The sequence below is a fragment of the Littorina saxatilis genome, linkage group LG17 (genome assembly GCF_037325665.1).
Source record: "Littorina saxatilis isolate snail1 linkage group LG17, US_GU_Lsax_2.0, whole genome shotgun sequence".
Lineage (NCBI taxonomy): Eukaryota > Metazoa > Mollusca > Gastropoda > Littorinimorpha > Littorinidae > Littorina > Littorina saxatilis.
In genome coordinates this window covers 45,164,252-45,307,593 of record NC_090261.1, presented here as the reverse complement: position 1 = coordinate 45,307,593, position 143,342 = coordinate 45,164,252, and the positions used below count along the sequence as shown (strand labels likewise).

General features: G+C 41.2%; 7 protein-coding genes and 1 long non-coding RNA gene across 11 annotated transcripts in view; 5 read left to right on the top strand and 3 right to left on the bottom strand.

The window, feature by feature from the left end:
* Positions 1–18,204, bottom strand: part of LOC138953296 (gephyrin-like) — a 19,685-nt gene extending 1,481 nt beyond the window's left edge. The window contains exons 1-10 of the mRNA XM_070325095.1: positions 18,138–18,204; positions 16,386–16,464; positions 9,788–9,845; positions 6,662–6,754; positions 5,707–5,801; positions 5,340–5,406; positions 2,895–3,026; positions 2,411–2,561; positions 1,188–1,319; positions 663–755 (exon numbers count right to left, since the gene is read on the bottom strand). Coding sequence (XP_070181196.1) covers positions 663–755; positions 1,188–1,319; positions 2,411–2,561; positions 2,895–3,026; positions 5,340–5,406; positions 5,707–5,801; positions 6,662–6,754; positions 9,788–9,845; positions 16,386–16,464; positions 18,138–18,195 — 958 coding nt within the window. The 5' untranslated portion in view covers positions 18,196–18,204. The remainder of the gene's footprint in view (positions 1–662; positions 756–1,187; positions 1,320–2,410; positions 2,562–2,894; positions 3,027–5,339; positions 5,407–5,706; positions 5,802–6,661; positions 6,755–9,787; positions 9,846–16,385; positions 16,465–18,137) is intronic.
* A 4,737-nt stretch (positions 18,205–22,941) lies between these two features.
* LOC138953205 (two pore calcium channel protein 1-like) lies at positions 22,942–58,070 on the top strand. The gene is made up of 19 exons (XM_070324998.1): positions 22,942–23,349; positions 23,892–23,974; positions 24,490–24,610; positions 26,192–26,320; positions 27,781–27,903; positions 28,281–28,399; positions 32,314–32,418; positions 40,396–40,522; positions 41,186–41,387; positions 42,011–42,155; positions 44,325–44,489; positions 46,257–46,321; positions 46,895–46,976; positions 47,287–47,356; positions 47,842–48,067; positions 48,708–48,798; positions 50,185–50,301; positions 50,707–50,876; positions 52,083–58,070. Exons 1-19 carry the CDS (start codon positions 23,065–23,067, stop codon positions 52,220–52,222), a joined length of 2,565 nt encoding a protein of 854 aa, XP_070181099.1. The 5' UTR covers positions 22,942–23,064; the 3' UTR covers positions 52,223–58,070.
* A 2,580-nt stretch (positions 58,071–60,650) lies between these two features.
* On the bottom strand, positions 60,651–73,319 carry LOC138953204 (uncharacterized). 3 transcript variants are annotated; one of them, XM_070324995.1, is made up of 15 exons: positions 73,241–73,319; positions 72,881–72,943; positions 71,779–71,941; positions 71,191–71,274; positions 70,375–70,891; positions 69,443–69,632; positions 68,768–68,908; positions 68,054–68,218; positions 67,501–67,651; positions 66,932–67,049; positions 65,816–65,920; positions 65,293–65,428; positions 64,965–65,102; positions 63,820–63,866; positions 60,651–61,589 (listed from the first exon to the last, which is right to left on the bottom strand). In XM_070324995.1, exons 1-15 carry the CDS (start codon positions 73,303–73,305, stop codon positions 61,474–61,476), a joined length of 2,199 nt encoding a protein of 732 aa, XP_070181096.1. In that variant the 5' UTR covers positions 73,306–73,319; the 3' UTR covers positions 60,651–61,473. The 3 variants fall into 3 exon arrangements, with proteins under 3 accessions (XP_070181096.1, XP_070181097.1, XP_070181098.1); XM_070324996.1 differs by having other exon boundaries at positions 70,375–70,888; XM_070324997.1 differs by lacking the exon at positions 64,965–65,102.
* A 392-nt stretch (positions 73,320–73,711) lies between these two features.
* LOC138953203 (serologically defined colon cancer antigen 8 homolog) lies at positions 73,712–90,358 on the top strand. The gene is made up of 16 exons (XM_070324994.1): positions 73,712–73,834; positions 74,407–74,639; positions 75,164–75,295; positions 75,831–75,953; positions 76,466–76,552; positions 76,960–77,024; positions 77,374–77,529; positions 78,186–78,324; positions 78,947–79,099; positions 81,261–81,395; positions 81,857–81,973; positions 82,653–82,781; positions 83,268–83,400; positions 83,791–83,908; positions 86,602–86,776; positions 87,171–90,358. Exons 1-16 carry the CDS (start codon positions 73,774–73,776, stop codon positions 87,447–87,449), a joined length of 2,235 nt encoding a protein of 744 aa, XP_070181095.1. The 5' UTR covers positions 73,712–73,773; the 3' UTR covers positions 87,450–90,358.
* Positions 90,359–95,220: 4,862 nt separating this feature from the next.
* Positions 95,221–101,519, top strand: LOC138952976 (speedy protein A-like). 2 transcript variants are annotated; one of them, XM_070324743.1, is made up of 8 exons: positions 95,221–96,055; positions 96,621–96,679; positions 97,092–97,177; positions 97,363–97,534; positions 98,071–98,180; positions 98,544–98,734; positions 99,546–99,619; positions 100,411–101,519. In XM_070324743.1, exons 1-7 carry the CDS (start codon positions 95,659–95,661, stop codon positions 99,599–99,601), a joined length of 1,071 nt encoding a protein of 356 aa, XP_070180844.1. In that variant the 5' UTR covers positions 95,221–95,658; the 3' UTR covers positions 99,602–99,619; positions 100,411–101,519. The 2 variants fall into 2 exon arrangements, with proteins under 2 accessions (XP_070180844.1, XP_070180843.1); XM_070324742.1 differs by having other exon boundaries at positions 100,408–101,519.
* A 4,753-nt stretch (positions 101,520–106,272) lies between these two features.
* LOC138953199 (ATP-binding cassette sub-family C member 10-like) lies at positions 106,273–135,587 on the top strand. Its single transcript, XM_070324992.1, has 20 exons — positions 106,273–106,375; positions 107,016–108,318; positions 108,727–108,942; positions 109,279–109,404; positions 109,694–109,921; positions 110,268–110,427; positions 110,827–111,002; positions 112,417–112,668; positions 114,651–114,749; positions 115,250–115,439; positions 116,983–117,231; positions 117,522–117,648; positions 118,008–118,230; positions 119,707–119,922; positions 120,405–120,532; positions 121,705–121,874; positions 122,872–123,032; positions 132,101–132,354; positions 133,107–133,350; positions 133,827–135,587. Exons 2-20 carry the CDS (start codon positions 107,101–107,103, stop codon positions 134,070–134,072), a joined length of 4,683 nt encoding a protein of 1,560 aa, XP_070181093.1. The 5' UTR covers positions 106,273–106,375; positions 107,016–107,100; the 3' UTR covers positions 134,073–135,587.
* Positions 125,618–128,071, bottom strand: LOC138953197 (uncharacterized). Its single transcript, XR_011451509.1, has 3 exons — positions 127,466–128,071; positions 126,823–126,997; positions 125,618–126,511 (listed from the first exon to the last, which is right to left on the bottom strand). It is a non-coding gene; the product is annotated as an uncharacterized lncRNA (long non-coding RNA).
* A 3,088-nt stretch (positions 135,588–138,675) lies between the features above and the next one.
* Positions 138,676–143,342, top strand: part of LOC138953195 (uncharacterized) — a gene marked incomplete in the record, with an annotated part of 247,254 nt that continues 242,587 nt past the window's right edge. Inside the window, 2 exon segments of the mRNA XM_070324991.1 lie at positions 138,676–138,819; positions 140,331–140,863. Coding sequence (XP_070181092.1) covers positions 140,732–140,863 — 132 coding nt within the window.

The following is a 143,342-nucleotide window of genomic DNA, read 5'->3' as shown; positions in this document are numbered from 1 at the left end:
TTGGTCAGTATTTTTAGGCAAAGCACATGTTCTCAGCAAACAGAAAACAAAATATTGGAAGCGTGAGTCACGCTACCCAAAAATAAAATCTTTTTTTACATATATTTTTTTTCTATCACTTTTTTTCCCCATGGTTCATTCATCATCTGACATAACTTTTTAGCGAAATCTAACCATAAGATTATTGACAAAAAGCAAAAATGTAGACGACCACCTTTAAATTTCGGGACATTAAAAGGGGAGATGGGGGTTCCACTGTATGGGGAGTTTCGATAGAGCTTACATGTAATCCTCAAACATCGAAAGACCTTCCTACCGACCAGGTATCAAATAATCAAATTTGACAACAAACAAATAAACAATGACATAATTTTATCTACACAGTTCAGAGGGTGTGGGACATTTGCAGTTAACCCATATGAAATCTGTGAAGGAATTTTAGTGTTTATCAATAACTGACAGTGTGGGGCATATTGAACCCATACTTTGTAAAGAGGCGGTGAAAAGTTTATCCCTATACGGATGATCCATACTTTTTAGGTTGAATCCTTCTTTAATTAAATCTTTTTTTAAATTATATGGGTTGCAAATGTCATCCGGGATCTGATACATGACTTCATGTAAATTTGACATCGTCATGTGTAAACCAATGATACACATACCTACAACAGCATACCCATCCTTAATGGAAGCAGGAAAAGGGGGCAGAGGGTCAGCAGCAAACACATCCTCAGCCAGGTAGAACCCCAGGGCATCTGTCACAACAACAAAAACACAACATGCAGTAACAATCAAAGCATGACCAGGCTACATCCATTTTACAAACTGGCACTTCTTGGCAAGTTTGAATCAAGATTTTCATCCCCCAAAATGGTTCCTCTACCACAGTACACCCCAACAAAGTTTACAACATGCAGTGAAAAGTCACCTTGAGTTACTTCTTTCACTTTTTGTGTGTTGTTGTTAGAGCAATCTATCCTATTGTCAACATGAAATGTACTGTTTATGATCCCCCCTTTTTACAAGAGAAATGCTTAACAGAATATAGCCCCAGTTGATCACACTCACATAAAACAATTCTTTGTTGTTCGTTTGTTTGTTTTGTTGTTGTTTGTTTGTGTCTATTTATACATGAACACATTGTCAGCTCACAACAAAATTCCTAACCAAGCTATAACTTTACTCACCCTCCAAATCCACAATGATGATGTCCAGAAGCGATGTGTTTTGCAGGACTTGTGACACTGCCTGCTCCACAGTCACCATGGCATACGGAGATTCTCTCGCTCTCTTTGCAACCTGATTCGTTGTCACTTCGCCTATAACATCAACAGGTGAGACTTTGGTGAGAACATGAATACACGCCATTGTAGATGATCACACCATAGTTATCTTAACAATATTATTGAAGGCTGCATGATCAAGTTAACCATGCCAATATTATGAGACTTTCTGCTGAATGAGTTCTTTATAACTTTACTTACATGTTAACTAAAAAGAAAACACACACCAACAACAAACAAGCAAACATACCAAAATAAAACAGCCATAAATCAAACACATAAGCACACAAATGATCAACAATAAAAGTCCTACATCTTAGTTGGTATTTTAACTAAGAATAGATGATAACCGATTTTTGAAAATAACTTGTCGGGTTTGTATGGGTTGTGAAATACCCTTGTTTTTTCTTTTACAAACAACTTAACACATGCTTTTTTTCTTTATTTGGTGTTAAACGTCGTTTTCAACCACGAAGGTTATATCGCGACAGGGAAGGGGGGGGGGGGGGGGGGGGGGGGGGGGGGTTGATGGGATAGAGCCACTTGTTAATTGTTTCTTGTTCACAAAAGCACTGATCAAAAAATTGCTCCAGGGGCTTGCAACGCAGTACAATATATTACCTTACTGGGAGAATGCAAGTTTCCAGTACAAAAGACTTACCATTTCTTACATACTGCTTGACTAAAATCTTTACAAACATTGACTATATTCTATACAAGAAACACTTAACAAGGGTAAAAGGAGAAACAGAATCCGTTAGTCGCCTCTTACGACATGCTGGGGAGCATCGGGTAAATTCTTCCCACTAACCCGCGGGGGGTTTAACACATGCTCCTGTCCACATGTTTCCAACACACTACTTGCTAGCGATTGGCCCCTTCAATGTTAGTCCAAGTAAAAGGCAAGGGCATTCACTCTTTCACAACCCACCTAAACATGACAGTGTTAATTTTAGAATTCGTCTATTGCCTGTGCACATAAGAAACGTTACCAGTGCTTCTCAAAGACATTTGGATCACAAAACGCCAGGACTCATGTCACTGCTACTATATTCTATCCATGTGTTTAACAGCTAGACTGATCATGAGGTCTTTCAGTATCTACTATAGTGATGATTCTTACTTACTGTGTGAATGGTTGCCATGGTGATGGAGAGGACTGTGGGAGTGACCATGGTTGTGGGCGTGGCCATGATGGGTGGCACCAGCAGGTGGGTGAGGCGTCGGAGACTGCTGCAGTGAATGTCGGCGGGCCAGCAGGTGCTCTTGATGTAATGGCTATTTTTAAAAAGCAGAGAGAGAGAGAGAGAGACTGGTTGAGCGGCTGATTAAGATTAAATTTACAAGACTCAATTTGTTGTGTTGATTTACCTCCCAGCACATGTCCCTTTGTCTTCAGCATTCTTATATGAAGTTTTTTTGAAAACAGGATTGTAATTCAAATGCTATTTTCTTGGCTTAAAGCCTCCTTATATTTTGTTGACCAATCAAACCCTTTCATAAAGCTTTGCACAACATTATCTTTTTTTTTTGCATACTTACAAACAGTTTGGTTTTTTGTGTGCACACTTACATTCACTCACAGAAGAACAGCTTTCATTGTGTCTTTACCTGTGGCTGTGCAGGGGGATGAACCACGCCTTGCGACTGCAGAGCTTGGTGTGTTTTCTGCACCTGCCCATGTGAGCCACGCAACAAGTCCACAGCGTGAGGGATGCCTTTCGACACCACACGGAAACACTCCTGTAAAACAAACATGTACTGCATCACATGGCCGTAACAAACAAAATGTCTCTGATGTCTAACCTTTAGGTGCACTCCATTGCAAAGATTTGGTCATATTGCTTTCTACCATCCTTGCAAACTCAATAACTAAAGCAAAGTGTTCATCTCTAGCTCTTATCAATTATTATTTTCAAATAGTGTTAGATCAAGGTTCTAGTAAGTGTTTAAGATTGTCCACAATAAATAGTTCCATAAACTAACTTCTTTTGTTTTTTGATTGTTGTTTACACAGTTTTCTCCATTTTTGTGCATTCATGAATCAATAGAAAAAAAGCAAGCATGAAACTACTGCAAATTGATAAGCCTGAACTAACTTTGGTCAAGTCTGAAGATCTGATATAATTTGACACACCTGGAATAGATGGTATTTTGTGTACCACAGTGGTACAGTCAAACCTGCCCTTGTGACCACCTCTCAAAATCGACCAACTGCCCACAACGACCACTTAGAAAGGTCCAAGATAAGATTGTCTTCTATATTATTCACCTTTCCATAGCAACCACTTTTGGTCAATCCCTTGAGCTGTCGTGATAGACAGGTTTGACTACTTGCAATGAAAGGACACACCCTGGACTAGCCAATGGTACCCCTATCCTACAGGTAGCCTACCACTGCAGGTACAGTTTGGTGAAGTTAATAGACAAAAGAGGCAACAGAAAGTATATTTTCATTAACGCTAATTTGTACTCTCATAGGAGGGGCCTCACAGCAGGAAAAGGGTGGCCGAGTGGTAAGTGCACTTGCCTCGGAAGCGAGAGGTTGCGAGTTCGACCCTGGGTCGGGGCGTAAGCAATTTTCTTCCCCCTTTCCTAGCCCAGGTGGTGGGTTCAAGTGCTAGTCTTTCGGATGAGACGAAAAACCGAGGTCCCTTCGTGTACACTACATTGGGGTGTGCACGTTAAAGATCCCACGATTGACAAAAGGGTCTTTCCTGGCAAAATTGTATAGGCATAGATAAAAAATGTCCACCAAATACCCGTGTGACTTGGAATAATAGGCCGTGAAACGTAAATATTCGCCGTAATGGCTTGAGATTTACTGGCTGATGTGAATGCGTGATATATTGTGTAAAAAATTCCATCCCACACGGCAGAAATTAATATGTAAAGCGCTTAGAGAACGTCAAGCGCTATATAAATCTCCCATATCTATCTATATATATATACGACTAGTGTCTGTGTGTCTGTGTGTCTGTGTCTTCGCGATGCACGGCCAAAGTTCTCGATGGATCTGCTTCAAATTTGGTGGGCTTATTCAGAGAGACCCACGTGCTCTCAGCGCGCAGCGCTGAACCGATTTTGGTTCCACCTTAGCTACCCGGGCCCCCATACCGACAAAGCTACCCGGGCCCCCATACCGACACACCAAAGCCAAAGTTCTCGGTGGATCTTTTTCAAATTTGGACACCGTATTCAGCTACACCCCGGACACAATATCATCGATGAGATATTTCAACACGTGCTCTCAGCGCGCAGCGCTGAACCGATTTTGGTTTTTGTGTTCATTTCACCATTCCCAGTAACTCTTCCTTATCTTCTCCATGTTTTCAGCGTTTACCTCCCTTCCTTCGTATGGTGCACTATAGTATGAGGGGGCATCTTCGGGTATTCCCGGCGTTCTGTTACTATTTTTAGAAGGTCACCGCAGTGTCCAGAACGTAAATTGGACCCGTAAATTATCCTCACTGTAAAAGTGCAAAGGTCGAATCAATTTATAGCCACGCGAAAAATACACTGTCATCTATCTATCTATAGATACGGCTTCTCTCTGTTTGTGTGTGTGTGTGTGTGTGTGTGTGTCTCTCTATGTGAGCAACACCTGGGGATTGTTCAGTTCTGTTTGTGATGTGGTCTGGCGGCTTTTGTGTATTTGTATTTACTGGCCTTCCTTTGAAAAGCCATAACAGTTCAAAAGGGCTTACAGATAAGCTCTAAATTGCTCAATCCTGTTTGAGTGGAGTTCGCCTCCAAAGGTGATTAACACGGTTACATTCGTCGACAAGGATGGGACTCGATATGGTCAGGAATGGCATTATGGCCACTGAATCATTTTCGTGCTGTTCCCATTCCACGAATCTGGGAGGGACCTAAGCTTGGCGGGTCCATTGTTCGGACCCGGCGAAGCCGGCGTACGGCTCTAAGTACTTCTTCCCGGCGAAGCCGGCTACCCGGCGAAGCGGGTATTCATCTAGTAAATAAATAAATAAATAAACATCACAAGTGCCAATGACCTGAAAGAAAGGATGATTACTTTTACTCATCACAACATACCTCGGATCCCTTGAAGCTGCCAGGTAGGTTGATGATCAGTGTGTGACCCCGAGTACCACAGGCAGGTCTAGAGACGCAGAGATTAAAAAAGAATTATGTCAAGCGTAAATATGGAACATTAACGTGAGTGGGTACATGAATAGGAGCTACTATACACTAGTTGTCAAGCTTTATATAAATTAAAAAATGCAGAGAGAATAATGCTGTTTATCCCATACCATTTCAATATATAACACAACTGATCACTGATAGAAAAAGAAGTGACTGCTGATTTCACCCATACACGTCACCCCCCCCCCCCCACACACACACACACACACACACACACACTTTTGAAGCCAAAGCAAGAGCTGGTCAATTAACTTACCTGGACAACATGGCCAGAGGGGTGATGCTGAGCGATGCAGTGAGCATTGTCACTGTCATACCCACTGCTTCCCTCTCAAGCACACTCTTTGTCGCCTGAACAAAATAAATCAGCAAATATGAAACCTATTTCAGAGTAGGACATACAGTCTTTGTAAGAACTGAGACCAACACTGCTAAGATTAACAACTTCAGAACATATTGCTGTTGCATTAAGTGTTCGTCGTTGGATCTGATCACGACGTACACAGTGGTACCTGTGATGAAAGGACACCCTTGGGACCAGCCAAAAGTGTCCCTACATTGCAGGTGGCCTGTCATGACAGGTATATTTTGGTAGAGATAATAGACAAAGGGACCCCAGAATGTGTCCTTTTAAGGGAGGTGTCCTCTCATCAGAGGGGCCACACATCGCAGGTACCACTGTAATAATATTGGAGATACAATGTTTTTACGCATGCCAAAGTATCATTTTCTTCTCACTATTCACAGAATAATGTCAGTGGAAGCTTGATGGCCTCCCCAGTAGTGAATCTGCAAGATATAACTGCTAGTTTAACTTATTTCATTGAAAGACAGAGTTTTTTCTTCAATAGTCAAGTGTTGCTTTCCTCAACTAACCTTCAACTTCAGAAGAACATGAACAGACGTGTTGTGTTTTAAGAAAATTCTTGTTACATGCCCAGATGAGAACTGCAGGTATAAGATAATAATACATATAATACATCATATAAATTTTGTATAAGACAGCATTTTCTTAAGATTTCCCCCCTATTTCAGACACACCCCCCCCCCCCCCCCCTCCCCTATTTTCAAGATCTTGTTTTTCAGATTTTCTGTTAATAACCTGTGTAAATTTACCTCCATTTGAAGACTCCCTACCTTTTTAAGACCTCATTTTCTGAGATGTTGAGAATTTTACAATGGGAGTTTCTGCTGTACAACACAGTACTCACCTCTGGCGTGACATCACGAGGAGAAAACCCTGTCCCTCCAGTTGTCAGAATTAAGTCCAGCTTCAGGTTGTCACTCCACACACATAGCTTTTCCTTCAATCATAAAAGCAATCAATTAAAACACACACACACACACACAATTGTTTAATGAGTTGAATGCATATCAAACTCTGACACAAACAAAACGCAGTCAAAATGGGTGGTTTTAAACTGTGTGGCCATAAAAGTATACTTTGCGAAGTCGACTTCGCCCATTAAAGGACAGGCCCTTTAGGAACAGTCTTTCTTTATGTGTTTCTACAGGTGTTAGCTTAAAACACTCAGCGTCTTGGACACGTGCACTTGAACCTTTGTGAAATATGGAGAGAAAAATTGTCACTCTAATCGGTTAACACCATCAGAGAGTTTCACTTTGACAATTGAAAACGGGACATCTTTCTTGAGCGATCCTTTTACAAACAGTGAATCTTACACCCTGACAGATCCTTACAAGTGCAAAACAAACATGGAACAGGGGTTGTCACACTGCGCTACTGAGACTCCTTCTACTTTCTTGCTCTATCATCTTTGCGAATTATTTAGTTACCGCATCCTGTCTGTCATTATTGTGTTTACTTGAGCATAAGTGGAACTGTGTAGGACCCACTGTATAAGTATACGTTCACATTCTGTTTAACTTCTTTTTCTATCTCCTTTTCTAATTAAGTTTGCTCCTTGTATGCATCTGCCATTATGTTTATTTCTTCTTAGTTTAACTGTTAAGAATACAGTAATATATAAGCATATGGTTTGAAGCATGGGTCTAAAAATCAGCTTTATGTACACATGTCACATTATTGTACAGTAGAACCCCCCTTTTAAGACATCCCCACCCCCCCCCCCCCCTATTCAGACTTGCCCCTTTTTAATTCAAGACCTTACTTTTTCACATTTTCAGTTCATAACCTCTGTATCAATTTACCCTTTCTTTCTTTTCTTTATTTGGTGTTAAACGTCGTTTTCAACCACAAAGGTTGATATCGCGACGGGGAAAGGGGGGGAGATGGGATAGAGCCACTTGTTAATTGTTTCTTGTTCACAAAAACACTAATCAAAAAATTGCTCCAGGGGCTTGCAACGTAGTACAATATATATTACCTTACTGGGAGAATGCAAGTTTCCAGTACAAAGGACTTAACATTTCTTACATACTACTTGACTAAAATCTTTACAAACATTGACTATATTCTATACAAGAAACACTTAACAAGGGTAAAAGGAGAAACAGAATCCGTTAGTCGCCTCTTACGACATGCTGGGGAGCATCGGGTAAATTCTTCCCCCTAACCTGCGGGGGGTTTTGAAGACATGATTTTCTCAGATTTTTGTAGGTCTTAAAATGGGAGTTTCACTGTAATTGAATTTAGCTTTATTTAAACCAACTGCTCTCTTCATCTATGTGCATTGTACATTTGACACACAAGGTCATGTAACAATTAAGACATTAATTCAGCGTGTTAAATAGAGCTTAAACAATGACCACGAGTTGATTACTGGAAAATAAACCACGAGTGGGTATTTGCAGCCGCTTGGTAATTCACGAGTGTGCGGAGCACACGAGTGAATTACCAAGCGGCTGCAAATACCCACGAGTGGTTTATTTTCCAGTAATCAACGAGTTGTCATTGTTTAAGCTATTTATACAACGACCAACACGGGTCGAACATGCAGTCATGCAGACGACATTTTGTAGGCAATTTCATTTCAGCCTAATCACTCAGAGTGTCAAATGCGCGTCATTCAAATAGTCCCTATTCTTTTACTTTTTTCTTAGTCTCCGACTCGTCGGCATTATACTTGTCTCGTCTAAATATCGGACCCCATTGCTACGATTAAAACACAATAGCGTTTATATAGCTATTCTGACATTACATTCTGTGTTAAAATGGTCCATGTCGTTGATTGCAGACGACGGTTCCCTTTCCGCATGAAGCCACGGAAATAACCGAACATTGAAAAACCCACGGACATGTATATTACGGAGAAAACTCGGGATAACCGGATGTTTAGCATTACGTCAATATGCTAGGAATCCTATGACGTCATGACGTATCATACTTGCCTACGTAGATTGTATACATGTTCGAAAGTCTGACTGTTGTGAATTCGCGTGGTGAAGACTGCGGTAAATCTGTAGATGATAAGAGAACAAGGATTGTCTCAGAAGAAACAACTAAATCTTTCAGACCGGTAACTTCATTTCAACATTGCACTATATAATGGACGTTCTATGTGACAGGAGAGTTTGCTGATTTTGTGTTAAACATTGGAGAGATCGTGATCATCGTCTGCTAGAATCAGAGATAGGTCGCTTCAGATTGCAGCTTCTGGAAATTTGCAAGGTTTGTTGCCTGTTAAAGAACTGGATTTTACACGTAATGTATGTCATGTACAGTAAGCAACAACAAAAACACACACAAAGCAAATGGCATTGTCTGTCGACTAGGCATACACGTCAGCCATTGTTGTTACAGTTTTGAGTCAACATTGTACGTATTCTTCCGCAACAGGGTCCAATCGTCTGGGTTTCAAATGTTCTAAAAATAAATTCTAGTGTTGATTATTTTTTAGCCCTCTTTATTCTTACTTCGAATAATCCACGTGTGATTTTTGGGTTTAATCAAAGTAGTTCGTTCTAATTTCTCACTTGTCTAAAAATAATCAACTAGATTTAATCCACCCCTCGGTTGCATTGCAGGAGTTGTATAAATTAGACTAACAACCTCACCAATGGTTTATTTGTGTACATAACCTTTGTTCTGAGAACACTGCTTGTGCAATGTTTTGCACGCAGTAATTATGCACCAGGTAGAGCAAATAATAGAGTATTCATTACACACCATGATACTGTTGGTGACATGTGATTGTTAATTGGTAATTCAATACCACATCCTGAATAAATTTCTCTCTTCAGACAACACAGGTTTTTTTTGTCAACACTCATGTCTAGTTCCTCCAGCAAAACTTGGCCCTTTATAAGTTTTAACTTACATTTAGTAACAAGTCACACAAATGCACAAGTTTCAACTTATCTTGATGTTTAAGTGAACATGAAAATTAAAAAGTTTTGCGTCTGCTTCTTCAAACCTTTATCATTTCTTTGTCATCTTCCACAATGTCCTTTGCCACAACCTGTGCTGTAAACCTGTCACAATAAAACCAAATTAATGTCTGCCATGACTTTCATCTTTGATTCAAGTACGCTTAATCTGTCTGTCTGTGTATAATCTACAGTGTCTTGTCTGCCTGTGCTTGTGCGTGTGCGTGTGTGTGTGAGTGTGTGTCTGTCTATTTGTCTGAGTACAGGATGCCAGTATATTCGTGCAAGTGCTGTGGTAATATGAAAAACAAAACCATTCAAAAATATCTACCTTGTAAATGCCCACCCCCCTTATGTTCCAATTGCACCGGTATTTGATCACTTTGAATAAACATGTTAATAGGATATATGTTTCTGTGCTAAAATATCAACTCTCTTTCTCTGTTCGTCAGAATGGAATCTGGAAACTATAACCACAAAAATAGCCTTTGCCTCACGGTTTTTGAACAAATGCATATGGTCACGGCTCAGAAATGGCGTCGAACTCCACCCTTGCCCCATTCAAACGCCCCACACGCTCAGTTATGGTTTATTCTACCTTTGAAAGTACTGACACGGGGTGCAGATATGAATACAGTTACTATTCTGGTAGAAACCGAAAGGTTTGATGACTTTGTTTTCGAGCAAGGCGCAATAGTAGAGTGAATTTACGTCGATTTTTGGGCCGGAAGTTGGGACACTTTTTTACTTGGTGTCGAAACGTCGTATTTGTGCGTACTACACACACTGCTTGGATAAGAACTTGATGGAGAGGGAAAGAGAAGGTGTTAGTTATTGTTTACATACTGCACGATAACCAGTACCTCACCCCAACAGTCGGCTGAGATCAAGTTTAGATCCAACGGTGAGTATGTTACTTTTCGTGTTTGGAGTCACGTAGGCAGTTTTAGCTTTTGCCGCGCTTTTAATAATGATGACAGACGTTGAACTAAGCGATAAACTTGGACAAGAAAGAACAATCTACTACTTAAAACAAAAAATATGCACAAACACAGAAGACAAAGCAATGAAAATAAGTCTTAAGTTCGTTGTTGTGTACTTTCGTGTTACCGCGAAAAGTAACAACGTAAATCAAAGTTGTTTATCGACATGTTCCTGACTTCCAACGATGGAAACAACTGTTCTATCGTCTGCTACAAAGTTGCATTGACTGTCTCGAACTCAGAACTCAGTGTGGCATGGAGGAGATGGACGTAAACGGCCAAGGCAAAAACCACTGGTTTTTCGTTGTATGTAACGTACTCACCTGCAGTTTGAAACACTGTTATTTTCACTAAATAACAACTTACTTCCTTTTTTTTTCATCTGAAAGTTAGAAGTGTTATTGTGATTTGTTTTGATAAAATTTGCATTTTTTAGGACAAAGATTTTTCTTTATTTTGATTTTTAAAGACATATGTTTGAGACGATTCAACCAATTTCCCAAGTTATTCAGCGTTCATGTCATTGCATGTGTTTTTTCTGGCCTTTTCTATAGTCTTTCCATACAGTTCACCTTGTGCTTTGTTTTCATGCCAATTTAATGAAATAAATTACAGGAAAAAGAAATATATGTTTTTTTACATTGAGTGCGTTACTCACACCACTCGCACATCGTGAGAGGTAACACACTCCAATCGTTTGTAGAGTTATCTTGAAAATCATTTAAATCTTGCTGGAACAAAGTAAGGAATGAATCAAGTAAACAGAAAATGATGTCTGCGTTTATTGTTTTGAATTAGAGTGGGGTTTTTTAGGAACAGTGTTGAGTGTGTTACTCACACCACTCGCACATCGTGAGAGGTAACACACTCCAATCGTTTGTAGAGTTATCTTGAAAATTATTTAAATCTTGCTGGAACAAAGTAAGGAATGAATCAAGTAAACAGAAAAGGATGTCTGCGTTTATTGTTTTGAATTAGAGTGTTTTTTTGACTCACATCCGAAGCAAAAGTGAGTCTATGTACTCACCGGAGTCGTCCGTCCGTCCGTCCGTCCGTAAAACTTTAACGTTGGATATTTCTTGGACACTATTCAGTCTATCAGTACCAAATTTGGCAAGATGGTGTATGATGACAAGGCCCCAAAAAACATACATAGCATCTTGACCTTGCTTCAAGGTCAAGGTCGCAGGGGCCATAAATGTTGTCTAAAAAACAGCTATTTTTCTAATTTTTCCCATTTTCTCTGAAGTTTTTGAGATTCAATACCTCATCTAAGGGCAAAGTAAGCCCCATCTTTTGATACCAGTTTGGTTTACCTTGCCTCAAGGTCAAGGTCACAGGAGCTCTTCAAAGTTGGATTGTATACATATTTTGAAGTGACCTTGACCCTGAACTATGGAAGATAACTGTTTCAAACTTAAAAGCACATGTTATGCTTTCCTCATGAGACACATTTGGTCACATATGATCAAGGTCAAGGTCACTTTGACCCTTATGAAATGTGACCAAAATAAGGTAGTGAACCACTAAAAGTGACCATATCTCATGGTAGAAAGAGCCAATAAGCACCATTGTACTTCCTATGTCTTGAATTAACAGCTTTGTGTTGCATGACCTTGGATGACCTTGACCTTGGGTCAAGGTCACATGTATTTTGGTAGGAAAAATGTGTAAAGCAGTTCTTAGTGTATGATGTCATTGCTAGGTTTAGTTATTTGACCTTGACCCTGAAGGTCAAGGTCATGTAAAGGTCAAGGTCAAGCATGTGAGTCGTATGGGCTTTGTCCTTCTTGTTACAATTTACTTTGAAGGATTGGTAATTTTCAGTTCTTTGAGTACTTGTTTGATCGTTGTTTTGTTTATTGGTGTTCATGTAACACACACACTGGCCTAGGGTACCTAGATATGCAGATTATTGCTGTCGGAATGTGTCAACAATAGTTCCAATAGTTGTGTAGCAACCATGGTGTCATTCCTATAATTAATTTCACAATTAACTGAATGCACTGAATATGAACAATGTTTTGTTCATGTTATGACAGTGTTTTGTAACACACTCATTGGCGAATAAACAGCATTTTTCTTGATAACTTCAAAATCCGCCTTCAACCTAAGATTTTTTTGTTGGGTTTATCAAGTTTTTTTGTACAGTGTATTGTTTTCATTACCAAGTGGATGGATATATGCTTTATACCTTACAAAATAATGTGAAGTAAGACTTTTTTGGTGAAATGTAACACACTCAGTGTCAAAAGTGAGAAAATCTTCTCTGTATTGTGAATTGGAGCATGGTAGAAGTCATAAGACATCATTGTTAGGTTGTTATGGTTTTGCTCTTTCATTTTTCATTCTTTTGCATGCATTTTTCATGTGAATATCTTGACAGTGTCCTAAAGTTTGATTTTTTTGGTGAAATGTAACACACTCATTGGAAACTTTTAGGAATGACTTGACAGATAACTGATAATGGGAATAACGGGTCCGGTATCATTGATGCATTTCAACTCTTTACTATTATGTACTTGTTTCTCTTCCCATTACATGTATTTCTAAGGTTGTGTGTCTAAAATAAATAGGAATTTAGCAGTTTTGAATGTCTGTGTTGTGAGACACAGAAAGTTGATTTTTGTTTGAATACATTTTCACATCTTGTTCTGATTTGATTTTTTTTGCAGACTGTCCGTATGAAGTGTGTGGAACTAAGAATTGATTGACTGCTGAAACAGTAATCTTTTCAGTTCTTTGAGTACTTGTTTGATCGTTGTTTTGTTTATTGGTGTTCATGTAACATACACACATTCCTAGGGTACCTAGATATGCAGATTATTGCTGTCGGGGAATGCCACTTTTCACAAATGAAGATCAAGGTAGATACTAACTAATGCAGTTAACTTTTATTGTGTAATAGGTTTACTGTTAACTGTATATTAGAAAACAATGTGTGACACGGTGTTATGTAACACACTCCAGTTAAAATTTAAAATGCAATTCATTCCGCAGTAATTGATGAAAATACATTGTTACTGCCCAGACACAACTAAACACATAAACAGTTTTGCTGGACCCCAAAATGGAAAGTAATCCAAGAGTTTGTATTTGTGACTCAAGTGTCCCACAAATTCGACACCTTTTCTGAGCCATGACCATATATCTCAAATGTAAACTGAAAATGATGGCTCAAGATCTACTTCGTTTAACTGGCATTAGCAGTGCACTGTGCATGTGTCCAAACAGAAATCACAAAATGAAATATGGTACCTGTAGTCATTTCATTTGCTCTGATCAAAGTCATCTAGGTTGAGTAAGGTGTATGCTAAAAACAACATATTCAAATAATAATCGCTGACTCAATCTCTGTAAACTCCCAAACGGATGAGCTCTGCAATATCAATTGAGTCTCTTGCACCTTCATCAAGTAGTTTTTATCCAGTTTTTAACATTGTAACATAGCATTTTTTAACTGTGCTTGAAAAGCCTACATTCTAGGGCAAACGGACTAAAACCGCAAGTACAGCAGCAAGAAGACCAGCTGGAGTTGTACACTATATCCACCTTGTGTACAGTGAACTTTTACGACTCTTTTAGATGCGCACACCCCCAAAAAAATGTCACGTTGATAGTCGTCGTCGGCCAACCACCAACCCAGGCGGGTTATCCAGATCCAGAAGTGTTGACCTAGAGGTTATCCCGTGGCAAAGTGTGAAATCATGAAATTAAAGGCAATTATGACTGCAACGCAGCATCCTGGTTTCATTCTCTCGAATAATATGTCTGTATACTGCGTGCCAATTTTAACAAGAAGAGCAAACGCTCGATCGAGTCACTTTCGCAGTTCTGAATATTATATGAGGCATCAGATGGACAGGAAGAAATTGCTATTCACAACACAATGAGTCACGTTCACATAAAATTTGAGCCCGGTCACTTTTATAGTTTCCGAGAAAAGCCCAACGTTAAGTTGTGTGTTGCCGAACAGAAAAGGCTAGTTATCTCCCTTGTTTTTCTGATAACGTTCGTAAAAGGCTACAGATGTAAATACTTTGATGTAAAGAATAATCCTACAAAGTTTCAATCACATCCGATGAACTTTGTCAAAGATATAAAATGTCTAATTTTTCCTTTGACGCTGACCTGTGACCTTGAAAAAGGTCAAAGGTCAACGAAACCATCGTTAAAGTGTAGAGGTCATTGGAGGTCACGACTAAACAAAATATGAGCCCGATCGCTTTGATAGTTTCCGAGAAAAGTCCAACGTTAAGGTGGTGTCTACGGACGGCCGGCCGGCCGGCCGGACAGACTAACACTGACCGATTACATAGAGTCACTTTTTCTCAAGTGACTCAAAAACAATAAGAAAAAACAATACAAAATTTGTTGACACCGTTGGTCCAAATGTGGGGGGTGGGGGGTGGGTGTTTACAGGGTACAGTACCCTATACACAGTTTTTGACCCGAAGTAGAGGGTGGGTGTTTGCTTGATACTGGGCGTTTACAAGGTAGTTAATACGGTACATAATACTGAACACAAATAAAAATAGATAAGAGAATTAAAGCAAAAGAAGAGGAAAAATATTCAGAAAAAACATGCATAAATCTTTTGAAAAAGAAAAAAATATTTGTCTGCTTATTCTTTCCTCCGTACAAAGAAAACATTTTTCAAAAAATCCATCTGTTTCTTAGACAACACATTCAGGGGTGGGACTCTCTTGTGATGAAAAACGAGGCAATCCCTTTTTTCTAGGGGGGTTCGGGCGCATGCTCCCCCGACATTGTTTTACATGGTACATTAAAATCTGTGCAATCTGGTGCATTCTGAGACTAAAATTCAACTCCTTTGGATCAGGTAAAAAAGACATTCTCCTCACTCCCCCCCCCCCCCCAAAAAAAAAAAAACAATCAAAAAAAAAGAAAAAAAAAAAAAACTTTCATACAACAATGGTAACATTGTAATGGTGCATACTAACGTAATGAACCATGTATCCATAATCCAATACTGGCAATAGTATGATCCAAATGACGCCCCAATGCATTGAAGCTCAAAATGGCTATTACAGTAGTTATCAGGAGTTTTCAGTCAGCACAATTTAACTCTCAAGCCTCCAGTGTTTTGTTGCCAGGGGCGGACGAGGGGGGGGTGCACAGGGTGCAGGTGCACCCCCCCCCTCCAGCAAAAAATTTTTTTTTAAAAATTTGGAAAGCTGATTCTATGACCATTTCTAAGTTCAAATGGCACCAGATGGCACCATTTTGCTTCTTTGGGCCAAATTTTTTTCCGGGGGAGCATGCCCCCGGACCCCCCTAGCAAATTCGGGCGCTTTGCGCCCATCACATTCACTTTCGATTCAAAGTGCACCCCCCCTTACAAAGCAACTGATCCGCCCCTGTGTTCCATCTTCACTTCTCTCCATATCATTCAGTCAACAAGTTATAGATACTGTGATGAAATGGGACGCGAAAAAATAGATACCCCAGCGGATTTCGTAAGTTGTGTCCGCGGAAATCCGCGGATTCGCGGAAAAGTCCCACCCCTGCACATTACACAGCACAAGTTAAGACAGCACTTGAGAATTAGTTCAATTAAATTCTCAATTCTTGTTGGCTTCTGTTTTTCACTTTTTGGAATAAATCAGGGAGAAAAGAAGGCTTGTTTATTTTCACTCACAGTTCTCCAGACTCTAGCAACTTTTTCAGATTATCTCCGCTGCGATCAATAGCTGTGCCATGGAAGCAAGTGTCGCTGACTGCACACAAAAACAAAACAAACGTGGGATACTGAATTCCTGATTTTCAGAAAAAGAGCAAATAGAAAAAGAGTGCACTGAAGTGTGGAATTATACAGCAACTGCTCACGTCGCCTACCACAACAATATGTTGGATGTGAGTCACACTTTGACCCTATTTTTCTGTGGACCTTACAACTTTTTTTACCACTCTCAGAGAAAATTAAGGTTCACAGAAAATGGAATATTTGACCCTCTCATTATACCCACACAAAAACAAATCGTGCACAAGTATGAATTTATTCCATAACAAGGGAAACAAGCAAATATAAAACTATACAGATATTAAAGTTACTGAACCTGTCACATTAAGGTGCGCGGAGCCCCTCAGGCTTTCAGTCAAGCCTTGGGCAGATATATATATCCGTTCGAAAAAATACCAAGTTTCATTGACTTTCATGCAAGGAGTCAAAAACTGCAAATGTTTTCTGAATCAATTTTGGTCTGTCTCTGGGCAGGGAAGACAGTCGCCCTCGACCAGGCATACATGCGGTCCCACACGTGAAAAAATTATGTCAAAACCTAAATGAAAGTGTATTATAGTCTCGGCAAGAGGAAGGGTACCTTATGTCAAGACATTGTGTTTGATTACGTACAAAAATTGTAAAAGATGGTTTGTGGATCCACTTTGGCATACTACACACAGCCTTCAGCCCCAGAATGTACGTGCATCACTGTATGCATGCTCACGAAAAATGTTAATTACTATTTGGGATGTGCACGTTAAAGATCCCACGATTGACAAAAGGGTCTTTCCTGGCAAAATTGTATAGGCATAGATAAAAATGTCCACCAAAATACCCGTGTGACTTGGAATAATAGGCCGTGAAAAGTAGGATGTGCGCCGAAATGGCTGCGATCAGCTGGTCGATGTGTATGCGTGTTGTATTGTGTAAAACATTCCATCTCACACGGCATAAATAGATCCCTGCGCCATGAGTCCGAGTCTGGCGATACGCGCGCGATATAAGACTTTCATATAACAATATAACATTTATAAGGTCCGTTTGGCTGGCAACACTAAAGGAATGTGTAGACATCTGTGTGAAGCTTTTGGCTGTTTCAATATATATATAACATATATATATATCGTAATCTGCGACAAAAAGACAAATCTTTGCTTTCCATACTGTGAGTGCGACTTTTACTGCACTACACCTTTATTCTTTAAGTTTAAGCTTTATTATATGATTTATCTACATTTTTTTCTCAGGTTACTTGTTACCCTTATCCAACTGGTTTTGTTGTTATTTTTGTCATACTCTTTCTCTGATGTTACCAATAAATATAACTTTTTAATTTTATGTTGTTGTTTTAAAAAAAAATTGTATTTGCCTTACATTGAAAATTTTGCAGTCTGTCACATGTAATTTTTGTAAATTTGCCTAATTCTCACATTACACAAGACCCTTTTCTACCAACTGAGCTGCAAACCTGCTCCAGCTGTCAAAAGCTAAAAGTGAAAGTGGACAAACACTGCCCGTCTCTAAAAGACATGACAGGGCATTTGTCTTCATGTTTGCAATGAAACAACTCATACATATGTTAAGCAAATGCAACGCGTTCGAAAGAACGCCCCACGTACTTCATAACTGATTCTGGTCACTCAAGCAAACAATAAAAGGCCAACAAACCAGTCAAAACTCCAGTTCGAATGGCATGAGCAGAAGTGGTGTGCACCGTAGTGGCCATTTTGAAGCCAACTTCATCACCAAGTAAGGGTTACCGCCCTTGAAGTACTGCCTGAAATAGAGACTTTAAAATGGAGACAATTTGGCTTGGGCCTACAGCGTACTGTAGAAATATCGCCTTGGTGAAAAGTATGCCTGCGTTACTCGAATTGGGTTGGTTTTTCTTACAAATGCAGCATGCGCAACAATTGCTATTAGCTTCAGATGTTTGGGTTAGTAGTAAAATTGATATTAAAAGTCAAAGCTGTTCGGGTTCTTGTGTCGTTTCCATTTTAAAGTGTTTATTGTCCGGCCCGCGCGTAGGCTTTATCGCAGGCTTACCGCGTGACCTCCATTTCTGAACAGATGTCCTATCCTCTTCATTTGTGAACAGAAATCTGTTGAAATGTATGCCGCAACTTAGTTTAGCATAGTGGAGACGCTGTCATTGTACATGGCAATGCACATTGATGCGAAAGACGACACACAAAAAGTTTACGATTGATATTTTTTGGGGATTACGAGTCACGCCCCCTGAAAGTGTCTTCACCTCGCAGCAGACGACAACATTCCTCAGGTTTGCGTTTGTTTTTCATGGTTTTCTTTCAAACACCAAATGAATATCATATTACTTTCCAAAGCGAAAAAGAAACGTTTAACATTCCCTTTTGAGATTTATTCTGTCTTGTTAAAAAGCAAGGTAAAAAGTCCTGTAAAAGAAGTTGGGTTCTGAGGGTGGTCCAAAATTTAAAATGGCAATGCATACATGTGCTCAGTCTCACTTGTCCACTGTGACTGTCATAAAACTCGCCCCCCGGGCTGTGTTAAATGGAATTGTGAAATACAGGAGCATGCTGAATGAAAACGATAGAATTTTCTATCGTTCGCGCTGACAAAAGAAAAGCGGAAGGTATTCTCTGACGTATTTCTGGAGGAAAAAAATCAAAATATAATGACCATTATTATCATTTTGAGTTCAGCTTGTGAATGTAATGCTTGCATGTGAAGTTCGGTACGTTTCTCGGATATGGTGCTTTTATTAAGCCTGCTCAGCTGAGGTTCATTTGAAAACAGATTTCTGCAATGACCAATGTTTGGATGCCCATGCATATGATTTGGTAAACTTAGTAAAACAAAATATGTGTGTCACTGTGTGTGAGTGTGTACGTGTGTGTGTGTGTGTGTGCCTGTGTACACATTGTTGTAAATGGCAATCTGAATATAGTTTATGAAAGTGTTTGGTGTTTCTGCACAGTATTTAGTAGGCCAAAAAGAAGAATATGTCTGTTTCCGGTAACATCGCCGAAAAAATAGGGTCGGTCGGTCGTTGTTTTTTTTTAATTTAAATTTTTTTTTTTTAACCTTTTTCTTACGTTTTGTTAACGTCTTTTTACGTTTTTTTAAATTTTTTTTTTTAAATGCTTCCTTAGTTTATACTTACAATTATTTAGCACATGTTTTTGACCTAGATATATTGAAACTAAATAAAGTATACTTTTTTTTTTTTGTGTGCGAAAAGCGGAAAAAAACTTTAGGGTCGGCGCTTAAAAATAGGGTCGGTCGGGTTACCGGAAACAGACATATTTTTCTTTTTGGCCGTATCATGGAAGATATGTTTCTCTCTGTTATTGTTAATGATACAGTAGTAACGATTAAGCTGGCAATATTAGATAGAAGTCTTCATGTTATGATTAAAAGATTTGTTTGCAATTCTAGGGGAAGCTGTTCTTATAAGATCATAAAATCTATGCATTATCAGATGAATGAAAGATTAAAATACATTTAGTTTGCAAAATCGAACATCAAACAATGTATTAAATATTCAGTAATCATAATTCATGTATTCAGAACCTCTGAACTCTGCTTTTATGATTTATATCATGAATGTGTGTGTTGCTTTCTTTTTCTGTCTGCATGTTAATGCATCTCTGTCTGTAAGGCTATAAAACTGAATATATGTAACATCCATGCACTGGCTCACTTCATTCAAGACACCTCAACAACTCTGAAATACTGTTTGTTCATGAAAAAACAATTCAATGATATGGCACCACCTGCCGGTGAAACAGTTCTTATAATATATGTATGTTCTTTAAATGTTCATCATTTATAAGGTCACTCGACCAGGACAACTGCAATAAAACTCACTCTTATTTCAGTAAGATTTAAAAGAGGATCAAGAAAAAAAAATTAGGTCATTTCAAGTGCATGAGAAAAGAAGAGGCAGCTGGCAAATTTAAAAGCTTTATATATTACCTTTCCCAGGTTTTTCCCTCATGGCAAGTTTTGTTTTGCATCAAATGTATAGTGCAGTATATATATAATATCATATGTACCAGGATGTCATTTTTGTTAGACGTACTGTATTGATCGATCTTTACGCTTTGATCAAGAACATGAAGGGTGCGAAATCTTAGGCAAATATCAATACTCCCCCTCTCCCTTTTAAATTATGATCAGCAGAACAGTGTTTTTTTATAAATCTATTTCCATTTATTTCCAGATATTGCTTCTGATTTTTAACAAGATAACATAAAAATGTCCTCACCAGACTCAAAAAACAACAGTTATACACTAATACAGTGTCAGTCAATTGGTACACTGGTTTTGATCTTCCGGTCTTCATAAGCAAAAAACAAAAATAAAACAAAACTGAGCAAAAGTTAAAAGAAGATATATATATAGACAAGGAGAGTGAGAATGAAGAAAATATTATTATTATTATATGAGGTCTTATATCACACGCATATCTCCAGACTCGGACTCAAGGCGCAGGGATCTATTTATGCCGTGTGAGATGGAATTTTTTACACAATACATCACGCATTCACATCGACCAGCAGATCGCAGCCATTTCGGCGCATAGCCTACTTTTCACGGCCTATTATTCCAAGTCACACAGGTATTTTGGTGGACATTTTTTAGCTATGCCTATACAATTTTGCCAGGAAAGACCCTTTTGTCAATCGTGGGATCTTTAACGTGCACACCCCAATGTAGTGTACATGAAGGGACCTCGGTTTTTCGTCTCATCCGAAAGACTAGCACTTGAACCCACCACCTAGGTTAGGAAAGGAGGGAGAAAATTGCTAACGCCCTGACCCAGGGTCGAACTTGCAACCTCTCGCATCCGAGCGCAAGTGCATTACCACTCGGCCACCCAGTCCTTAAAATAAGTTTAGAAGAAGACACAAACAGAACCTAACATAACACTACAATACAGTGTAACCCCCCCTTGTAAGACCCCCCGCTCCTTTTTAAGACCTTGTTTTCTCAGACTTTCTGTTCATAACCTCTGTAAATTTACCCCCATTTTAAGACTCCCTCCTTTTTAAGACCCGATTTTCTCAGATTTGTGGAGGTCTTAACACTTTCGCGACGGGAGGTGACTAAATTAGTAACAGCGCTGACACGCCCACGGACGGGAAGTGACTATTTGAGTAACAGACATACAAGGTACACGACTCGTGATTGCTTCCCGGTTTTTGAAGCTTGCAATAAATTGAGTTGTTTCCCTTGATACACGTGACTTGCTCTTTCGCCATGTGCAAATTAGAGAAGATTTGAGTGGTTTTTTCAACCAAAAAAAATGAATCGAAGGCGAGCCTTGTTACGGGAGGAGATTCTCCGGATGTTGGATCTTGAGGATCCTGTAGATCATGATTCCGACGTGTTGTTTTCGCCTCAAGAAAGCGATAATAGCAGTGATATTGAGGAAGAAACAGTCCTGTTGTTGCTAGTATGAGTCGGCAAACAACACGTGGTAGGGTGGTACTGCATGGATCTTCGAATCGTGTAGTTGCAAGGGGGGCGTGGCAGCACTGATAACAATGGATGGCTGGAGCCTCCTAATCCTTTTGGAAATGTTCATAGGTGTACAGTTGAGACTTTGTTGTGAAAATGTGACTTATATTCAATATGGATTACCTAGACATCATTTGGTGAGTGTCACAGTTTTGTTTCATTTGAGTCAGGATGCTGTGAGTGAATGCGGGATTTGCTTGTTTTTTTCTTTGTACTGTCTCCTTATTTGTGTGTAGAATTTTAACAATATTTCAGCTAATTCATAGGTTTTACACCTTGTTTGGTTATAAAATTATTTATAATACTTTCTGTTAAAAAATAACTTTTAAAAAAGCAGTGGAAAAGAAAACACACACAAAAAAACGTTAAAAAACACAAATTATCCCCCTTTCACCCCCCCCTTTGCTAAAACAAATCGCGTGACAAACTTATAAATAGCACGACTGAACTGGGCATCCGTTTTTTAATTAGTACACAAAATTTGGTGGTGATTGGACTTAATTCAAGCTTGCTAGACAGATTTCTTTACAGTTACTGTTTTTTGGGAAGTTTCTTGGTGGCAAGCTTGGGCAGGCAGGACGTTAACGCCGTGGCAATGCTAGTCACAATAGTGTTAAAAGGGGGGTTCCACTGTAGGAAAGTCTTGGTGACAATGATGTGCGCAGAACAAAAGAAGATAAAAGGGGAGGGAGAGGCAGAGGCACAGAGGTAAAATAACTCAAAAGAACCAACCGTCAACGACTGGGAGGAGCGAGAGAGTGGGAGAGAGAATGTGATGGGGGAAGGGGGGTTGGGAAGGAAGAAATTATGAAAGACCAACATTTCAAAGGACCAATATTTCTGTGCATTTTCATTTCTTGTGCGCTTATTCCACTCCTAAGGGAACAAAGGATCTCGACAAGTCTATCACCTTTGGTTCATTTTGTTACTATCAATAAAAATGTTTTCATAATTTCTACAGGTGCTTTCCTTGCTTCCCGTGCTTTAGCAATGGATGATCACTGACAGCAAAGTGGAGTCAAGCCACTGAAAGCAAGAAGAACAATAAGACTTGACTGTGCACTTCAAGCAGTCACTCAGTCTTGGTATGGCATCAGGAAGCGACAGTGCAGTAATCAATGTGGACGATGTGACGGTTGACAGTAGCACAACAGAGAAAGATGAAGTGGACAGACCTGTTGTGAGGTTCAGTGATGAGGTGGTTGCAGACAATGGAACCAGAAAGCGGAACAACAACAATGGGGGTGAAACCTGCACAGCGGCATCCGCTGTCCCCAAACATTTACAGACAAATGGCCCATCTGCATCCCCATCATCTCCGCGACGACAGCAGCACTCTAAAGGAGATGATACTCCACTGCTTGGCGAGAGGGTGAGCACTTTTTTTTTTCTTTCAATTCTCTTCTTCTTCTTCTTCTTCTTCTTCTTCTTCTTCTTCTTCTCCTCCTCCTCCTCCTCTTCCTCCTCCTCCTCCTCCTCCTCCTCCTTCTCCTCCTCCTTCTCCTTCTCCTTCTCCTTCTTCTTCTCCTTCTTCTCCTCCTCCTCCTCTCCTCCTCCTCCTATCTTCTCTGTGATAGACATAAATGTGAATAATTACAAAGGCAGAGATCACCATGTAAACAGAAAAAGGAAACAAACTTTCATTGGTCCCACAGAGCCAAAATGGACGTTAGAAACCAACAACCAGCCATCAATTTGTACTTATACAGTCGTACCTGCGATGTTGTAAGGACACCTTTAGGCTTTAGTTGTCATCACTATGTCTATTATTTTGACCAAACAATAATTATATATATATATATATATACGTACATGTCATGACAGGCACCCTGCAATGCAGAGATCAACACTTTTATTCTTATTCCAAGGGTATCGTTTTATCACAGGTACCTAACCTCTGTACTGATTTTGCAGGATCTGATACTTGCTGCAACCCTTGTACTGGATGCCAAGGCCGGGCGCAATCTCTTATTCCGTACAGAGGAGAAATACATCAGGTACATGTACACGTGATGCAGACTTTCAACAAAGATTTGAGAAGTACATTTATGTACATAATGTAGGTTTTGTTGTATCCGAGAGATGTGTACTCAGTAAAATACCCGATTGATGTACGGGTATAGAAACTTTTAAAAATGTAAGCATGCTTGTTTTGAATCAGGATTTTTATTTCAGTAAGGAAAATGGTTTAGATGTGTAAAAAAAAAAAAGGTAAAGGGTGTAGTCTTCAACTTTTCATACAGTCATAAATTGTGCTGGCCCGGCAATGTTATGTTAAAAATCAGTGTTTTTGTTTCTGTCTGCTATAATAAATACTTTATTATTCTTAGAGCTCATAATTTATGTTTTGAATTTGGGAAGAAAGATCCTCACATCATTCTTGGTGACTGTTTGAAAAGTTGAGGACTACCGGGCTTGTTCTTGGTTGTTGTGCCTTTTATTTTGTTGCACATGCAGCTTCATTTCAGGTCACTAAAAATGTCTTGTAAACACATAGCATTTTCTGTTTCAGATCCTACATACTCTATCACAAGTTTTACCTGCGATGGCTGCTCTACTTTTTCATCATCCTTGATCTGTCGTTAGCATTTTTTGAGAGGCCTGCCCTAGATGGAGTATCTTTGCCTTACTGGGTATGATCATTTTTTTCTCAGAATATTTTCTTTTGTTTCTCGTGGCTGATTTGGGGTGATGGCAGGAGATAGGGGTGGGGGTGGGCAGGGGTCTGGTAGCTGACTTGGTAGAGCACTGAACTTCTTATTCTCTGGTCATGCAATGGTTCAAATCCAGGCTGGAATGGACACGGGTCAACTTTATGTGATGAATCAGAGATTTGTATCCTTGTCCCAATCGTGTGTCACTGTCATGACACACAAAAGACCTGGATCAATCTGCAGGTGGCTGATTACACTTAAAATCACACACTTGGGCAGCACAACGCTTGTTGCTGCTGTCTTTCTACAGTACTTGGAAGAAGGGACCCAAATTTCCCAGTACATGTAGTAGGATGGTAAAGTATGAATTGAACCAGCAATAAGTGCTGTTAGGTTTAATTTTGCTTTCTGAAAGTACTGTCTTTGCATGGAAACAAGGGTGGTAATTCGTGCATGAATGCAAGGGTTATTAGTGTATCCTCCTGTATGTGTGCTTGCTGTTGATATTGACACACAAAAACAGTGATATACAGTGGAGTCCAGCTATAACGAACCTGGGTATAACGAAATCCCGCTTTTAACGAACTGCCATTGATTTCCCGGCAGACAGCCTTCTATTTCTTACTTGTTACTTTCCGGCTACATCGAACCTTTTGAACTCATTTGCATAACGAACCCCTCTTATAACAAACACGTTTCATCGCCCCAGAGCCGTTTTGTCTCTAAAAGTCACAAGGCTACAAGGAACTGATGTCAATGCACAAACACAAGTAAAAGTATACCGGTAACAAACGGTCGAAGAATGAAAATAAGCCGCACATCAAAGGAAGAATACAGAGTGGAAATATGTGTGCTCTGTGTGTGCGGCGAGATCAAAGGCAGGTCCATTGTGATGCCTTGTTTATAGTCACTGACCTTCTTCCCAGGGGTCAATGACCCAGTTTTAGCTATGAGAGGTGGTTCCCCTGTCATATCTGAGAGAGGAAACACGTACTTCCTGCACCGGGGTCAGTGACCGAGTTTAACCTATGGGGCGGTCTCTTTGATGTCTTGAGAGGAAACATGGCCAGGGTAGTACCTAGTTGTTGAAACATGCATTATCACAAGTTGTTTGACTGGTACTCAGGCGGTCTCTTTGATTTTTTTTGGGTATTTTGATACACTAAAATCGCGCCTTATGACCCGGAAAATACGGTACATGCTTTTACACGACTTTTTAAATTTTACTTCTAAAATGACAGTAAAGTGAACATTTGAACTATGCCTCTCTATGGATTATATTATGAAGCTGTTGAAAACATGCAGAGATTGTACTCTCCAAGGAAAGATCGATGGGACGATCATTTGAAGGTGAGTGGGAAAACTTGTCTTGAGGCCATTTAGGGTTGAAAACTCTACAGCGAATTACTGATATAACGAACTAAAATGTATCTCCCTTGAGATTCGTTGTACCCGGACTCCACTGTACACCCATGTAATTGCGGAATGTAATGATTTTCTAGATATGAAATTGTTTCAAAATCAGACACTTTCCTTACCATTTGTTCTGACTCTTTTCAGGGTTCCATGTTGATTGAGCTGATGTGCCTTGCTTTCTTCACAATTCGCAAGCTTCACGTCTTTTATTTTCAAGAGGCCAAGGTCTTCTTTCGAGATACCAAAAACTACATGATCATTGGGACAATAGTGGTAGGTTTTTCCAATGTATCAGTAAAAAATTTCATAATTATATATGATGCAGTGATGTTAAAGTATGTTTGTATAGTTATTATATGATTTTATGAATTGTAGGGTAAATGATGAAGTAAAGACGAATCATTTACTGTTGTAATTAAATATTTGTCAAATATCACTCTGTTAGCCTGCACTTATTCTCTGCTTATATGCACTGACCTGACATTGATGGCAACTAAATGAGATCTGACAAAGAATCTATTTGCTGGTACAGTACATGGTACCTGTGTGATGTGAGGTCCCTGCAATGAGAGGGCACCTCCATAATGAAAGACACCTCATGTTGTTCCGTCTGATGAGAGGACATCTCCCTAATAAGGGACACCTCGATCATGTCCCATCCAATGAGAGGACATCTCCCTAATAAGGGACACCTCGATCATGTCCCATCCAATGAGAGGACATCTCCATAATAAGGGACACCTCATGTTGTCCCATCTGATGAGAGGAAATCTCCCTAATAAGGGACACCTCGATCATGTCCCATCCAATGCGAGGACATCTCCATAATAAGGGACACCTCATGTCTCATCCAATGAGAGGACATCTCCATAATAAGGGACACCTCATGTCCCATCCAATGAGAGGACATCTCCATAATAAGGGACACCTCATGTCCCATCCAACAAGAGGACATCTCCCTAATAAGGGACACCTCATGTCCCATCCAATGAGAAGACATCTCCCTAATAAGGGACACCTCATGTCCCATCCAATGAGAAGACATCTCCCTAATAAGGGACACCTCATGTCCCATCCAATGAGAGGACATCTTAATAAAGGACACCTTGTCATATATTGTGATTTCCCATCCGATGAAAGGACACCTCATGTATTCCCATCCGATGAGAGGACACCTCCTTAATAAAGGACACCCTGTGTTGTCCCATCTAATGAGGACAGCTCCCTAATAAAGGACACCTTGTGTTGTCCCATCCGATGAGAGGACACCTCCCTAATAAAGGACACCTTGTGTTGTCCCATCCAATAAAAGGATACCTCCATAATAAAGGACACCTTGTGGTGTCCCATCCGATGAGAGGACACCTACCAAATAAAGGACAGCTCATGTTATCCCATCCGATGAGAGGACATCTCTCTAATAAAGGACAGCTCATGTTATCGCATCCGATGAGAGGACATCTCCCTAATAAAGGACACCTCGTGTTATCCCATTTGATGAGAGGACACCTCCCTAATAAACTCGTGTTGTCCTTACGTCTATTATTTTTACCAAACAACATGTAAACCTTGCAATTGTTTACTGTATAATAATTGTTTCAACTTTTGGCTGGCCCAAAGGTTGTCTGTTCATTGCAGGTACCACTGTGTTAAGTTTAAATGTCAAACAAGATTTCATCTTTGAATATATAAACCAGAATAATGTTTACTGTGTAAACTGTAAACTATTTCAGCTGACAATTCTTGACATGATTACCTACATCATATGGGTCAACCAATCATGGACGACACACCCTGTTAGATGGTCACGGCCGCTGAGGCCTTTCTTCATCATCAATTTTTCTGATGGAAAGCAGGTATTTTCAGTCTTAGTTGAAAGGGATATTGTCTCCCTGAATTTTTATTTTTTATCATTTTTTAGCCATGAGTTAAACTGGTAAAATATTGCAGATTAAGTCAAATGATCATCATATAATATTGAAAGTCTTCAAGTTGTGAAATATTGGCGAGTTTTTATTCGTAAGTGGAGCAAAGAAGAGGCTGAATTGTTCTGTACTGGACACGCATCAAGTTCGATTTTTTGTTTTTGTTTAGTTTCAAAGCCTGTTTTCCAAACTCATGTTACATTACTTTAAATCTAGCTATTTAGAAATACATGTACATGTTATAGCTTTCAAAATATGTAAATATGAAGAAAAGGCTGCTTTGTAATATGACTATGTTTTTATTGCAGATCCGCAGAGCTTTCCGAAATATCCGACGAACTGTACCAGACATCTTGCATGTGCTTGTTCTGTTCATCTTCAGTGTTCTGCTCTTTGGGCTCCTGGGTCTGAAGCTGTTTTACAAACGGTGAGTGTAGAAAACAATTCAGAATAGCAGGATCTTTAGCATTTTTATATTACTACAGGCAAATCCAGCTAACTCACAAACGGTTAAGTCAAAAATTCGCTTAGCACACAAAGAAATTCTGGTCCGGAATTATCCCTCTTTATCTATGTGTACAAAGTACCCTGAGCTCGAAATGGGATTTCTCTTACGTAAGTCGAAAGACGGATAGCACACAACAGAAAGTCAGTCCCAAAGACAAAGTTTACTCTATATTTACTACAGCAACTCGAAACACGAAACTTGGCGTCTCACACTAGCGCATTGTGTAACCTTATTCCCTTCTTCTCTACACGGACGCCACACCGACTGGTCAGTCGGCACGCAATAAAGTATGAACTGAAGTTAGGAGGGGGCGAGGAGTAAGGAGGGGGCGAGGAGTAAGGAGAATTATCCAACTCCAAGAAAACATTCTGAAAAAGGTGGGGAAGTGGTGACAAGGCAGTGAACGCACTCACCATGCACTGACATCATACGAAAGCAGCCACACAAACACAGCACAGAGGCAGAGGCAGGTGTGCAGATGCTTTGTGAGAATAAGCGTTGAAAACCAGTTTGAATAAAAAAAAAACCAGCAGATAGAGCCGCATGTCATAATCATTCTTCTTGTCTGGCTTTATTGACTGCATGCCGATCTTGTGGCAGTGACTTTTCACTCTTCAGTCGGACTGTACACAAACCACTCTCCCTCACTGACTACCCTAAGCCCTGACAACTGATCCTTGGAAATTGTTTGGAAGAGTACACCTCTCTATTTCTCTCTAATGCTCTTCCTGCTGACTTCAGTGACACCGGACACCCCACTGAGTTTAGCCAGCTACCCCCCCCCCCCCCTCTCTCTCTCTCTCTCTCTCTCCCCAGCCATGTACTGTTTGGTGCTGTGGCCAGAGAGGTGTCACCGGCTAATTGAGGCCAGCTGCACTGTTCACTCAGAGCAAAACTAGTTGACTGTGTCTAACTTTTGACAAAGCAACACAACTGAAGGGTTCACAGATTAGGTAACCGACTCACTGGTCAAGGCTGCAGGGAAACAAGAGTATCTTGTCAATGAAAGAGGTTACACACGCGATGCTGAGAACGGTGGCCGATTTTTCACTCTCTTTCTCGGGAGGGCCTTCATCATTGCAGGGACTGCTGTAAAGAAATGCTTGCTCAGAAACTAACTCTTTTTGCATTGAAACATGCACCAGAACTGGTGGACACCATCGACAATGTCAAACATGAAATCGAAGCAGTTTGCTTGAGGAAACGGTCGTCAGCAACTCAAACTTCTCTGTTTTCTTTTTTTAAGAAAATCTGAGGTGACTTTCTTTGTGACCCCGCCCCCTCCCTCTGTAAGGACCCCCCTCCATAAGGACCGATTTTTGTCAACATTTTCAAGGTCGCTAGAGAGGGGTTCCACTGTACTATGACCAAGTCGAAATTTCGGATAGGACACAATAACAATTCGGTCCCTTCAATTTCGTCTTATCCGGATTTGCCTGTATTGTGCTTCCAGTTGATTCAGCATTTAAAACAGAATTGATCAGGCTAGGAATAAAAAAACAAGAACGATTAATTTGTGGAACGTTTAGACGGAACAAAACGTTTATTGGGATCTTGTTCTATCAATCTTTAAAGTGGTTGCACAAGTGACAAATAATAATGAAAGGGTGAACATTTAGCTTTAGAATGATAATTTTTACATCAGATTAGAGAATAAGACTCCTACCCTTTCCTCCCACACCTTGTCACCCGGCCATCCCCACCCCCTAAATCCTCCCGCAACAAAATTAAGTATAAGTCAATAAATCAAACATTCAGAAAAGCCTCTTAGGCCAAAAAGAAAAATATGTCTGTTTCCGGTAACATCGCCGGAAAAAATACGGTCGGTCGGTCGGTATTTTTGAAAAAAAATTTTTATTACCTTTTTCTTAACGTCTTTTTAGATGTTTTTGTGTGTTTTTTAAACGCTTCCTTAGTTTACTTACAATTATTTAGCACATGTTTTTGACCTACATATATTGAAACTAAATAAAGTGTACTTGACTTCATTTTTTATTTTTTATTTTTTTATTTTTATTTTTTTGCTGCGAAAAGCAAAAAAAAAATCTTTAGGGTCGGCGCTTAAAAATAGGGTCGGTCGGGTTACCGGAAACAGACATATTTTTCTTTTTGGCCTTATTTCTGGTGCTACAATCAAAAATCACCTCGTTTAGTTCTTTCTTGTGCTTAAGTGGACATCTGTGGTATTGGGGACATATTTCTATGGAACCCATGTTTAACCCTTTCGCTGCCAATCAAAACTTGCGTATGTGCATTCCTGACTGCCAGGGAATATTGGAGTTCGGGGTGTAATAATTCACAATAAGTTCTAGCTCCAAACTGGCAGTAGGTAGGTAAGTAAAACCTATGTTATCTTTAAAGGAAATTGAACCAAGAATCTGTTTTTAGTGTCTAATCATGGAAATGATAATTAGTTTGGCTTATAATGATGTTTAAATATGAACTTTTGAAAAATCAGTCCGGCACATCTTCCGGTGCCTGTGGATCAAACACAGGTGGCTGTTTTGCTTGCTCCAAGAAAGGATTATAATCACTGTCATCTACCTGTTTCCAACGAATCGTCCGAAAGAAGATCTCCCCCTTCCCCTGTCAGTATCCATAATCATTTGCACCGCCTGTAGCGTCAGTCCGGCTTTGTTTTTCCCTACTAGGGCCCGGTCGACTATCGCCGTTAGCCATTTTGACGAGTCGAGATTTCTCTCCCCTACCCTGTCGCCAAGGCCGAAAATAGCCTTCAGATGCAAAACCGCGTCACCATTTATGTTTATTCATGAGAATGAGGTGTCCTTCCAAGCCATTGGCTGCTATTTGTGTGTCAGCAGTGACATAGCATTTCTGGAAAATTCCTGAACGGAGAAGACGGGTAAACCCGTCCTAAGGCGCTGTGGCTGCACAAGCGCATGACGGGTATACCCGTCAAAGGCAGTCAAGGGGTTAACAAAAACTCAAGAAAAGTTGTTGTTCTTCGGTTGTTGCATTCAATGCATACAATTTAAAGATATAATCATGAAATTTAAATCAGTGTTTTCTATGCTGGTGCAAAACCAAGATGGTACCAAATAGCATAGGGTTACTGTGTTCATATTCAACTGCTGGGTTCTCGTATTGTAGATTTTCACATTGATGTTTTTACAAAGTGACTACTTTATTTACCCTGATGGTAGGATGATTTAAGACATATATTATCATTATATTTTAGCGGGCAGGGATGTAGCTCAGTCGGTAGCGCGCTGGATTTGTATCCAGTTGGTCGCTGTTAGCGTGAGTTCGTCCCCACGTTCGGCGAGAGATTTATTTCTCAGAGTCAACTTTGTGTGCAGACTCTCCTCGGTGTTCGAACACCCCCGTGTGTACACGCAAGCACAAGACCAAGTGCGCACGAAAAAGATCCTGTAATCCATGTCAGAGTTCGGTGGGTTATAGAAACACGAAAATACCCAGCATGCTTCCTCCGAAAGCGGCGTATGGCTGCCTAAATGGCGGGGTAAAAACAGTCATACACGTAAAAGCCGTGGGAGTTTCAGCCCATGAACAAACAAACAAAAATTATATTTTAGCAAGCATTTTGTATATTGGTGCAAAACTGATATTGGGACCTAATAGCTTGGGGGTGTTCATGACCCACATCTGGGTTCAATATTTTTACAAAAATAATATCTGCATTTTTGTCTTAGGAGCTACCCTGATGGTTGGATGATGAAAGATACCATCATCAAATGTAATTAAGCATTTTTTTGTTCTTGTGCAAAACTGAGATGATACTAAATAGCGTTCAATATTGCAGATGTGCACATTGATATTTTTATGAACTGTTTTCTGCATTTTTGCCTCAGGAGTAACCTTATTTACCCTGATGGCCAGCCATACTTCAAGACTTACCTAGATTCCATCTGGGACCTCTACGTTTTGGTCACCACTGCTAACAACCCAGATGTCATGTAAGTGATGAATGCAATATTGTTTTGTGAATGTAATATCTTTGTTCAGATTTTCAACTGAATTTGAGGTTAGTACACAATAATTAACATGCACACACAAACAGACAGGAGACTCTCTCTCTCTCTCTCTCTCTCTCTCTCTCTCTCTCTCTCTCTCTCTCTCTCTCTCTCTCTCTCTCTCTCTCTCTCTCTCTCTCACACGCTCACACGCTCACCCTTACAGTGGAAAAAAACTGTGCATCAGGTTTGTGTGAATATGTACATATGTTGTAACCCGTAAGAAGCATGCATAAAAGACTGGAAGTCTGTGCTTGTTCTTTGATTTATAATCATTCTAATTTCTTTTATCATGCTAAATGTAAAAATGTGAATACTATTTTTTGTGAGAGAGCTTGCCTTTTTTACATGCATAGATGTGTGCCTCATTGGTATTGCATGCTTTGCTTTGATGTTTAAATGTTGTTTCTTGTGTAGTTTCTTTGGCTTAATAAGTAATTAAATTACATATCTTTACCCAACTCACAAATAGCAATTAACTCTAGTTAAGTGCTGGTTACGCTGTACGCGCCCCTTGGTAACAAGGGCGACCACTCTAAAAAAGAAAGTGATCAATCCCATAATGCCAGACTATTACCAGTCTGACTTCCGCATGCGTGCGCATATGCCGCCATCTTATCATTCTACACTCAGCGTTCAACAAGACTGGTCGCTTATCAAGTACGCTCCGGCTGTTTTCAGGCTTGTTTCTTTGTCTACGGACTTTGGCTTCGCCCCTTGGTCTGCTGCTGAGCTTTATCTTCACCTTTGCTGTTATTTGGTGAGATCTTTCTTGTTTTATGAAAACTTTGGCAACATTTTGTCGCGTGTTTGCGAACTTGTATGATTTTTTCTAGTAAGAAAATTTGTGTGAGTTCGTTTTGCCATGGCGGAGAACGCCAAGAATAAACCTAGTTTGAGACAGACTACTGCTGCAGCTTCTCCTACTAGGAAATCCTCCTCGTCTAGAAAGAATAAGAGCGCTGGACAAACCGCCATTTCACTTTCAGAACCGGGAATTGAAAAATGTTTTGATGTTGTTGTTGACAAGCCGCCGACCGCCATTTTGTCCGCTAAAGGCGGGGACAAGGTCAATCGCGGTAACAAAGATGATGTTGTTGATAAAGAGGTTTGTGTGTCGGGGGCATCTGGTGATTGAGGTGTTTTGCCCTCCGACATTGCGTCGTTACTTCTGACGATTAGCGCACAGGTTTCGACTTTGGCTGCGGACTTGACGGCAACAAAAGCTGAACTCCGTTCTCTTCCGACTGGCGTCTTCGATGTTACATCTTTGGGGAAGATCCGGTCTTTGGCTTCCACTTCCGGTTCCACCTCCGCTTCCGCAACTGTTTCCGCTTTGGGTTCAACTTCCGTTGTCCAAGCGGATGTGCACTCTTCGCAGCATGACGGTGGTCGTCTCGTCTCCATGCTGCATGAGCCTGGGCTTGTTAAAGGTATGTCTGGCACTGGTGGTTTGCGAACACAGGAGGAAGTAGCCCTAGATTGTGGCGAAAGTTCCGAAACTCCCGCTGTCAGTAAGGGTTAGGAGCCCTGTCGTTCGTATGGATTTGTTGTCACCCATTCATACTGATTCGGGTTTTCAATCATTTCCTCTTCCGCCCGGGGGGCAGGAAGTTGATGAGGCTAGGGCTGACCAGTCGCGTCTCTCTATGACTCATCTACCTGACTACGATGGCGAGCAGGAAGTAGAGTTTGATGAGGGGGCTTCCACGGTGGTGGAGGACACCAGCTTAGCGTGCCGTTGAAGTTGTCGAGCGCGGTGGCGTCGGCAGCTGAGACGGCATTCAAGTACTTCCCGGAAGGGGTGGTTCGGAGCAAAGAGAGACTTCATCCACCCCCTTCCGCTTTTGACAACTTCCGGTCTTCCAAGATTCAGAAGGATCAGTTCCGGTTCCGGGAGTCGTCATCTGTTGCTTATGTTATGGCAAATGTGTTCAAGGGAAAGCAAACTCAGGTTCTTCCGTTGTTGACACAACGTGGAGACGCACCTGAGGATGTGATTCCTTGGTTGGCAAAGGCGGGGGAGCGTTCTGTTTCTGGGATTCAGAAACTCAGGATTACCCCACGACCTATCAATTTGGTTGAGCCGTTTGCGTTGCCCACAACAGTGCTTCCGATTACTCCGGAATTGGCATCGTTGCGGGAGGACGGCTACGCGAGCAACAGGGTTGTCCCGTATACGGACGCTTCTCTTATGGCTTTGGAGGAAGCAGGCAGAGCTCAGCTTGAGCTGACCTCCGTGTCAGAGTCGTTACAGTGGGCTCTTTCGAGTTCAATCGCGACATCGTTGGACCCCTTTGAATTTCGGTTCGATGCTTCGGCACTTGATGTTTCTTCCCTTTTGGTCACTCTGGCGAAGGTGACGAGGGAACAAATGACGATCTCCGCTAACCTCTATGCACATGCTGTGCATTCCAGGAGGGCAGCGTTCTTGACAGGTTCGAGGATTAGCAACAAATCCACGATCGAGAACTTAAAGGTGTCACCTTTCTCGGAGGGCTCGCTGTTGGGCCAGTCTTTTTTAGACGCGTTGCAAAAGGAGACTCAGAACGCGAGAGACTTGGCCATCGCAAACATTGCTTTCCAGGGTCAGTTGTCTCAGAGCAAGCCTACTCCTCAGTCTCAGACTCAGTCGTCGAGCTATCCTCAGACTTCTTCGTCTGGTGGTGGTAAGACAAATACGCAGTCTTTCGCCTCTAAGGGTAGGGGCATTGGAGCGCTGTACCCTAAGAGGGGACAATCGTTCGGCGGTTCCAGGGGGTCGGGGCACAAGCCTCACCCCCAATAGAGCTCCCCCGAACCTCCCATCCCGGTAGCCCCCGCACTGGTTGTAGCGGGCGGCCCGTCCAGGGCCCTCACTTCCTGGCTGCAACTGGTGGTCAGCAAGTGGGTTACCGGGATAGCGCGGTCGGGGTTCCGACTTCTCTGCAGGGTCAGGGGGATAGGCTCCTCTTACCAGGATAATGTTGCCTTGCCTAGCTCCAAGCATCTCGCTCCTCTCGCTTCACGGAGAGAATCTGGCCAGATCGAGTACTAGCTTTGATATCTCTCAGTCTTGTAGACACTTCTTACCGCTTTCTAAATCGGACTCTCGGGGCAGGGGAGACAAGGAGATCCACTTAGATTGGATTCTGTTTCTGCGGTTCCTTCACTGGGTTTGGACAATCTTGAAGTTTTTGAGGAGATTCGATTTGGAGAGACCAGCGCTGGTTCTGGTTGCCCCATTGTGTCCAAACCAGCGTTGGTTCCTGGACTTACTGCGACTGGCGGTTCAACCGCCTATCCCCATCGCAGTAAGAAAGGGAGAACTCTTGCAGCCCCGGTCAGGCATCCCGCAAGAGAATCCTCAGGTTCTAAACCTACAAGGATGGATTCCGTCAGAAGCTCTTTGCTTAAGGCAGGGGCATCTTCTGCCACTTTGAATTTTGTTAAACATGCACATAGGGAGTCGACCAGCTCGGTCTACTCTTCTCACTGGTCTTCATGGGTTAAATGGTGTGATCTTAACAGGGTTTTAAAGCCCTTGGCACCAAGATCGATGCAGGTATAGCCAATCATTTAGCCTGGCTAGCAGAACAAGGCGGATCTTCGTCTGCCCTGCGTGTTAGAAGGTTCGCTATTTCCTCAACGCTTAACTCATTCGCTGCGCAGCTAAATTTCCCCTGTGTTCCCTGCCAACGCGCGATTTAGAGCCATTTTGAAAAAAATATTAAAAATCAACAACACAAGATAACCTTACATACCTTATGTTTTTGCAAAGTTTGAAACTTACTCTTTTAGAAAATATATGAAACATTTGAAAGTACATACCTTTTGTTGTCTTCATATCCACGCAAAATATCCAATTTGAAGCAAAACAAAAAAACTTTCTACGTCATGGGTTCATCATACACAATGTCATGATCGACACTTGCATTGCCCGAATCATCACCCAAATGATCGTCCATTGGCACAAAATCGTCACCAGAATCTAAAATATCATCTCCACTATCATCATCACTGAGGTCAAGATCAGAACCGTACTGAATAACACGTTCTAGCACTCTTTTCAAGTTACTACGTCTCAGCAGAACGATCCGCCATCTTGGAAAAGTCAAAACACGTGGGTCGCACACCGTCAACAAAATTTTTATTAATCCCAACAATTTAAGGGAAGGAACTGTTTACAGTGAATGGTACCACTGTAGACAGATAGAAGTTCATTGCAGGGGTTGTTTCCCTTGGTCAGCAGGACCGTTTACACCGTTAAAAATTCGTGATATCCGTCGGAACTCAAGTGCCGGCACGCAGCCAACGCTAAACACAGGTGTCGGAATTCCAGTTCCGACGCGCAGCGAATGAGTTAAGCAACTGGGTCACAAGATCACTCTTGATGGAGTTATTTCTAGCGTTATTAAGGGTGCCTCCCTTAAGGCCGCTCGCGCGAAGTCACCGCTCCCTGCCTGGGATTTGTTTCTTGTTTTGAGATTTTTGGCTTCAGACGAGTTTGAACCCATTCAGTCTGCCAGTTTGGTTAATTTGACACGCAAGGCAGTTTTCTTAATTTTGCTCGCTACATCTCGTAGAGGAAGCGAGGTTCATGCCTTATCCGGATTAGCTAAAGATATCTCAACCGAAAAAGATGGTTCTATATCTCTTAAATTTAGGCCAGAATTTTTAGCTAAAAATCAGAAACCAGGCCAAATTTCACCCATCATTATTATTCCGCCCTTGAGCAACATTCTTGCTCCTGGAGACCCTGATATTGTTAACTGTCCAGTGAGAACGCTCAGCAGTTATCTGTCTCGAACTCGGAACATTCGCTCAGAAGGTCAAAAGTTGCTTTTTATTTCGCTTAACACAGCAAGGTGTAAAGACATTGCGAAAGTGACATTAACCAAGTGGGTCTCCACGTTGATCAGGCAAGCTTATGCCTGGTGGCAAATTCAGTCTGGAGAAGTTAGGGCTGTTCTTCCCTTGACTTCAGCAAGAACGCACCAGGCGAGGGCATGGGCCTCCTCTGTGGCAGTACTCCGATCAGGCCGTCTGGCCGAAGTATTGGAGGCAGCCTATTGGAGATCGGAGGATGTTTTCGTAAACTATTACCTCAGAGACATCTCCTCCTTGAGACAGGACGGCAGTTCCGCGCTACCTGCTATGGTAGCCGCAGGACAAGTCCTACTTTCTTGATTTTCAGTAAGTACCCGCCACCTATAGTAGCAATCTGCTATTTGTGAGTTGGGTAAAGATATGTAATTTAATCCAAAATTTTATAAATAAATTTTCATTTAATTAATATACTTACCCAACTCACAACGTTTATTCCCTCCCACCTCCCCGCTGTGGTTGGTACTGGGGTCTAAAAAAGAGTGAGTTGGGCTTCGTTTTGAATGATAAGATGGCGGCATATGCGCACGCATGCGGAAGTCAGACTGGTAATAGTCTGGCATTATGGGATTGATCACTTTCTTTTTTAGAGTGGTCGCCCTTGTTACCAAGGGGCGCGTACAGCGTAACCAGCACTGAACTAGAGTTAATTGCTATTTGTGAGTTGGGTAAGTATATTAATTAAATGAAAATTTATTTATAAAATTTTGGATTTTCTTTTTCTGCTTTGAGCATTTGAATTTGTTCCAGTCAATTTGAATGACAGTCTGATACAAATAACCAGTTCCCGTTGAAAATGATTTCCAAGGTTTGAGACAATCCTTTTGCACATGTAGTAGTATGCATTTAGCGCTTTCGTCGTTTTGTTCCTCAGATCTTAAATTAACGCTTGGCCTCACTGATTTGATTAAGATTTTCTGTTCCAAATAAGTCTTTGGATTGGATCCAATATCATAATGTGGTCTTAGTACAGTAAAACCTCCCACTAACGACCTTGAAAATGTCCAGAGAAATCGGTCGTAAAAAGGAGGGGTCTTTATTGGGAGTTTGGGAGGTTTCAATTTTTTTGACAGGGGAGGCAACTGTTGTGCAGTTAAGTCTTTTTGATTTTCCGTAGTTATGTCCCTTGGGATTTGGGTTCGTTATACCATTTTTGCTCCCATTTAAAAACAGGCAGATAACACACACGCACACACACACGCACACACAGACACACACACACACACACAGACACACACACACACACACACACACACACACATATACACACACACACACACACACACACACACACATATACACACACAGAGAATTAAACACAATGAGACTGCAAAATATGTGGTATAATACGTGTATGTAGTTATACATGTCTCAAGAGTAAACAAGTTGACTCGGGTAAAACACAGGCATCAGGCTACAACAAGTTTTTCTTCTTTTAGAATGCTTTCTGTCACAACTTTCTCCATTCTCCCACCTGTTCCGAATATTTTCCTGGTCTTTGATAATGGTTTGGATCTGTGTTTTTCCAACTCCAAGACTTATAGCGATTGCGATCGTAGTCTCACCCTTTCTATGACTTTGATCCTGTCTTCTAGCGTCAACAGTTTTCGTTTTTTTGTTGGAGTCGCCATGTTAACACACAACCTCTCAAAATGTAAAATGAAGTTGAACTAAGACAGAGCGCTTTGACACAAAACAACTCACAAACTCCAGTCAAGGGGAGTGTTTCCATTGTTTATTCAGGATTATTCATCTACACAGGTGGTGAGCACAAAATCACAGAACACGTACGCAAACAAACTAGCCAAAAAGAACGCCATGGGGTAGGCGGGCAATATTGACGCCTTCATTATTGAACCTTCCACTCCCTTTCTCTCCCCTCCCCTCCACCCCCCTTCCTCTACTTCAAGGGCAGTCATTCAATTGTGACAGCAAAAGGTGAGAAGAGGACAGACGTAGGCCACTCGACCTGCACGCACCGCCTGACCACAGACCACCACTCCTGATTCTCATAACTCATAACATTTTATTGATCCAACAAAGGAAATTAATTTAGTCATCAGCACATATAGGTCATTAATTAATAACTATAAAAGAATAAAAGAAGAAAATTCATAAAACCCATGATATAAAAATACCCTTTTTTCTTGCACACCTGACACACCGACACACCAATACACATGCATACATGCCTACATACATACCTACATACATACCTACATACATACCTACATACATACATACATACATACATACATACATACATTCCATGTTAAAGTGTAGTTAAGAACATCACAGTACTTCTTGATGCGTGACTAATCGCGTGCACGTGGTGGGCAATTACGAACTTTGACACTCGCTGATAAAAAGGTCAAAGTCGTTATTGACCCTTTGATATTAGGTCGGTCGTCTGAAAACGGAGGTTGTCGTTCTTGGGTGGTTAGTTACATAGTAAAAGGCATCCGTGCCAAAAAATTAGGTCGGCAAAAGGAGGGGGTCGTTCTTGGGAGAGGTCGTTACGGGAGGTTCCACTGTATAAGTTTTCTACCTGGCTGGCTCCACATGCAGTTCGAGATGGATGTAACATCTTTTGGAACATTTTGTCCGAAGAGTGGACAGAGCGGCAAGATTTGGCAAGGAAAGACATCAAAAAGTACAGATCATGGATGCAGTAACTCGCACAAAAATAATTGTTGTATATAACTGGAAGGATTGTGTTCAAAATCACAGCATAATTTTAGTATAATCTACCGTAAGTGTCTGGCTCGCACCCCAGTAAGAGGTTGATGTAACATCTGTAAAGGAACATGATGTCAGAAGAGCTAGCTAGTGGACACAGAAGCAGGATGGCAAGAAAAGTCCACAAAAATGGTGACAAAAATGATATTCATTTGTGAGTGGCCTTTCCTAAATGTAGAAATCAAAGCTCCAGGTAACACAAGAAAAGCAGTTTGACAGAATAGCAAACCAGTTCGAAAACTGATGTCAAGATTAAGCTAATTTTGAACTGTGAGACATTTGAGGTCCTGATTTACTGCCTCTGTTCCCTACCAGGATGCCAGCATATGACTATGACAACTGGTTTGTGCTTTTCTTTGTCGTCTTCATCGTCATCAACCTATACATCTTTATGAGCATCGTACTGGCCACCATCTATTACAACTTCAAGAAAAACCTCAAGGTATTTTTGCAATGGACTCTCTGCCACTGCTAGTTAAGTGGCTTAATTAGCTTAACATGTCATAATGAAAAGCGCTGTAGTATGTACATATAATGCTGTTCATAAGTTGTAATTGTTTTTTGTTTGTTTCTGGGCTTGTTTCTTTGAAACTCTATGCGAGAGCTAGTCTAACTGTCTGTCATTTTGCCTGCATGCTTGTTGTTTTTGTTGTAAGCATGGTCATTGTCATGGTCATTGTCAGCTTTGTGATGACTTTTTAACTTTTGCCAGCAAATAAGTACAACAGGCTAATTTTAAACTGTAAATATATGCTTAGGCTTATAATTTTCTGTGATACAATAGTTGTTTTGTTGTTGTTATTTTCTGTGTATAGCCTTTTTGTCAATTTCCACACTTTATTTTGAAACTGGTTACCTTTAAAGAAATGTTGAGCTTTCAAAACATTACAGTAGGGAAATATGTCAGAGGTGCCTTCAGGAATATGATGACCAAGATATTCTGCCATTGTGGTACTGTACTTTTTCCACAATAACGCTCATGAATCCACATCCTCTATTTTCAGAAGATGCACACACAGATGGACATCCAGTGTAGGTTCTCTTATGATGTGCTAATCAAATCCACAATCATTTTATGCTGATCAGTCCCATTCACTGTATACAGAATGAGATCAAGACAGCAGTTTACTGCAAGCGGAAGCTACTTGTCAGAGCCTTTGACATCCTGAAAGTGGAGATCAACGGCCGAGAGACAGTGACTCCCAACCGCTGGACACAACTGATGGGGGTCATAATGCCCACCAAGAGTGCTGCACAGATTGACCTCTTGATGCAGGTGCTGGACATCAATGGAGACACATTCATCTGTAAGAACATGCGCACCTGGTTATATGTAGTACATGTGCACTGCAGTAGCAGTGGAACTTATATACCTAGAATGTCGTCTGTGGTACATGTGCACTAGGTTAGGTAAGTAACACATGCACTTCTGAACACTCATATTGGTGTTTTTTTTTGTTTTTTTGTAGTTGTTGTTTACATTATGTGGCCTATGTGCTACTTTTACAGTGATTTCATGTGCCCTCCTTAGGCAGTACTGTAGACTGAACTTATGCAGTGAATATAGATGTATACATAATTATGCACATTTTTATGCATCAGACTATGTGTAGTTTCTTTTGTGAAGTACGAAACAAAAGGAGGAAAAAAAGATAACTGTTCTACAAATTGGTAGATCTTTAGAACAATGCCCATCTCTGCAATGGAGGCTTCAGACTTCCCTGGTATGCAACTGTCAGACCTTCAAAAAAAATACCACAAAAAACAAGTACAGATGGTCTTCTTACGAATGGAAATTTACATAAAAATTATGATTGTTTTTAGGATTTTTTTTACGTTGCCGTTGATTAAGGCAGTGGATATGTTAAAACTGAGGGGTCTTAAAACAGGTTTTTTAGTGCATTTTCTGACCACATTTTAAACTTTTCAGACAAAGAGGATTTCTTAAACCTGTCAGATCTGCTGCATGTGGAGCTGACCGAGGTGAAAGATCGACAGTCCATGCTGGAAAAAGTGATGCCCGCAGTCTTCAACTCTCCGGTCAGCAACTTTGTCAAGATGATCGTCAGGCACAAGTACAGTAATCTGTCTGTTTGTCAATGTGAATCTGCATGTCTGTCTGTCTGTCTGTCTGTCTGTCTGTCTGTCTGTCTGTCTTCTGTTTGTCTATGGTAATCTGTCTGTCTGTCTTCTGTTTGTCTGTCTGTCTGTCTTCTGTTTCTCTATGTGTGTCTGTCTGTCTGTCTGTCTTCTGTTTGTTTATGTGTATCTGTCTGTCTGTCTGTCTGTCTGTCTGTCTTCTGTTTGTCTATGTGTATCTGTCTGTCTGTCTGTCTGTCTTCTGTTTGTCTATGTTAATCTGTCTTCTGTTTGTCTATGTGAATCTGTCTGTCTGTCTTCTGTTTGTCTATGTTAATCTGTCTTCTGTTTGTCTATGTTAATCTGTCTTCTGTTTGTCTATGTTAATCTGTCTGTCTGTGTGTCTGTCTGTCTGTCTGTCTTCTGTTTGTTTATGTGTATCTGTCTGTCTGTCTTCTGTCTGTCTGTCTGTCTGTCTGTCTGTCTTCTGTCTGTCTGTCTGTCTGTCTGTCTTCTGTTTGTCTATGTGAATCTGTCTTCTGTTTGTCTATGGTAATCTGTCTGTCTGTCTTCTGTTTGTCTTTGTGTATCTGTCTGTCTGTCTGTCTGTCTTCTGTTTGTCTATGTGTATCTGTCAATATCTTGACAGAGAGAGAATGCTAGAGAAAGTGATGCCCACAGTCTTTCAACTCTCATGTCAGTAACTTGGTCAAGATGATTATTAGGCACAGGTAGAGAGATGTGTGTGTTTGTTTGTGTGTGTGTGTGTGTGTGTGTGTGTGTGTGTGTGTGTGTGTGTGTGTGTGTGTGTGTGTGTGTGTGTGTGTGTGTGTGTGTGTGTGTGTGTGTGTGTACTAGTAATGCAGTCAATTTTAAGACAATACAAAACCATAGCTGGTCGGACAACATTAAAGAATTGACACAGATTAGCTTCCCTGAACTTCTGCCGATGGCCCCAAACACAATGCAGCCCCAGTCAAGGAACTGATGATGATGAATGGGACCATATAACACAGCAGTGATAGTTTAAAGGGATACTATTGATCTGACTGTTTGGAGGGAGTTTTTGTCAAATTTGAAGAATCTGGGGAATCCACTGTACCTAAATAATCTACACGCACTCAGCACCATTTACGCCATTTACTAAAGCTTTTAAAACGCTTGCCTTTGCAAAGTGAATGTACAGTAGCATATTATTTCTAATGCAGAATGTTATCGAATAATCTTGGAAGCGATGTTAGGGCCTTTTTTGACTCACATGCGAAGCAAAAGTGAGTCTATGTACTCACCCGAGTCGTCCGTCCGTCCGTCCGGAAAACTTTAACGTTGGATATTTCTTGGACACTATTCAGTCTATCAGTACCAAATTTGGCAAGATGGTGTATGATGACAAGGCCCCAAAAAACATACATAGCATCTTGACCTTGCTTCAAGGTCAAGGTCGCAGGGGCCATAAATGTTGCCTAAAAAACAGCTATTTTTCACATTTTTCCCATTTTCTCTGAAGTTTTTGAGATTCAATACCTCACCTATATATGATATATAGGGCAAAGTAAGCCCCATCTTTTGATACCAGTTTGGTTTACCTTGCTTCAAGGTCAAGGTCACAGGAGCTCTTCAAAGTTGGATTGTATACATATTTTGAAGTGACCTTGACCCTGAACTATGGAAGATAACTGTTTCAAACTTAAAAATTATGTGGGGCACATATTATGCTTTCATCATGAGACACATTTGGTCACATATGATCAAGGTCAAGGTCACTTTGACCCTTATGAAATGTGACCAAAATAAGGTAGTGAACCACTAAAAGTGACCATATCTCATGGTAGAAAGAGCCAATAAGCACCATTGTACTTCCTATGTCTTGAATTAACAGCTTTGTGTTGCATGACCTTGGATGACCTTGACCTTGGGTCACATGTATTTTGGTAGGAAAAATGTGTAAAGCAGTTCTTAGTGTATGATGTCATTGCTAGGTTTAGTTATTTGACCTTGACCCTGAAGGTCAAGGTCATGTAAAGGTCAAGGTCAAGCATGCGAGTCGTATGGGCTTTGCCCTTCTTTTTTCGTATTATCCCTTTAGCTACATGTACACTCTGAAAATGTACATGGTTTCAAATTGTGTTAATGTATTACTTAGATGGTACATTCTTTTTTTCCAGAATTTTTCGCTATACTTTTGACCTGCTGATTTTTGTGAACGCATTCTTCATTGGGTTTGATGTTGATGTGGCTGACTGGTTCTTCCTGATCATCTTCTCTGTGGAAATTATCCTCAAGCTGTACGTCTACGGACCCTATCAGTTTTCCCAGAGGCTGTGGAACATGTGAGTTTGAAAAACATACTAATGCACTTCTTAGTGTGTTTGTTCATAACCTCTGTAAAATTACTCCCATTTTTAGACTCCCTCCTTTTTATATTTAGTCAAGTTTTGACTAAATATTTTAACATCGAGGGGGAATCGAAACGAGGGTCGTGGTGTATGTGTGTGTGTATGTGTGTGTGTATGTGTGTGTGTGTGTGTGTGCGTGCGTGCGTGCGTGTAGAGCGATTCAGACCAAACTACTGGACCGATCTTTATGAAATTTGACATGAGAGTTCCTGGGATTGATATCCCCATACGTTTTTTTCATTTTTTTGATAAATGTCTTTGATGACGTCATATCCGGCTTTTCGTGAAAGTTGAGGCGGCACTGTCACGCCCTCATTTTTCAACCAAATTGGTTGAAATTTTGGTCAAGTAATCTTCGACGAAGCCCGGACTTCGGTATTGCATTTCAGCTTGGTGGCTTAAAAATTAATTAATGACTTTGGTCATTAAAAATCGGAAAATTGTAAAAAAAAATAAAAATTTATAAAACGATCCAAATTTACGTTTATCTTATTCTCCATCATTTGCTGATTCCAAAAACATATAAATATGTTATATTCGGATTAAAAACAAGCTCTGAAAATTAAATATATAAAAATTATTATCAAAATTAAATTGTCCAAATCAATTTAAAAACACTTTCATCTTATTCCTTGTCGGTTCCTGATTCCAAAAACATATAGATATGATATGTTTGGATTAAAAACACGCTCAGAAAGTTAAAACAAAGAGAGGTACACAAAAGCGTGCTATCCTTCTTAGCGCAACTACTACCCCGCTCTTCTTGTCAATTTCACTGCCTTTGCCATGAGCGGTGGACTGACGATGCTACGAGTATACGGTCTTGCTGAAAAATGGCAGCTACTTGACTAAATATTGTATTTTCGCCTTACGCGACTTGTTAACCCTTACACTGGTGCAATTCTGTAACACATGTTACATAGCCACTGGTGAATTAACAGAGAGAAAAATAACAAACAAGTCGCGTAAGGCGAAAATACAATATTTAGTCAAGTAGCTGTCGAACTCACAGAATGAAAGTGAACGCAATGCCATTTTTCAGCAAGACCGTATACTCGTAGCATCGTCAGTCTGAATCGCTCTACACACACACACACACACACACACACACACACACACACACACGCACACACGCACATACACCACGACCCTCGTTTCGATTCCCCCTCGATGTTAAAATATTTAGTCAAAACTTGACTAAATATAAAAACGGTCATATAGGTTTTCGCATCCATGGGAGGTAATCAGAACCGACCAAACAGACTGAGCCAGTAGCGCGACATATGTCGTGACAACCAGGTGACAGTATACGTAAAGTAGCGCGACATATGTCGCGACAACCAGCCTAAGGGTTAAGACCTGATTTTCTCAGATTTTTGGAGGTTTTAAAAGGGGGGTTCCTCTGTAATACCCTCCATTTTAAGACTGCCTTTACTTCAACACTTTATTTTCTCCGACTTTCTCTTCATGGTGAAAGTCAATTAAGCTCTGTTACAAAATTCCATCTCCTTTGAGACCTCAATTTCTCAGATGTTGAGAGATTTCACTGTAACACGTGCACAGAACAGACTCTGCCACATTGATTATTTACTCAGGATTTTCAGATTCATGTTCCTCCCCCGTGTCACCATAGCTAGTTCCTCTATTCTTTTCTATTCTTTTCTGGACAGAAGTTTTCAGAAATGATTGATTCTCTTGCAGATTTGACTTCTTTGTCATCGGAGCTGCAGTGGCTGCAACCATTGTTGAGAACATTGTGGGTGAAAGTGAGTATCCTTCTTTCGCTTTTCCCCACTTATGATTGATGTGCCAATTTCATCAATGTATCACCAATGTTTCCAGTTTGTATCATAATTTAGTTTTTAAATATGGAAACAGAAAACATGCAGTCATATTGCTGCTCATTGCACCTGTGTGTTAGCAATTTTTATCATCGCAAGTGTGTGCAAGATTGGTAGTAAAATTTGCTGTAACTGCCTCGTTTTTTGCAGAGAAGAATGTTTATTTGGAGTCTCTTGAAATAAAGGTAAATTTACAGGGGTGGTGAACAGAAACTCTATAAATAAAAAAAAGCAAGGTCTGTAAAGAATGAAGTCTTCTTCTTCTTTTATGTTCATGGGCTGACAATCCCACATTCTCTCACGTTTTTTGCACGAGTGGATTTTTACGTGTATTAACGTTTTTACCCTGCCATTTAGGCAGCCATACGCCGATTCCGGAGGAAAGGGGAAGTCTAAAAATTGAAGGGGGGGGGGTGTGGGGGGAGGCTGAATTAAAAGGGGGTTAATTCACTGTATTGCTGACTGCCAGTTTAATCCTGCTTGTTTCTGTTCATGCAGCCAACGATGAATTCAGCACCCTGGACATCATTCTTGTTCTCAGGGTTCTCCGTCTGTTCAAGCTTTTTGGAAGCATTCAGAGGTACCAGGAAATTAACACTTTGTAACCATGCACACACAACCTGCTTTTCACAATAAACAAGGATGCACAATTTATCATCAGATATTTGTCATCATTTCTCCCCAAATATCATTTCAGTCATTTTCTATCTTCTCTTTCTTGTTAGTCCATTAGATGAAGCTTGCTAATACAATATTGAATTGTTCAGACTCAAAGGCGAACAAACATTGTTTCTGCACCAAACGTTTAATCAAATGAAGTATAAAGAGACCAGTTGAATTGTTTTTGTTTTTTGTGTGGTAGTGAAACCTACTTTTATTAAATTGTGCAGATTTAAAGGTGTTATTCAGACCATTGTGAATATTGGGCCATCTATCACAACATATGGAGGAGTCATGTTTGTAAGTAACTCTTTGTGAATGCATTTTTCTGTATATACATGCATGTGTATATGTGTGTCTGTCAGTCTGTGTAAATTCCAAACTGTCAAATATCATGTGTACATGTTAATCTGTGTGGGTACTTTGCATTTGTGTGTGTGTGCGTTTGTGTGTGTTTAGGTACTTTGCATTTGTGTGTGTGTGTGTGTGTGTGTTACAGTTACTTGCATATAGTTTGACATCTGCATATGTACAGAAATATTAGAGAAACAGATTAAAGGAGAAAGACGTGAGGCATTTTATAATATTCAAAGTCTGCTTATTGAAAGTTAACTTGAAAATATTAAACAGATCCAAATTATTTGAAGCAGATTGTCACAGAAAGCTACAGTTGGTGTGATATCTGCCAGCTTCTGATGAGGTCTCCATTTGTTATTGTAGGCCTGCTACACATATTTTCATTTCAATACTTCTTGTTGTTTTTAGTTACTTTTTCTTATTGCTAGGTATTCTACTACTTCTTTGCCATCATTGGAATGGAGCTGTTTCAAGGGTTGATCAGTTATCATGGCTACAACGAGAGTGTCACAGCCCCAGAAAACTTGTGGTGCGGCAACCCTGCTCTCCAAAACACAACATTCTACCGCATGCGCTACTGCAGCAATAATTTCAACACCGTCACCAAGGCCTTTGTTCTGCTAACAGAGTTGACTGTTGTCAATCAGTGGCATGATATCCTTGAAGGGCTGGTTTATAGTCACTGTGTGTGTGTGTGTGTGTGTGTGTGTGTGTGTGTGTGTGTGTGTGTGTGTGTGTGTGCATGTCTGTCTGTCTGTCTGTCTGTCTGTCTGTCTGTCTGTCTGTCTGTCTGTCTGTCTGACTGACTGACTGTGGGTGGGTCGGTGTGTGAGTGTTGTAGTGTGTGTGTGTGTGTGTGTGTGTGTGTGTGTGTGTGTGTGTGTGTGTGCATGTGCGTGTGTGTATGTGTCCGTGTATGCCTGCTTAAAAGCAGCAGCTATAGCCAAATCTTTTGGGGCTGTTGTAGGAAGAGCCGAACAAATAATTGATAGAAAGCAGCTGATTGGTTTGTTCATATGATCATATAATTTAGGCTGTCTCTCTCTCCCTCTCTCTCTTTCTCTCTTCTCACCCACTCTTGCACACAGACATGCATGGACAAACACACTGACACACACGCACAAACACACACACAGACACACCAAAACACGAACTCAGAAGAGTTAGATAGGGGTGTATACATAATCCAGCCTATCCAGCTCATTTTCTGTGCTTACATTTTCTAGCTTTGCCTTCCGCATCTGTTACATGTATGTCTTCATGCCCCTACAGTGTTTTCCCTTAACATCCTCACTGCTAACTTCAGGGTTTGTCTTCGTGACAAGCAAAGTTGCAAGACTCTACTTCTTCCTGTTTCATGTCTGCTGTGTGGTCATTGTGCTGAAGTAAGTTAATATCACTTGTGATTTTTGACTCACATGCGAAGCAAAAGTGAGTCTATGTACTCACCCGAGTCGTCCGTCCGTCCGGACGTCCGTCCGTCCGTCCGGAAAACTTTAACGTTGGATATTTCTTGGACACTATTCAGTCTATCAGTACCACATTTGGCAAGATGGTGTATGATGACAAGGCCCCAAAAAACATACATAGCATCTTGACCTTGCTTCAAGGTCAAGGTCGCAGGGGCCATAAATGTTGCCTAAAGAACAGCTATTTTTCACATTTTTCACATTTTCTCTGAAGTTTTTGAGATTCAATACCTCACCTATATATGATATATAGGGCAAAGTAAGCCCCATCTTTTGATACCAGTTTGGTTTACCTTGCTTCAAGGTCAAGGTCACAGGAGCTCTTCAAAGTTGGATTGTATACATATTTTGAAGTGACCTTGACCCTGAACTATGGAAGATAACTGTTTCAAACTTAAAAATTATGTGGGGCACATGTTATGCTTTCATCATGAGACACATTTGGTCACATATGATCAAGGTCAAGGTCACTTTGACCCTTATGAAATGTGACCAAAATAAGGTAGTGAACCACTAAAAGTGACCATATCTCACGGTAGAAAGAGCCAATAAGCACCATTGTACTTCCTATGTCTTGAATTAACAGCTTTGTGTTGCATGACCTTGACCTTGGGTCAAGGTCACATGTATTTTGGTAGGAAAAATGTGTAAAGCATGTGAGTCGTATGGGCTTTGCCCTTCTTGTTTTTCTTTTCAGCATCACAGGTAATTAAACTCTGTGTGTTTGCGCGCGTGTGTGTGTGTGTTGGTTAATAGGGTGCATTTTGGTTATAGTCTACATTGTTAAAATGTGTGTGTGTGTGTGTGTGTGTGTGTGTGTGTGTGTGTGTGTGTGTGTGTGTGTGTGGATAGAGTGTGTGTTGGTTAATAGGGTGCATTTAGGCTATACATGTGTAGTCTATATTTTCTGGATGCTTTAGGTTGGTTTGATTGTTGAAATTTATCAAGTATTGTAAGGGCAGGTTTGTATTTTGTCTTGTTCTATTTCACTGTTCATGAATGCTTACATTAATGTAGAAAATCGTGTGAACATTTATTTTGTTTAAGTATTTTTATAACATTGTGAGTTAGTATTGTAAACTCTTTGTGGGCAACATTTGTGGGTTTGTGTGTTGTTGTTTTGTATTTTGTTTTCCTTTGTGTAAAGTATTTTTCGAATTTTGCTTTTTGTTCCATCAGTTGGTGTCAAGTGTTCATTATTTTCAAGGTGCTATATTTTCTGTATAAAAACTTTGTTTTGAAAAGTGTAAATTCTGTTTTTGAATCTGTTGTAATAATTGTTATTTTCCTTTTTCATGACAGCATATTCACAGCGTTCATCTTGGAGGCTTTTATCTTGGAGTACTCGCTTCGCACGGCACACAAACTGGAGAGTGCTGTGGAGGCCAAAATCAAGCAGCTAGGACTTGGCATTGGCATGTGAGTTCATCATAATTTGCTACTTTCATTTATTCTTTGCTTTTCATCAATGAATGCATTTGTTTCATGTTGTATTTTGTGCTTTTTTGTTGTGCTCTGCCAGTTTCATAATCTCCCTGTTAATTTGCAAATAGCTGACACGAGATGACATTTCGTTTTCACATACACAGCATATCACAAAAATATACCTCCCCTTTTAATACCTTCAGAAATCTTAGGAAAACATGTCTAAGAAGCGACGAAGTCTGAAAATAAATGTCAATTTACAGAGGCTATGAACAAAAAATCAAGGTCTTATAAAGGAGGAAGTCTTGAATTGGGGGGGGGGGGGGGGGGGGGGCCTTAAAAGGGGGGTTCCACTGTATATGTATGCTCTCCCTTGATGACTTTTGCACACATGTGCAGGAAGCCCAAGACAGATGGACCACCACGGGGAGATGAAATAGAGCTTGTGAATGAAGAGCAGCTACCGGCTCAAGAAGAGAGACCAGAGTATGAGGAGTCTGACTCAGACACAGAAAGCTTACCTGATGTATCTTCAGAGAGCGGACTTCGCTTCCACCTCAGAAAGAGGAGTGAGTTGTGGAAGATTCTCTGTGTTTTTGAGTCACTTGAGAAAAAGTGACTCTATGTAATCGGTCAGTGTTAGTCTGTCCGGCCGTCCGTAGACACCACCTTAACGTTGGACTTTTCTCGGAAACTATCAAAGCGATCGGGCTCATATTTTGTTTAGTCGTGACCTCCAATGACCTCTACACTTTAACGATGGTTTCGTTGACCTTTGACCTTTTTCAAGGTCACAGGTCAGCGTCAAAGGAAAAATTAGACATTTTATATCTTTGACAGGAAACTATCAAAGCGATCGGGCTCATATTTTGTTTAGTCGTGACCTCCAATGACCTCTACACTTTAACGATGGTTTCGTTGACCTTTGACCTTTTTCAAGGTCACAGGTCAGCGTCAAAGGAAAAATTAGACATTTTATATCTTTGACAAAGTTCATCGGATGTGATTGAAACTTTGTAGGATTATTCTTTACATCAAAGTATTTACATCTGTAGCCTTTTACGAACGTTATCAGAAAAACAAGGGAGATAACTAGCCTTTTCTGTTCGGCAACACACAACTTAACGTTGGGCTTTTCTCGGAAACTATAAAAGTGACCGGGCTCAAATTTTATGTGAACGTGACTCATTGTGTTGTGAATAGCAATTTCTTCCTGTCCATCTGATGCCTCATATAATATTCAGAACTGCGAAAGTGACTCGATCGAGCGTTTGCTCTTCTTGTTTGGATGTAATACTAAATGCCTAGTGTTTTATTTCTTTTAAGTCTGAGATTGTTTGTGTGTGCACTGTATGTGTGTGTGTGTGTGTGTGTGTGTGTGTGTGTGTGTGTGTGTGTGTGTGTGTGTGTGTGTGTGTGTGTGTCAAAGCAGACTTAATGAGTGATGGACATTAATGGAGCAATATCACAGGCAGTGGATGTGTGCAGACTTTTGAGGAAAGAAACCGGCTTACAACAAATTGTTTCAGTTTCTTCTACAACAAGTGTATAAAAGTGCCCTTGACAAAGATGGCAATAGTGCTGACTAGACCATTTGCCAAAGACTGACTTAAAATGAGATGTATCAATTACACAAAGTATTGAATTAGACAATAATAAATTATGTCAATATTCCCACGAAAAATACAGAAAGGCATCATATGTTAGAAGGAAGTTTGGAGCATAGTCTAGTCATAGTTTTGTATGTTTATGCAATTTCTTTAACACTATTTCAGATCGCAAGAAAGTGGAAGTACTACTGCAACAGATGTTCCAGTCAGAAATTGAGGCAGAGGACGCGGGACCAGAGGAAATAGATGAAGGAACAGAATTTAAACCACGACGTCGCAGGCTCACTCTGGATAATGTGGGGTAGAATTTAAGTCTGAGGATGCTTGTAGGAAGAGTCACTTGAATAATGACATGAGATTTTACCTGAATGTTTGGGGAAAATGTCTGTTTTTAAAAGAAGCGCCTCCCTCCGTCCTCGATCCTTCCTCTCTATGCAAAACAGTGTAATCCTTTCTCACCCACCTTCTTCTCTCACCAACGCTTTTGTTTTTTTGAGTGAATGGTACATGTCATTGTCAGTATTTTAATTAACACTAATGGGAAGACATAACAGTGGTCCAGTATGAGTGATGATAGTTAAGTAACCTGTTATATTACATGTATTTTTGTATGTACGATTTACATATGTTGTCCATGTGTGCCATTGTATTGATTGTAATACTCCACTGCAAGGACATTGTTTGGGGATATTATTTCAAGTGTTGTCGTCTCCCGGAATCAGAGTATGACTGCCTAAATTGTGGGTCAAAAAAATGCTTTAAACGTAAAAGTCCATGCCTGCCTGTGGGAGTGACAGTCCACAAAGAAGAAGTATGTTTCGTGAGTCTATTATTGGGCTGTTTTGGATTGCTGTTACTATGTCAGATTTGGTGCACCACAGTACGCATTGAATGGTATAGTTTTGGATTGCTGTTACTATGTCAGATTTGGTGCACCACAGTACGCATTGCGTGGTATAGTTTTGTATTGCTGTTACTATGTCAGATTTGGTGCACCACAGTACACATTGAATGGTATAGTTTTGTATTGCTGTTACTATGTCAGATTTGGTGCACCACAGTACGCATTGCGTGGTATAGTTTTGTATTGCTGTTACTATGTCAGATTTGGTGCACCACAGTACGCATTGAATGGTATAGTTTTGGATTGCTGTTACTATGTCAGATTTGGTGCACCACAGTACGCATTGAATGGTATAGTTTTGGATTGCTGTTACTATGTGAGATTTGGTGCACCACAGTACGCATTGAATGGTATAGTTTTGTATTGCTGTTACTATGTCAGATTTGGTGCACCACAGTACGTATTGAATGGTATAGTTTTGTATTGCTGTTACTAATTGAGATTTGGTGTACCACAGTACGCATTGAATGGTATAGTTTTGGATTGCTGTTACTATGTCAGATTTGGTGCACCACAGTACGCATTGAATGGTATAGTTTTGGATTGCTGTTACTATGTGAGATTTGGTGCACCACAGTACGCATTGAATGTTTTGTATTGCTGTTACTATGTCAGATTTGGTGCACCACAGTACGTATTGAATGGTATAGTTTTGTATTGCTGTTACTAATTGAGATTTGGTGTACCACAGTACGCATTGAATGGTATAGTTTTGTATTGCTGTTACTAATTGAGATTTGGTGCACCACAGTACGCATTGAATGGTATAGTTTTGGATTGCTGTTACTAATTGAGATTTGGTGCACCACAGTACGCATTGAATGGTATAGTTTTGGATTGCTGTTACTAATTGAGATTTGGTGCACCACAGTACGCATTGAATGGTATAGTTTTGGATTGCTGTTACTATGTGAGATTTGGTGCACCACAGTACGCATTGAATGGTATAGTTTTGGATTGCTGTTACTATGTGAGATTTGGTGCACCACAGTACGCATTGCGTGGTATAGTTTTGGATTCTAAGTGTTTATGTTACCAGTTCTTGGAAATCCATGTTGTTGTTTCATTTGGGAGGTGCTGTTGCAAGTGGGTGCTTGGAAAGGAGTCAATTGCTCTCTTCTTGAGTCTTGCCAGTACAATTAAACTATTCCAAACCCTCACCCTGAACATGAGAAAAATGTGAATAAAATAAATAACTCTGTCAGGATTTTCAGCGGTCTGGAAGAGTAAGAGCACCTTTTGCCTCGGACAAGCTTTTCACAACATCCGGAGCATGTTCCACGCTTCAGATCATCTTTACTCCTGCGATCGGGTTGAAAACGAACTCTAATGTGTATGCTATGCAGCGTGTGCTAAATATGATACCATTTTCGTTCGAAAATATAAACATCAAAGCCACGAATCACCACCAATGGCCGCTGTTGCTAGTCACTGGAAGTGTTTTCCTAACACACGTGACCTCAAGCCAAACCCACATGACCTCGATCAAAACACGTTGTAAGCAATGACTACGTGCCAGCGATCATTTCCGCAACAAACTGTGAACTCTGATGAACTAGTGAACACTGTTTTTCAACTGGGTCTTGATTTTTTTCCAGTTGAAGTTATGACAACAGACAAAGTGAGAGGGAAGATATAATTTACACAATATCCACTTTCCCCTTTGAGGCACACACGCGAAAAGGACAGACTTTATCAGAAAAACTACCCATAACTGTTTTTATAGGGCAAAGAAATTAGCTCTAAAATTCTCAATCCTGTTTGACTGAGCTTTGCTTCCTAAGGCGATTGTGGTGTTCCGACACTCAGTTACACATGTATTACTGCATATTTGTTTTGATGGTACAAGCTACCGATAAGAAAAGTCTTTGTTTTAGATCCTGGTTGTGCTTGTTTTGTTGTAGTGAATTGTTTTTTATTGACAATGCAAATTTATACAAAGTTTATAGTTTGTATCAAAGGTTCTACAGTGCAATGAAAGTTTTCACTTACGCATATTGTTGACAGGGTTTTATTGCCTTGTTTTCCTTATTTTGTATTAGCAGTTATTTTAGTTTTTGTAATGGCAGTGCAATCATTAGATGTGTACGCAGATATTTTTGAATACATTACTTATCTCTCCGGCATTCTTAGAAACCTTCCGTGTGATAGCTCATTTTTGGCTTTTAATCACATTACAAGGAGTTTTGGGACAAAGATTTTACTGTTGGTATTGAGGGGTCACAAGATTTTGCCTATGCATCTGTTTCCCTGTAGGTAGCAATTAATATGTTTTTCTTCTTCTTCTTCTGCGTTCGATGTTGATGGCCGTGCTATTATTGTACGGCCATATTATCGTGGAAGCGTAGACAGCCGATTTTCTCCCCACGCCAATATGTTTTATATTGCACTCGTCATGCAAGTGTTTATCTTCCTAAGCAGTTACCTGTACATAGCAATATATTTTGTATTACATTCAAAAGTTTTTATCTTCCTATATGCAACGTTTCTGTTTTGACATTATTGGGTGTGTCATGGAATCTTAGTTCAGTATCCGCTGCAATTTTTGTGTGTGTTTTTGGAGATAATGTCTATTTTGACTCAAGAATGCTCTTAACACGACAGACAATGATTGTGCTCCTGTCTTGAGTAATGCACACCTTGAGTTTTTTTGTTTTGTTTTGTTTTTCTTCTTTTAGAGGTTAAATGAATATTTTAGTAGATCTTGCTGAGATGCTTTGCTTTATGTACAGTTTATAACTGGTTGATTGACTGCATATACAGGGTGTCTCAAAAATAAGTACCCGATTTTCTTTCAATACTACAGACAAGTCAGTAACTTTATTGAAATCATTTTTGCGTGATATTGTAGTCAGTTCCTAGAAGTTTTGTCCCCAGTTCACAGCTTTCAGTTGAGATCGTCTGTTTCTTCACACCACGTGATCAATGTAGCCACCCCGTTTTCCAATGACAGACTTCATCCTCATTGCCATATTGTTCATTACATTGGGGAATGTTTCCTGTGGGATGTTCTGAATTTCTCTGAAAATATTTGCCTTCAGTTGTTGTAGGTTTCTTGGTCTGGGGTACATATTATCTTACATATTAGTTTTTCCATTTCTCGGTACTGATGTTTCAATGTCTTTTTGGGTACTTGTTTTTTAGACACCCTATATATGTAACCTTGTCCTTCGTTCTATACAGGTATATGCAAACATTATGTACTTATTAAACTTTACACAATGCTCAAGTTTTGTATCCTCCACCCAGTTTCTTTTCAGTGGGTAAGTTATTAGTGTAACTCTCTGTGTGTTAATTGTTATTCATGTATGTCTTTCACCTCATTTCCCATGTTCATCTAACACTGAAATGAAAATCGTGTACAAGTAAGAAAGTTAGTAAGATCATACTATGACAATGAGAACAATGACTGTCTCGATCTGTATAAATCTCATAATTATTGGTTAACAAAACAATGCATATTACCCTGTCTATACAGCATGTGAACAGGCATTTTATTGTCATAATACAGACTCGCACCCACCCACTTTATTTGTTGTGATAAACGAAACGGAAGGAGCTGCAAAGTGATTGTAAGTGCAATGTAATTAGTGCATATTGTCTCTTTCATGACAAAGGGCAGTTTGTTGGTGCCCTGTTAGTTCAACCTTGTTGATTTTTGTACAGTTGAGCCCCCCTTCTCCATTTAAAGGCTAAAAATCAAACATTTCAAAACCTATAGGCTATAGGGATGATAAGTGCAAATGAAAATTAAGATATTGTTTTGTTTTTTAAAATTTTATATGAGCTGACATTTTATGAGGTTTTATTTGATACTACGTACCTGCTGAAATGTTTACATATTTTCATGTGCATTCTGATGAAATATTTTAGATGATAAAGTTTTTCATAATGTCAAAGGAAGACTTCTGTGTTTTACACAAAGAGAAACAGCCAGATCAAAGTGTCTGTGATAGCAAATATTTTTGTTGGTTATCTGTGTTCTTGTTCAGTGCACAGAATGTTTCTTTAGTTTTCTAATACAGGGCATTATGTATATGAAGTGGATGTTGTTTTATAATTATAATGTTCTGATGATGAAAATCAAACATTCCATTTTTGTTTTAATTTACCTTGTTAAGTCACTCTCACAAAAGAAACATTAGATTGCCTATTATGAACTAACCTTAACCTTTATTTGTGATCTACATACAGTTGGCACGAGAGTATATGAAAAAAAATTCTTAAAACTTGAGTGATTGGTTTCAGTTTTACAATGATGAATTTTTTTTCGCAAAGCCTTCAGCGATCATGAGGCTTGCTGGCTTTGACGGCAAAAAAGAAAGTATCAGCGAGGAGTACACCTGCAGAAAAATTAATGTTTTCCCTGAGCAAATATAGATTTGCATCGACTTGCTCATGAACAGCCATATTATGCATCTGTAAGTAATTCACATATCATTACCTGAATCACATATATATAACGTTTTCTTCATTAAGCTACATTGTACTACATTATCACTTAAGTGCTTACAGGAGAATATTTTGCACTGATCAAATGTGACATTTTATGATACAACGCTGGATGTATTTTCCGGGAGGAAGAGTTTAAATAGAGTGTTCATGTGCGAGTGCAGTTTTCTGCTTTCAGTGAATTTAGCCAGAGAGGTATGTCTCATGTACGTGTGTCTCTGATTTATCTTGGTGGCAAAACATGTCATGTTCTTATTCATATGTACCATAACAGCACAGCTAACAAAGTTATTACTGCAAATCAGTTTTAAATAGAGAAAATGTTCCCTTTCATGCATACATATTTGCTGCAGACAAGCCAAAATACCCCCCGCGGGTTAGGGGGAAGAATTTACCCGATGCTCCCCAGCATGTCGTAAGAGGCGACTAACGGATTCTGTTTCTCTTTTTACCCTTGTTAAGTGTTTCTTGTATAGAATATAGTCAATTTTTGTAAAGAATTTAGTCAAGCAGTATGTAAGAAATGTTAAGTCCTTTGTACTGGAAACTTGCATTCTCCCAGTAAGGTAATACATTGTACTACGTTGCAAGCCCCTGGAGCAAATTTTTGATTAGTGCTTTTGTGATCAAGAAACAATTGACAAGTGGCTCTATCCCATCTCCCCCCTTTCCCTGTCGCGATATAACCTTCGTGGTTGAAAACGACGTTAAACACCAAATAAAGAAAGAAAGAACAAGCCAAAATGTACGTATGTATGTAATAGAAAAAAAATCAATAAAATTCATCACCAAAAAGGTGTGGGTGTTTGTGTGTGTGTGTGTGTGTGTAACTTGATGGAATAGTAAATATCTATCTACCTAACTTACACTTTACCTGTCCCAACAGTTGAGCTGTTATTGAAAACCAAAAACAAGTCGTGTAAGGCGAAAATACAACATTTAGTCAAGTAGCTGTCGAACTCACAGAATGAAACTGAACGCAATGCCATTTTTCAGCAAGACCGTATACTCGTAGCATCATCAGTCCACCGCTCATGGCAAAGGCAGTGAAATTGACAAGAAGAGCGGGGTAGTAAGCTTAGTTGTGCTAAGAAGGATAGCACGCTTTTCTGTACCTCTCTTTGTTTTAACTTTCTGAGCGTGTTTTTAATCGAAACATATCATATCTATATGTTTTTGGAATCAGGAACCGACAAGGAATAAGATGAAAGTGTTTTTAAATTGATTTCGACAATTTAATTTTGATAATAATTTTTATATATTTAATTTTCAGAGCTTGTTTTTAATCCAAATAAAACATATTTATATGTTTTTGGAATCAGCAAATGATGGAGAATAAGATGAACGTAAATTTGGATCGTTTTATAAATTTTTATTTTTTTTTACAATTTTCCGATTTTTAATGACCAAAGTCATTAATTAATTTTTAAGCCACCAAGCTGAAATGCAATACCGAACCCCGGGCTTCGTCGAAGATTACTTGACCAAAATTTCAACCAATTTGGTTGAAAAATGAGAGCGTGACAGTGCCGCCTCAACTTTCACGAAAAGCCGGATATGACGTCATCAAAGACACATCAAACAAGAAGAGCAAACGCTCGATCGAGTCACTTTCGCAGTTCTGAATATTATATGAGGCATCAGATGGACAGGAAGAAATTGCTATTCACAACACAATGAGTCACGTTCACATAAAATTTGAGCCCGGTCACTTTTATAGTTTCCGAGAAAAGCCCAACGTTAAGTTGTGTGTTGCCGAACAGAAAAGGCTAGTTATCTCCCTTGTTTTTCTGATAACGTTCGTAAAAGGCTACAGATGTAAATACTTTGATGTAAAGAATAATCCTACAAAGTTTCAATCACATCCGATGAACTTTGTCAAAGATATAAAATGTCTAATTTTTCCTTTGACGCTGACCTGTGACCTTGAAAAAGGTCAAAGGTCAACGAAACCATCGTTAAAGTGTAGAGGTCATTGGAGGTCACGACTAAGCAAAATATGAGCCCGATCGCTTTGATAGTTTCCGAGAAAAGTCCAACGTTAAGGTGGTGTCTACGGACGGCCGGCCGGCCGGCCGGACAGACTAACACTGACCGATTACATAGAGTCACTTTTTCTCAAGTGACTCAAAAAATGAAAAAAAACGTCCGGGATATCATACCCAGGAACTCTCATGTAAAATTTATAAAGATCGGTCCAGTAGTTTGGTCTGAATCGCTCTACACACAGACACAGACACAGACACAGACACAGACACAGACATACATCACGACCCTCGTCTCGATTCCCCCCTCTACGTTAAAATATTTAGTCAAAACTTGACTAAATATAATGAGAATAGTATTACCTTGCTTTTTGTTTTTGTGTATTTGCTTGTTTAAGATTGTTGGGGAAGAGGGGGAGGAGGGGTGGTAGTCATATATATAAAACTGACGAGCGCAATGGCTTGGTGGTAAGACGACGGCCTCCAAAGCGGAAGGTCGTGGGTTCGAATCCCGGCCGCGTCTGGTGGGTTAAGGTGGAGATTTTTCAGATCTCCCAGATCAACTTATGCACATAAGTGCCTTATCCCCCTTCGTGTGTACACGCAAGCACAAGACCAAGTGCGCATGGAAAAGATCTTGTAATCCATGTCAGAGTTCGGTGGGTTATAGAAACACGAAAATACCCAGCATGCTTCCTGCGAAAGCGGCGTATGGCTGCCTAAATTGTGGGGGAAAAATGGTCATACACATAAAAATTCACTCATGCAAAAACACGAGTGTATGTGGGAGTTCCACGAACGCAGAAGAAGAAGAAGATATATAAAACTAACTCAAAATACATAATTGTGAGATAAGACCATTCCTCCACTTGGACGCATAACAAAATTAATTTGCCTGGCTGCTTCCAGCAAATAGCGAGGTTTTTTTTAAATTAAGAATTAAGTTGTCAAAATTCTACTAGTCTCTGAGTTAAAATATAAATTCATACAACCAATTTCCACCCTGCACAGAATTAAGGCAGCCCTGCAGCTGTTGATTGTAGGTATGTGACCAAGTGGAAGCATAGTCTTCTAGATATCCCAGGTGAAAGCCTCGGCAGATGGTGAATCATTTACACAGAAAGAACTTGGCTGTGCCTTTAACAGAAACATCTAAGTATCTATATATGTTACTGAAGGCTACGTAAAGTTTGTTTCAACAATGATCAGGTATGAGGCGTGCAATTCAGAAAGTAAATGAAATCTACCATCAGATAGTGTGTGTGTGTGTGTGTATATATGTGTGTGTGTGTATATAATTTATGTGTGTCACTGTGTGTGTGTGTGAGAGAGAGAGAGAGAGAGAGAGAGAGAGAGCGAGAGAGAGAAACAACCAGGCACACTGTATTTCCTCTGTGTCTTGTATATTTATTTCTGTAAAATCTGCCGACTTTTTCCATCACAAATTATGAGCCATTCCCACAGACAAAACTAACTACAAATGAGAAAATGTGCAGCTTTTCTCTGATTACTTCATACCATTCAATAAATATGTTCTTTCAACAACATTGAACAGGCAAAAAGCAAGTAGAATAGAGATCGCAAAGAGGATACAATTGTATTTCTTATAAATTAACCTCAGTTTACAATAAGTACAAGTTCAAAGTTATATATATATATGCTCTGCTAGGAGTACATATTCATAATGGACGGAATACATAAGCTATTAAATATGACAATTACTTCACAGTACAAAATAAGTGGCAACATGTTCTAAGAAAGTTATGGCAAGCATTTGCTGGGCAATACTGAATATTAAATAACACCAGCAATTAGAACTCGGACAAATCAGGAAGAGGATCATTAACACTTTCTAAGAGCAGCATGAGCAAAACAAAAACATCAGGCTTGCTAATTGATCCCACTGACGTTAGAGGGTGAGCAGACCTTGAGGCAATTTTTGCTTGAAGTTTTACTCTGTTTAAATACCACCCAAATTGTATTAAAATAAAAATTAAAAAAAATAAAATACCAATAAACAAAACAAAAGAGACATTACAGCAGAAGTCAATGAGCAGGTTTGAAACAAATTCCACAGCTAACTCTTCTTAAAAATATGTAAATAATAAATGATGACACATTTAACCAAGGAATGTACAAGAGATTCTCTGTAAACCTACAGAGGCAAAACAGTGTACTCATACAGCCACACTGACAGCAAGCTAACAGCAAGACACTAGTCATAAAAATCAAAGTCATCTTTGTCTTTTGGGTCAGGCTTTTTACTGCTGCCGAAGAGTCCAGGCTCCAACTCCGAGTCGGTGTCAAAGTCTGAACCAAGCCTGAGGCCCCCTGAAACAGAAACAACCCCCCATCATAACCTTTTCACAGAACAGAATCTATGTCGTCACAATCTATGTCATCACAATCATTATCATCTTTACATTATGAGGTAAAAATATCTAACTGGAACACACGCACACAACCACACATCTCTTACCAGGGTCTTCATACTCCCTGTTGCCTAATTGCCTGAAGCGAACACATTTAGTGTGGGGGCAAGTTAAATTGTTGCCGAGTTGCCCGATAAGGCATTGTAGTGTAAATTCTGAAGCCAAATCAATGTAGACAAGAAAAGAGAGAGTTTGATCTTCTCTGCTGCCCATATTGAAAGGAGATTGCACTGGCTGTAAAACGCAGCCAGCAGTACAATGTATCTTCAGGTAGAACCGGAACGTGTGATTTGTACTGAGTGCTATAACTAAATTACACAAATGCTGTCATTTTCTCCGTCTTGGTACAGCTGTGTTTGATCAAGTACAGAGTGAGTCTGGGCAAGGGGTTTTTGCTTAAAAGATAGATAGATAGATAGATAGATAATTTATTGCCAAGTGTACAATACATGAATGAACATAAAAAATACACGAGGAAAGCAGCTTGCTGTGTGATAAAAACAAAAATAAATAGCATTCATACATCACTGGCGCATAGCATCATACATACATGGGAAGACAATTTGGTATCACAGTAACTAATACATACACTATACAGACATGGTGAGAACTATGAAACTCTAAGAGCTATCGGAACCACAATAAAAGTACGCAGAATAAGATAGGATCCCCCCCCCCCCCCACTATCAACTACTGTAAGAACTGAACATGTTCCATACTGATAAAATGTACCTCTAAAACAGCACATAAAAATAAACTCTTCCAACACATCACAGTGGTTAAAGAACGACTAAAACTACTAAAACATACTAGATGTGTATTCCGGTAATATAACCAGCTGCTAAAACATAGTCTGGCTTCATCGCGTCACAGTGGTGTCACCATGCTAAAACCCACTCTATATATCACAGTATGTCATGTCAGCTACTAAAATCATACTCCTAGAGCATCCTAAAACGTGTCACAGTCTGTAGAGTTCATTTACCGGTTATTAAAAGCCAGGACAGCCTGGGGGTAGAAACTGTTTCTGAGTCTTGCCGTACGGCATCTGAGGGTTCTGAGCCTGCGCCCCGAGAGCAGAGGCTGGAAGAGATGACCAGCCGGGTGTGTGGGATCCTGCATGATGGACCTACATTTCCTCATCATGCGCAGGATGTGAAGGGAGTCTATAGAGGGGAGATCTCTGCCAATGATCCTGCTGGCAGCCCTAACGACCTTCTCCAGTTTTTCTTTCTCAAACTGGCAGGAGCTGCTGTACCAAACCGTGATAGAAAAGGTAAGGAGACTCTCTACAGCAGCCCTGTAGAACTGGGACATGATGGAGGAGGACACTTTGAACTTCCTCAGCTGTCTCAGGAAGTAGAGACGCTGATGGGCCTTCTTTACTGAAAGGTCAGTATGAACAGCCCAGCTAAGGTCATTGGAGATGGTCACCCCTAGAAATTTGAAGGAATCAACCTGCTCTACGTTCTCACCGCTGATGGTGAGTGGTAAGAGGGGAGTCTTTTTCTTCCTACGGTCAAAGACCATCTCCTTGGTTTTGGTGACGTTAAGGTCAAGGTCATTAGCCACACACCAGCCCGACACTCTCGCAACCTCCGCTCGGTACCCCGACTCATCACCGACACTGATCAGGCCTTCCAGAGTAGTGTCATCGGAGAACTTCAGGATGACTACTGAGGGGTCATGGCTCACGTTGTCGTTGGTGAAGAGGGAGAACAACAGTGGGGAGAGAACACACCCCTGTGGGGCACCAATGTTCAAGGTGATTGAGCTAGAAGTACTGCTGCCTACTCTTACAACCTGAGGCCTATCCAACAAAAAATCTAGAACCCACTTACAAAGGGATTCCTCGACACACATGCCAGTGAGCTTGGAGAACAGTTTATGTGGAACAATGGTGTTAAAGGCAGAGCTATAGTCAATGAAAAGAACTCTAGCATAGCTACCAGACTTCTCCAGGTGCTCAACAATATGATGTAGACCTAAGGCTACTGCATCGCCCACGGAACGGTTGGCCCGATATGCAAACTGGTGAGGGTCAAGACTAGCATAAAAGAGAAGGGAGAGTGTTAAATCCTGCCTTACAGATCAAAGTGAGAACAACTCTCATCTTCAGACTTACTAACCTGCTCGTCTCTGACCAACACTTGATCCTGTAGAACCAAGGACAGATCTGGAAAAAAGGAAGAAAATGAGAAACTCTTGCTTTTTAAAACACAAATGTTTTCTGAGAGTACCTAAAATCAGTGTCAAATGTATTCTTTGCTATTAAAAATACAATGTACTTAGGTATACAGGGCTCCCCAAACTGTGCATCCCTGGTTCCTGTATGCACCAGAAGCCGTACAAACTTACTAGAAATTCATGGAGGGGGTCGCGGGCGGGGATGTAGCTCAGTCGGTAGCGCGCTGGATTTGTATCCCGTTGGCCAGCGTGAGTTCGTCCCCACGTTCGGCGAGAGATTTATTTCTCAGAGTCAACTTTGTGTGCAGACTCTCCTCGGTGTCCGAACACCCTCGTGTGTACACGCAAGCACAAGACCAAGTGCGCACGAAAAAGATCCTGTAATCCATGTCAGAGTTCGGTGGGTTATAGAAACACGAAAATATCCAGCATGCTTCCTCCGAAAGCGGCGTATGGCTGCCTAAATGGCGGGGTAAAAACGGTCATACACGTAAAAGCCGTGGGAGTTTGAGCCCATGAACGAACAAACAAACATGGAGGGGGTCCCGCAAGACACACAAAACGATGTAATGTTGGTATTCAGTTTTCAGAAACTGTTATGCCAGACCTTTAGCGACGCACATTTACAGAGTCAATCTAACCAATGTGACCATAAACATTTTGATGAAGGACTCACAAAACTTCCAAACCTCGGCATAACATTGAAATGAGCGTTCCAAAGATAATGTGTTGGCAAGAAATGTGCGTTCTGAAAGCAAGAATTATGAACCTCCTGGTCTTCAGACCCTCTTAAGTTCCACTGAGGAGGTCCAAAGACCCCATATACATCAAAGTTGAGGATTCTCGGACCCCCTAGGCCAGTGTCAGTGGAGAGCCCTGTGCACAAAAGTGAATATTAAGTGCCGGATACCCAATTTATCTAAATCCAGACTTATTTGCAGAAGAGTAGACAGTTTTAAGTTGGCATCTCGTACGAAAGATATCCAGCAAGCAGTTGAAGTACCCAGGTAAATAAACACAGTTTTGGGGGGGGTCTTAATAGGGGGTTCCACTGTACTGTACAGCAAATGATCAGTCTTCTGCTTACTTTTGTTCCACAGCAGTGGGAACATACACAGGTATCTTGGGAGACTTGGGCCCAGGTGAGCTGACTTCTGAGAGGCTCTCAACCTCTGACACCTGTCGCTGTGGTGCTACCCGAGGTGAAGGGTTCTGGGCTGTGGGTCTGAAAATTAATGCACACATTTGTCCCTGCGAGTTCTGTTAGTGCATTAGAAGATTGCCTGAGCAAAAAAATTCATAAATGCTTACATGAAAGATGATGACACTATGTACATCATCCTTGTTTTCCCAACATCTAGTTCTATTCCATTTGTAAATGTTTACTTATAAAGATGAAAAAAGAGACAGCTTACTTGGTAGGGCTCCTAGGAGACAAAACATTGGCAAACTCCTTCTCCACATCATCGTCTGTGTCATCAGACGGGACAGGAGCTTTCTGTGAGGTGCGTGAAAATGTCCCTGACAGCATCTGCTTGTACGCTGATGTTTCTGTATAGCACAGGGATTGAAGGAAAAAGCGAAATAAGGCAAGATCAAAACATAGCTGCTTAGAACTGAACAGAAATAGCTGGTTTGCTGTGATGCATACAGACTGATACAGCTGTACCATATCAAAGCCACCTTCCTGTTCAGAGTAGGATATCTATCGATCGATCGATCGATCGATCGATCTATCTGTCTGTCTGTCTGTCTGTCTGTCCTGTCCTGTCCTGTGTGTCCTGTCCTGTTCCTGTCCTGTCCTGTCCTGTCCTGTTCCTCTCTCTCTCTCTCTCTCTCTCTCTCGAGTCTCTCTCTCTCTCTCTCTCTCTCTCTCTCTCTCTCTCTCATGTGCACATATTTGCAATTGCACAAGCACACAAAATCATACACACTGACCATTGAGTGGCACAGCAGGCTCTTTGGGCATGCTCTGGTCAAAGAAGCTGGACTCATCGTCACTGAACGGTTTGTCAACCAGGCTGCCAAACTTCAAAGGGGGCACTGGAACATTCAAACAATGCAGAAACAAACTGTACATAGATTTGTTGTTCATGTGTTTTTGCTTTGTTTTTAAACACTGTGAAGCCTTTTTCAGCACAGAGTCCTTCTTCTTCTTCTTGTCGATCACACAGCACACAGTACAAATCACCAAGTAAAAATGTAGGCTTTCTTGGTCATAGAGCTTCCATTTTGAACTTGTATTGTCTTCAAAACAATGAACCTCTTTCAAGAGTATTAAGAACAGGGAGAAAATCTGAATCTGAATCTATTTTCTATGCAGCGGTTAAACTCCACAACAGGCACTTTACAATTTAAAAAAAATTCAGTCATAACATTGGACAGCTAAATTCTATAACATTGCCAGAACTACCAGTGTACAGTCAATAGAGACCAAGAGTTCCCTGCAGCATTAGATATCTTCATGAAATACAAGTGTCTTGGCTTTGAAGTTTTCTTGTATCTTCCTTGTTCTTCAATAAAATACTTGACGAGACAATGTTTTTCAGGAAATTAATTTCTAAATGCAAGGATTTTTATCCTCATTAATAGGTTTACATGTCTCCATGATCACAACTGCAAGAAAGACATACAGTGGAACCCTACCCCCCCCCCTCCCCCTTTAAGACCCCCCAAATTAAGACTCCCTCCTTTTTAAGACCTTGTTTTCTCTGACTTTCTGTTCATAACCGCTGTAAAATTGCCCCCATTTTAAGACTCCCTCCTTTTTAAGACCTTGTTTTCTCAGATTTTCTGTTCATAACCGCTGTAAAATTGCCCCCATTTTAAGACTCCCTCCTTTTTAAGACCTTGTTTTCTCAGACTTTCTGTTCATAACCTCTGTAAAATTGCCCCCATTTTAAGACTCCCTCCGTTTTAAGACCTTGTTTTCTCAGATTTTTGGAGGTCTTAAAAGGGGGGTTCCACTGTACCCTCAGTTGCTTTAACAATACATGTAATGGGCGAGATATAGGTTAGGAGACAAACAATGTGACGCTAGGTCACAGGTCCCACCTCTACCATCCTCCATGAGACTGCTGGAGTTGCCCATGTGCTGGTGTCGGGGAGAGGCAATGCTGGAAGCGTCGGTTACATCGTCTCCCTCCAGCAAGTTCACCAACAGCGCAAACGCCTGTTGCATTACAAACCATCGGCTCATAGTTATGAATGAATCCACAAACTCTCACTATGTGCATGAGAAAAATTGTTGCAAGAGAATGACTAGCATCACTGCAGTCGACTCCTAACCTTTAAAGTGAATACTCTTAAGATAATAACTGACAGTTTACTACCTCACTTCCAGCCACAATTCGTAACTTCATTCTAATTGAGCTGCACACAAATTTCAAAGCCTACCTTCTCACTTTCCACACTACAAAATATAAAACAATTCTTAGCTAAGGAAATTCCAACGGCCTGTTAGCTTTACAGTAAATGCAGCAATCCACCAACCCTGCCTAAACAAACAGGACAGAGAAACCTAATAAACACCCAGTAAAAGCTGACTGCCTCTTTCTCACTGTGTGAATTCACAACACATATGATCTAGGATCAATGAGTTGGCGATGCCAGGAATTGCTGACCTTGTCCTGATGCTGTGAGCGGTCAGCGACGATGCAGGGCACAAAGACAGCAGCAATCTCCTTGGCCTCCATCACATTAGCTGCATGCAGTTGGTTGAAGTGAGTGAAGACTGCAATCCACAGTGTCTGTGACTCTCCTGTCAGGCTGTCTCTGGAAGCATAGACAAAAACAGGCAAATGTAATAATTGCAACTCGTGTGCAAAGCGACAAAAAGTAACTGAATCTAGAGAGTGTAATCAAAAAGCAAACTTGCTGAATAAAGTTATTGGGCTAAGCTTGATGGCTCCCTGCAGAAAAATGATAACAACATTTTTTAATTTCATGTGTGACTACTGACTGGCAGCTGGAAAGTTGTTGCCCTGGCTTCCTGCGCTGGATTTATGAGTAAAACTGGATACTAATGCGCTTAGAGCCAAATATTTTTGTTTTTTGAAAGGGATAGGCGCAATATAAATACACCTTATTATTACTAAACTTGTTTTCTCAACTCTTGACATAAGAATCAAGAGCTTGAAAATACGAGTTCTATTTCATGCCGCCAACTGCTCTTACCCGATAATACTAGGCGTTATACGCTGCAATGGTTGTGTCAGGAGTTGTTCACCGATGAGACACTGCTCTGGAAGGCTGCGCACAACATGAGACATCTGCTCCAGGACAAGGTTACTCGCTTTAGATCCTGGCAACCCTTGCAGGGCCCCTCCCGCATTGGCACGCCTGTGGATGCAATAACACCAGTAAATCAGTTCTACATGGTAACCGAAAGACATGCTCCGCATATGTGTAGTAGTTTAATCTAAACTTGTGTTTGGCAATACACCTTGTTTTCATGGTGTTCACAACCACTTGCCTTCTGTCCCCTGTACCACACACACACACATGCATTCACATACCTACAAACATAAGAAGTCCAAACGCAAGGGGAAAACCGTATTGTTGATCAAATTCAAAACAGGATAAGAAACGAAATTAACTTGACTTAATGGCAGAATAACTTAATTGTTAGCAATGTTGTAATGACATTTCTTAAAGCTTCTAATGTCCTTTTAATTATTTTCCATGCGTGTGCATGTGTGCGTGTGTGTCTGTGTGTGTGTGCGTGCATGGGTGTGTGCGTGCATGTGTGTGTGCGCGTATGTCATTGCTGCTGTTACTATTGCTGCTGCTGTCTCTATCACACCTGCCTGTGTTTTAAATTGACTGAAGACAGCATCAATAAAACTGTACATCAGGCACAACAAAGGACACATGGAGTCCTGCACTTACTGTATGAGTTCCATTTTCTCCTCAGAGTCAAAGATAGGAGAGCTGTAGTACTCGACCCCCTGTATGTCTCGCTCCAGGTCGGCCTCAACGTGACGCAGCAGTCGGATCAGTCCATCAACAGTCAATTCAGGAAGCAGAGATCTGAGGGGGAGAAAGTGTTGGTCAAATATTTTTTCTACTTCAACAGGTCTATCTGAAAAGGAATAGTGAAAACAAATTTGAGAAAAAAAATTGAAAGCTTGGAAAGCAGTTTTGGAACGTAAGGTAGAGTAGTGACAAAAAAGAACAATTCTTATCAACAACCAGCTGGTTCACCAAAACATCTGTTTTCCCTCACAGTAATAACATGGCTATTCAAAATATAACACCACACAAGAATCAAAATGCATCAATGGTAAATGTATGAAATATTTGTTTGAAAAAAACCAAACATTCATATTCATTCTCAATGTTACATTTTTTTCTTTCACACTCTCAATATAATTCAACAATTTCTGGTCAGTAAGAAACTCTTGAATTCAATTGTAATATTCCATTGCCTGTGTTTGACTGTGCTACCAGATACAGCCTTACAGGAGAGTCACAGACTTTACACACTGCTGTGACTTCAACCAACTGCATACAGCTAATGTAATACATTAACTGTCAGAAGTAACAAAGAGAAAAGACCCTCACCCACTGCTACGCATAGAGCGAACGCTATCGGGTCGAGACCTTGTTCCTTCATCTCGCTGAGGTGTGGCCCCACCAGGAGCGTGTTTCACGGGTGAAGCGTCACCTGCACTCAAGGGAAGGTCACTTCCGCTGCCAAAGTCACTCAGGTCATCATCATTCCCTGGATTCATGGAGGCTTGGTCTCCCTGACCTGTGAGTACATAATATCTTTCGGTACAGTGAAACCCTCCCTTTAAGATCTAAAAATATCTGAGAAATTAGGTCTTGAAATGCAGAGTCTTAGAAAAGAGATAACATTTTAAATGTACAGGTGTTATGAACAGTTCATCTGAAAAACTAGGGTCTGAATAGGGTTCTCTAAAGAAGTTTCAACTGTAATTGTGTAAGACTGCTCTCAAGCTCTTATTCCTTACTCTTCCTGTGATCCTTATCTTTTTTTTCCACTTGAATGCAGTCTACAGCTTCAGTTCCTGTGCACAGCAATTTGTGAAGGAAAAAAGAGAATATAACTTACCAGCTACATAACAACATACAGTTATTTTCCATTATTGTTCACCACTTGCCAAGCAGAAGAACTTTGACTAGCCTGCATAGTGTCCCCTGACCTGTATTTGTGTCCTGACCTACATCTAACTCACTTAGCGCCCCTTTAAAAGGCCCTAGCAGTTGCATGATAAGACCTCAGTCTAATTTGTCACTCCGGCTTTCTTTTGTTAGATGTGAAAGATTGAAGCTGTGCAGCCAGACTTAGAACGTGCTTCACAGAACGACCTTTCATCAGGGCTTATTTTGAATGTGAGGGAGACAGATCCGCACATCAGGGGGTACTATCCAGGCTAGTGATGTATATGGACTTGGACCATTAAGCACGTCCTACTTCAATCAAATGCTAGTTAATTAGTTTTTACGAGAGGCGTCATCTGCTTTTCTACCTGCATGAGGAGGCGCAGCCTGTTGATTGGAGAACTGACTGATGTTGACATATTCTGATTTTACAGAATCCTCTCGCGCACTCTGCACTATGGGTTGTTTTACAGCGGTTGCAGGTCGTTGCTGCTGTTGTTGCATCTGCTGCTGGCTAGCTGCTCCAGCATTAGAAGTTTTCCTGGTGGAGATGTTGGTGACATCTCCCACCTTGGTAGTGGGAGAAATTCTCTGCACGCTGACACTCTGCACAGGTTGTGACATATTAGGCCCTCTAGCTCCTGAACTGTCCTCTCCAGCGCTGCTTTCATCCCGAGAAATACGAGCCCTCTGCTGTTGTTGTTGCTGCTGTCGTTTCTGCTGTTGTTGTTGCTGCTGTTGGTTTTGCTGCTGTTGTTGTTGCTGCTGTTGTTGTTGTTGCTGGTTGTTTTGCTGGTGATGTTGGTTCGAGATGTCTTTTTCTGCTTCTGCCCAGTCCTGTGATCGTCTGATGCTTGCTGAGTCCTGAGCAGTTCTGCTCTGCTGCTGTTGAAACAATGAAAAACAGAGTCATATATGAAAGGGTTTGTTATTGTCAGTTGCTCCACGCAAGACTCTTCTTTGTGCTCCTGAGATTCATAATGTCTTCTCAATCTTGATTTTACATTCATGGACCTGTAATTTGATTAAGATGAGAAAACCAGCAAACAAGGACTATGTTTTCATAAGTTTGCAATATGAAGAATTTCTTTCACAAACAAACAGGAGACTTGACTATCTAAACAACAATACGTAACCGAAATCGACGCTGATAATGATATCATTAACAAAATATGTGCAATCACCTGCTGTGTTTCTCCCCTCATATGCTGTTCCACTTTCTGGGTCCATTGTGGGTAGGTGCGAGCCACATAGTCAGCATATTGTTGCTGCACAGGCACAGATTAAAATTAACTTCACTATTCATACATGTATGTGTAACAAAGTTTAGTCAACAGTTTTAACAAGAAGAACAGAACACATGCTTGAAACAAGTTGTGTGTGTGTGTGTGTGTGTGTGTGTGTGTGTGTGTGTGCGTGTGTGTGTGTGTGTGTGTGTGCGTGTGCAGGCATAAGTGTGTGCATGTGTGCGTTTGTGTGTAAAGATGTAACTGTTAGCCAAATGCTGCTCATTAAGCCCCTCCTATCCACTTGAACCGATGCAAATAAAAAGCAAACACACTGGACAAAAATTAGCTTCCTGAAATGTTTGTTTTCAAATTGGGAACAACTAGAAACCATTTGAAGTGAAACAGAAAGAGTGTCTTATTCCTCAATCAACAAAACTTAAAACTTCTGAAATTCTACGGTCGGTGCAAACCTTAGAGTAGCTCATTTGTTATTCATAACTTTAAAGACTCATTGCAGAATTTTACAGATCTGTTTAAACAAACCTTCAAAAAATTCAGACGCTGAGTGCGAGCAGCCATGGAAGACATGTGAGAATCTATTCTTTCAAATTCACGCATCAGCATAGCATTTCTTTGCTGAGCTCGTTTCTCATCTGCACAGACTTTCTTCCAGTAGGTGTGAAGCTTGGCAGCTTTCAGCTGGGCACTGAAACATATGCACACTGTCAATTGTATCATGCAAACACATCAAAACAAAAGCTAAGGCCTAAAAAAAAATAGGTGTGGTTACGGTAAACCGACCTACCCTATTTTTAGGGGCCGACCCTATAACTTTTTATTACATTTGTCCAAAACAAAAAAATGTAAACAAGAAAACGAGTGCAGAAAACGCAATGAAAGCGAAGGCGCTCAAGTCGTCATGCAGACGACAGACGATGCAAGGGAAATTACTAAAAAGGCCCCACAGACGCTTGCCATGACAAAAATGGCGGCATCTTCTTCGGTTGCGAGTGCTGCACGCTGGTTTCTCTGCTATTAAGAAATAAAAGTATAAAAAAAAAGTGATTGCCTACCTTCCTACCCTATTTATTTTGGCTATGTTACCTTAACCACACCTTTTTTTTTTGGGGGGGGGGGGGCCTAACACGCCTTTTCTCATTCTTCATAAACAGCTTCAATGATCACTGGGACTGTGTTTACCAGACAACATTTGCAATTGATCTTAAAAACTGGTTGGTATACCGATATTTAAATGTTTAACTATCAAAGATTTTCCTTACAAATACAGCATTAGTCATTGATTACCCCCATGCTCCTTCTCGGAGACATATTTCCTGACAATTAACAAGTAGTGAACTTCAGTCAATCACTCACTCAGTCACTGTGACCCAACTGCACTTTATCCTGGCTCCCCTTCCTCTCCTCACCTTTACTTTCTCACACAGATGCAAGTCTTTGTTTTGTTAACATTCCTCTCTGCATTGTATAAGTATAACAGCATAGTTCTTATTTTTTGTATTACTAGTTGTGGTCGCTGTAGTACGTACAAACACTAGTCGAATTTGAGAAAGCCTTTTGATCTCATAGTAATTCAAGTATGATGTAGACAAAAACTGTCAGTGACATTGAAACGGAGAAAACTAACCTGTTCTGGTCAGACTGCATTAACAGTTTTAACTGCTTCTCCAACTGCATCCTTTCTTGCTCACTGAAACAACAGTCACTTTTAAAGAAAGAAAGAAAAATGGTTCAAATAACAATTTCAAACAATATTGATACAGCTAGAAAAAACCGTGACAATGCTGTTTATTTAGGAAACAGAAAAACACAAGCATGCCCTTCCCAATGGCAAGTACACGACTGAAAAAGTGCACAGTGTGACAAAAAGGAGAAATGCAAACGAAAAAGCATCAGGTCAGGATGATGAACCATATTCCACAGTAGTTTTATTTGTCTTAATGGGATGCAATTGGGAACATCTTTGCAACAATAAGCCTGCCCATACCTCTTTGACACTTGATCTTGCCAATCCTTCTGTCGTTGATAAAACTCAACATTTGGGGTCGCCATTTTGACGCTTTCGCCGAATCTAGGCAAATTGCTTCCCCTTGTTTTCAATCTTCTTACCCAAATCTCCAGAAACAGGCTTTGGTTTTAGGTGCCGACATGAACGACAAAAGGCATCTCCTTGAAAATAAATGTGTAAATACAAAATGACAAAGCCATTAAATCCCAGACAAATGAGTAACGAACACACAAAGGAATAACCAATACTAATGTGCAATATGATAGTCAGTGTTGTTTCCAACATGCCCAGCCAAAGATCTAAAAATTGCTGTTTAATAAAGCTGGAACAGTATTATAGAAAAAGGATACACCTGTACAATGAACTCACAGCTTGAAGATTTTTCACTTTGGTGTTCAAGAAGGGAAATAAATGTTTTTGTGTACGTTTTTAGTAATAAGACGGCAACAAATTCCGACAACTTCACGGCAACATCCCAATCCGTCAATCAATGTGGCGGCGAGCAAATTAAGATGTATTACTTTGAGGAATACCCTGGCCAAGGGCAATCTGATCCACATCATGCAGTCAGAGGTTTGAATCTAGACCTTTATTTTCCAGTATTAACAATGTTCCAAGGCCAATGCATTTGTCTGCATGGCATAGTAGGCAGAAAAACTGATTGTTGACATGTTTAAACACATCATATCATTGTGGACTGTTTACGTTGATAGGTTGTTGTTGTTGTTAATGTGGCATGTGTTTGTGTGTGCGCGCGTATATATGCTGACGCAGATGATATAGTGTTATAAAATCATAAATGGTGAATGCATGATCCTGTAGATCATTTGTAAATTAGTAACATTTTGTGTGACATGTCAGTTGTCACTATGTGATCTATGATTATGAAGCATGGATCGATTTGACTGCCTCTTTTTTTTTTATATAGGATATATATATATATAGAAAGTTAGTTTTTGACATTCTGAGATTCAATCAGTGATTCACTGTGATGATAGAGCTAAGTACTAAGTAGGGAGATTAATTGCCTGAAAGGCAAAGGTGGCAGGTGGGGAGGAGAGTTGGTTGGGGTGTGTGAGAAGAGGAATCATATGACTAATTCATCCTTGAGATAACAATATTCATTAATTGTTACGTCATTTCAGACCGGGCAAACCAGAGCTATGAAGCTTTGCGTGAGACTCTCTCTGCGCCACCCCCACCCCCAGCTGCATCAGTGTCACCTGACACAAAGCAGAGACTGGCATCTTCTGTCCACCCGCGAGTCCTAACATGGCGAGATGGACAGGCCCACTTTTCTTCTCCACCTTCACTGCAGCCAGACTTTCAGTCCGGTTCCGCTGCACAGTCACTGCGATTGCTTCTGGACAGAACACAAGTGAGTATTTTGTTGTGAATAGGATTGTTCTCTCTCGCTTACTTAGAGCTGATCTTTGTCTTTTTCTTTCTTTGTCTCTCTCTCTCTCTCTCTCTCTCTCTCTCTCTCTCTCTCTCTCTCTCTCTCTCTCTCTCTCTCTCTCTCTCTCTCTCTCTCTCTCTATTCTTGCTTATCTATTACCCTCGATAATAAAGATTTTGTCTTGTCTTGTCTTGTCTTGTCTCTCTCACTCTCTCTCGCACACACCCAATCTAGTAGTCATTTTCATAAGTTAATACTCTAATAGGTATTCACGCTACAGAAATGGGATTTGTAGTAATGCTGATCCAAGATAAATATATGTGGTTTTTTTTCTGTCAATGTCAGTCTAAATACATCAAACAGCCCTGGCCCAATTTATGATGTCCAAATTCTAGACATTTCTAGTATAAATTGATCACCTCAAGTTACTCTTTCTAAAAGAGTATTTGTCATACAAGCTCACAACCAATTCAGTTCTTAAGTGCTATGCAATGTTTGTACAGGTGAGTCCAGGGGGAGAAGGTGGGGAACCACGACCGCAGCGAGATGCACCGAGTGCAGACGAAGTCAGCACACTACTGCAGCAGCACACAGCATACTCTCACCAGCTGGAGTCCGAGAACAGATACGTCAAGGTAGACTGCTACCTGTTTTATTCTAAGGAATCTCCTCAACCTTTCGATTGGTTTTGATTTTTTTATTCATTTTTTTTTTATCTATTTAAAAAAAATCTATTTATTTATTCATTTATTTGTTTATTTATTTATTTGTATGTTTATATATCATGTCTTTTCGTTGACATTGTTTTGCTTGACAGTTATTATTGTCATTGTGTTTTCACTTTTGCTCTTGTTGGGAACATCATTTGCCCTTTTTCTGAGCTGTGTCTGAAGGCTATTAGTGATTCCTCTTCTTCTCATGAACTTTTATTTGTAAATTGTATGGCATGTCACTGGTGATGTACTTCAGTTTAAAGTATAAATACATTTTGGTTGGACAGTTTGCATTAGTTAACTTGTAAAGCACATTTATTTTACACACTTTGTTAGGAGGAGAGGTAAGGTTAGACTATTGCACCATGAGGCAGTAATCTCTCTTCAATGAGTAATGATCAATGGATTAAATATATTTCTGTTTTAAAACTAATGCTGAGTTGTGTTGTGTCAACAGGAGGAGCTAGCAGTGCTGAGGCTGAAGCTGACAGAGCTGGTGGATGAGAACAAGCGACTGCACACAGAGCTGAAGACCACCGTCATACATGAAATCATGCGTGATGGAGGGGACCTTGTCAAGGTTACTTCAGTCACTTTCCTATGTGTGCTTTTTCCGTCGCGATATAACCTTCGTGGTTGAAAACGACGTTAAACACCAAATAAAGAAAGAAAGTGTGCTTTTTATGGCCGTCAACAGTATTTTTATTATTTTATGAACATTTTGAATGCCATCAAATCACAGAATGTGAGCATAAGTGAAAAGGACCAGAAGGAATGATGATAGAAAATCAGTGTGTGTGCATGTGCATCTGTGTGTGGGCGTGTGTGTTTACATGAATGCTTATGTGCTGCTAACGTGCACATTCTGTCACAATTATCTTACCTTTGTGATGACAAATGCTTGATGCCATGGGACAAAAACTAAGAAATGTAAAAAAGAAATGTAAATGTATCCTTGTTGAAGCTTGTTTAAATTTAATAAACTTTTAGACTGGCATGGGTCTTTTCTATAGAAACTGAAGGAAACGGCAGAAAGTAGCGTGATAAATACATATCTTTTCATAACAGAATGTGGAATTTTTGTGATTACAGTTTATGGGATCATTGGACGAGGGTCTGTCAGAGTCTATCACAACTGCAATGAACAGGCATGACTATAAACGCTGGCAAGTTGAATTGGTGAGAACCTGTTTCTGTCTCTGTGTCTCAACTGCTCTCTGTCTCTACAAACAATTTCTCTCTTGATCTGCCTGTTTGTCTCTCTTTCTGTCTCAGTTTTTGATCTGATGCAGTTTAGGTTAAACATGTACCTTGTACGTCAATCGTTTTAATGTTTTATTGATTCAGTTCAATTTTGATTCATGAGAGTGATACAGTTGTAAAGTTTTCATAGCTTATGTGAACTATATTGTGTTCAGAGATTTTCTTTGTTTGCATGTTTTTCTTGGTCTGTTGCCTTTTCTGCTTTATCGTTGTCCTTTCCTTGTGAATTTAAAGAATACGTTTCAGTTCTTTGAATATGTTTTTTGTGTGCATGAGGTTTATTCATTTTGTTCACGAAACTTTCATATTATTACTTTTTCCAGGAGCGGTTGAGTCGTCTTCATGCGGCAAAATGTGATCGTCTGGAAACACAGTTAAAACATTCAAAGTGAGTTTTAGAGAGTGTCTGTACTTTTCTTTTTTTCTTTTTTTATATATATAGGAGTTTTTGTGTGTGTGACTGTAACAAAACAACAACAGAGATATAATATTTTAAAATTGTTTAGTCTTCTTCAGTATGCATGTTAGGTTGTTTTTAATAATGAAACATCTATGCCTGTAGGTATTTTGTTTATTATTCTTGTAGTTTAGAGTACACATAGGTTTGGAAAAAAAAGACAAAAAGAAAGAATGAAGGAATGACAGAAAGAAGGAAAAAGATGAAGCAAGGATTCAAAAGGAAAAGACTAGATACACATTCTGAGATCATTTAATGCAGTTTCATGTTTTTCTCCCAGGTCTGAGGTGAACAGGCTAGAACAGGTTGTGGAGGACCTCAAGTCTCAGCTACGGATACACGAGTCTGTCCCTACACACGATGATGGCCTGGGAGACTTTGGCCTTTCTGCCACTGCACGGTCCAGTCTCCAGACCACCATAGATAGACTTACCAGGTAGGGTTTTGCTGTTATGTTCTGTTTTGAATATTTGCTGCAGATACATTTTACTTCATTTATGATTCCATTTCTTCACTGCAAGGTTTCTTTTTTTGGTATTTGTGAAATCTTATAATTATTCTTCAGAAAGGGAAAAAGGTACATTGTGCAGCATGAGTGATGGGCAAAAGCTTTAGAGTTATTTCATGTCTTCTAGATCGAGTGGTAAAAATATCAAAGCCTTTCTGAAAGATTAAAAAAAACCTGGTTGTACAAAACCACGATTACTGAGGAATTTTGTGGGCCTGATGTGCAGAGAGCAAGGTCAGTTATGTAAAGAATCAGTAATCACGCTAGTCGTTTTGCAAACCGGTATTTCCAAATTCCAGGAAGAACAGATCCCACAACAACCAGATATTAAGGAAGACTGATTTGTCAAACTAAAGTTCAACTACATAGCTATAACTTTATTTTGATTGAAAAAAACACCTGTCACATGCAATCAAAACCAATAGAGCATTAGAGGTGATGGAGTTAACACAGCTGTATTTCTTTTCCAGTGTTTTGAAATTATAACTGGAAACATACCGGAAATTTCAAGTAAATGCAAACACTGGGGAATGGTAGTTGAGGGGTTTGATTAGGTCACTGACAAAAGCTTTCATGTTGTGCAGGGAGCGAGATGAGATGTGCGAGAGAGTGGCGGCCCTGACAGCACAGAACCAGTCCCTGTCTCAGAGGGAAGAAGATCTGTATGAACAGGTCAAACGCAGCATTTCACTGGTTGAACAGGCCCAGCTGGAACAGACAGAGGTAAGGAGAAATGTTGTAAAACTCGTACCGTTTTGCTGTTGTCACAATCTAATGAAAAACAAAGCCCTATACAGTAGAACCCCCATTTTAAGATCCCCCCCCCCCCCTCCCCAACCCTAATTTAATATTTCTTTTTTTGTAAGCCTTGATTTTTCAGATTTTCTGGTTATAACCTCTGTAAATTAACCTTGGTTTTAAGACTCTCCCCTTTCTCAGAAAGGGAGGTTCCACTGTATCTTGCTTGTGTTGTACTAGTAGATCAGACCTATGTGACTTTGCAGGTCCGTTATTTCTGTATGTCTCACAATATTCCCTCTTTGCTCTTACTAGCATAACTGTGCAGCACATATTCTATTGTAGAAGAATTATTTCTGGAACGGAAGCTGTGAGACAAAACTACTGTTCTAAACTGGTTGCATGATGTTCTCAAGATCAGTGGCCTTCACTTTCACAAGAATATCATCAATCTTGTTTGAAAGGATACTTTCATAAGACTAAACAAAAGTCCTATGATCTTTGAGAACATCTGCATGTGTCCTGCACAGAAAGATCTCTTTGCGTCACAAAATGTTATACAAACTGGTTGAGAACATTTTGTAAAATGAAATGAACTGTGACCCAGGCTCTGGTCCAGAAAGAACAGTTGGGAGAGGAGCTGGCTCGCATGCGAGAGAGGTTTGAGGAACATGTGCGAGCATCACAGACGAAAATACAACAGGAGAGAGAGGCAGCTCGCCAAGAAAACCTGTTCCTGATTGATGATCTGCAGAAACAGGTGTGTGTCCGGTTGTCTTTAAGAATCCCCAAAGCTTGATGTATGACTGTTTGGGATGACAAATTGAATTGAAATTGGTTGAAATTATGTGCAGACCTGCTAGTGCCTTAACCCCCTCCGTGTGTACACGCAAGCACAAGACCAAGTGCGCATGGAAAAGATCCTGTAATCCATGTCAGAGTTTGGTGGGTTATAGAAACACAAAAATACCCAGCATGCCTCCCCCGAAAGCGGCATATGGTTGCCTGAATGGCGGTGTAAAAATAGTCATATACGTAAAAGCCCACTCTTGCAAAAACATGAGTGAACGTGGGAGTTTCAGCCCATGAACGAAGAAGAAATGTACACCCCTTATAGTATCACCGTGATAAAGATACTAAAGCATTGATGATGTATTGCCACTATTCATTACATTTAGTCAAGTATTGACTAAATGTTTTAACATAGAGGGGGGAATCGAGACGAGGGTCGTGGTGTGTGTGTGTGTCTGTGTGTCTGTGTGTCTGTGTGTGTGTGTGGAGCGATTCAGACCAAACTACTGGACCGATCTTTATGAAATTTGACATGAGAGTTCCTGGGAATGATATCCCCGGATGTTTTTTGACTCACATGCGAAGCAAAAGTGAGTCTATGTACTCACCCGAGTCGTCCGTCCGTCCGGACGTCCGGACGTCCGTCCGTCCGGAAAACTTTAACGTTGGATATTTCTTGGACACTATTCAGTCTATCAGTACCAAATTTGGCAAGATGGTGTATGATGACAAGGCCCCAAAAAACATACATAGCATCTTGACCTTGCTTCAAGGTCAAGGTCGCAGGGGCCATAAATGTTGCCTAAAAAACAGCTATTTTTCACATTTTCCCCATTTTCTCTGAAGTTTTTGAGATTCAATACCTCACCTATATATGATATATAGGGCAAAGTAAGCCCCATCTTTTGATACCAGTTTGGTTTACCTTGCTTCAAGGTCAAGGTCACAGGAGCTCTTCAAAGTTGGATTGTATACATATTTTGAAGTGACCTTGACCCTGAACTATGGAAGATAACTGTTTCAAACTTAAAAATTATGTGGGGCACATGTTATGCTTTCATCATGAGACACATTTGGTCACATATGATCAAGGTCAAGGTCACTTTGACCCTTATGAAATGTGACCAAAATAAGGTAGTGAACCACTAAAAGTGACCATATCTCATGGTAGAAAGAGCCAATAAGCACCATTGTACTTCCTATGTCTTGAATTAACAGCTTTGTGTTGCATGACCTTGGATGACCTTGACCTTGGGTCAAGGTCACATGTATTTTGGTAGGAAAAATGTGTAAAGCATGTGAGTCGTATGGGCTTTGCCCTTCTTGTTTCTTTTTTTCGATAAATGTCTTTGATGACGTCATATCCGGCTTTTTGTAAAAGTTGAGGCGGCACTGTCACACCCTCATTTTTCAATCAAATTGATTGAAATTTTGGCCAAGCAATCTTCGACGAAGGCCGGGGTTTGGTATTGCATTTCAGCTTGGTGGCTTAAAAACTAATGAGTGAGTTTGGTCATTAAAAATCAGAAACTTGTAATTAACATTATTTTTTTATTAAACGATCCAAAAACAATTTCAACTTATTCTTCGTCATTTTCTGATTCCAAAAACATATACATATGTTATATTTGGATTAAAAACAAGCTCTGAAAATTAAAAATATAAAAATTATGATCAAAATTAAATTTCCGAAATCGATTCAAAAACTATTTCATCTTATTCCTTGTCGGTTCCTGATTCCAAAAACATGTAGATATGATATGTTTGGATTAAAAACACGCTCAGAAAGTTAAAACGAAGAGAGGTACAGTAAAGCGTGCTGCCGCGCCAAACAGGCTCGTCACTTTCACTGCCTTTTGCACTAGCGGCGGACTACGTTCAGTTTCATTCTGTGAGTTCCACAGCTTGACTAAATGTAGTTATTTCGCCTTACGCGACTTGTTTTGTATTGTAAGGTCTTTCTCTAGAAGTTCAGGAGGGGTTAAGGTGTGTATGTGTGCTTGCTTTTTTGCAATGGAGTGAAAGTCACTAACGGTGTGGACTCTTTCCAGTTAAGATTTATCATTTAATAACCCATGGCTTAATTTATCTTTTCTCATGTCTAAGATTGTTATCTTATCGTGTTACAGCTGACAGAGCTGACTGCCCAGCATGCTTTAATCAAAGAAAAGTACGAGAAGGAAGTACGAGAGAAAGCCGAGCTGTCTGCCACTCTGCTGGAACTGAAAGGTCAACTGAGGGCGTGTGATCGAGAGGTCACAATTGTAAGTCATGTTGCACATTATTCCTAGCTGGAATGTTGACTGTTGAGCCAGAAGACCATGTGTATTTGGAATGGAGGGGGGGGGGGGGGGGGGTTACATGTGTGTAGCAGAAAAAGGGTTGTGATTTTGCTTAACTGGGAGAGACTGAGTGTATCTTGTCACAAGAAGGAAAGAAAAGAATTAGAAAAGGGAGTTGCGATTTTGCATAACTGGGAGAGACGGAGTGTATTTTGTCGCGAGAAGGAAAGAAAAGAATTAGAAAAGGGAGTTGCGATTTTGCTTAACTGGGAGAGATGGAGTGTATCTTGTCGCGAGAAGGAAAGAAAAGAATTAGAAAATAGCAAAAGTTTTGAAACGAAAGCATGTTGTGAGAGTTCAGCTTATAGTGTGACACTTCTCTGAGAAGTTGTATGTGAATCTGAGTAAGTGTCTTGAAACACAGCATTTCATGCATTTTGCAGGCAGCAGAAAACTACAGGGCGCACTCCACCAACGCCACCCTGCAGAGAAGTTCTGCTACGCAAGAGGCTGATAGGACGAGAACTGAGTACCAGCAGCTGCAAAGAGAAAGAGACCAGGTATGTCTTGTAATTTGTAATAGAGATACACACAAGTATGGGGCAAGAAAATGACTTTCATTCGACAAGGATGAAAGTCAATTGTTCATTTCAATGCTTCTTGTTTTCTCAGGTGCCAGGAAAACTTGTTTCCCATGACTCGCACTTACTGTTGCTGTTATAGTTAGAGCGCTTACCTCCCTTTGTGTTATAATATTAGATTATGACTTTCATCAATATGTCTGTAATTTCTATCAAGTGAGCAGTGGCGTGGTGGTAAGACGTCGGCCTCCTAATGGGGAGGTCGTGAGTTCGAATCCTGGTCGCTGCCGCCTGGTGGGTTAAGAGTGAAGATTTTTCCGATCTCCCAGGTCAACTTATGTGCAGACCTGCTAGTGACTTAACCTCCTTCGTGTGTACACGCAAGCACAAGACCCAGTGCGCATGGAAAAGATCCTGTAACCCATGTCAGAGTTCAGTGGGTTATAGAAACATGAAAATACCCAGCATGCCTCCCTTGAAATCGGCGTATGCTGCCTGAATGGCGGGGTAAAAACGGTCATACACGTAAAAATCCACTCATGCTAAAAACATGAGGGAACGTGGGAGTCTAAGCCCATGAACGAAAAAGAAGAAGAAGAAGGTTGTAGCATATTTTGAAAGAAAGAGACGAGATGAAAACATTCTGTTGTTGTTTCAGGAGCGTAAAATACTGCAGACAGAAATAACAACACTGAAGAGGAGACTGCATAAGGCAGAACATGATCTGTTGAATGCCAAAGAGGAGTGCCTGCATCTCACAAACAACACCTCTGCTTTGGAACGAGAGGTAGTGTATTATGTCTTAGCATGCATCTGATTTTTGGCGTGAAGGTTTGTGAAAATGATGATTGGATTCTGTCAGTTTGGGCGTATTATTTCCTAGCGGTCCACCTAAGCAGGCAATTTTTCTTCCATCTTTGCGAAGTTGTGTGCTCTGTAGAACTTGGCACTTTTAGCAGAAAATACTTTGTGTGTGCTGTACAACCTGAAGATCACTTTTAAATCTTCACGCTTTCAGTGAAAAGGGTATTCATAAAAATGATGGCACACCTCCATCTTTCTGACACAAGCTGGCAGACTTCCAGTTCCATACTTCAAAATACACATGCGCACACACACACCTGCACTTTCTCTCTTTCTCTCTTTTCCTCTCGCTGCTGTCGTTACAGCCGCGACTTAAGCTTTCACTGCCTTCTCAATTTTTATATTATGCCACGAAAAAAAGAGCCATTGACCTTTGGCACAAATATCATATTGATTATCTCCTTGACAGCTCCATCTTGCCAAGTTGGCAAGGGAAGGAATAGAGCGAGGACGTTCCGATGACCTGAAGCTGATCACACGCCAGGCCAGTGAACGAGAGGAAAAGCTGAGAGCTGCCATGGAGGATGCCGAAGATAAACATTGTGAGTTATTAGTTACCTGGCTGGTGTTCGAAAATAGAAATGTTGCTATGTTTAAAGACTCCATAGATAGGACTCATTGAAAGTGAAAGTGTCCGTTTTGTGTCTTTTTAAGTTTGCTGAGAAAGGAGTTTGATCTTTGATTGGTCTTGAAATGATAATTGCATACAACTCGTCAAATTTGATTAACTGTTCATTTTTCACTTATTTTTTTTCTATTAACTCAAAGGAGCAATGATGTCAGGAGAAAAATGTTACTCAGTGCTTCTGTTTCTGTCATCTTTTCTTTTGCCGGTAGTGTTGAGCTATGCGGTTTCTGTTGATAGTGTAATGCGGTAATGTGCTAGTATGTGTGTGCCCAGCAGTAAAGAGAATGATTTGTTTGACTTTCAGCTCAACAAGTGCATGAGATGGACTCCATGCTGCACAGGCAGAACAAGCTGATCCTCAAACTGCGGGAGGAGTGCAAGCGACAAGCTGTGCAACTTGACAAAATTACCAAGAAATACAGGTCAGTTATGATTGTTTTGGTTTGTTTCTTTGATAATTTGTTTGTTTGTTTTTGTGGTTGTTTTTGTTCTTTGGGTGGGTTTTTTCTGCGTTCTCACTTTACTTCACTAGATTTTGCTTGAGGATTTCTTTGAGCTCAGGAACACATTATTGTTTTGTAAATGCTCATGAATCAGTTTTAGCATATGTAACTTGACTTGACCTTTTTGGTCTTTGGATGTACAGCAGTCCCTGCAATGTACGGCCCCCGGCGTGAGCAGACACCTGACATGTACGGACACATTTGCTCGGCACGGAGTGTTTTCCTTCTATATTTGCCCCCCCTTAAACGGACACCTGCAAAACGTGGACGCGGACACTCATTTTCGGTCCCAACAGCAGGTCATACCTCCAATGTACGGACAGACCATCGTCAAATTTTCACCACAACAAAATCGATAACAGAGCAGTCCGGCTCTTGGTACAAAGATCACAGCCGCAATGGCGTGACGACAGTCACTGGTAACTTGAGTGCACCTGTACCCATCAGGAGGGGGGGGGGGGGGGGTAGTTTTGGTCAGGAGTGGAGTAGATGCGAAGATGCCAACATGAAACTGCACTGTGCTCATTATTCTTGTCTGTTGGACGTAAACAACAGAATTACAGAAACCACAGTCGATGAAGGTCCTGAGCGAAAGAGAGTGAAAAACCGGCCACAGTTCTCAGCATCGTGTGTCTGTGTGTAACCTCTTTCATTGACAAGATACTCTTGTTTCCCCTCAGCCTTGACCAGTGAGTCGGTTGCCTAATCTGTGAACCCTTCAGTTGTCTTGCTTTGTCAAAAGTTACGACACAGTCAACTGGTTTTGCTCTGAGTGAACAGTTGGAGCTGACCTCTCTGGCCACAGCCCCAAACAGTACATGGCTGGAGGGAGTGAGAGAGAGAGGGAGGGAGGGGGGGGGTGGAGGGGTAGCTGGCTAAACTCGGTGGGGTGTCCGGTGTCACTGCATGTCAGCAGGAACAGCATTGGAGAGAAATAGAGAGGTGTACTCTTCCACACAATTTCCAAGCATCAGTTGTCACGGTTTGGTGTAGGCATTTAGTGAGGGAGAGTGAGAGCTGTGTTATGTACAGTGTATTTCCGACTGAAGAGTGAAAAGTCACTGCCATGCCACATGATCGGCATGCAGTCAATAAAGCCAGACAAGATGAAAATAAATTACATGATTATGACTGTACAGCAGTCTCTCTCATGAGCGGACACCCTTGGGCCATAGCAAAACTGTCCGTACATTGCAGGTGTCCGGTCACGGGAGGGGTGACCACACCACCCCCTCCCCCATACACTCACACAGAGACACACAAACAACAGGATTGAGTCTATGCTAATCACTTCTTGTGGCTACTAAACAATAACAATAAACTCCTAATACTTTTTTAAACATTCTGTAAAAATGATTTGTATGAAAAGTGTTGAAAAGAAGAGATAAAATAAATCCTCAAGGCAGTGAACACACACTCACCATGCACTGACATACTAAAGCAGCCACACAAACACAGCACAGAGGAGCGTGTGCAGATGCTTTGCAAGAATAAGCTTGAAAACCAGTTTGAATAAATAGCAGCAGATAGAGCTGCATGTCATAATCATGTAATTTATTTTCTTCTTGTCTGGCTTTATTGACTGCATGCCGATCATGTGGCATGGCAGTGACTTTTCACTCTTCAGTCAGAAATACACTGAACATAACACAGCTCCCACTCTCCCTCACTAATGCCTACCCCAAGCCGTGACAACTGATGCTTGGAAATTGTGTGGAAGAGTACACCTCTCTATTTCTCTCCAATGGTCTTCCTGCTGACATGCATGTGACACCGGACACCCCACAGAGTTTAGCCAGCTATCCCTCCACCCCCCCCCCCTCCCTTTTTCTCACTCCCTCCAGCCATGTACTGTTTGGGGCTGTGGCCAGAGAGGCCAGCTGCACTGTTCACTCAGAGCAAAACCAGTTGACTGTGTCGTAACTTTTGACAAAGCAAGACAACTGAAGGGTTCACAGATTAGGCAACCGACTCACTGGTCAAGGCTGAGGGGAAGCAAGAGTATCTTGTCAATGAAAGAGTTTACGCACAGACACACGATGCTGAGAAGTGTGGCCGGTTTTTCACTCTCTTTTGCTCAGGACCTTCATCGACTGTGGTTTCTGTTGTTTACGTCCAACAGACAAGAATAAAGAGCACAGTGCAGTTTCATGTTGGCATCTTCGCATGTACTCCACTCCTGACTAAAACTACCCCCCCTCCTGATGGGTACACGTGCACTGAAGTTATCAGTGACTGTCATCACGCCATTGCGGCTGTGATCTTTGTACCAAGAGCTGGACTGCTCTGTTATCGATTTTGTTGTGGTGAAAATTTGACGATGGTCTGTCCGTACATTGGAGGTATGACCTGCTGTTGGGACCGAAAATGAGTGTCCGCGTCCACGTTTTGCAGGTGTCCGTTTAAGGGGGGGCAAATATAGAAGGAAAACACTCCGTGCCGAGCAAATGTGTCCGTACATGTCAGGTGTCCGCTCACGCCGGGGGCCGTACATTGCAGGGACTGCTGTACATGCATGAACAGTTCTCCTCGTACAGTTTCCTAGTAATTATTACAAGCAATAGATACAAAGCTTAAATTGTATATATTTTCCTTGTCGCTTTCCCCTCTAGATCTCAGAACACCAAACTGAAGAATGAGGCAGACCTGGCAACACAGAAGTTGGAGAAGACGCTGACTCGACTCAACATTCTAGACGACCAGGCAGATCAACATGGGTGTGTCCACAACAAAATGGCTGCCAGGCTAAAGGCCATGGATGAACATGCACAGGCTCAAGCAACACAGGTAGGATTAGAACTATCTCTAGGAAAGCATTGGAATGTGTGTTTGTTTTTTCTGTGTGTATATGTGTGTAAGGGGGTTGGAGGTGGGGGAGGGAAGGGAGAAAGTTGGCTGGTTGAGGGTTGGAGGAGGATGACATTTGTCTGTGTCTTCTTTTCCCGAATTAATGTTAAAATATAAGGTAGTGATGAATTCTTCCCGCTTGATGGATTGGCTGATGGTAAAAGGTGGGAGGGCGGAGGTATGTTGGTTTTGTGGATTGATTCATTGATTGAATTTATGTTTAGTAAGACAATAAGCTATATTTGACAGTGAACGCAGCCAGCACTTTAGTTATTGTGTATGGTAAAAGCAGTCAACATGCACTACATTACAATGTACAACTCTCTCATTTCAGCTGATGGAGATCCTAGCTGCCAACAGCAAACTGTCCCGTGACCGCCAGATCTTAGCCAAAGAAGTGGAGTTTCTTCGTACACAGCTCAGTCGTATTAACACAACAGAAGTCATCCGTCTGAACTCATCTTCCAAACCCCTTGTGGATGACATTCTGAATGGTCTCACCAAGCTAGAGAGAGACGGATCACCAGTGATAGATGGCCTGAAACTGAGGGAATTGACAAAAACACCTGCAGAGCTGGACGATGAAACCGATTCAAGGGATGATTTGGAGTGACTGTTCATGTGAAGAGTGTTAGAGAGTGTGTTTGGTGAACTGATACGAATGCACAGGCAGCAACTGATGCTACACTTGTGACCCTAGAGTTCAACACTATGAAAAAATCATACAAAACTAGAGCAAAAGTAAAACAAATCTGCCGAGGACAATAAGGGCAAGAGAAAAGATATTGGTTGTGCAAAGACGTTAACCTAGAGATTCAACAGGAAAACCAGAAATAGCTGACGGAAAAAAAAGGTTGGGATATGGTGGTGGTAGTGTTTTTTCGGGGCTTTATTCAGTGTTTGTTTCTTCATTATTATGGGACATTCGTCTGAATGTAGTTCACACATTCTATGTGCCTGAAAACATTTTGCTGTGACGGAAGATTCGAAGGAAATATGGGTTGTCGAGAAACAAGGAGAAAGACGGCATGGGATGAAACTTTTAGCCGCAATCCATAAATAGGTCATGTTGATGTATCAGATTCCTATTCGGTACTGTTGAACCCCCCACCCCCACTCCTTCAAAGATTAAAACAAATCTGACTTTACTGGGCTCCCCGCAGACACTCCACCTAGAGAGTCCTGGGACCCCCAACTTTAATGTATAGGGGCCCTTGTACCTCCTCAGTGGATCTTTAGAGGGTCCAATGACCATGAGGTTTATAATTCTTGCTTTCAGAAGGCACATTCCTCATCAACACATTATCTTTGGAGCGGTAATGCCGACTTTTGGAAATCCTCTGAGCCATGATTTATAGATGTTTTGAACAAAAATCTGAAAAAGCAAGGTCTTGAAATTTGGGAGTCTTAAATTGGAAGGGTCTTAAAAGGGGGGTTTCAGCACTGGATCTTGCCCTGACCAGTAAAGTGCTCCTAGGATACTTCAGTGTTTTAAGTTTTCCTTCAGGTGTCCAAAGTTCGGACAAGTCTTGGTTTTTCAAGAGAATAACTCAACTGGGGCGGGGATATAGCTCAGTTGGTAGCGCGCTGGATTTGTATTCAGTTGGCCGCTGTCAGCGTGAGTTCGATCCCAGGTTCGGCGGAAATTTATTTCAGAGTCAACTTTGTGTGCAGACTCTCTTCGGTGTCCGAACCCTCCCCCCGTGTACACTACATTGGGTGTGCACGTTAAAGATCCCACGATTGACAAAAGGGTCTTTCCTGGCAAAAATTGCTTAGGCACAGTTAATAATTGTCTACCTATACCCGTGTGACTTGGAATAATAGGCCGTGAAAGGTAAATATGCGCCGAAATGGCTGCAATCTACTGGCCGTATAAAATTTCATCTCACACGGCATCACTGCAGAGCGCCTAGAACTGTACCCACGGAATATGCGCGATATAAGCGTCATTGATTGATTGATTGAACTCCTTGTTGCATTGCGCGACTACTTGACTGGCTAAATTCATGGGCACAGAAAATATGCAGATGTAGTGTATTCAGATGATACATTGTAGCCCTGGGTGACAGTAGGCAAAGGACTAAAGCTGACAGATCAGATTATGTGGCAGTGGCAGTAAGGGAGACAACTGATTCTGTCTGAGACAGTGCATGAGTGCGATATCAGATGTTCACAGGTCTACTTTTGATTACATTTTTTGGTAGTATTTTTCCCATTCTGTCAGATTGGTGTCAGATTGTTAGCAGACAGGGTTCATGCTTTTTTGACTCACATGCGAAGCAAAAATGAGTCTATGTACTCACCCGAGTCGTCCGTCCGTCCGTCCGTCCGTCCATCCCGGCATCCGTCCGTCCGTCCGGAAAACTTTAACGTTGGATATTTCTTGGACACTATTAAGTCTATCAACACCTGATGTGGCCTGATGGTGTATGGTTACAAGATCTCAAAAAACATGTGCGGCAACTTGACCTCACTTCAAGTTCAAGGTCACAGGGGCCGTAATTGTTGTCTTAAAAACGACCATTTTTCACATTTTCGCATTTTTTTCTGAAGTTATCGAGAATGGCAACCTTAGCTATGTATGCTATACAGGGCAATGTAAGCCCTATCTTTGGACACCAGTTTGGTTGACCTTGCTTCAAGGTCAAGGTTGCAAGGGTCCTTTAAAGTTGGATTGTATACATATTTTGAAGTGACCTTGACCCTGAACTATGGAAGATAACTGTTTCAAACTTAAAAATTATGTGGGGCACATGTTATGCTTTCATCATGAGACACATTTGGTCACATATGATTAAGGTCAAGGTCACTTTGACCCTTATGAAATGTGACCAAAATAAGGTAGTGAACCACTAAAAGTGACCATATCTCATGGTAGAAAGAGCCAATAAGCACCATTGTACTTCCTATGTCTTGAATTAACAGCTTTGTGTTGCATGACCTTGGATGACCTTGACCTTGGGTCAAGGTCACATGTATTTTGGTAGGAAAAATGTGTAAAGCAGTTCTTAGTGTATGATGTCATTGCTAGGTTTAGTTATTTGACCTTGAATGTAAAGGTCAAGGTCAAGCATGTGAGTCGTATGGGCTTTGCCCTTCTTGTTAAATGTTGTTTAGTACCTCCTGCTGGATTTGGGGTGAAGAGTGAGTGAGAGTAGAGTGTCAAGGCCACAAAAAAGAGATTATATTTTGAAGATAGATCTGCATTCTTTTTATTTGAATACGCATCCACGTGTAGAACTTTTTTAAGGGTGTTTACTCCTGATTATATTAACCTGCTGCATGATAGCACATGACATTTCAGCTATGGTTGGATGATGAAAGTCATTCCATTTTACCGTGATATTTTTTACCTATACAATCTGAGTGAATGTTTAGCGAGATATGTATATGTACCGTATTTCAATTATTTATTTGCATGTGTAAATAGTGACTTGTCTTTTCAGAGAGACTAGGTGGTAGTCTAACTGTGCATATGTGTTACGATGGCAAAGTAACAAATAAAGTGTTTTAAAGTTTCTCTTTGGTGTTGTGTGAATTTACAGAGAGTTTACTCCATGCCTGAGGAAGATAACTTGCAGATGCATATTACAACAAATGTTGACAGAGGTTTTTGACAGATTCAGGCAACAATTAGGTCATGGAAGAGAACAGAAGTTCAATCATATGAAATTCCTACATAAATACAATGTGTATTGACATTTATGGGAAGAAAACACATCTAGTTTCAGTGTGTCAATGTCAACAAGCATTGACCTTAACGGGGTCAAGAAATCCGTTTCGTGGCCGTGGTGACACAGGGGTGGGACATGGATACCATCTCTAGGTCTGCACAAGCAGTTGACCGTGTCCAACCCAGGCCGGATTCTAATCCGTGACCTTAAAGGTGGTCGTCTACATTTTTTGCTTTTTTTCAATAATCTTATGGTTAGATTTCGATAAAAAATTATGTCAAATGATGAATGAACCATGGGGAAAAAAGTTATAGAAAAAAAAATATATGTAAAAAAAGATTTTATTTTTGGGTAGCGTGACTCACGCTTCCAATATTTTGTTTTCTGTTTGCTGAGAACATGTGCTTTGCCTAAAAATACTGACCAATCAAATTCATGTCACTATGCTTATAGCCACGCCCAAACAAGTGCAGCAACAGTTTGACACTGGAGCGCTGTCCAAGCTTTTTTTAAACGCACAAAATGCACGGGATTTGAGAGGAGTTTTGCGCTTGGCATTTTCCAAATAAGGATATCCTACTATGAGTAGTACGCTGGAATACTACAATGTATTATCAAACGGCTACACTGGCTTCGTCTTTCCTGATCGAAAGGGGGTGTATTGTTGATATATGTAGATAATAGACCCTGCATTTTAATGGTCAAATGGCGATTTCGGTATAAAAATGTAGACAAGGACCTTTAAGTCGCGCAAAACTGTTTCAAACCATACTGAGAGAGAGAGTGGGAGAGAGAGAGAGAGGGAGAGAGAGAGGGAGGGAGAGAGAGAGGGAGAGAGATAGAGAGAGGGAGAGGGAGAGAGAGAGAGGGAGAGAGAGGGAGAGAGAGTAGTCACCGACAGAGAGGGGAAGATAAAAGAAATATTCAACGTAGCAGACGACTCGTGAAGAAAATCCACTTGTGCCCAGATAAAAGTGCAAAAAAAAGACAGACAGAGAGAGGGAATGAGACAGCGTGGTTACACGGGGGTGGGACATGGATACCGTCTCTGGGTCTGCACAAACAGTTGACCCATGTCCAACCCGGGCCGTATTCTAATCAGCGACCTTAAGTCACGCAAAACTGTTTCAAACCATACTGAGAGAGAGAGGGGGGAAGATAAAAGAAATGAAGAAAGTCCGCGTGTGCCATGATAACGGAGTGCAAAATATATATAGAGAGAGCGTGGTGACACGGAGGAGGGACATGGTTACTGTCTCGGGGTCTGCACAAACAGTTGACCCGTGTCCAACCCGGCCCGGATTCTAATCCGCGACCTTAAAGATCCTTGTCTACATTTTTATACCGAAATCGCCATTTGACCATTAAAATGCAGAGTCTATTATCTACAAATATCAACAATACACAGGCCCCCTTTCGATCAGGAAAGACGAAGCCAGTGTAGCCGTTTGAAAATTCATTGTAGTATATTCCAGCGTACAACTCATAGTAGGATATCCTTATTTGGAAAATGCCAAGCGCAAACCTCTTCTCAAATCCCGTGCATTTCGTGCGTTTAAAAAAAAGCGTGGACAGCGCTCCAGTGTCAAACTGTTGCTGCACTTGTTTGGGCGTGGCTATAAGCATAGTGACATGAATTTGATTGGTCAGTATTTTTAGGCAAAGCACATGTTCTCAGCAAACAGAAAACAAAATATTGGAAGCGTGAGTCACGCTACCCAAAAATAAAAAAAATTGTACATATATTTTTTTTTCTATAACTTTTTTTCCCATGGTTCATTCATTATCTGACATAACTTTTTAGCGAAATCTAACCATAAGATTATTGAAAAAAAGCAAAAATGTAGACGACCACCTTTAAGTCACGCAAAACTGTTTCAAACCATACTGAGAGAGAGAGCACAATCGATCAAAGTCATTTTTACAGAACTTTTTTTTTCTTTTTATCATTATTTCATTAATATGTAAATCACTGAAAGTAGTTTGATTTTATTATACCAGAGCAAGTAGTGGTTATCATAGCCTGGCTCACTCAATGTGTCTGTGTGTTTGTATGTGTGTGATGTGGGAAGGGGAGGGGGTAGGGTACCCCTCTCGTGACTGCCAGCCACCTGCAATGCACCGACAGGTTTGCAATCGGTCAAGGGTGTCCGTTCACTGATGAGAGGGACTTGACTTACTTGACTTATTCCTGTAGACTCCCTGTGGAGCATAGGGCCGCAGATGAGAGGGACTGCTGTACTCTTTTTGACCATCTGTGTCAAAATGCAAAATCATCCAACCGCTGCTATCAAACAGCCCCCACCCCCTTTCCCTCCGGCAGTGTGTGCTGCGCAACTGTCGTAGATTTCTTTCACTCCTGTGCCTGTGACGAAAGACGCAGAGACGTGCTTTTATCAATAACAAATGCACAAACAATGTGATTAATGCGTCTCTCCAGTTTGAGACATTCCACAAAAAATGAACAGGTTTGCTGTTTCCGGTCCACAGTTGAAATTCTTTGCTGAATTAGTTTTGCAGATGGAGGCAAGCAGGTGTCATTTATGGAATTCATTCAGTAAAATGGTCCCACTCTGCACGGAATAAAAACAAGTCGCGTAAGGCGAAAATAAATTTTAGCGGTCAAGCTCAGTCAAACTCACAGAATGAAACTGAACGCATTGCATTTTTTCCGCAAGACCGTACACTCGTAGCATCGTCTGTCCACCGCTCGTGGCAAAGGCAGTGAAATTAACAATACAGAAAAGCGCGGTAGCGGTTGCGCTGAAAAGGATAGCCCGCTTTTCTATATCTCTATTCTTTTTAACTCTCTGAACGTGTTTTTAATCCAAACATATCATGATGATATCTATATGTTTTTGGAATCAGGAACGGACAAGGAATAAGATGAAATTGTTTTTAAATCGATTTCGGAAATTTAATTTTAATCATAATTGTTATATTTGTAATTTTCAGAGCTTGTTTTTAATCCGAATATAACATAATTATATGTTTTTGGAATCAGAAAATGATGAAGAATACGATAAACGTAATTTTGGATCGTTTCAGATTGTTAATGACCAAAGTCATGAATAAAATTTTAAGCCTCCAAGCTGAAATGCAATACCAAAGTCCGGCCTTCGTCGAAGATTGCTTTGCCAAAATTTCAATCAATTTGATTGAAAAATGAGGGTGTGACAGTGCCGCCTCAACTTTTACAAAATGCTGGATATGACGTTATCAAAGACATTTATCGAAAAAATGAAGAAAAAAAACGTCTGCCCAGGAACTATCATGTAAAATTTCATAAAGATCGGTCCAGTAGTTTACTCTGAATTGCTCTACACACACACACATACACACTATCACCACGACCCTCGTTTCGATTCCCCCTCTATGTTAAAACATTTAGTCAAAACTTGACTAAATGTAAAAAGTCAGACTAATACCGAGTGTTGGTATTTGTCCAAGTGGAATCGTACAACAACAAACTAACACAAACAAAATTCGGGGTAAAATGATGGAGAGATTTTCGGCTATTTTGAGAAGTAGAAATGATTGTAGGAAGGTACATATTGACCACGAATGCGTCCTTATTATAAGGCATATAAGACGGGAATGACATTTATATTTTGTTGAGTTCCATGCGCCAACGATTACGATGGAGGTGGTCCAGTAATTTCCGCGCAGACTACAACATATGTTCGTTTATTTGTTATTTTTGACACATCCATCACAAACACCAGGCCTACTGTCTAATTTCGCATTGCAATACCTACATACACCTGCTCTTTTCCGGTAATAGTTTTTTTCAGGTTGTTGCTGTGAATTACACAGAACACGTGTTAATTGAAATGTTCACGTGAAAATGGTAATCCCTAGTTTTGGCGCTAGTAAATCTTCATACTACAGTCGAACCTGTCTAAAGAGACCACCCAAGGGACTGAGCAAAAGTGATCTCTTTAGACAGGTGATTTATATAGTCGTTAAAACCGTCGGGGATCTTTATGGGTGGTCTTAATGGGCAGGTGGTCTTTATGGAGAGGTGGTCTCGAGGGCAGGTTCGACTGTAGTACGCCCGTTCAGCCCTCGACTCGTGTAACGGGTTTTGGCAGATCCACTTGCCTGGAACAACGCCCAGCAGCTGCTGTCACAGTGTGAGAGGGTTCGAAACTGACATATATATGCCACAATGCCAAAGAGAGAGAGAGAGAGAGAGAGAGAGAGAGAGAGAGAGAGAGAGAGAGAGAGAGAGAGAGAGAGAGAGAGAGAGAGAATTTGACATTGAGAAATAAAGATTGTCTTTAAATTTAAAATAAAACCATCACTCTGACAGAAATGAAAGATGCCCGGGTAAACGTGCCAAATTCCATCCCAAAAAAACAATTAAAACCATACAAACTTTTTGAAGGACAAAACAAAAGAAAACGGAAAAGGCATGGATTAATTCACTGCCAACCCACATAATTATTTCTCTCTGTCATAAGAAAAGAAAAGGCGGGGAAGGTGGCGGGATTTGCGTACCCGCCTACTTGCAGAAAGAGAGAGAGAGAGAGAGAGAGAGAGAGAGAGAGAGAGAGAGAGAGAGAGAGAGAGAGAGAGAGAGAGAGAGAGAGAGAGAGAGAGAGAGAGAGAGAGAGAGAGAGAGAGAGAGAGAGAGAGAGGGGGGGGGGGCAAAGCAGGGGACACCAGTCCCAACACATCGTGAAAGTGCAGAGGGCGCTTTGGTTCAAACGGAGCAGACGATCACAGCTGACGTTTCGTGAGGATGGACAGGTTCGTGCTGGACACGGAATCCTGTGATTATCCTGCTCCCAGATCGGTGACAAGGTTATCATCGCTGTAAGCTTTGCGTTTCATTGCATACATGCAAAAACATAGTGAAAAGACTTTTTGTTTACGACCTGGAGGTTGTGATCGACGGACCCTGTGTGAGACTAATCCGCATACATCTATGATAGTGATCTAGTTATTGCTTACACCGTGTAGATCTGTAGACAGTCTAAACTTCCAACATTTTACATTCCGAAGGAAACACTTTAGAACAAATATATATATAAGTATTTAGAAAGAGTGTTTTCAGTAGCTTACACCTTACACCACGAGCTACTTTCACCCACAGCGTGCGGAAGGATCGGGACTGACTTCGTTTGTTTCCCGGTTATCATGTCACTAGACTCGTCAGAACTGGAAATTTTACCCTGTGAAGAAGAATTTCTTTTTCTGAAATCGCCGGACGATTTTTTGGGTCTAGAGGAATGCAGCCACAGAAACAAACTACCCAGGCATCATGAACAAGTACCAAAAAACAGGCAAAAGCGTTTTAGACCGAATCGTTTGGAAAGTTTCGACTCTTCGCCCCCGCACAAAAGAAAACATTCTGATGCCAGATCACCGGACGACATGCAAGTGAACATGTCTTTTGACTGCTTCTTCCATTCAACGCCCAAGAAACAGAACAAGCCTCCAGTAAAACGGCCAGCCTTTTGGCAGAAGCGCAAATCTAACGAATCGTGCTTTGTGGTAAAATCTAAGGAGATGAAGATGTTTTTCAAGCTTACCGGTGAGTCTTTTTGTTTGTTAGTTATTTTAACTGTCCTGTTTTTTCTGTTTGGCAGTAGACATTGTATACTTTAGAAACTAGAGAGAGAGAGAGAGAGAGAGAGAGAGAGAGAGAGAGAGAGAGAGAGAGAGAGAGAGAGAGACAGACACAGAGAGAGAGAGAGAGAGAGAGACACACACACACACACACACACACACACGAACCGGCTTGAGTCAGTGAAGTCGGACTGCGCTAAACTGCATGAGGGCCGAATATAATCTTATTAAACAGTAGGCCTACAACGTTTGTGAAATTAGTTCTAAACTCCTCTGTGGTGTTGCATAAATGTGGAAGATACTTGCTACTGCTATGGGGTGGTAATGGGGGGGTTATTGTGAGTTGAGGGGAGGAGGGAATAACTGATTCGCAACTTGTGGTATTAAGCTTAACGGTCTTTCACACAGTGTGGAAACATAATTACGGTTCAGCTTCGTATTCTATGCAGGAATTCTGGTTTAACTGGGCAATTCCATATACTCACGACATTCTTTATTCTTAGTAATTATCTCTGGATTTTTTTCTTCAGACGATGAGGTGATTCGCCAGTTTTTAAGCAACGACAGCTGCTTCCGGATTGCAGATAAAGTAAGTAAGCTTTCAGCTCACCACACTTGGAGTGATCAAAACATCAGAACTGAAAATACACGCTTTGGGCAATTTAGTTGATCGCTCCTTCAATTTGGTCTTTTCTGTTTGTCATTATGATGATCAGATGGAATAGTTGACAGGGGAATAAACGGAGAGCCTGTTGGATATGTTTTATAATTAAGTCTTGAGTGATAAAGTGTGTGCAGATTGTCGGTATTGTTGCTGTTTTCAGGTCCGGCTTTTTTGTAACTTTTACAACCTTTAGTAATTTGGATACACATAGATCTGCAGTACCTGTAAAGTGTAGATACCAATTCGATGACTGGAGTGAATCATTCCTTCAGAGACCATGTCTTGGATGTGAAGTTATGAAATTATTTTTGTTGATGTGTGTACGTTTCTGTTGCAGTATCTTCTTGCCATGGTTTTTGCATACTTCAAACGGGCTGATTTGTCATTGTGGGAGTATACTCGATTTAACTTCTTCATTGCACTGTAAGTTGATCATTACGCGAAAGAGAGAGAGAGCAAGAAAGAAACATATCAACAAACAAGGCAATCTTGAAAGGCGAAGATATACTAAATGCACATATGTGCGTCTCAAAAGATAATTAATTAAACTTGCTTTGTATGACCCGAGCACATTGTTTTTGTCAGTGTCTGTTTAATTGATTTTTCAGTTACCTGGCTAACGACGTGGAGGAAGATGAAGAAGAGCTGAAGTACGAGATATTTCCCTGGGCACTTGGAAAGAAGTGGAAGGACAAGTACCCCTACTTCCTGAAGAAAAGGGACAAGCTTCTGCGGCTCATCGACTACAAAGCTATCGTTAGCAGACGCTGTTCAGATGAGGTACACTGGGTCTTGTTCTATCCATAGTTATCTCTTATTGATTTGCTTACACATAGACATGAACACGAACACACACACACACACACACTGACACACACCCCCCACGCGCGTGCGCACGCACACACGCGCAAATCAACAGCTGGACTACTTCCTGTAAACACGGTTTAATCTATTTAAACTGAACAACTTTTGCAGATTGACACTATCACTTAATTGGACATAAAACAAAAGACAACAGTTGGATTACTTCCTGTACACAGTTAATTTTATTTTGTGCTGAACCACTTTTGCAGATTGATAGTGGTGTCAGCTACGACATTAATCCCATAAGGAAACACAAAAGTCCTTTTTCAGTCCAAACAAAGTCCTCTCTGCATAGAAACAACCCAGGCTGTACAGTAGAGTGTTGCAATATTTCCAAGTGTAGAAAAAAAATCTCTCATGACACGCAAAACCCTGCCATAGGCAGATCTGTGGTTGTTTGCATGATGATTTACGCGGGAAGGAAGAAAACTTCAACAATGATGATCTTACAGATCATGGCGATCGAACCCGATCACTCACTATGGAAGCGGGGGCGACCTCAGCACCATGCAGGAGCCATCAGGACGTACATGAAAGACCCAGGAGACGACGGCTATCCAAGGTAAGTTTCATTTCGAATTAAATGAGTTTGAAGAAATACTACTAGAACACAATCACCACTTACAAACAACCCTTTGTAAAGTGCAAACATGACATTTTTACGTACATTTACGATTTTTCGTACATTTTTAAAGCCCCACCTAAAAGGGTTTTGTTACCTGCAATGTATAGGGACATTCTTGGCTGGTCTCAAGGGTGTTTTCATAGCCTGTGCCACTGTACCGCGTGAATGCTCTTCAACGTTACCAAGTGTCTTTGCTGATGCGAATAAAGCGAATGCACTACACTGAATATTTATTGATGTCGAAAGTACAGGCGCTTTGTAAGAGCCATGTATTAATTGTTAGCATTATGTTATGTCCAGAGGCCCTGACCTATCCCCGCGCTTCTGCCAGCTGTGTGAGGGCGATGACAGCCAGTACGACTCGGCCAGTCCCTCCAGTGTGTCCTGGTGCGTGGCGTCCGCAGATTCAACTCCGGACAGAGAACGTGACGACGACTGGACCAGCTCTGTGGAAGAGCGACACCCTGCCGCCAGCAGCTTTGACATGAAAGGTACCGTACGCTTCCAAACAATAGTTATTTTAAATACTGGCAAAAGAGTGTCAGTGTATTCCATGCCAGCTGACCCGGAAGTTTTCTCTTCGTGGCTCAGGAATTTTACTGGTTTGGGTAAAAAGCACCAGAGACACACAAAAAACACAGAAAAACAAATGGAATTGGGAAATGTGTCACGTATGTTCTGTCTTCCAAGCCAGAAGAGAGGACTAACGCACTGAATTGCTGGTGAGAAACATGTATAAAGATTCGGCCTTGCTGACGTGTTCGATTTGACACTTTGGCTCAGTAATATCTTCTGCAAATGTCGTACAACCCAAATGACTCTTCCTATTGACATGGTTCATAGTAACCTTTCGATTCAGACGCCCACTGGCGCCATGGAAACTCGAGACCTCCATGTACCATGATTGTTCAGAGGTAGTCTGGTACTTGTAGAGTTTATCAGTCAGCAGACCCCTTCACTCGAATCCTTAGATCGTAACTCTCAGAATTTGGCACACTATTTATTTACTGTCGAATGTTAATTGATCAAAGGACTTGAAATGGGGATTCTACTTCATGATATCGTTGGCGTCCTAGAGAATTAAGTGGTTTGAACAGGCAGATGTTAAAATCAAGTCACTGAGTCTTTTATGTGTAATGCAAGATGAAATGGCAACAAAATGTAAATACGACTTTTTTTTCGCACCTTTTTCTCATGTTCCCGACCGGACCTTTCAGCAACTCCCTATCTAGAGGCCAACAAAAATGGAGGCAACAACCGGAAAGAACTTCATTGCATTACACTGTGTTCAATATTTTTCAGGGCTGCAAAAGACACTTCCAACTCATAAAGATATATTCCCGGGTACCGAAGAGTAGATGATATGAAATTCAAAGGTTGGTATTTTACCTTCTGAATGTCTTTCATGGCTGTTCTACAGAAAATGTCATGTTGCAAAGAAAGTGACATGGCGACATGTGCACGACCCTTCCGGGAGTTTCCCCTCACTTACAGAGCATGAAGTTTATAAGTAGAGGTGATGTCTGGTTTGGAAATGTAAAATGTTCTGTTTCAAAATACCCAACTTTCCATATATGTAAAACTAAAATATCGTGTAAAGCGTTCCAGATCTGTCCAGGCTTTTGCATCCGATAAAAGCAACCTTACGCTTGGATCTCATACCAAAAATGTACAGCATTCCTACTTTTCTTGTTGATGGGAATATATTCGCTGACTCCATTAATTTAGCGGCAGACATATTTGGCAATCAGCGGAATCAGTTCAGCAAAGACTTCTTATTTTGCACAAAAAAGGCAGCATAACCGTTGATTTTGGTTCTAGTCCAAGCGAACAGGTGCTCTCGCTACATCATTGTAAAAGCGTGGACAAAACTGTGATGGTTTACAAGATCGTTTACACGATAGGGAAGGTACTTTTCATAGTTTGCAGCATTTATACATCAAAATGTGTGGCATTGTGATTGCTGCATGTGGTTGTGACCCATATTTTCCGAAGAAAATGTATTCATTTTGATTTATTTTCCTTTTTTAAAAAAATGAAAGAAGAAGAAATAAAAAGCGGTGGCAGCGATCGTCAAAAGCTGTTTTAAACGAGTTTTTGAATAACTCTTACGAAAACTTCGGGCGTAAAAACGATGAATAACCTATGTCCCATTCTCATTCAGCAGGTTCTGGTGATATAGGGACTGTGATGCAGATGGACTGCTGTGATATTTCCAGTCAAGAAAGTGCATTTGGCGGCTTGTTTTCACGCCCACGTTGAGATGTTTCCCAGCCGTTAAAACAATTTCTTTGTGTTTCATTTGACATTATTGGCCAGTTTTGATATCGCTTGAAATTTGGATGCACATTTTTGCTCATGGTATGAATATGTGCGCGAATGAACTCTGCGCAGTCATAGATTTAAACGTTTATATATTTAACTTTGGAAATGGTTCAACAGATGTGTTGTGTTTTTCGAGTCTGTGACGATGTTCTGACAATGACTGTTTGACAGTGTATATGACTGCTGGAGTTTGACATACAATTTAATCTATGCTAATTGCATGTTACTAGCCAACCGTAACAACAGAACGCACACGCACGCACACACACACACACACACACACACACACACACACACACACACACACACACACACACAATATTATGCGAGTCAAATGTACAATTATTCACAGATTGATTTCTTACTATAACCTGACACATGAACATTTCAACTGTGACTGTACCAACTTATGTTTTGGGATCTTATTTAAGTTGGACGAAATCTGGGATAGTATTCTAGAATGAAACACAAAATACTCAGTTTCAACTCATCACAGATGTTGCACGAAAAAATAATTAATTATGCTTTTAGTAGCTCCATACCCCCTATGCAGGCTGGTAACAAGTTGTAAATGTGCGTTGTGGAATGTCAAATTCCTTGTTTCTTGACGTGTCTTGGGTTTAACCTTGAAATTAAAAAAGATCTTAATTTATTTTGCTCACATGGTTCGGGAGGAATTAGATCGTAAACGTGAGAAAAAGCTGCTTGTTTTGTTGGAGAGGTTTACGTACTCTGTTGTTTATACGGAGATGCTTGTCTTGTCGAGTGCAGTTGTTCGTGCAAATGTGAAATGGTTTACTCTTGTTCGTCATCACATGCAATATGTAACTGTTGTGCGTCACATTGAAATGTGAAGTAAAGATTGGTAACTGTTTCAGGCATTTGTGAAAGATTATTATTTTGTTTGATGTGTACCTCAATTTGTTAAATAAAACAAATGAAAGCTGAAAATGTTGCTCTTTTTGATGGTTACGTTATGTTGGAGGTATTGTTCGGGTGCGTTGATGCACGGTAGTATAGAGTTCGGTTTGTTCGTGTGCGTGTGTGTCAGTTTGTGTGCGCTTTATTGTATGGTCCCCTATCCCGCTTAATAAAGGAGGTACAAGTCGATTTATATGTGACAGGGGAGGCTACTGCTCCTTTCACAGCAGACTCTGCACCCGAGTTGTTGGCCTTTAAGTCAACACCGGTGGATTGTAGAATTCTGTTTGTGATGGGGTCTGGTGGTTTCCGATTGTCTGCATGTTCATGGAAACCTTCGGGTTTGCATAACAGTTTTTATAGGGCTAAGAAATTAGCCCAAACATTTTCAATCCTGTTTGATTGCACTTCGCCTCCCGAGGTGATCGTAGTGTTACGGCACTCGGTTACATATAGCAAGGCTATACGTTGACGAGTATGCGCATGTGCAACTCTCGAAATCTGCCAAGGCAGTGCCCTGGCAAGCGAGCGGGTATCTCTATAGCTGATGCAGAATCGCTTGGGTGGAACGCTGTGATACGATAATGCACTGCCTGGCCTGAATATTGACTCCAGAGACCTATGAATTGGCATTCAATTATGTCACTGCTTCAGTTTCCTCGGCGGGTGAGTTTTGTTCTGTTGTGTGCGTGAGTTAGTGCAAGCGAAACGCTCAATGTCAATAAAAAGCGACGGCATTTAATTTTTTTCGTTGTCCGGGGGCCCTACAAAGATGTACAAGATAAACTTTTATCCCCGAGTACGCTAGTACTAGGGTCCAGCAGACTTTAATTGTGTGTCTGTCTGTCTGTCTGTCTGTCTGTCTGTCTGTGTGTCTCGACTTAACAGCTTATTGCTGGGAAACTACTGGGCGCAGTTCGTTCAAAAGTTGATACACTAACTTGATAATAGGTCCGATTGATCGTATTAAAACTTCATAATGTTACCTGGGACCTAAATGCGAAATAAATCACAAAAACGACTCTTAACGGCGGGCGGAATTCGCGGTGGGATAGAACTGCGGTTCGGCTCATAGAACGGTGCAAGGTCTCGGCCAACCAAGACTATGGCATACTCGTAGCAAAGCCGCCGAATGGTACCGTAAACCAAGAATAGTGACGTAATTACGTCACGGTCGAAAGTCTTACGTCAATGCCTCTCTGTAGTCTTTTTCTCGCGCGCGGTGTGTGTGTGTGTGTGTGTGTGTTCATTTTGTGCACATGTGTTAGTGTTACTGTTTGTGTGTGTGTGTGTGCGTGCGTGCATGAGTCTGTACTCGTGTGTGTGTGTGTAAGAAAGAAAGAGAGAGAGGGAGGGAGGGAGTGAGGGAGAGAGTGTGTGTGTGTGTGTGTGTGTGTGTGTGTGTGTGTGTGTGTGTGTGAATGTCTGCAGAGTACTCGGGTCCAGCGCGAGCGTTTTTTATAACCTGAAATTGTGGTCGGCTGTGAGCAACTTTCGGCATATCCGCTTTTGTCATCATTTTCACGAGTTTTCATTCACAAACACCTGGGAAATAAATCTCATGTTTCCCATGCAATAACTCGAGGTGGTGAATGGGTTTGAGCTTTCAGGTGAAACGTGGATTGTCAAAGTAAAAGCCAATCAGGCTGATTGTTTGATGTGTGGAACCATCGCGGCTTTGGATTTGTGTTTCCGAGGACTGACAACGATTGTAAGCATTCACTATCAAAGACCCAATCAATGTTTATAATTGCCGCTTTGACTCATGGCCAATTTGCAACTAATAGTCCAAGCAAATAAGAGAACAACGTTGAAGTGACAATGACTAGGTTTAAAATGTCCCTTATCAGAAAGTTCAACCTCAGTCCTTTGATGTTTATTAAACACATTTTCATATAAAGTTGGCGCTTCATATGGAAAAGTGGCTTTGAAATTGACCCTAATCCTTCTTTGGGCTCTGTAAATGTCGTTTGGGGCTATGGTTGTAAAACGGTATCTACTGGTCACCCCAATGTATAAACTGAAAACTGCACCAGAACACGCAGAAAGGATTGTATCTGCCTGATGTCTGATGCTTTTCAAAATCCCCAACCACTAACACCTTCAAAACGGACATTAACTGACACTGTTGTTTTTCCCTATATAATCCTTACTATTTTTGAGTCACTTGAGAAAAAGTGACTCTATGTAATCGGTCAGTGTTAGTCTGTCCGGCCGGCCGTCCGGCCGGCCGTCCGGCCGGCCGTCCGTAGACACCACCTTAACGTTGGACTTTTCTCGGAAACTATCAAAGCGATCGGGCTCATATTTTGTTTAGTCGTGACCTCCAATGACCTCTACACTTTAACGATGGTTTCGTTGACCTTTGACCTTTTTCAAGGTCACAGGTCAGCGTCAAAGGAAAAATTAGACATTTTATATCTTTGACAAAGTTCATCGGATGTGATTGAAACTTTGTAGGATTATTCTTTACATCAAAGTATTTACATCTGTAGCCTTTTACGAACGTTATCAGAAAAACAAGGGAGATAACTAGCCTTTTCTGTTCGGCAACACACAACTTAACGTTGGGCTTTTCTCGGAAACTATAAAAGTGACCGGGCTCAAATTTTATGTGAACGTGACTCATTGTGTTGTGAATAGCAATTTCTTCCTGTCCATCTGATGCCTCATATAATATTCAGAACTGCGAAAGTGACTCGATCGAGCGTTTGCTCTCCTTGTTCCGAGACGTCGTCGTGTTGGGTATTTAGCTTGCCACAACCTCATACATGGTCCTAAAAGTTAAAGTTGAAGAAAATACTAAAGATAAATGAACAAGCTGACGCAGTGTCATTCGCACCGCGAATCCCCCCATGGGAACATACTAAAGTCTGGTTCCAAATAGGCTCAATTTCCTTCTATTTCTTTGTATTTCTGCCTCGTAGGGGTAGGGGTGTTCAAACCAAAGGCACCTTTAAATCAAAATTCAAATCACACATCTTACAATACTAAGACACTCAGCAGTGAAAGGGTGTCTGCTGGTAAAAAATTCCAAACAATCCTAAAAGTACTTCACTACTAAACGTGCTTTTAAAAAGAGCCGTTATTTTTCCCTCTATAATCAGTATTGTGTTTTCTGCGAACATGTAGTCTATTTAGATGGTTGTCATGTGCACATGAGTTGCTAAAGCGTTTTCAGTTGGGCATATGTCGAAAAGCAAAGAATTAGCCCTTTGAAAACCATCAGAACTGTCACACAAAAATAACATTTACCTATCAGTCTCACCAACTGACCAAACATAGGGCTTTTCCTTATGTATTATGTATTGTCGTGTTTTTTGTAGCATACTTGTGAAAACAGCCACCACTGTTGTAAATGATACTTTAAAGAGCATTATTTCATTTTTACAGTTGAAGGACAACCTGGACTGCCGTATATTACAGCTGTTTTACAATCAGCCAAAATTTTCTTAACAAACGTATGTTAAGAACAACTCCCATAGTGAAATTGAAGGAAAACAAAGTGAAAATCCCCCTGCCATAGAGGAGCTAAAGAATCAACAATAAACGACTGCATGGATAGCTTGATGCACGAATGCATTGCGGACATGTTTGTCTCCAACCAAGAGAAAGTTCCAAAAAATCCCTTTTGTGCTTCTTATTATACAGTGACGTCAAAGACAGCCTTTTCTGCTGTTCATACATTCAGGGGTTATGGTTACACTAAACGACGTAGTTGTAGCCATACTGCCATCCAGATTTATTTTTTCCTTGCGAGCAGTCACAGGGTGTTTGTGCTGTCTGCCAACCGTCAGACGACCCCGCCCAAGACGGATGAAATTAACCACATGCAGTTTATTCTTCAGAAAAATGCACACACAAAATGGGTTGGGTTCGGTGATTTGTACATAAACGTCTTCCTCGCGATAGATTCGCATATTATTTTGTCTTATGAAGCCGTCATCAACACGAACACAATGATTGCAGAAGCAAACTCTGTACGGCCTACACGACCGAGACACAAGACTGATTAGTTCACAGCTGCAATGAGAATAGAGAACAAAGACGTTTTGGGTACGCTTACTCACGTCAGGTCTTCACTGACAAGCTAGGAACAGACGGAAAATTCCGAACAAAAGTAAATGACGTCAAAGTCTCTTTCGCTTTGCGTGTGACTTTGTCATGACGTATTTTTGTGTGACGCGTTCGGCTGTTCTATCAGGTCAATGGCTGCGTGTTGCCCCGCCGGTGTGAACTCCTCCTACGGCCAAGTCGTTTTTGTGGTTTTATTTCGTATTTATGTCCCAGGTAACATTATGAAGTTTTAATACGATCAATCGGACCTATTATCAAGTTAGTGTATCAACTTTTGAACGAACTGCGCCCAGTAGTTTCCCAGCAATAAGCTGTTAAGTGGAGAAAGACAGACAGACACACAATCAAAGTCTGCTGAGCCCTAGTACTAGCGTACTCGGGGATAAAATATATATCTACCTTGGGAGACAAACATCGCTCTCCGTTCTCGTTGAACTGACATTCAGTCAACTCTACTCAGTTGACTGAGTGAAAAAAAGAATTCCGGAAAGTGAAAGTAGGCGGCGCATTACAGCTCTCTGGTCCTCAAACATCTACTGATTCTCCAACCTGCCCAGATTTCAATTTGCCGTCATCGATCGTCAGATCTGATACAAACAAACATAGAAACTATCTTTCATTGATCTGACAAAATGGGAGATGCAAACCGGAAGTGGAATATGTGTCGTCTGCATATGTAGGCGGAAGTGATGGGAGTGAACTACCGTGGTCAAAACTTCAAAGACAACACATCACATTTGTGACAAGGAAAACTACTGATTTAATATGACCCAGAAGAGCATTGATGTGAAATTGGGCAGAATTACACGGTAACTTGTTTCCGAAACGCGTGAATGTGCAATCGTTTCTCAATTGCGTGAATGCTTTCGTCAAAACGTATGCGAGGCTTCTTAAATGTTAGTGTACTTTCTTTTCATTGGCACTTTCAGCTGATAAGTGATTGTGATACCGACTCTGAATGAGAGCAAATTCACCTTTCCACCCATCTAATTTTTGGGGGGCTACGTTTTTTGTATACAAGGTTGTCCTGCGGAAGCTAGTGCACCTGTGAAAGGCAGCATTCGTTTTGACGAATACTGTAATATGGAAGAGAAAAAATATCGTAAACGGCGTCTGGATCTGAATATGGATCTGGTATAGGTAGGTTGCAGGAGCCAGTGTTGGCGTCAGCTGTCCAAGTTTTTTGATTGGAGAATGCAGTTTTCAACTTTCAAAAAAATAACGGATAATTGTTCTCTATAACATACCTTGCACTTTGTATTCCTTGTGAGGTTTGTCATATTCTTACCTGTCTGATTTTAGTCAACATTATTGTGTTAATCATTTAATGTGTCGGTGTTTCTGCAATCTACAGACTACATAGTGGTCATACAAATGTATACATACATGTATGTCTTATGCAAGTTATAGTTATAATATACTTTTTTTCCAATTTGGTTTCGGCTTCAGATAGCAGATGGCGGGTATGCAGCTGCTGAGGGAGGAAACTCCAGTGCCACAGAGCTGAGGCAACTGCAATACCAAGACAGTAAACATGCTTTCCTGGGACTGGCAGAAGTTTTGTGACCATGGTGAAAATTTCACGGCCTGGACCAACAATGACTTTGGCCACTGCTTTGAGCAAGTGGTCTTTCAATGTACTTCCCACACGCTTCTTGCTATAACGTGCAGCTTCTACATCGCTCACCGACAGACTCGCTTCAGTGGAAGTCGGCTCTATGTTAGCTGGCCATGGTTCTTGATACTGAGATTCTTGTGCAGTGTATGCATGGCTCTGGTACCACTTTTTCAGATATTCTTCTCGGACTATTTGCTGAGGGTGAAGCCAAGCTTGGTTGATTGTGTGTCTGGTGGGATCATCTGTTTCGCGTGGATTACTCATGCATTGTATGTCATGAACGTGAGATATTTTCACACAGTAACCCTGAGAGGACCCCTGTGGGCGTTTTTGGCTTTGATGTTGGTTGTCGCTGCTGAAGCACTTCATACACGATCTGTTATAATCCAACATATTGAACACTCAGCTGCTCGCAATGAAGCGGAAGAGTATGCTTGCTATGCTTTCCTTGGACTGTTAGTTTTAAGTCTTTTCACACTTATTCCAAATTCGGAACGATTTTACAGAACAGATTTGATCTCTGCTAACGTGAATTACCATACGCCAGATACTGAGCCAATTACTTGGGCCCATATACGATCGTACGGTGCCATCCAGGCTCCAAGAACAGAATCACTGCAGGGAGAAAAAGGAGTGAACTGTCTTTCATGGCTTTCATTTTACTGGGTGCAGAAATTGATGCTACGGGGCAGTAAAGGCAAAATAGAGAGTGTGAATGACATATATGAGCTTCCCCCAAGGTTAGAAACTACACGGCTTGAAAAAAGATTCCACAGGATTCTAAGTGGCAAGAAGAAAGATACAGAGCACCAAGGTATGAACAACTCTACCATGGACCATAGTCCTGAACTTGAAGTAAGATTCAGGGGGTCACACAAAGCAGAACCAGCAGCACCTAAAACTCTTTTGCAAGCCTTGCATTCTGCCTACGGCTGGGAATATTACTCTCTAGGATCTCTGAAGTTGCTGGCGGATGGTTTTGGATTTGCTGGCCCCATACTGCTCAACTTGCTTGTCTCATTCATCGAAACCAAGAATGAGCCTGACTACCATGGGTACCTGTATGCTTGTTGCCTCGTACTGGCAACATTTCTGGGTACACTTTGTTCAACACAGTTTGACTACAACTCCCAGGTATGCAGTTTTGCGACTTTCTTGTAGTATAACTTGTCATCTCTGATAAGCTTATAATGGTAGATTATTAATATTGTCATTTTTTTCCTTTGATAGGTCACTTGTTTAGTATGTGAATAGTTGAGTTTTATTTGCTGGCTTGGTGTCTGTATATTTACCTCTTATTTGTAACAAACTATTGAGCACCTGTAGAATAGAAAGGAGATATTAGCAAGTCAGTAATAATTTCCAATGTTATTTTTTATGTTAAAATGGTAAACTTGAACTTGATGGAATATTACAAACAATGTTAAATGTTTTTAGTTGGAGTACTGATGAGTTAGCAATAAACCATTTGTATCAAAATGGTTATTTATATATGATAATGAATAATACAAAGAATGTTGTGTTTTACATCTTTTGTTGTAGATAGTTGCGTTGAAGATTCGTTGTGCCATCATCACCACAGTATACAGAAAGGCTCTGACTGTGAGCAGTGTGGCTCAGTCCAAATTTAACACAGGGGAGATCGTCAACTTCATGAGCACAGACACTGATCGCATCGTCAACTTCTGTCCAAGCTTCCACGCCTTCTGGAGTTTACCCTTCCAGATTGCTGTCTCCCTGTTCCTTTTATATCAGCAGGTTTGTGCTATGTGAAGAAAAATAACACGGGAGGGTTACAATGGGAAGTCCTAAAGAAAGAAAGGGGAATGGCTCACTGATAAAGCGTTCAGTACCTTTTGTATTAGCAGATTTCTGCTATGGGGAAAAAGGGTAGGGTTAGGAGGTGGGAAGACTGAAAGAAAGAAGGAGAATGATTCGTTCATCAAGCATTTTGTTGTAGTGCCAAATGGATGCCTGCAAATGAACAAGGAGTGCATAACATTTAGCAGAACAGTGCATCACTGATCACAGACAACTGCATTTTAATATTTAAACCTAAATGATTTGTTTAACCAGAACTTCTGCTGATTTCAGGTGGGACTATCATTCCTTGCGGGGCTGGCGTTTGCCATTATTCTCATTCCCATCAACAGAAAGTTGGCAATGAAAATCGGAGAACTCAGCACTCGCATGATGGAACAGAAGGATTCAAGAGTCAAGGTATTTAATACACTAATGTCTTTAGTGACAGGTTAAAGGAAACCTACCCCATACTTTTAGTTTCGCTGATTAGTTTATGTTGTTGTTTTCAGTGTATGCTACAATTGAAAGATATAGTCAGCAAATATAAGTCAGCATTGTTTTTACTGGTGTAAAAATGAGCTGACCAGTACCATAGCTTCAGTTACGATGTCCATGTGCCGATGTGAGGTTTCAATATTTTATGTGTAGACAGGCACACTTACATGACACTATTCTCAAAAGTTGAATAAAAATATTTCTTTTTTAGCTTATGAATGAGATGCTGTTTGGGATACGAGTGCTGAAGTTCTATGCATGGGAGGACCATTTCTCAGAGAGAATCAATGAACTTCGTGGGAAAGAACTTCACAGCTTGAAGGGTCGGAAATACCTGGACGCCATGTGCGTGTACTTCTGGGCCACAACACCTGTTCTCATTTCCATACTCACCTTCACGACATATGTTTTACTCGGCAATCAGCTGACAGCTGCAAAGGTTTGTATTGATTAAGTGTTGAAGTTGTTTATATTTGTTATAAAGAAGCTGTGTATTTGTTACTTTAGTTAACTTTATGGTTTGTTTGTGTTCAATTGGAGATTTGCTATGAATGTAAATAGTTTGTGTGTGTGTGTGTGAGTGTGTGTGTGTGTGTGTGTGTGTGTGTGTGTGTGTGTGTGTGTGTGTGTGTGTGTGTGTGAAAGAAAGAGATTACATACATATTAATTTGGAACATTATTGCATGGTAAATTGTGCCTTTCCTTTTGTATGTCTCGCCTGAACATTGTACAAAATTACTTGATGCTTTACACCAGCCTCTATATGTTCTGGAACTTGTTGTCAGGTCTTCACCAGCCTGTCTCTCTTCCTCATGCTGATTGCTCCGCTGAATGCGTTCCCCTGGGTGATCAACGGTCTGATGGAATCATGGGTGTCACTGAAGCGTGTCCAGAACTTCTGCACCCTGAAAGAGCTGGACCCTGGCCAATACTACTCACCACCTGGTTAGTATCTATAAATGGTACAGTGAGACAACACGGACCTCCAAAAATCCAGAATATTCTATTGGCGCTTTTGATTAGATGCATTTGTGTGTGACAGGCCAGGTGGATTTTGTGATTAGCTGCAACAGTGGGGTTTGAGACAAACTGCTGACTGCCCTTATTCTGATTGTGGCATGCAACAAGCTATCTAGGATCTGTAACAGACAAATACTTTTCTATGAACAGAGAACAATTTTGAATTGTCAGAAGTCTAACATTGAAGATGGCAGTTTTTGTCTTAGTCATTTGACGCGGAGAATGCTTGCCTTCTTTTTTTAGTATTCAGGTGTATGATTTAGTTCCTTTATCGCTTATCCTCAACTTATTTGTAAATATTTGTTTTCTGTCTCCCATCGACAGATATAGATGAAAATGTGGTCATCCAGATAAAGAATGGCAGATTTTCCTGGCAAGAAGAGGATTCAGTCAATCCAAACTACAGTGCTGTGAATCTTCACTCAGAAATGAATGATGTTTGTGCTCCGGAACTGGAAACCACTTTGCAGCTGAAGGGAATCAACTTTCAAATATTCAAGGTGAGTCAAGATCAGTAAGTGATGTCATTGAGGGTGTATTCTGTGTTTTCAGTGTCTCAGTTAGAATCAAAGCAAAGATGATTAAATTCATGTTCATTGTACAGTGGAACCCTCATTTCAAGACTGGGGCGGGGATGTAGCTCAGTTGGTAGCGCGCTGGATTTGTATCCAGTCGGCCGCTCTCAGCGTGAGTTCGTCCTCACGTTCAGCGAGAGATTTATTTCTCAGAGACCCCCCGCGGGTTAGGGGGAGTCCCATATTGGTTGGGACGAGAAAGAATTTACCCGATGCTAACCAGCATGTCGTAAGAGGCGACTAACAGGTTCTGTTTCTCCTTTTACCCTTGTTAAGTATTTCTTGTATAGAATATAGTCAATGTTTGTAAAGATGTTAGTCAAGCAGTATGTAAGAAATGTTACGTCCTTTGTACTGGAAACTTGCATTCTCCCAGTAAGGTCATATATTGTACTACGTTGTAAGCCCCTGGAGCAATTTTTTGATTGGTGCTTTTGTGAACAAGAAACAATTAACAAGTGGCTCTATCCCATCTCCCCCCTTTCCCCTATCCCACCTCCCCCCTTCCCCCGTCGCGATATAACCTTGGATGGTTGAAAACGACGTTAAACACCAAATAAAGAAAGAAAGAAAGAAAGAATTTCTCAGAGTCAACTTTGTGTGCAGACTCTCCTCGGTGTCCGAACACTCCTGTGTGTACACGCAAGCACAAGACCTAGTGCGCACGAAAAAGATCCTGTAATCCATGTCAGAGTTCGGTGGGTTATAGAAACACGAAAATACCCAGCATGCTTCCTCCGAAAACGGCGTATGGCTGCCTAAATGGCGGGGTAAAAAACGGTCATACACGTAAAATTCCACTCGTGCTAAAAACACGAGTGTACATGGGAGTTTCAGCCCACGAACGCAGAAGAAGAAGAAGAAGATTTCAAGACTGACAAAATATGAGAAAATGAGGTCTTAAAAGAGACCGGGGTAGCCTTGAAATTGGGGGTAAATATACAGACATTATGAACAGTGAGCAGGGGTGGTATTCTTGAAAGGGAAAGGGGGGTTTGTTTGTTTGTATGCCTTGTTTGTTGTGTGGGGCTGAGTGTATGTGAACATGTACGAATACGAGTGTCTGACTGACTCTTTCTTGGTTTAAACAGTTTTTTTATTCAGTTGCATAAATACAAAGCCGTAATTGAAAGTTGTAATTAAGGGAGCACAACAAGATAAACTTATAAATGTGACTCTTTCTTTGTCTACATCTGAATGTTTGACCCTTCATTTCTCTTCACAGGTATCAAGCTTGATTTTCCCCCTCTCCGTTGCTGTAGTAGTAGTACTACATGTAGCAGTAATAATATTAGCAGTAGTAGATGGAGGCAGCTAAAATGATACAATAATTTCGCAGGGACAACTGGTTGGAGTGGTTGGCAAAGTGGGCAGTGGTAAAAGCTCTTTGCTGAGTGCAGTCCTGGCGGAGATGAACCGTTTGCAGGGGGAGGTGTGTGTGCATGGGTTGAAACAAGGCTTCGCTCTCGCTGCCCAGGAGTCTTGGATTCAGAATGCCACAGTGCGTGACAACATCCTGTTCAACCAGCCGTACAATGCAACAAGATATGAGGCTGTGTTGTGGGCGTGTGCTCTGACTGAAGACCTCAAGGTACTGGTTCTGTTGTCAATAAGAATCTGTTATGTTTGTCATGGACTCTTTCCCTAGCCACATGTGCGAGTTAGTGGTTGGTCAGTTCAGTCCCAAATGCATGTACATGTACCAGCAGAAATATACACTACTCACAAAAAGTTAAGGATCACTTAGAGAAAACAGGTGCTCAATAAAATCAGTTCGCTACTGTTATTTCTTTCTCAGTCAAACCAAATTGTTATGAATTCTTGTTCAGCTGTAAGTGGGCGATGTTGTGTTAGTGGGAACATTGCATGAGATTCTCTACTACTGAGCTTGGTAGCAAAAGAAAAAGCGGAAACTTGCGAAAAAGGACCTTGTTTTGGACCGTTCAGCCCGAACACATTGCACAAGCCACATGGAAAAACCATTATGCACGTGCAAGCACTGCTGTTTATGTGTGAGATGCTGTCACTTGCTTGGCTTTTTGAGAAGCCATACCACCAGTATTAGGCATTATCTGACAATGCCTCCACGACGAAAATTGAACGAGTTTGAGAAGGGACGAGCTGTTGCATGGTTCCAAGATGGTGTCCCCAAGCGAGAAGTGGCCAGGCGACTTCACGTGTCCATCTCGGTCATTGTCAGACTGATTCAACGTTTCACAGCCACTGGGAGGGTCCAGGAAAGACGCACCCTGGGCAACCAAAGAAGACAACTCCACGTGAAGATCGTCTCATTGAACGACTAGCCTTGCAAACAAGAACAGCCTCTTTCAGCATTATTCGAAGGCAACTGAGGGTGGCTACTAACACCAACATCAGCCAGCAGACCATACGGAATCGCCTTTATGGGTTTAACCTCCGTTCTCGTCGCCCAGCTGTACGGCCACGCTTAACTCCAGCCCATTGGGCAGCACGCCGCGCCTTCTGCAGACGTCACGCGAGGTGGACACGTCAGCAATGGTCCCAGGTCCTGTTCAGTGATGAATCACGCTTCACCCTGAACCACAACGACGACCGACTGAGGGTCTGGGGGCGCCAGGGGGAACGCTACATTGACGCCACTGTCCAAGAAAAGGTGGCCTTTGGTGGAGGTTCTGTAATGGTCTGGGGGACCTTCAGCCTTCACCACAGAACACCCTTGTTTCATGTACAGGGTAACCTGACTGGCCTCCGATACCGGGATGAGATCCTTTGATCGCTGGCTGTGCCTACACTGCAGCAGATGGGACCGCAGGCTGTCTACCAGGATGACAACGCTCGCCCCCACAGGGCAAGGGTGGTCAACGACTTCCTGCAGCAGTCTGGAGTCAACAGAATGGAGTGGCCAGCATGCAGTCCCGATCTCAACCCGATTGAGAACCTCTGGGATGAGTTGGATCGCAAAGTGAGGAGCAACCACTCCCCTCTCAGGGATGTCCAGCACCTCTACCAGATGCTGCAGGCAGAGAGGCAGGCGCTTCTACACAGGATCTTCACCATCCTGGTCAACTCTATGGGGTCTCGCTGCGTCGAGTGCCAGAACAGCCAGGGCGGTTACACGCATTACTGAACTTTTGGGAGCATCTGAATGCCATGTCTTGTGATTTCAACGACTTTGTGAAATTAAATTTCGATACGTACACACTTTGATAAAATGTACAGACCAAACGATTGCTCGAAATTAAAGGAAATGTTGTATCGTTATCACTAAAGCATTGAATTAAACGTTTGCCAAATACCAACGCATTGGCTTTCTTATTTGGAAAGTTATGAATTTGTGTGCAAGTGATCCTTAACTTTTTGTGAGTAGCTTAGTACATGTAGCTGATTTAAGATTTACTTTGAATGGCTTCACCTTTTTTTACTATGAACTCTTCGCTGCTTTGATCGTTGTATCATATATTTTATCACTTGAGAAATTCAGACAAAATTGCCTTTATGTAATAGCTTACCTAAATGGTCAACAGATAAAAAGTTTTGCCTTTTGAAGATCTTGCCTACTTTTTCCCCCTGGTGCTTATAAATATATTTTTACAGGTGCTACCAGCTGGTGACCAGACTGAAGTTGGGGAGAATGGTGTTACACTTAGTGGAGGTCAGAAGGCGAGGGTAGCTTTGGCCAGAGCTGTCTACCAGGTATGTCACACCTATCAATCAAAGAGAATGTGCAAACATTTCCTGGTGAAAAATTACAGAATCAAATCTACCTGGAATACACTTTTCTTTGAGTCACAAAGTGTCCTGAGTAAAAACTGAAAAACTGACCCTAATGGTTAGTGAGATTTATTGAGCAAATTCTCTGTTATGATTTTTTTGCAGAGCAAAATATTACTTGATGCATATCTGACCTTGCTAATGGAAGGGGGGCTGGAAAAGTGGTACAGATGCCTTTTGGCAATTTAAAATTGCTTGAAGCACCCGAGTGTATAGATTAGTCCTTACTTGAGATTGAGAGGAGAAAGTTCAAATCTGCTTCTTTGAATGTGATTCATTCGTAGGCTAATAATTTGCAGGATATGGTCAGGTTGTGACAAACTGAAGCAAACTCTTCCAAAAACTACTTATGTGTGTGTAGAGCCACTTAGAGTTAGCGTTCATCACTGTGTTTATTACATAGATTGTTTGTTCTCTTTCAGGACAAAAACATTTATCTTCTGGATGACCCTCTGGCGGCTGTGGATGCCCATGTCGCTCGACACCTGATGCAGAACTGCATCATGGGACTGCTGCGCGACAAAACGTGCATCCTGTGCACTCACCACGTCCGCTTTCTAACGCAGGCTGATGTTGTGCTGGTATTGGAGGATGGTAGGATACAGAAAGCTGGTGAGCCCGTTGAAAGTTTTAGGTATTCTATGTTCGTAAGATAGAAGAGTCAAATTTGGTTTTGCATGTCTGGAGACTTCAGAAATTGGGATGACAAAGTTGACTGGGTGGAAGATGACCTGCAAATATAAGCTGCTAGTTGTTTCAAACACTTCATCAATACTTCAATTTTGTTGTTGAAAATTGAGCTTCATACTGGTTTCATTTGTTTTTGAACTCCTCACCCAGGCAGCTAAATTCAAACGACTGCCAACTCACCCCATGAAAGACAGACTGTGCCAACCAACAAAAGGAAGACTGAAGAGAGGAAGCTTCATCGCTTCGTCCACCAGACGAGGGTGTTGGAAAGGAGACACCAAGATATCCTGGACCAGCAACCCAAAGATATCCCCCAATACCTTGAAAACCCAAGCTGGAGTGATGAAGGAAGACCCCAGATACGCTGCAGTATTCCTGGCGTTGGCAAGAAAGACTCCCAGAGCTGTGCTGAACTGAAGTCTCTCACCATTGAACACATCCACAACTCCTACCCCCAACGCCAATGGACTCATGTATACACTGACGGATCTGCCGACCAGGCTGTCAGAAGTGGTGGTGCCGGAATCTACATAAAGTACCCAGGAGGTCGAGAAGAAGAACACATCTCCCTCGCTACCGGCCTCTACTCCACCAACTTCAAGGCTGAAGCAGTAGCGCTCCAGACAGGTGCAGCCCACATTTACCACAGTCCACTCTCCTCCAACAACGTTGTGTTCTTCAGCGACGCAAAGTCAGTCCTGCAGGCCTTAGACACTGCCAGAGACAAAGAACTGAATGACCTGTCATCCGCCTTGACCTCCCTGTGCAGAGCCCACACAGTCGTGCTGCAATGGGTCCCCTCTCACTGCAACATACTAGGCAACGAAGCCGCAGATACTCTGGCAAAGGAGGGCACTACGAAGGACCAGAATGACAGATCAACCACCTTCAAAGAAGCCAAGACCATCATCAAGGCCAAGCAACACAAAAAGTGGTTGCAGCAGCACCCACACTACAACAAAAACGACACCCTTCACCTGCTCACAAGGTCTGAGCAGGTCCTCATATTCAGGCTGCAGACAGGCCACAACCGAATGAACCACCACCTTTTCACCAAGTTCAGAATTGGCCAGTCAGACCAGTGCCCTTGTCAAACAGGCAGCATGACAACGGAACACCTGCTGCAGACTTGCCCACTACACGATGGCCTCAGGAGCCAGATCTGGGCGGAGGCGACCACGGTGCAAGGGAAGCTCTATGGCAGTCTGGACGACCTACAGCGCACGGCAACATTTGCGCGGAGAACCGGCGTTTCCATCTGAGTGATCGACAAGAAGAAGAAGAAGATTTGTTTTTGGATAAAGGGCTGGCTTACTTTTGCTGCAAGAAAATCAAAATGGACATGGCGCCAAAGAACTTGAGCATGTCTAAACTTGTTCCAGAGTTCACTGGTTTTGTGTGTGTCCTTCAGATCACATTTAAAAGTGAAGCTTGGTAATTTAAAGTTTTTCTTTGCCTTTTTCAGGCCCCCCAAATGAGGTTTTACCAACTGTTCACCTGGAATCTGAAGCAGAAGAACAGAACAACAACGCAGGAGATGCAGAGAGTGTGGAAGAGGAAGAAGGAGGGACACCGGATGAAGCAGACGGGGGTATGATGGAGGAGGAGGAGAAGGAGAAAGGGGTGGTCAAGCTTGCAGTGTATTCTACCTACTGGAAGGCTGTGGGGTCCTGCTTGTCTCCCCTCGTCTTACTCTCCTTGTTTCTCATGCAAGGTAATGAAACAGGGTGTGCTGTGTTGGTCGATTTGGGGTTGGGGACAAAGTAATATTGTATTTACATTGTCTTTCCTCTCGTTATGACTGTCTATTATTTTCATGGACTTCACAACACAAGCAATTTTACCTTTCTGCTTCTTTGTCAACCAGCTTTCTGGGTACATGTATTCTGATTCAGTCTGAACAGAACCAAAACAGTGTTTTTTTCTTTCTATGAGGTTTAATATTATTCATTCATTATTGTTTTGTTTTCACTCCTAGTATATTTGTGATATTTTTCTGGGCAGCGTCAAGAAACACCAGTGATTGGTGGCTGTCCTACTGGATATCTCACAGTCATGATTCTAGCGGTAACCATGGAAACAACTCAACAACAGCTCAGTCAGCAGTAACGTCTGCTTTCCTGCTTAGTCAGTATGTATAAAAATGACACTGGAGAACTTGCATACTTTTTAATCACATTTGCGTAAATATGTTAACTTGAGAAAGACCGAAAGAAAGGCAGTGTGTGAAGTTGCTAGCTCAAGAAAGCTGTAATGAATGTGTTTGACTGTGTAGAGTTAAAGAGGTTGGATAACATTTCCCTTGTGATGATACAAAAAGTTTGAAAATGCTGATCACACCATTCCTGATGCACAATACTATTCTGATCCGAATTTTATTGAGTGTTTACATTTTTGAGCAAATTTGTGTCTCTAGAAATTACCTTACATACCCTTCGCTGACAATTCTCTGTAACTCATCTTATTTTCTTTAGTTCACTGTCTTTACAGAACATCACTCATGCACACACTGGAGGACAGAACTTTCAGAAACAGTTCACCGATGGGGAACTTGACAGAAGGCGAAGATAACGTCTCGTTTTACCTGACTGTCTACGGTTGTCTGGCTGGCGCCAACTCCATCTTCACTCTCATGCGAGCCTTTCTCTTTGCCTATGGAGGAATCTGTGCTGCTAGGGTGCTGCATCAGCGTCTGCTTGGCTCTGTGTTGAAGGTTTGTATGATTGTGTTTTACAGTACCGTAATGCCCTGTCTTTAGATTTGATCTATATATTTATTTGTACAAAAATCATTTTAATGTATGCAGGAGAATCAGCTGCCATGGTACAGTAGTAGCACTTGCATGACTATTTATTGAAGGTTTGTATCTCTATGTTTCTGCTAGAGTCTTTTCTATTGAATATGAATACAATTCTTTGCTAAGACAATGTAAGCTCAGTTCCTTGTTTTTGATTCACTCTTTTCTAATCTTGTGTCAGTACGTGCTTGCTTGCCACTTGAGGAATAAGGGCAGTCAAGTCCAATTCAACCAGTGACATGCTTTACATAATTTGTTGTAGTTGTGTATTTCTGTGTTTGCTGGAATGTTGGCTAATTGATGAATAATGTTCAAATAACTTTGACATGTACAAATCAGTAGTATCTTTCTCAATCTGCAGGTGAGATTTGTTTGTGAGAAACGGTGTGTCCGGGGACATTGCATGGGCCCAAGCACACACTTTAGGATAAAAAAGAACAAGTCGCGTAAGGCGAAATTACTACATTTAGTCAAGCTGTGGAACTCACAGAATGAAATTGAACGTAGTCCGCCGCTAGTGCAAAAGGCAGTGAAAGTGACGAGCCTGTTTGGCGCGGTAGCGGTTTCGCTGTTCTGCATAGCACGCTTTTCTGTACCTCTCTTCGTTTGAACTTTCTGAGCGTGTTTTTAATCCAAACATATCATATCTATATGTTTTTTGGAATCAGGAACCGACAAGGAATAAGATGAAAGTGTTTTTAAATTGATTTCGAAAATTTAATTTTGATCATAAGTTTTATATTTTTAATTTTCAGAGCTTGTTTTTAATCCAAATATAACATATTTATATGTTTTTGGAATCAGGAAATGATGAAGAATAAGAGGAACGTAAATTTGGATCGTTTTATAATTTTTTTAATTTTTTTTACAATTTTTAGATTTTTAATGACCAAAGTCATTAATGAATTTTTAAGCCACCAAGCTGAAATGCAATACGGAAGTCCGGCCTTCGTCGAAAATTGCTTGGCCAAAATTTCAATCAATTTGATAGAAAAATGAGGGTGTGACAGTGCCGCCTCAACTTTTACAAAAAGCCGGATATGACGTCATCAAAGACATGTATCGAAAAAATGAAAAAAACGTCCGGGGATATCATTCCCAGGAACTCTCATATAAAATTTCATAAAGATCGGTCCAGTAGTTTAGTCTGAATCGCTCTACACACACACACGCACAGACAGACAGACACACACACACACACACATACACCACGACCCTCGTCTCGATTCCCCCTCTATGTTAAAACATTTAGTCAAAACTTGACTAAATGTAAAAAGGGTCTTGAATAAATGCTGGGCTGCAGTTGGCAGTCTGCATTCATGATTGAGTGCATAGAATCTGGGTGTAATTTCTGACGAAAAACATGTTATCATTTTGTGTATTTTTTTTCAGGCTCCTGTGTCATTTTTTGACACCACACCAATCGGGCGCATCATCAACCGCTTTTCATCTGACATGTATGCCATCGACGATTCCCTCCCCTTCCAGCTCAACATTTTCCTAGCGCAGATTTTTGGCATTCTGGGAACTCTGGTGATCACATGTTATGGTCTGCCGTGGTTTACACTGACTCTGGTTCCTCTGGGGTTTTTGTACTACAGAATACAGGTATGGTGTGACTTGGGGAGAGCTTTTCTGTTTGTTGTTGTTTCAATACTTGTCAACATAAATAATTTTTGTGGAAGAAGAGCAGATCTGCTGTGTTGATTTGTATATGTTCTTAGCTGCAGGCTCATGGGCATTGGTAATATGGGACTCATTGTGATTAGCAGTAAATGCAAAAAACCTAAACGAAATTAAAAGCAAAACAAAAAACAACACATTGACAACATCAAAACGAAAGACAAAACTGTTGTTTTTTTATGAGGGTTTGTGTATTCATAGAATTCTCTTGATAGGGTTAGTTGAGTTGAATAGGACTGCACATACACATGTTTGAATGTGTGCTGATATATTTCAGAAAGTACACTCAAGGCATAAGCCACTATATTCATTCTGTTGTTTCTGAAATTACAATAATAAAAAAATTAAAAAAAACTGAACAATAACTAAACAATCTTTTCTGGCAACACTGTCTATTTATTTTGCAGCACTATTACCGCCACACATCCCGTGAGCTGAAACGCCTGTCAAGTGTAACGCTTTCTCCGCTGTATGCCCACTTCTCTGAATCCATCATGGGTCTGGCCACCATCCGAGCTTTCAGGCAGACAGACCTGTAAGTGTATGAAGGCTGGAGTGGAGTTGAGTTTGATTTACCCAGTTCCAATACTTTTTTGATTATTCAGTGGAAACCCCCCGCCCCACCCCCTTTTTGTGACCTCCAAAAATCTGGAAAAAAATCATGTCTCGAAGGGGAGGTAATCTGGAAATGGGGGTTACCTTACAAAAGTTGCAGGCGTCAAAAACAGAAAATCTGGTAAAAGAGGATCTTCTTCTTCTTCTTCTTCTTCTTCTGCGTTCGTGGGCTGAAACTCCCACGTGCACTCGTGGTTTGCACGAGTGGAATTTTACGTGTATGACCGTTTTTACCCCGCCATTTAGGCAGCCATACGCCGCTTTCGGAGGAAGCATGCTGGGTATTTTCGTGTTTCTATAACCCACCGAACTCGGACATGGATTACAGGATCTTTTTCGTGCGCACTTGGTCTTGTGCTTGTGTGTACACACCGGGGGTGTTTGGACACCGAGGAGAGTCTGCACACAAAGTTGACTCTGAGAAATAAATCTCTCGCCGAACGTGGAGACGAACTCACGCTGACAGCGGCCAACTGGATACAAATCCAGCGCGCTACCGACTGAGCTACATCCCCACCTAAAAGAGGATCTTAAAAAGGGCGAAGGTCTTAAATTAGAATGGGATTTCACTGTGCAAGATTGGTTTTAAACTTATTGTAATTTGTGGAATCAGATACATTTCTGTTGGCACTGTTTGATATTGAGAATATTTCTTCCATAACTGCCTACTTGTGATGGATAAATTGTGTCAAACTTTGCTTCATTGTCTAGGTGGGTGCGCTGTGCCATAACTGCTTGGTTGTCTCGTTTTTGTGTGAAAACACAGCCAAGCATTTCTTCTTTTGTACCTGCATTTGCACAACATGAATGCAGCAAAACAGGAATGTAAAAACTGAGCAAACACAATCACACAGATTTTTTGTACGGATTACGTTTGCTATGTTTTGCAGCTTTCGCGGAGAGAACATGTCTCACCTGACCGTCAACCAGAGGGCACAGTTCTTTCATTATGAAAACCCAGCAGAGCATTTCTTCCTTTGTACCTGCGTTTGCACTTCACAACATGAATAGCAACAAAAACATTAATTTAAAGAAGTGAGCAATCACAATCACACACATTTTTACTATAGATTGGGTCACTATGTTTTCCAGCTTTCGCCAAGAGAACATGTCTCACCTGACCGTCAACCAGAGGGCACAGTTCTCCACGCAGGCTGCCGCTCGCTGGCTGGACATACGTCTGAGAATGCTGGGGGTCATCATCGTAGGGTCCATCGCCTTCATAGCAGTAATACAGCACCAATTCCAGGGCGTTGATCCAGGTATGTGCCAATGTAATGGTTACGTAGGGGGAGGGTGGGTGAGGGAAGGGGGAAAGTGGGAGACAGGCTGTTAGACCTGTGACTGAGAATGACCGGTGTGATTAAAAAAGAAACCCAAAGAACCGAAACACATAGACTGCTAACCTTACAAAATCAAAAATGAGAAGAAAAAAACACAAAAAAACACATAAGGAAGTTTAGTTTGTGGAATGTTTAATTATGGACAGAAGCATTCAATAGGACCTGGATTTATTCATCTTTTAATGACATACGTTACCTTTACTTGCACTGCCTGAACTTTCTTGCTTTCGACCTCAAAGTTTCACTTTGGAAGGGATTGTAAAATAGTGACTTTTTTTAAACAATTGTTTTATTGATGTAATAATTCTTCTTTACATAGCGACCACCTGTCTATAATCACCACACTTTTGGTCGCAACCTTGAGTGGTTGTTGGAGACAGGTTCGACTGTAATAACCAATTTGTTTTTAATTTTAATTTTTTATTCAGGTTAATTATTTACATTTTCATAGTGACCACCTGTCTGTTTGTTTGTTCGTTCATGGGCTGAAACTCCCACGGCTTTTACGTGCATGACCGTTTTTACCCCGCCATTTAGGCAGCCATACGCCGCTTTCGGAGGAAGCATGCTGGGTATTTTCGTGTTTCTATAACCCACCGAACTCTGACATGGATTACAGGATCTTTTTCGTGCGTACTTGGTCTTGTGCTTGCGTGTACACACGGGGGTGTTCGGACACCGAGGAGAGTCTGCACACAAAGTTGACTCTGAGAAATAAATCTCTCGCCGAACGTGGGGACGAACTCACGCTGACAGCGGCCAACTGGATACAAATCCAGCGCGCTACCGACTGAGCTACATCCCCGCCCTTTGACCACCTGTCTATAATGACCACTTTTGGCCGGTCCCTTGAGCGGTTGTTAGAGACAGGTTTGACTGTAATAACAAATCAGCTTTGTTTCAAAAATGTGTGCAGGTCTGGTTGGTTTGGCCATCACCTACGCCCTGTCAGTGACAAACCTGCTGGGTGGAGTGGTGATGTTCTTCACGGAGACGGAGAAACAGCTGGTCAGCGTGGAGAGGGCTCACCACTACATCACCAACATTCCGCATGAACAGTGGGAGGGCAGTCTTTTTGTGAGTACACTTGTGCAAGTCTCAAGTCTAACTAAAGAGTGTAAAGCCTGTCATGGGCGCTGTGGCGGGGTGGTAAGACGTCGGCCTCTTAATCGGAAGGTCGAGGGTTCGAATCCTGGCCGCGGCCGCCTGGTGGGTTAAGTGTGGAGATTTTTCCGATCTCCCAGGTCAACTTATGTGCAGACCTGCTTAGTGGCTTATCCCCCTTCGTGTGTACACGCAAGCACAAGACCAAGTGCGCACGTAAAAGATCCTGTAATCCATGTCAGAGGTCGGTGGGTTATAGAAACACGAAAATACCCAGCATGCTTCCTCCGAAAGCGGCGTATGGCTGCCTAAATGGCGGGGTAGAAGAAGGTAAAGCCTGTCATGAATTGGGCGATGTTGACTTCGCGAGTCTACTACAGTGGAACCCCCCTTTTAAGACCTCCCAAAATATGAGAAAATCGAGTCTTAAAATGGGGGTAATTTTGCACAGGTTATGAACAGAAAGTCTAAGAAAGGGACTTAAAGGGGAGACATATTTAATAGGGGGGGTCTTAAAAGGGGGGTTCCACTGTACACTTGTGCAAATCCTGAGTCTCACTAAAAAGTTTTAAGCCTGTCGTGAATAGGGCGAAGTTAACTCGGCGAGTCTTCTACACAAAGCTCGCTGCACAAAGCTTATGCAGTACATTTTTGGTCAAAAGACTTTGCAAAGTCTTCATGGAGTTAGCTTGGGGCTCAATTAAGGACAGCCTTAAAGATACCTTCTTTCCTTTATAAGCCATCATGGTAACTGCCATAGATTTGTTCAGGCTCTTACATGAGAATTTTGTTTGTTTGTTTGTTTGCTTAACGCCCAGCCGACCACGAAGGGCCATATCAGGGCGGTGCTGCTTTGACATATGTGGCCATTTCTGCGAAAAGGGACCTTGTTGACAAATTTATCGATTTTGAGTTTTGGATTTTATTTGACAGACTGTTATATTTAGAACGTGATGTGAGAATTTCAGACCTTCAAATTTATTTTTCACAGAGTTATGACCCTTTTTTGGAGATACCCCCAAAATGACTTAAAATGGCCAATTCCTTTCAAAAACAAACTTTTGCCGGGAAATAGTAAGTTCAATCATCTGCCGTTATTACTTGTATGGTTTTAGGTCAAAATAATGTTTCATTCCAGAGTTATTGCCCTTTTTGTAACGTTACCGTACCCTAATTTTTGACTCACATGCGAAGCAAAAGTGAGTCTATGTACTCACCCGAGTCGTCCGTCCGTCCGTCCGGACGTCCGTCCGGACGTCCGGACGTCCGGACGTCCGGACGTCCGGACGTCCGGAAAACTTTAACGTTGGATATTTCTTGGACACTATTCAGTCTATCAGTACCAAATTTGACAAGATGGTGTATGATGACAAGGCCCCAAAAAACATACATAGCATCTTGACCTTGCTTCAAGGTCAAGGTCGCAGGGGCCATAAATGTTGCCTAAAAAACAGCTATTTTTCACATTTTTCCCATTTTCTCTGAAGTTTTTGAGATTGAATACCTCACCTACATATGATATATAGGGCAAAGTAAGCCCCATCTTTTGATACCAGTTTGGTTTACCTTGCTTCAAGGTCAAGGTCACAGGAGCTCTTCAAAGTTGGATTGTATACATATTTTGAAGTGACCTTGACCCTGAACTATGGAAGATAACTGTTTCAAACTTAAAAATTATGTGGGGCACATGTTATGCTTTCATCATGAGACATATTTGGTCACATATGATCAAGGTCAAGGTCACTTTGACCCTTATGAAATGTGACCAAAATAAGGTAGTGAACCACTAAAAGTGACCATATCTCATGGTAGAAAGAGCCAATAAGCACCATTGTACTTCCTATGTCTTGAATTAACAGCTTTGTGTTGCATGACCTTGGATGACCTTGACCTTGGGTCAAGGTCACATGTATTTTGGTAGGAAAAATGTGTAAAGCAGTTCTTAGTGTATGATGTCATTGCTAGGTTTAGTTACCCTAAAGGTCGAGGTCAAGCATGTGAGTCGTATGGGCTTTGCCCTTCTTGTTACTTTTTCGTCTTTTTCTATCATTCTCTCCTCCCATGCAGAAGAAACAAGTCGCGTAAGGCGAAATTACTACATTTAGTCAAGCTGTGGAACTCACAGAATGAAACTGAACGCACTGCATTTTTTTCACAATCACCGTAGTCCGCCGCTAATGCAAAAGGCAGTGAAAGTGACGAGCCTGTTCAGCGCGGTTGCGCTGTGCTGCATAGCACACTTTACTGTACCTCTCTTCGTTTCAACTTTCTGAGCGTGTTTTTAATCCAAACATATCATATCTATATGTTTTTGGAATCAGGAACCGACAAGGAATAAGATGAAATTGTTTTTAAAACGATTTCGTAAACTTAATTTTGATCATAATTTTTATATTTTTAATTTTCAGAGCTTGTTTTTAATTTGAATATAACATATTTATATGTTTTTGGAATCAGAACATGATGAAGAATAAAATAAAAGTAATTTTCAATCGTTTTATAAAAAAAATAATTTTAATTACAATTTTCAGATTTTTAATGACCAAAGTTATGAATTAATTTTTAAGCCTCCATGCTGAAATGCAATACTGAAGTCCGGCCTTCGTCGAAGATTGCTTGGCCAAAATTTCAATCAATTTGATTGAAAAATGAAGGTGTGACAGTGCCGCCTCAACTTTTACAAAAAGCCGGATATGACGTCATAAAAGACATTTATCGAAATAAAAAATAAAAAATCTGGGGATTTCATACCCAGGAACTCTCATGTCAAATTTCATAAAGATCGGTCCAGTAGTTTAGTCTGAATCGCTCTACACACACACACGCACAGACACACACACACATACACCACGACCCTCGTCTCGATTCCCCCTCTATGTTAAAACATTTAATCAAAACTTGACTAAATGTAAAAACAATCAGCCATATGATTTTTTTTCTCGAATATTTCTTCTTCTTTCATACTACCTCTCCCTCCGCCATGTTCTATTCTTTCTTCACCCACGCACATACAAACACAAACTATTTGAGGCTGTCTGCTGAAAACAATACACACACACTTGTCGACTTGAAGTTGTGGTACTTCTAAATTTCATAACAAGGATTAATTGTTCAGTTTCCTTGGTAAATACAGCTTCCAGTTGTAGAAAGTAACATATGGTGCTGTGTGTCCTTGCACACGTGGGTCTGTCAGTCTGTCCATCACTTCACTGAATTGAAAATGTCATCCGTGCACTCTGCTATCGAACGTCTCCCTTTACTTTCAACAAACTGAAATGCCAATCAGGGTCGAACTTGATGTGGCCGACGATCAAGACATTTTCAAAATGGATTTGTGCTGTTCATTCACACACAAAACTGCATGCCTAAGTATTGATGCACCATGCCGAAGACTGAAGTTGCTACCCTCCTCTGTACCCCTGCCTCATTCGCAAGGTAGACGATTTGCTTCTCTGAAACAAAGGCAACCACAGAGTTGATCAACATATTATTTACTAACCACTATTTGCACAGCTCAAGTCTGGTTTTGGGTACCTGTCCACTTGCCATTTCTAAGCTGGTATGGTATGGTGACATTATCGAAAATGTAGTGTGTGTGTGTGTGTGTGTGTGTGTGTGTGTGTGTGTGTGTCTGTGTGTGTGTGTGTCTGTGTGTGTGCTTCTTTGTTGGAGAAAACAGCACATAAACACAAATATAACTGTATTGCTCCCCCCTTTTTTTTTTAAAGTACTGACAAATTGTAAAGTATTAATATGTCTTTACCTACTGAGCAAAGTCCCAAGGGTAAACCATGCTGATTTCCTTGGAACTGGAACCGGCTGGACATTGCTGTTGCCCCATTCTGTCGAACACCTGCTTTGTGGCCAGGCACTTCTGTCTTTTGTTGTTGCACTGTCCGGTGAATTGCTGGACTTGTTTGCTGTTCCACGCCAGCAAACTGAGAGAAAGAGAGTAACATTGGTTAAATAAAAAAAAGAGGAGTTTAAAAACATACTACACGTACACACATACCACCACCACCATCATCATCATCATCATCATCATCATCATCATCATCATCATCATCATCATCATCATCATCATCATCATCATCATCATCATCATCATCATCATCATCATCAAAATCATCATTGTCATTATCATCTCTCTTCCTCTATCTACCCCTCTTTCTCTCTCTCTCTCTCTCTCTCTCTCTCTCTCTCTCTCTCTCTCTCTCTCTCTCTCTCTCTCTCTCACACACACACACACACACACACACACACACACACACACACACACACACACACACACACACACACACACACACACACACACACACACAACACACACACACACACAAGCTGCGAGCGCGCACGCACGCACACACACACACAAAACACACACTGCAGTCTATATGGTAACTTACCTGAAATTGTAGCCTGTCATAGATCTAAGTGGAGACAGCAAACGGTAAGAGCAACAGGTTCTCATTTACGATGTCCGGGCATTCAAACGATCAGGAAGAGGAAGACCTTGCTTCGCAATAGGCCTATGCTCTTGGAGAACTCTTTAACCGATTAGTAGTGTGCGTTGTCATCATGAACCTTTACAACACCATCGTGATCAAAGTAGATCTGCTTCGACTTCGGAGTCACAAAATAATGTCCGGGCGAAGTGCAACAAAATTATTCTGAATTAACAGCATTGACCTCGTCAACAAAATCGTTGTCTTATCCCAAAGTGACTTCTGTCAGCAGAACATTCCGTGTTCAACTGAGAAGACTGACTTGCCCTTCCACTATCAGAATTCACAGCTGCAAAGAACAGAATGCCCCAGTCAGTAACCACTGATCTAAATATCAGTAACTTTAGCAAGGGAAGCAACTAAAGATGTAAACGGGGAGTAACTGTTCTTCATCGGGCAACTGCATTTGTCGTCTGCTTTTTCGTACAGTGCTACGGTCGCGTGAAAGTCAGATCTACCTGAACTATGCGTATAGATCCGTCCAGTAAAATGTAGCTGTGTGATGATTTGGCTACATCACTTTGCTGAATGTGCTTCCAGATGAAAGTTTATATTAAAGGCACAGTAAGCCTCCCGTAAACCATCACAGAGCTCCCCGAGCGTCTAAATACAGTACAAGCATACTTCCATTTGAACGCTCACCGAACGGGAACATCCTGGCTGCTTTCTGTCGAGCGTGAGACATTTTCAAAAAAATTATTTTTGTGGACTTGCTCCTCTACAACAATGGCGCCTCGTTTTGGTGCTAGACCTAACTTTTAAAGTGTGAGTTTAGATAGAGCGGACAGCGTCAGATAAACTCTATTTAAACGAGACAGATTAGCCGCGGGTGGAGGAGGAGGATGTTAGATACTTGAGGTAGACCTAAAGGGATCAGTGTTGGCAGGTAGGGAAGAGAGGGTAGTAAAGCAGGATATCAACACTTAGGCCCGTAATTAGAAAGAGAGGGGAGAGGAGGACTTGTGAAAGTCAAGGAGAAGAGCCCAGCCGCAATGTCCATGTTGCCGGGGGGCTTGCACGTGTGATGCATCAGCGGGGGTCTATAAGAACGGGAGAGCAACACATTGTGGTCAGCTCACAAGAGACCAGGTGGTTATTCTGGGTACGGGCATGTCAATAACGCTCCAATGGAGCAAAACGATTCAGCGTAAAGAGCGCTCTGTTGAAATTAAGCTCCCGGCAATGTCACTCCATCCCTTGTGTCCAGTGTCTGCCGTGACCGCTGTGTTACCTTTGTTGGGGCCGATGGACCCCAAGGCGCAGGTCTTCCCGATGAAAGGATCAGACTTTAATAAGAAACTGCGCTTGACTACCGCTGTTGCTGGGGGAAACTTCTCCAGCCACAGCTTTCGGCGGGGTGATGCCGCGTGGGCGTTGAGTTGTGGTGTGCCGGGGGAAATTGTCAAGTTGATGGGGGATTGGAAAAGCAACGCGTACTTAGGCTACTTAGACCAGCTGCCACAAAAGATCATCTTACAGATCACATGTAGCCCAGGCAACTCCTTCATGTATAACATCACAACAATCCTAAACCTCCCACCTCTAACCTAGTATACTGTCTTTAGTTGGGCTGAATAACGAGTAGTACCTCTAATTTGGGACTTATCACTGCACAATGATATCTCTCATTGTCAGATGGTATTCTCTTGAATAAACTGCCCTCGTTATTTGCCCAAATCAATACATGACTTGTCTATGTGTGATGTATGTGCGCACGAGAGTGATTGCGTGTGTGTCAGGTGTATGTGAGTGTGTGCGCGCGCAGGTGTGTGAGTATAACTGTAAGTAATAAGAGGGAGAGAAAGAGGAGTGTCATTTCTTTGGGATTATCGTGTGCTCTTGATTTGCGCCGGGGGCGGGGTGGGGGTGGCGATAAGTGAGTAGTTTAAGTGTGAGTTTAGATAGAGCGGACAGCGTCAGATAAACTCTATTTAAACGAGACAGATTAGCCGCGGGTGGAGGAGGAGGATGTTAGATACTTGAGGTAGACCTAAAGGGATCAGTGTTGGCAGGTAGGGAAGAGAGGGTAGTAAAGCAGGATATCAACACTTAGGCCCGTAATTAGAAAGAGAGGGGAGAGGAGGACTTGTGAAAGTCAAGGAGAAGAGCCCAGCCGCAATGTCCATGTTCCGGGGGGCTTGCACGTGTGATGCATCAGCGGGGGTCTTTAAGAACGGGAGAGCAACATATTTAGTCCTTACCAGCGCGGCGCAGCGGGCATATGCCAACTATTTCTTACTGCAAAATGGACTTCGAATTTGGAGCGTGGGCAACAGATCTGCCTTTAACGGTGGTTAAAGTTCTCCAGGATGAGGAGTTGAACACCCTCAATGTGCTGAGAAATGCGACTGCCCAGGATTTGGAGGGCCTGGGTCTCAAGCGTGGCCACTACGTAGCGCTGAGAGTAGCAGTGGCGGCCCTGCAAAAGCGAAGCGGGGGAGGGCCACTATCCCAGCGGGTGACTGAGGAAAAAAGCGTGGAACCACTCCAGGGACTGTTAGGCGGCTTGTCACTGCAGCCAACAGGTGAGACCTCCTATCTCTCCATTCTGGATTTTGTGCCGGGGTCGATGGCGGCCGAGGAAGAGGTGACACTCGGGGGAGGTGTCATCCTAAAACTCAACCAGAGACCAAAACTTGACAAAGTCTCCCCCTGCCACTGGATTGTGGCAAACGCACGTATCATGGCGAAGTTGAGTGCTGAGAAGCCCGGGTTTGACTCGACCGCCTTATCTGTGTGTAGCTGTGTGATGATTTGGCTACATCACTTTGCTGAATGTGCTTCCAGATGAAAGTTTATATTAAAGGCACAGTAAGCCTCCTGTAAACCATCACAGAGCTCCCCGAGCGTCTAAATACAGTACAAGCATACTTCCATTTGAACGCTCACCGAACGGGAACATCCTGGCTGCTTTCTGTCGAGCGTGAGACATTTTCAAAAAAATTATTTTTGTGGACTTGCTCCTCTACAACAATGGCGCCTCGTTTTGGTGCTAGACCTAACTTTTAAAATCTAAATAATAAATTGACAGCTTGTTACACAAACATTCTTTAATCATAAAAGAATTCGTTTTTCATCAAGACAAGATCAGAACAAGAATTCGAAGTTGTGAAAGTTTAAAACAAGAAAAGCCCGGAAGCAGGGTCACGCAAGGGTCGTAGCAGACGACGGCCCGGTTTATCAGTGCAAATCGCCGTTCCTCTCAACAGTCAAAAGCCATCGCTAGAGTTCTTGTGAACCACAGCCGTTGTTTCGTGCATAAAAAACGTGCTATTGTAGATAAGCTCACGTCGAGTCGCATTCAAATGACTAACTATGACGACTGCATTGTGAAAAGGGGGAAAACTGGATCACACGGGTTCACGATGGCTCAGGGGTAAGATAAACCACGCAAAAATAAATTATTTGAAAATTGTTCGCTCTTTACGGAGGGCACCTAGGATGTTCTCAATTGGTGAGTGTTTAAATGAAAGGGTGTTTTTACTGTGTGTAAAAGCCTGACCGTATCTGTGATGGTTTACGGGAGGCTTACTCTGCCTTTAAGCTTACTGTCAAACATTAAAAAAAAAATAGGTAAGTTGTTTTAACTTGACCAAAACTAGCGACGAAATTTTTTTTCTCGAAGCACAACAAAACACTCTGTCGGCATTTTCGGCATCATCGCAGTCAACTTGTCATCGGTTCGATGTGTTTTTCCTGAGGAGGAATGAACATAAACATTTGTAGAAGTTTGTAATGTTGATCCCAAGACTATTTTCCATTACTTTAAATTGCTGTTCATTGTACTATCGCTGATAATTCATTGAACATTTTAGAAATTCAACTTGAAGTGGGCATCAGTCAGCACAGCAAAGTTTGTTTACATTTTGCTCTAACTTTGACCCCGCGTTTCTCCAATCAGAGGCTTAGCTCAACAAGGTCCCTTTTCGCAGAAATGGCCACATATAACGTGCGCCACACACAAGACAGAAGTCGCAGCATAGGCTTCATGTCTCACCCAGTCACATTATTCTGACACCGGACCAACCAGTCCTAGCACTAACCCCATAATGCCAGACGCCAGGCGGAGCAGCCACTAGATTGCCAATTTTAAAGTCTTAGGTATGACCCGGCTGGGGTTCGAACCCACGACCTCCCGATCACGGGGCGGACGCGCGGCCTTACCACTAGGCCAACTGTGCCGGTCACTTACATGAGATAAAAGCATCATTCAGCTTGGACACACTAAGAATCAACAGTCTGTTTCCGCTACAGAGTGGGAGTCTCTTTCTGAATTAATTTTGAAGCTGTGTGTTTCAGAGGTTGCTTATTTTTCTTGCAACATTATCATCTATAGAACACTGGTTCTATCCACATATGTAGGAATGTGTGTATACACGAAGGAAAAGTTCTTATTTAAAAAAAATCTTTTTAAAAAAATTCAAAATTGTCATTTACAGAACACTGGTCTGTCCCCATATTTACAATTCTTTACACAAAGGAAAAGTTAATGTCTAAGATTATAAAAACAAAAATTTGTTCTTCTCATATTTTCAGCCTCCCTCCAACTGGCCAAAGGATGGAGTAGTGAAGTATGATGGAGTTCGCATGCGATACCGTCCAGGTCTCCCCTACGCTTTGGATGGCGTAAGCTTCCAAACAGCACCTGGCGAAAAGCTTGGCATAGTGGGAAGGACGGGCTCGGGCAAATCCAGTCTTTTCTTGACCCTGTTCCGCATGATGGAGGTCCAGGCAGGCACCATTTCAGTGGACGATGTGGATCTCACAAACCTGGATCTCAAAGACATCAGGTTGGTTTCAACTCATGAGGTGTTTTTTGTTTGTTTTTTCAACATGTTATTACCTTCATCTCCCAAGCTGGACTGAATGTGTAGCGCCAAGAAGAAGAAGAAAACATGTCATTGATATGCAGTGAGTATAAAGTGAGTAAGTATTTTGCTGTTGGCTTCCTCCAGGCTATGACCTTTTGTTCTTCTTTTCTGTAATCTTTCAAGTAAAACACACATTGCTTGTTGGAAACCAAAATACAGGAAAAGAATAACATTTGTCGCTATGGCCTCGGTACAAATTCATCCATCACTGTCACCTGCTTTCATACGTAACACTTGGGTGTTGGTTTTTCTTTATTTCTTATTACGGCTTTCATACTTTAGTTCAAAGTCATGTAATGTTTCATGGCCATCTGTTCTGAACGCATCTGTTCATACCGGCCAACTGTTTCCGGGTCATAAACTGTTTTTTAATATGAGTTTCTGGCTCCCTGATTAGGAGACCAGTTGAGCTTCATAGGCATTTAATGTCAAGACTTCACTACCACACTGTAGACGGTCTAAGCATATGTGTCGTCACAAAGTCATAAAACTGCAGGAGTTGAGCCCCCCCCCCCCCAACCATCCACCCACCACGTCATCTATATCCACTGTAGTCTACATTTGCCTTTACCGTTTTAAACATAATGCTGGCGTTGTTTTGATGAGAGTTCATTGCAACGAATAGTACTTCCAAGAAAAGCCAAGTTTTACGATCTTCATGTCCTATGCAGGTCACGATTCGCGATCATCCCTCAAGACCCTTTCCTCTTCAGCGGCTCGGTACGACTTAACCTTGACCCCACAGGGGCATACTCAGAAGATCAGTTATGGGCCTTGCTGGAGCGGTGCCATCTGGCGACGGTTGTTGAGCGGCTGGGCGGCCTTGAAGCGGACGTGGGAGAAAGGGGGCGACTCTTCTCTGTGGGACAGAGGCAGCTGATGTGTCTCGCCAGGGCTTTGTTGACACAGGCCAAGGTTTGTTTCTCTGTTTATACTACCCAAGTCTATTTGTGTGGACGGGTGCATTGACCTAGTGGATAAGACTTTGGCCTTGTATGTCAAGGTTCTGGGTTTGAAATCCGGCCACACCTGGTGGGTTAAGGGTACAGTTAAAATATACAAAATGACGTCAAACTCAAAGGCTTTTACGTTCAGTCAATATTTGACTGAATTTATTCCAGTAGAATAGGATTGAGAGTGACCCGAGGGTGTGTGTGTGTGTGTGTGTGTGTTGGTGTTTTTGTCTTACATTCGCTGCACTTAGAGGATCAAATGTCATTAAGCGGGCACTTCCAACCCATAACAGTTACCACAATGTTGAGGTTATCTAAGTGACCATGTAATTCAGAGTTTTTATACAGTTATACAGTGTTATCTAGAAAAAAACAGAAGAAAGATGTAAGTCTGGCAAAATGATGTCAGATTCATAGCTCATTTTATTTCTCTTTCAGTTGCTGTGTATCGACGAAGCAACAGCTAGCGTGGACCAGGAGACGGACGCCCTTGTACAGACGACAATCCGAAATGAATTTGCCTCCAGCACTGTGCTCACCATCGCTCACCGCATCAACACTGTTCTCGACTCGCATCGTGTTCTCGTCATGAAAGACGGCGCTGTGGCTGAGCTAGCTCCTCCCGGTGACCTTCTGCAGAACCCACAGTCGCTGTTTTACCAACTCGTGCATGGGGGGCAGTAAATGCAGGTGTCTCATTGGCCATGACAGCAGAATGTAGAAACAGTGAACAATAATTCCAAGGAAGTTTGAAATGTTCTTGCAGAGGAAGAAAGGCTGAGAAAGGATAAATGGTTTTCTGCATAGTTTGGGTATTTATTGCTCTGTGTCGGCTGGGTTAGCAGGATGTTGAATTACATGAATCAACAACAAAACTTTGCAAGGTTTCAGATTTTCTTAGAGAGAAAGAGAGGCTCAAAAATGATAAAATAATGTCTCTACCGCCAACCAACTCATGCATGGTGGCCAGAGAGCGCGAATGTTCTGTGACAGTTTGGGTGACAGGATGACAAAAACGTGGAGGGTTTAAAATCTTTCTAGAGAGCAATGATCTTTTTTGAACAAAAAGAATGTGTATTGTCTCCATGATCAGTTTCTGAAAAGTTCGAAGCTTTCTTGCAGGGACAATCTTCAAAAGGATGAAGTATTGCCTGTATGATCAGGCTGCAGGCTGAAGAGCATATATTCCAGAACTGCTGAGTTACGAGGTGTGACCCCCCCCCCCCCCCCCCAAAAAAAAAAAAAAAAAAAAAAAATGTGCATTGCAGTTTTCAGATGCAAATTGGCTTTTAGTGAACATTGCAGTATTTTTAGAAGTCTGGTGGATTTGTGCACAATGCTCACCCTCTAGAAATGAGATTATTTATCTGGTTGATTTTTTGTTCACTGTTTAAAGCTATTTAGTTAACGTGTCCTGTTTGCTTTCATTTGTCTTGGCAAACATGTGGTTGGGTGAAAAAGTTTGTGTTTAGTTAAGTGCATGCATTCACGTGTATTTTGCTTCTGTGCTCTTATGTGTGTGTATAAGGGGTTTCCAACACAGATCGCTGTGTAAGTTTCTCCACTGTGTTGAGGATGGTACATGTCAAAAAACGTGTGCACTCTTTTGAAGACATTAGTTTGTGCCAACACTCTATGATGTGAAGGCTATGAGGAGTGGTTTATGTGAGTGTGTGGATGTGTGCATGGATGCGTGTGTGGGAGTATTATCCTATTTCTTTTCGAAATGCTATTTTGTTTTGCTGCTAACTAAACATCTCGCCACATTTTGAACTGTGATAAACATAGATTTTAGTTTTACAAAAGCGCAGACCTTTTCATTGTTTTGCTGTGTGCCAGTATGTACTATAAAAGAGAGAGAGAGAGAGAGAGAGAGAGAGAGAGAGAGAGAGAGAGAGAGAGAGAGAGAGAGTTAGTTAGTTAGTTAGCCAGCCTCTGAATGTTATGAAGATATATATGCATGCCAATTTGTTATGCATGCCTAGATGTGTGGATGTGAAAAAATGGGTACTTTTCAGTGCAATAAAAATGTGTGTTGAACAAAGAAGATAGGATGTACATAGAAAAAAAAGAAAGACGTACAATGACACTATTGTGCGCGTTATCATTAATGAAATGAACATGCTGATGATGCTCAGTTGCTTATTTTTACATTGTCCACACAATGGAATTATCATATCATATAAATTATTACTCATGCTTGCCTTTGTGAGATCTGGTTTATTTTTTAATTATACATATATTTCTGACGTATGGTTGTTTTTACATTTAGTCAAGTTTTGACTAAATGTTTTAACATAGAGGGGGAATCGAGACAAGGGTCGTGGTGTGTGTGTGTGTGTCTGTCTGTCTGTCTGTGCGTGTGTGTGTGTGTAGAGCGATTCAGACTAAACTACTGGACCGATCTTTATGAAATTTGACATGAGAGTTCCTGGGAATGATATCCCCGGACGTTTTTTTCATTTTTTCGATAAATACCTTTGATGACGTCATATCCGGCTTTTTGTAAAAGTTGAGGCGGCACTGTCACACCCTCATTTTTGGATCAAATTGATTGAAATTTTGGCAAAGCAATCTTCGACGAAGGCCGGACTTTGTTATTGCATTTCAGCTTGGTGGCATAAAAACTAATGAATGAGTTTGGTCATTAAAAATCGGAAACTTGTAATTAAAATCATTTTTTATTAAACGATCCAAAAACAATTTCATCTTATTCTTCGTCATTTTCTGATTCCAAAAACATATACATATGGTATATTCGGATTACAAACAAGCTCTGAAAATTAAAAATATGAAAATTATGATTACAATTAATTTTCCGAAATCGATTTAAAAACAATTTCATCAATTCCAAAAACATATAGATACGATATGTTTGGATTTAAAACAAACTCAGTAAGCTAAAAAGAATAGACATACAGAAAAGCGTGTTATCCTGCTCAGCGCGACCACTACTGCACTATTCTGCATGGCTTGTCGATTTCACTGCCTTTGCCACGAGCGGTGGACTGACGAAACTACGAGTATGTGGTCTTGGTGAAAAAAGCAGTGCGTTCAGTTTCATTCTGTGAGTGTGACAGTTTGACTAAATGTTGTTATTTCGCCTTATGCGACTTGTTTATTAGTTGCTGTATTTGTAATACATCGCGCGCCCTTTAAGATTGACAATAACCTGAGGAAACCAGGTCTCCAAAAGGGAGGGAATGTTGAAATGAAAGTAAATCATAAAATGTAAAGATGTTATGAACTGAAAATGTGAATAAGAGGGGGCTTGAGTCAGCTGGGGGGGGGGGGGGGGTCAACTGTTGAAGTTAGAAGTTTATTTATTGTATTTATTTTATTTTATTTTAAGCAATTTATGTCGCGCACATATCTCAACCACGGATTCAAGGCGCAGGGATTTGCTTACCTTTTTCTAATTTTGTGTGATCTAATAGCATTGTTTGCCCTGGTTTAATATGTTGGTATGTTTTTGTTTTAAATTGAACATTGAAATTGAAATAAATGAACAATAAGAAAAACAAACCTTTCACTTTTTGTTTGTGGAGGGGGGGGGGGGGGGGGGGGAAATTATATTGAGAACATAAATATATGCTGATCAGTTGTGTGTTTTTTTCCTTGCTTGTTTCAAATTGTGTCATCTTTTCATTCCATTTGTTGGAAATAAACAACTCCAGACTTGGTATCTTGGTGAATTTTTTCTGTTTGCTGTTATCATGTATCTCCTGTAATTGTTGTTTTGACTGATCTGTTGTGACACTGTAATATCATATGCATGCCACAGTCTAACCCCCCCTTCCCCCCTGCTGAAATAAACAAGTTGTTACAGGAAGGGTGGAGCAAACCATTAATTTGAAAAAATCCTCACAGTACATGGTTTTTATTGATTTGACAATAACCCGATTTAGCCCTGCATGAGGTTCAAGGTCCCACTGAGTGAATCAAAAACAGTCGCTCTTCTTTCAGTTTGTGATGTTACAGTGGAAGCGCCCTTTCAAGACCGTCAAAAATCTGAGAAAATCAGGTCTCAAAAAGGAGGGAATCTTAAAATGGGGGTAAATTTACAGAGATTATGAACAGAAAATGTGAGAAAATTGGGTCTTGAAATGGAGGGAGTCTCAAATTGGGGGGGTCTTAAATGGGGAGTTCCACAGTATTTCCATGAGGGTAATTGGGGACTGTGCCATTGATTTGTTTGTTTGTTTGTTCGTTCATGGGCTGAAACTCCCACGGCTTTTACGTGTATGACCGTTTTTACCCCGCCATTTAGGCAGCCATACGCCGCTTTCGGAGGAAGCATGCTGGGTATTTTCGTTTTTCTATAACCCACCGAACTCTGACATGGATTACAGGATCTTTTTCGTGCACACTTGGTCTTGTGCTTGCGTGTACACACGGGGGTGTTCGGACACCGAGGAGAGTCTACACACAAAGTTGACTCAGAAATAAATCTCTCGCCGAACGTGGGGACGAACTCACGCTGACAGCGGCCAACTGGATACAAATCCAGCGCGCTACCGACTGAGCTACATCCCCGCCCGAGCCATTGATTTGATCTGGACTACACGGGCAGTTTTCACACAACGGACACATCTAAACAGAACGTTACATTCTAAGCAAGTTTATCAACATGGTGTGCACTGGGAGGCATACAGCACAGGCCTTGAGTGCCTGATCACATCCAAAGGTAATACATTGTACTGTATCTTTTTGTGTAAACTTCTACTTCTACTGATATCTCCTGCTAGTTTTATTGTAGGTCATGATTTATTGGATACATATTTGTTTTCTGGGTATGTCTCTTGCTGCACATATGATCTCCCACTCATTTCTTCCCCAACCAAACAGAAAATAAAAACAAAAACAAGTGCAAAAATGAAAATTTAAAAAACCCACAATCAAAACAATCAAAAGAAAAATACTGTTAAACACACACACATTCCCCAACCAAACTAAAAATAAAAACAAAAACAATGACCGGACAGAAAAATTTATAAAACAAACACACAAAAAATACAACAATGTTAACACTGTTCTCTACATCTGTAAAGTTAGGCATCTTGAACACGCGGCCAGTACGTACCGTGTAACTGACCGCGTGTTCAAGATGTAAAGTTAGGTAGCTTACTAGAGCTTCCTTAAATGTGTGACTTATTTCTTCTTGCTAAGATAGACACAATATGTATCTACCACAGGTGCGAGCTTATCTATTTTGAGATCAGTAAATGAAAAGGCGTCCCTAGTGAAGCGGGTTGCTACATGACGTCATCTTCGGAACCCCAAAATGGACGCTTCGCGAGTTTCCGGTTAACTCCGAGGCCGATCATGCTTCCATGGCCCGAACCGAACGGCGATTGAAAAGTCGATCTACATCTGTGAATTGCCTCTGTGTTTCGCAGAGTGGATTTTCTAACAGAACAACGCCTTCAAGGTAAGTCAACAGCTTTCATCTGGTTTTTATCCATTTTAGGGGGGAATGAACAGGATAGCTGAAACAAGAGTTAAACCGAAGAGCGTACCTGGAAACGAAGCAGACGAACTTTTGGAGACGAACAAGAGTAGGTATTTACCAGATATTGGTGCTGTGTGATCGATTCTACAGTCGATTCGTGTTGCTTGTTTTGGGAAGACGGGGCTTACCCGAGCAGCACTAGGCATTGCTGGTGATTTGGTTCCCTGGCTTAACGGCTTTGACTTAAAACGATTGAGCGATCAATTCAGCCACGGTCATATGAGCCGGTATATGTGTGGTCGTTGACTTGGTAGGTGGTAGGTTACTACGGCTTGTTTGGTGTGGGTGTAAACTTGATAACATTTTAAAGTTCTGATATGAGACACCGTGAGGGACTGATATGATAGGCAAAGCGGCGGTGAAGTGTGTGGATACTCGTGCTGGCGTCATATAACTGTACTGGCCTCCCCCCGCGGGTTTGGGGGAGTCCCATATCAGTTGGTTGGGACGAGAAAGAATTTACCCGATGCTACCCAGCATGTCGTAAGAGGCGACTAACGGTTCTGTTTCTCCTTTTACCCTTGTCAAGTTAAGTGTTTCTTGTATAGAATATAGTCAATGTTTGTAAAGATTTTAGTCAAGCAGTAGGCCTATGTAAGAAATGTTAAGTCCTTTGTACTGGAAACTTGCATTCTCCCAGTAAGGTCATATATTGTACTACGTTGCAAGCCCCTGGAGCAATTTTTTGATTAGTGCTTTTGTGAACAAGAAACAATTAACAAGTGGCTCTATCCCATCTCCCCCCTTTCCCCTATCCCATTTCCCCCCTTTCCCCGTCGCGATATAACCTTGAATGGTTGAAAACGACGTTAAACACCAAATAAAGAAAGAAAGAAAGATATAACTGGCCTGGTCGGAAAAAAAGCCTGGTTTATGTTCCAACATCACGCTCACGCACACGCAGAAACACAGAAGCACACACACACACACACACACACACACACACACACACACACACACACAGAAGCCGCATCACAGAAGCACACACACACAAACACTGACACACACACCGTGGCACACACACAGACGTTCACACACACACACACACACACACACACACACACTGACGTTCACACACACACACACACACGGCACACACCGTGACACACACACACACACATACACACACACACACACATGGCACATGCACACACACACACACCGTGACTGACACTGACACACTGGCGCACACACACACACACATACACACACACCGTACACACACACACGCACTCAGACTCAGACACACAGAAACTGACACACACACACTGACACACACACACACACACACACACACACACACTGACACACACACACACACACACACACACACATATGCACTGACTGACACACATGACTGACTGTGAATATAATTATAAGTCCGATTACCGGTTAAACCTGGCTTGTTTTTCTTTCTTTTTTCCCCTCAGGGCGATGGCTACGATATGACCGTGATCTGATATTGCGACAGCGACAATTCAAAAGGTGTTATCGCCTTCGAAGTCGTATCGACGAGTGCCTTTGGAAATCGGCGAACCATACTCGGACATTCAAAGCCTGCAGACTACTACAGCGCCTTGACGGACTCTTTTAGAAACAAAGCAGCCAACACAGGAATTGCGCACAACCAAGCAACTCGACTTTTGTGTTTGGTTGTTTATTAAGAAGTTGGACGGCGACTGAATCAGCGATCTACAATAGAAAGTGTTGTGATCAAGCGTCTTCTTCTCGCACTTCAAAGCACCCCAAACCAGCAAGACTTTCAGTGTCATATAGGCTACACCAGTGTGAGTACGAGAGTGACCCAGTTTTGGATTTGCAAGACGACACGATGCACGTGCAGCTATACAACGCGCCCCGCAGCGCCGGAAGCCTGCCTGTCACCCGCCACACACCCTACTCACAGACCAGCATCCCCGCCCTTACTCGGCCCCGCAACATGACTGGCATCTATCTGGGACTGGTAAGTTGAGCATTTTTTTGTTTGACGTCATAAGACTTCACGTGATAATTATTGCATCACGTCACGTCACGGCCTTAACCGGCGGCTGAACATTCTCGAGGAGGTAGCACTGAGGTGTGAACTGATGGCGGAGTCAAAATGTGACTCGGAGCAGGTCAGTGGGGGTGTTCGATTGTGTAAGACCACATGTGGGTAGGCTGGACAAGACTAGGTTGCTGTGACTTCCAAGGTTTTTTTTCCAGCGTGGAAGCCTGAAGAAAAAATGAAAGTAGTTTTACCCCGTGTTAACCCGTGATTTATAAAAATGTAAAAAAAATTACAAATTACGTCGAACCTAAAACCACGATTTGTAAAAATGTAAAAATGTAAAAATATCGCATTCCACAAAGTAATACATGCCTTTTATTATTATTAATATTTATTGTTTAGAGCCTCTATGCTGGGTTGTGGGGGGGTGGTTTGGGCCCGATAGATAAAATATTACGATTTTTAGCACAACAAAGAAAACAAACCCGAATTTCTCACGATGGGACAATAAAGTCACGAGAAAAAAAATATAAAAAAATCCAGTAGATCCCTTGACTTTGGGGTAGCGCGACTCTGTTGCTGCTAGCTTTCCACTGGGAGGAGGCGACCCGAATTTCCCAGCGATGGGACAATTAAGTAATGAAAAAAAAAGAAAAAAATCTTACAGATCCCTTGACTTTGGGGTAGCACGACTCTGTTGCTGCTAGCTTTCCACTGGGAGGAAGCGACCCGAATTTCCCAGCGATGGGACAGTAAAGTAATACAAAAAAATAATTTAAAAATCTTATAGATCCCTGACTTTGGAGATGACAAGACAATATCGGGCGCATTTACGTGATTTGTACAACATTTTACAAATCGCGGCTCCCCGTGACCCTGCCTTATTTTAAAGAAAAGGCACTTGTATGGCAAACAAACGAGTGTCCTTGTTCTTAAGTTTTGTTTAAGATTGAACATATATGTTCCTCTTTTAGTATGCATGTACCGAGTTCAATTTCACTGAGGTGCCTTTGTCTCTGAAATCGGTGCGCAAAAAGTTGCTGGCTGTAACACCGTTCCCTCTATATCTTGTGTTCGTTCCGGGTCACTGACCACAAAGCCACCAATCCAGGGAAGTTGACGTATCATTATATGACGCGCCGTTTGATGCTTTCTTTAGAGTCAGTTTTGGGGTAGAAACTTTACTTCAGTCGAGTTAGCATCAAACGGCGCGGGGAAACTCTACTGAAGTACAGTTTAGAAACTCGACTTAAAGTAGAGTTTCTGGAAACCTGCCTGAAGTGCACATAATCAGGGTTTTTGTGTTAAGCACTCTAATTCGCTGATTTTATGCACTATTTTTTGTACTCTTTGAGATCGCGCATGCTTTGCATGCTTAGCCGCGTTTTAAGAGTAGTCTTTTGCACAGGGGTGACGTTGCCAACGCGTTCCACGGAACCCAATAATTATTCTTTCGGTCGCATCAACTTTCCATCCTGTTCAATTTGCAGCTCTCACTTTCTCTTTCTCTTTCGTGTGCCCCGGTGTCACGATTTCATCTTTCGCCTGTGTACATATTTCCCCCTCGATATTTACTCGAGACTGAAATGTTGTTTCCTGGTAAAATTAAGAAGGGAAATTATTTATGGACGAAAAGCGCGTCAGTTTCTTGCATGTGAAGAAAATTGGTGGTGAAATTAAATAGATTTCACTCCCAAAATCGAATTCTTCGACAACCTGTACCGAGTGGTTACGTCCCTTGAGTAAGAAGGGAAACATTTTAGGATGAATCAAATTTCTAAGTTAAATAAAATAATTGGTTGGACAAATTTGGCCCCATGAATGTAAGGTACACAAGGTCGCTCATCAGTACTATCGAAGGGTGTTTTTTTGTTCAGTGTAGAGTTTATACTAGATCAACGAGGCCGAGAATCGAAATATCAACACGGCGAAAGATGAAAACGTCACACCGGTGATCTCTCAAATATCACTACACGCACACGCGCAATGAAACATGCTACTTCAGCAAATAAGAAAGCCTGACACATAATCTGTTGGAGAAACTCTCCTGAACTGGACTTCAGGCGAGTTTTAGTTCACGGATGACAAGATAATTTCAACGCTGTTCATCAGAATGATTTGAACTTTTGCAGAATTGCTTAAGACATTCTGATAGACGTTTTGTTCCAGAAGATGTTCTTTAGGAAAAACAGTTAAAGAGATACAATGTTGACTTTGTGGGTAACAACATTATGAAAACTGGAAAATGTGTATCTCTTAAACTGTTTTTCCTAGAGAAAATCCTCTGGAACAAATCATCTATCAGAATGTCTAAAACAATTCTGCAAACTTTCAAATCATTCCGATGAATAGTTTTGAAATTATCTTGTCATCCGTGAACTAACATGTTTAATTGATTCATCGCTTTGCTTATTTTTATTACTTTTACTAAGTCAATCTAAAAGCACATTTT

What these genes read in the sequence shown, in the direction of transcription:
- LOC138953204 (XM_070324995.1), bottom strand. Translation starts at nt 73,305, where the DNA reads ATGGCGACCCCAAATGTTGAGTTTTATCAACGACAGAAGGATTGGCAA. An exon ending in CAAGATCAAGTGTCAAAGAG is followed by an intron (nt 72,944 to 73,240) that starts GTATGGGCAGGC and finishes CTGTTGTTTCAG; the next exon opens with TGAGCAAGAAAGGATGCAGT. An exon ending in GCTCACAGCATCAGGACAAG is followed by an intron (nt 67,050 to 67,500) that starts GTCAGCAATTCC and finishes GTAATGCAACAG; the next exon opens with GCGTTTGCGCTGTTGGTGAA.
- LOC138952976 (XM_070324743.1), top strand. Translation starts at nt 95,659, where the DNA reads ATGTCACTAGACTCGTCAGAACTGGAAATTTTACCCTGTGAAGAAGAA. An exon ending in GATGTTTTTCAAGCTTACCG is followed by an intron (nt 96,056 to 96,620) that starts GTGAGTCTTTTT and finishes TTTTTTCTTCAG; the next exon opens with ACGATGAGGTGATTCGCCAG. An exon ending in GGAGACGACGGCTATCCAAG is followed by an intron (nt 98,181 to 98,543) that starts GTAAGTTTCATT and finishes TGTTATGTCCAG; the next exon opens with AGGCCCTGACCTATCCCCGC.
- LOC138953199 (XM_070324992.1), top strand. Translation starts at nt 107,101, where the DNA reads ATGCTTTCCTGGGACTGGCAGAAGTTTTGTGACCATGGTGAAAATTTC. An exon ending in AGAAGGATTCAAGAGTCAAG is followed by an intron (nt 109,405 to 109,693) that starts GTATTTAATACA and finishes TTTCTTTTTTAG; the next exon opens with CTTATGAATGAGATGCTGTT. An exon ending in AGTGGGAGGGCAGTCTTTTT is followed by an intron (nt 123,033 to 132,100) that starts GTGAGTACACTT and finishes TCATATTTTCAG; the next exon opens with CCTCCCTCCAACTGGCCAAA.
- LOC138953203 (XM_070324994.1), top strand. Translation starts at nt 73,774, where the DNA reads ATGTATTACTTTGAGGAATACCCTGGCCAAGGGCAATCTGATCCACAT. An exon ending in TCCACATCATGCAGTCAGAG is followed by an intron (nt 73,835 to 74,406) that starts GTTTGAATCTAG and finishes ACGTCATTTCAG; the next exon opens with ACCGGGCAAACCAGAGCTAT. An exon ending in CCTCTGCTTTGGAACGAGAG is followed by an intron (nt 82,782 to 83,267) that starts GTAGTGTATTAT and finishes TCTCCTTGACAG; the next exon opens with CTCCATCTTGCCAAGTTGGC.
- LOC138953205 (XM_070324998.1), top strand. Translation starts at nt 23,065, where the DNA reads ATGGCATCAGGAAGCGACAGTGCAGTAATCAATGTGGACGATGTGACG. An exon ending in CTCCACTGCTTGGCGAGAGG is followed by an intron (nt 23,350 to 23,891) that starts GTGAGCACTTTT and finishes CTGATTTTGCAG; the next exon opens with GATCTGATACTTGCTGCAAC. An exon ending in CATATGGAGGAGTCATGTTT is followed by an intron (nt 47,357 to 47,841) that starts GTAAGTAACTCT and finishes TCTTATTGCTAG; the next exon opens with GTATTCTACTACTTCTTTGC.